The sequence below is a fragment of the Carassius gibelio genome, chromosome A7 (genome assembly GCF_023724105.1).
Source record: "Carassius gibelio isolate Cgi1373 ecotype wild population from Czech Republic chromosome A7, carGib1.2-hapl.c, whole genome shotgun sequence".
NCBI lineage: Eukaryota > Metazoa > Chordata > Actinopteri > Cypriniformes > Cyprinidae > Carassius > Carassius gibelio.
This window is the reverse complement of record NC_068377.1, coordinates 13,836,204-13,980,382: the sequence shown is the minus strand read 5'-3', so window position 1 is coordinate 13,980,382 and position 144,179 is coordinate 13,836,204. Positions and strand designations below refer to the sequence as shown.

Below are 144,179 nucleotides of genomic sequence, written 5' to 3'. Positions count from 1 at the left end.
CAAAAATACACATTCAGGTAGGAGGTGTTTCCCACCCAATCCCAAACGAAACCAAACCTGAAACAAAGCCACTGACTGTAACGTTACCTTTACTCAAACCATACAATGTGCTTCTACACCATTACTACTGGGGACAATCCGTTCATAGGGGGTTTCCCTATACAGCGATGTTGTTTATTTTTATTTATTTTATTTATTTGTTTAAAAAAAAATCCCAATTATATTTCTGATATTGTGTGGTTAAAAAGTCAATACAAAACGGTTTGGCTGGCCCTCAACTCCTCATGCACGCGCGCCGAGATGGGCTCAATGCAACAACACGCGCACTACACTCAAAATATAAAAACACACACTCCGCGTGCTCTTATGAAGAGGCTGAGCACATAAATGCACAGTATACAGTCAGCACACGTGCGTAACGGAAAAGAAACCCGCCATCTTTTCATTTAACCCGTTAATTTGCGAGAAGGTGTGTAAGAGCCGCTGAACTCCTGCAGCAGTCCTGAATCTCAGACTTACCCTGTCACAACAGGCGCCATCTTCCACAAACTCTCACCAAAACTCCAAGACTCGCGAGATCCTCTCTCCCCGACCCTACCAGCCGCCGAGACAACAGAGGCAGACTGGAGACCGAAGGAGTGAGGGAGAGAGAGAAAGGGGGCGGGTGACGAGGACCGAGGAAGGGGTGGCAGGGTGAGTGAAAGAAAAGGGCAGACGCCACAACAACAGGCGTGGGAAACTCTTCTGATCTCGCGAGAGGAGGAAAACTCTCACCATACAGCTGAGTGAGCGAGGCTCGTGTCATCGCGAGATTGGTAGCGGAGCACAGAGCTCAAACAGTAGTGTTTACCCGCTCGTAAATAACCTTTACTGGCGGAATCGGCACGACATTTTGACGCTGAAGCTTGAGATTTCCCAGGCTCCTGTCTGATAAGCTTTTTTCACAAGATAGTGGGTAGTTATGGAGCTTGGTTATGTGGCTCAATTGGAAGAGCATTTCGCTATCAAACGCAAGGTTGGGGGTTCGATTCCCCGGGAATACTTAAGTAAAAATTGATAGCCTGAATGCACTGTAAGTCGCTTTGGATAAAAGCGTCTGCTAAATGCATTAACTAATTTATACAAATAAAAATAAAAAGACTACAATGTGCAGAAATACAGACACCTTAAAGATAACATGTATTAGAACCAAATATATAGCACTACACACAGAAACCTTGACGAACGCACCGTTGATGCTTGTGCAGTGTTTGCTGTCTTTATCACAGAAGAAGTGGATTATAGATGTAAAATGTTAGATTTACAAACCAGAAACACTTTTCATTAAGTGATTTTTGATAATATAGTGCCCGTACATGCCTGCATTGTTTACATTCCAGTTATTTCTCTGCTGAAAAATAAATAAATAAAAATAAAACAGCCTAAGTTAGTTGGCTGGTCTGTTCTCCCAGCCAAAACCCCTCTAAAACCAGCCTGCTGACCAGCTGTGCAGCTTGTGCATTGTAAAGAAATGTATGCTTTTTAGAAAAAAAATGCAAGCATGAAGGTCCACCCTTAATCGCACCCTTGAACCTACCTAACTGTCAGTAGGGCAGGGGTGTCAAACTCAATTCCTGGAGGGCCGGAGCCCTGCAGAGTTTAGATTGAACAATGAGACCAGCCAAAGGAGTGCAGGTTGTGTGTGTCTTTATAGTGAGTGCTGATGAGGAGGTGAATCCAAATTTCGGTGAGAGTGAACGAGTGGGCAGAGTGTGCTGATCTGGTGACGATGGGTTGATTGTGGTCTCTGTGACAGAATGATTTGAGGGTAAGTAATGATCTGCTTGTACTGTTCTTTTAAAATACTGCTTTTTTTTCCCAAGCATCCAAAGGCTTTTTTAGCAACCCTGCTGTTCTGAAGCTAGATTTTGAATTCCACTTTATCACCTGATTATTTCATGGTCTCAAAACACACTTGACAGCTCAACTGATGCCTTTTGTGCTGCTTGACTCTGAGCTGAGTGAACTGTTCAGGAATATTAAATAGCAGTCAGACTCCTCAGACTCAAAAATCTCACACGTGACCTCAAAGTGACTTTAATCCACAGTCTCCCAATTCTTCTGATATATTATTGATTTGTATTTGCGCTTCATGATCTTTCTGACAAGAGAGTGAGTGAGAATGGAGGAGGACTTAAAGGAAAAGGAGCATGAAAAAAAGAAAGAAAACATGAGAGGCAAGATAGTGGAAAAGAGTGACAAGTACCAGGACAGATAGGTCACAGCAGAGAGAAAGAGATTGGGGATTTTAAAAAAAAAACCTTTCACACAATCTGGCACTCAGCCTTCAGCCAAGCCATTTTTCCATTCCTTTCCCCCGTCTTTTTTTTTTTTACGATCTGAGAAAGTAACCTCCAGTTACTCTTAGAGTTTTATAAAAACTGTAAAGTTTCCGAAATCTTTTACAGATGAAACCAGTAAATGACTGCAGAAGTGCAAGTGTTTGAGGGCCTCACAAACATTGTAACAAAAGCCTCGAGATATGTGAAATTACGACAGGGAGTGAGTGTTTCCAAGCTTAACTATTGGTTTTAAACTTTGACCCCAAAGTGTTATAAAACTAATAACACGTTTTATGGATTCACACAAATATGATTTAACATTTCCTTTGGGAATCCCCATGATGCTTTCCTCTTCCTGTACACACTATAGGTTGTCCAGCCTGCCTGAGATTTTGTTGTAAAAGTGTTTGAGACTTTGCCAAAGTTTGCCTAAGTAACAACTTTTATTATTATTGCTATTAAGACATCATTCATTTCAATGTGTTTGCGTAGCACAAGAATATAACCATCTCTTTTCTATTCTCTCTCACCCCATATGGTTTTGGTTCAGAATTTCACTCCTTTTAATGAGTACCGTTACTTACTTTTCTACCTTCACTTTGCCTCTCTTTTTCTTTTCTCTCCAATATTGTTCTCTCATCTGTCTTGCAGGTCCCAAGTGATTATTTTCAATGAAAGAGACCCATCTCAGGAACTGCATGTGCAGCCAATTCAAGCAATCACGAATGAACCACAAGTGTGCCGCCCGTAAATCCAGTGTTGATGACTGCCTGTGTATTTAGGCCAAGAGAAAGACTGGTCTCCAAAGGCAAGTCCCACTCCAGCCCCCAACCAGATGATACCCTTTAACCACAGACTAGTATAGTGTGTGGATTAGGGCCTGGGCCTTACGGATTCTCAATATTCATACTCATGATAGTGGAAACAGCCCTCTGAGCAGTCACTGAGGATGGAGAAACTTGATAGGAGCTATAAATTCCGCCTTTCCAATGTGCGTAATGTGGAGAGTCACAATCTCAATGCAGGGAGGGATATCTTTTTGCACACCAAAGTTATATTTTGCTCTCTTTTTGGGGATGATTTGAATTAGTATGCTATCTGATAGACGCACTTTTCTAAACACCATGTTGAAAATCATCATTATTTCAAAAGTAAGTGTGCTTTGGCATCAGATAATGTTTCTGTATCTGATTATAAATGCCAGCGGGCATCACAAGACACCACTGACATTTGCTGGGCTGGACTGACCTGTAGTTCTAGCAGTCAGCTGTGTGAGTGTGTTCTCCTCGAGGGGACCAGACCACAAAACACTAGGGGAAAACCCACGCGAAACAGGCAGTTTGACTAATGGAGAGTCATCTTTAAAAGGATCAGGCGTCATCGTCTTCACAGACCAAATCAGTGCCTCACTCTTATGTGAGAGCGGGATGGAAAATTCACTGTAGTAGGTCTGAGAACAGCTTAAAAACCATTTAGAAAGTCTCAATTGAAATTAAAAGATGAGTTAACGGCTCTTGGCTTTGAGTGTCATCCCCGAGTGCACTTCCATGAATGTAAATTTGGAATATTACCTCTTTCAGTGAGAGTATTTGAGCTAATATGATGGCATCTGTGGGGGATTTCACACACACACACACACACACACATCATTATTCTATTTCATGGGTGCTCGAACTTTCAAAAGTCTCATCAAACCAAAAAATTAATAAAGTGATTAGCATTAGTGCCCATAATTACTATAGTGCCTGGTTTTCTGGTTTTAGTTACAGAGAGTAAAAGGTGGTTGGTGTAGTAAATATATTTTACAGTGTGAGGAAAATAGCTGATTAAAGTTAATGACTGAATGCGGTCTCTCAGTGAGTTCAGCTTTAGCCTCGAGCTGTTAGCACTGATGTACAAACCAGTGACTGTACTGAGAAATCGAGCATATCCAGGTACTGAAAAAAGAGAGACACAAGGCCAGTGTGCAAATTCATAGGAATGACATTTTGATAAAAAGGAAATTAAGATGTGGTAGGCGTAGGCTGTTTATGAATGTCAAAAATATACTGTTAAAATTACAGTTAGAAAAATAAATAAAAACATAAACAGATGAAAGCCAGGAATGACTTATAAAATACAGCCACCATGGTATCTCAGGTATTACAGAATGGCATATTGGTGCCTGTGTATTTTAAAACATATACCATGATATAATGTTAATATGCTTACTACTTATACCTGAAGTGACAAAATTAGGCTTTTTAAAATGTACAGATAACCACCATAAAACAGGTGGTAAAATAGAAAGCCACATGATGAGTTCATTATAAGTGACTTTTTCGAAACACATAGCCATTACTTGCATATGCAAAACACCGTTAATGTAACTCACATGGCATTAAAATAATGCAATAAACATTCACTAAATAATATAAAAATGTAACAAAACTTACTAATGCACATTACTGATAGCGAAAAAGTGTTTTTATTTTCATAGTTTTTATTTGCAAAAACCACACATTTGGCAGTATTTTACAGTAAAAATATTTATGAAGCAGTGTTAAACCATGTTGTTTTTTCACTGTATATCAGGTCACTTACAGTTAACCATTTAACTGTATATATTTACAGTTTTTTCTGCAGTTTGTTTAGCCAGTGTTGGATAAGAACTGCAAACATTTAGTCTCCATCTGCAATGTGCTTAGATTGGTTCTTTCTAGTGGATTCGTATGTTCTGCTCTTATCCTTAAATTCAAATGATCTGAAATAGTTTCCATTTTGGATGAGGAAGCCAGTAGCTTTTATAAAAGTCGTATTACTGTGGCCATGGGACTTCATTCATAACAGCTTTGTTAAACTTGATGGGAGGCATCCAGTGTTGCCACTGAATCACTTTGGTAGTGATTTTCTGAAGAGGAAACTTTTGCTGACCATTTCTATTCATGCTATTCATTAGTCCAAGAATCATGAAGAAACTGAATCCGAACATGTGGTGACTTGAAAGTCGATGTTCACTCTGGGTAACGTCATCCTCTAAAAAAAAAATACAAGCATGTGCACGAATAATACAGTGTAACATTTAGATGTTTCAGTCTCATTTATTTATTTCTGAAAACCACTGTGAATGGAATTGTGTTTGTCATCAGAATGCGGTTGGAACGTCAGGGGCTAAATATGCAGTACTGTGGTCAGTGCAGCTCAAATCGGTGTATTTGCATGGGTACTGCATCAGTTGAATGAGAAATGCACAGTAAGCCATTGAGTTAAACGATGTATCAGAACTGGCCAGTGTCTCAGCATGTCTTGTTGAGGCCCGCATGCACAGACATCTTGAATCTCCCTCTCTCTGCTTCGCACAGAAGTAACAATGTGGTGTGAAAATATAACTGTGAACTGCAAGCTGGATTCTGTCCTGTTCCGGTAATTAAAACAGGCTCACACAGGCCTCTTGTCATCTGTTTAACTGTGTGTCATATGAAGCTGTGAAGCACACTAATGCTTTTAACAGCACTCTGACAGCATAATCACAGAGTCTACATGGAGATGAAACCCTGCATTTATGATGCTTCATTAAGAAATATTCACTCAGCTATTATCCCATTCATAAAGGCCCATCTATCTTGCCTTAAATGGAAAACATATGTTAAAAACTGTATAAGTTTAACGTGTTAAGGTCTGTGAGTGCTCTGTGATTTAACCCCCCCCCCCCCAAAAAAAAATAATAAAAAAAGTAATTTAAAACAGTGCAATCTACAAGACAATTATATTGTTACAGAAGATTTCTATTTCAAATTATTGTTATTTAATTGTTATAAATGAACAGTAGAATATTAGCTTCAAAGCTAAAGCTATGCCAGAAACTATGACCACAAAAATAAATTGTAGATCATAAAATGCATCATTTTTTGCTACAGTTCGAAATTCTCGGCAGCATTTCTCTTCAGTTTTCATTGTTCCGGGGAAGGACAGAGTTTGCAATGGCAGCGTGAAATCATTGACATTCCCAAAATTTCCTGATGTGGGAGTTTGTTGTGGGGAGCGAGACCGCCAAGAGAACTTGTCAAAACCTTGACCCAGATCTCCAACTCTGAAATGCATATAAAACCAACATCTCAGTTACAGCAAGACCCACATTCAATTTAATTTGCTTGTCTTCCACACTTAACACGTGCCACATAATGCTCAGTTTTTCCCCCAGAAGTCAATGCACACGCTGCACATACCGTGAAGACCTTGACCCTGCTGTTGGACAGGAAGAGCTGTGGTGATTATGATCACTGACCCTGTCTCTAAGCTTTCTGTCTGGAACTTCGCTGATCCTAATAGAGGCCCCGGAAATGTCTACAGTGGGTACAACACATCCCCTTTGCACTGAGAGATTGAGAGGAAGAAGGGAAGAAAGACAAGAGGAACAGCCAACACAAATGAGAGTAACAGGAATATTATATTTCGTGTCAAGTGCTGTGCACAATATAATGCTCTGCTGAGCTGTTTATTTCCTGTCTAGTTTTGTGAAACATTGTACTGTAGATAGCACAAATGGTCAGTCTAAGATGGAACATCTGAAACAGAAAATGTAATAGAAGAAAACATTGTAAAAGAATGAACGTTTAATTTTGAGCTTTCAGTGAATGCAAATTCTTTGAAAAAAAAGTCAAAGGATGTGGATGAAACAAACTGTCTTTTCAGAGAGCAATCGTCTCCAAACAAAACTACTATTTTTTTTTCTGTGTTGTTTCGTTTTGTTTTGCGTGTTCTGCTGTGTTGTTTTGTTTTGTTTTGCGTGTTCTGCTGTGTTGTTTTGTTTTGCATGCTCTGCTGTGTTGTTATGTTTTGTTTTGCGTGTTCTGCTGTGTTGTTTTGTTTTGTTTTGCGTGTTCTGCTGTGTTGTTTTGTTTTGCATGCTCTGCTGTGTTGTTTTGTTTTGTTTTGCGTGTTCTGCTGTGTTGTTTTGTTTTGTTTTGCGTGTTCTGCTCTGTTGTTTTGTTTCGCTTGTTCTGCTGTGTTGTTTTTGGTTCTGCTGTGTTGTTTTGTTTTGTTTTGCGTGTTCTGCTGTGTTGTTTTGTTTTTGGTTCTGCTGTGTTGTTTTGTTTTGCTTGTTCTGCTGTGTTCTTTTGTTTTGCATGTTCTGCTGTGTTGTTTTGTTTTGCGTGTTCTGCTCTGTTGTTTTGTTTCGCTTGTTCTGCTGTGTTGTTTTGTTTTTGGTTCTGCTGTGTTGTTTTGTTTTGTTTTGCGTGTTCTGCTGTGTTGTTTTGTTTTTGGTTCTGCTGTGTTGTTTTGTTTTGTTTTGCTTGTTCTGCTGTGTTGTTTTGTTTTGCATGTTCTGCTGTGTTGTTTTGTTTTGCGTGTTCTGCTGTTTTTTTTTTTGTTTTGTTTGGCGTGTTCTGCTGTGTTGTTTTGTTTTGCGTGTTCTGCTGTGTTGTTTTGTTTGGCGTGTTCTGCTGTTTTTTTTTTGTTTTGTTTGGCGTGTTCTGCTGTGTTGTTTTGTTTTGCGTGTTCTGCTGTGTTGTTTTGTTTTGTTTTGCGTGTTCTGCTGTTTTTTTTGCATGTTCTGCTGTGTTCTTTTGTTTTGCGTTTTCTGCTGTTTTTTTTTTTTTTTTGCGTGTTCTGCTGTGTTCTTGTGTTTTGCGTTTTCTGCTGTGTTGTTTTGTTTGGCGTGTTCTGCTGTGTTGTTTTGTTTGGCGTGTTCTGCTGTTTTTTTTTTTTTTTCGTTTTCTGCCGTGTTCTTTTGTTTTGCGTTTTCTGCCGTGTTGTTTTGTTTGGCGTGTTCTGCTGTGTTGTTTTGTTTTGCGTGTTCTGCTGTGTTGTTTTGTTTTTGGTTCTGCTGTTTTGTTTTGTTTTGCGTGTTCTGCTGTGTTGTTTTGTTTTGTTTTGCGTGTTCTGCTGTGTTGTTTTGTTTTGCGTTTTCTGCTGTGTTGTTTTGTTTTGTTTTGTTTTGAGTGTTCTGCTGTGTTGTTTTGCTTTGTGTTTTGTTGAGACTACTTGTTTATTACATTATTTTACTTTTTAAGTTAAAGAAACTGGATATACATTGTTCATTAATTTCATGCTCAATCATGACATTTTGATTTGTTTGTTAATATTACTTGTTTTTTTATATTTTCAGAGAGAAATGATCTTGGGCCAAAAGAGAGACAGAGAGAGATAAATCTTTGTCTTTTAATAAAAAAAAAATTTCTTTGTTTTATTTTACTCTGTTGATTTTACACTTTTTTATGCCATTTGCACTATTACCATTTTGCCTGTTTTGCCACTGCTTTTACAATCCAAATGTACAGGTTTGGTCATGCCAGGAAGGTAAATTGAAATTGAAAGAGAGGGATAGGGATAGGGAGAGAGAGGACATGAACTGAAGTGGGGTTGGAGGGGAACGTTTTCTCAGACAATGTGACATGGCACACGTTATTAATTCTGGCTGAGTGGACAGCCTGCCCTGCCATCTGCTTAGGTCACCCCCATTCGCTGGGGTCGGCGTCTCAACCCTTGTCCCCCCCCCCCCCCCCCCCCCACCACCACACAACAGACAACGGAACAGCTCTGCGTGCCTCTCAGTACACAATACACCCAACCTGTTCAAAAAGAAGAAGAGATGGAGGGAGGAAGGAGGCTGTCGGGTCGTGGGGAACAATGGCCTGTCAGGTGAAAGACCGACACAAGTTAATATACATTACAAAAGGCAATCCAGCCGCCTTTGCATTTGAGCTTGGCGTTGCCAGCCATGCTGTTATATTCTGAGGCATCTCCACCCTTTCTTTCAAGCTCGCACACACACGCACATGCTCCTCTTCACGTGGCAAGGCGAGTGTGTGGGCGGGGAGGGATGTCAAGGGGAAGGGTGTGTATATGGATGCGTGCATGTGTGTATGTGCATGTGTAACTCTCCACATTTATGACATCATCTGTTGTTCTCTCTATTTCTTAATCACAGTGATTTATGATACTGTTTGGGTGTCTATCTCAATCACATTTAAGGTTAATTAGAAATTTTTATGACCCACCCATGTAGATCAGACTGTCTTTACAAGCTTTTGGCTTGTCACCCTGGGCTAAGAAATTTCAAGGACACACAGGATGAGCTTTATTTATTGAAAACCTGATCCGCATCTAAGGGCACACATGCATAAGAACGTTGAAGATTGAATGTGTTATTTTGTATAGCGCAAGACAGTCACTATCCACCCTCGAGGTTTGAAAGGTTTTGGCAAAAGCTTGTTTACAAACCACTTATTTGATGGGGCATGTTGATAGGCCAGGGAATAATCTCGCTCTAAATCTCTTAATCTTCTCAGTGGCCACGTCTGGGAAGGCAAAACAAACAAAATGGCCAAATCATCCCCAGTTGGGTTCTTCCAGCAAATTTTGTCATCTACTTTAAATTTTTTTTTTTTTTTTCATGAAAACATTGTGAACTTTTAACTTGATTTGATGTCTTGATCCATTATTTAGATGAATTGTTCACTGATCAATGCGTTGATAATAAATTCTGGGATTTGTTTCAGACAGAAAATATATGAGGACAATAACTCAAAATGACAACAAAGAAAAAAATAATCATGTTTGGAATGATTAACATTATGTTCATTCTCTTGGCAGATGTTTCTGCGCTAAAGTGACTTTTCAGCTGAACTCTCCAAATGTACTATAGGCCAAGATACGGTTATGAAACATTGAGCTTGTCATGTGCACTTTCCGTGCGTTAACATGCTCACATTTTGACATGTGTTTCATAGAAATGTCTCTTTTTGATTTTAAGGTATCAGAACTGCTGGGGTGTGTGTGTTTGTATTTTTGAGAAGAGATGAAGGTTGAAAGGTCAAAGGGCAAAAGGTCAAAGACAAACAACAGATGGTAAATCAGCTGAGCAACTAACAAAAAAAAAAGAAGGAAGGAAGGAAAGAAAGAAACGGAGAAAAACAGAGGGATAATCTTCATAACCTTGACATTTTTATCTGAACTTTATTGAATTATCAAAGCAATAAAAAGAAAGGTAAGAATAAGTACAGTCAAAATGTACTTATTTTTAAATTACTGAAACAAATAACTTATTTAACTTATATAAATGTGATGGCAAAGCTGAATGCTCTGAAGCTACCATCACTCTAGAAGCAAGTATCAAACTATTGCATGCACAGTTCATTTTCTAGCATCTATGACTTCCTTCTCCTGTCATTTCCTATTTTTTCATCTCAGATGATGGATTTCTTCCATCTAGAGCTTCTCTCCCTTTTGTTTTGTGAGCTCACATGTGAGGTACAGTAGCCTGTCACATCCCCGCTCTGTTATAATTGTCTTCTTCTTCTCTGAAATAATGATCTCATGAGCCAGCGACCACAGAGCATTAAGTATTTCAGAGCTATCATGTATACTAAGATTAAAAAAGGCAAATGGAAGGAAAATCTATCTCTCAACATTTCAGTCTTACCCCTGAAAGGCTGAGAGAGAGGGGGTCTTTGAGCCCATTAACTATAACATGGAAAGACTGAGGCTAAAATGTTGAATAGTGCCAAATCCTGATTCAGTCTGCTTGTTTTCCAGCGTTTTGATTCCTTTTAAACCTTTTCAGTCTCCCTGGATCTACTTATTGCAGTTTATTGCTCAGTTCCTGCACTGGCTCCCACTGAGTCTAGCTGGAGAGGAGCTGAAATAGAACCGTTTAGAGACTAATCAGGTTGAGAAATTGAAAACATCCTAGGTTGCATCATTCAGTGGATGTGTAACATTCAGTGGACCCACTAATCCACCTCACTCCTCATTTCTTGCTCTTGTCTACATGGGCACAGACACACACACATTTACTGGTGAATGAGTGTCAATCTGGTGCCAGTGTTGCAGGAAGAGAACCAGGAGACGTCTGGAAATTGAGCCAACACTCACCTCACACCTAATATGCAAACACACACATAAACTATTTTTCATAAGTAGTATGAGAAACAGTCCATATCATGCAGTGTTTCTATTATGATACACTGATCAAGCTAGCATGGATGAACACAATGGATTATTCAAAAAGACCAACCTGAGGAATCATTCATTGTTAATACAAAGAAACCTCAAAAACGGAAAATTACAGCTTACATCAACATCTGCGGCTTTTAAGTAACTTCTTTTAAGTGACTTTTAGGGTTTAAATTGATGACCTTTTTATTGCTTGACATGTAAGATATGTATCAAATGTCGAATTTTAGTGTTGGCTAACTTTTATGATGTCATTTAATAAAACAATTGGTTTCTATGAGTCAAACAACAGTAGAAGACCTTATTGCCTGCACAAAAAATAAATAAATAATAATTACTCCTCAACCACTAGAGGGATCCTTCAAACTCCTTCATATTGCACCGTTACGTTAAAATCTTCCTACAGCTACTCAATGGTCAGTCACACTAGATTTTTATTGTTTTTAGAAACAAGTACATTCCACTTCGTCAAGTACACTAGGAATGTTGGACAAACCCGCCATTCCTCGAATTTGACCGATTTTAACCTTTGACCTTTGAGACAGCCATAGTTTATTGTATCGATATTTTATTAGTTTGTGTCATTTTACATTTTCTCAAACAGCTTTAAAAAAAGTGCATTATGCAAGATTTCCCAAGAAATAACTTATAGACTCAGAAATAATCTCTCTCAGTCATTACTTATGATCCACTAGAAGCATGTGGTGGTGTTTGTGTCTAGACATTGTATTTTCTTATTTTATTCTTCTATCACTGAGCCCGGGACAGTTTTGGGATAATAAATAATAAATCATCCCACAGTGAATTCCTAGTGATAAGGTACTTAAGACGTTCCATTTCGATGCACAGGCTCTGCCAGTAGTGGAAGTTAGCGAGGGAAGGGCATAAAAAGTGTAACAAAACAAGTAATCATAAATCCAAAATGTAAAATGTAAACTTTTATACAACAAAACCTGTAGTTTGTTATTTTAATTCTGGTCAATCCATGATGCATAGATCTTTTGTTGAACTTCGGAACACAAAATGTAAAATGTCCATGAACTTCTTTACATGAGCTTACACTCCCAGTCACCTGCATTTGCATGCTTATAGAAGTCAAAGGAATGAAAACTGTAGCGTGACCACCTTTTTAATCTAAATGGGTAAATGTTATAATGATTAAGTGGATGAATTCAAGAAAAGAAAAGAAAAAAGCTGTGGAATCTTTCAGATTTTTAGGCTTTGGAAACACCTGATTTATAATAAAGTAAAAAAGAGGACAAAAGGCATTTGTGTCATTGGATTGTTTTGGCACTTGTTAAAAAGAAAGGTAAGAATAAGTACAGTCAAAATGTCCATGCAGCAGATAAACAGTTAGGAAAAGCGGGCTGTGAACGCCCCCCATGTTATTCCCAGACCAGATCTCATGTTACAGTACCGGACCTCTCAGCCAACCGTCCTCCACAAGTTTACTCTCCCCTCAACTACTAAAAAGATAACCCAAGTAGGCTACACTTTTTCTGTTATTTTAACTGCAGTCTCATTCAGGCCTGATTCTTCCAAATATTTCTGAAAGAAAGGATTACAAATACAGTGGTATTCTGGGTAAATTCTCTGTGTGCCCACATACTTTAACAATGTCTCATGAAACAATGCCTGCAAGTGGTTGTAATTTTTTTTTTTTTATCTTCACTCAGTTCCTCTTTACTTTGTTATGGATTGGCCTTTTTGTAGTGTGCATGAATCTGTACTGCGATCTGTGAAACTTTGTTTAACCCTGTGTTTATTGTCTTTGGGAAAAAATGATACATAAATGTGTTATAAGCTTATGTTACAACAGGGCGGCATATGTGATCATTCACACACACATATACACTCACAAACACGTAAACCACCCTGATTATAAACCCCATCAATTCCATTTAGATCTATTTAAAGTGCAAACACTCACGCCGTCCTTCTTTTCTCTCCGTCTTGTTCTCTCTCATCCTCCAGTAAGCCAACACCAGCGCTGTGATCCCAGCCTAAACCAAGAATGACATCACCCACCCCACCAGCCTCCCTCCACTTTCTCAAACAAAGCCAAGTCCAAACCCAGATCTATAATTATAGTCTTAATCCAGAGGCAGTATAGACCTCGGGTTTGGGGCTCGGCCAGCCTCGCAAACATGCGCTCCTAGTTTGGGCAGTAAAGGCCAAGAAGGATGGAGGATGGTCAGTCTCTGAAACCCACACTGAGGGCCATGAAGGTGGTTTCAACAGCCTGCATCGGTGACCTGTTCCACAAAAGTACAGATGTGATTGATTTATTTATCTGCATTTGTTTGTCTAGGAATTTTGATAATCACACTTTCATATTACCCGAGCATATTTGCCATTCAATGTCCAAGTAATTACCCAGTATGGACTGACATTTATAGCTGTATATATTGGGGGGAGGCTGCCTCAAAGCAGGAATGGAAGGCTCTACCAAACATGACTGTAATTATACCCTTTCATTTGTGAGCGGCCTTTCAAATGAACATTCCCTAAAATGCACTGAGGAATCTGCAGTGCTAGTGTTAGTGCTTGTCAGTCTAGCAAAATTCCAATGAAAACACCAACATTGTCAAATTATGAAGTTGCTGTACAGTCCCTCCAGTAAGAATAAAACACCATTCCAGCTACTGATCTGAACTTTCATAGAGACTAAAACAACATTCCACCTATAACCTGGAAAGCAGCTTTTTGTCTCAGAAGCTCTATATGGACAACTACTATTGTAATAGTTGGAATCTAATTTGAGGTCCATCTCTAAAAAATGTTTTGCAACGTTCTCACCAATTAAAATTCACAACTTCTCTGATTAGACTGAATAGCCTTGTACAGAAAGATGAAGCGGAAATTAAATTATGCTTATCAGTAGTATTGCCAATAACTAATAAAAGTCTTCTGAAGTTTGAACTTTTTTATATATCAAAGCATCCTGGAAAAAAAAAATGTCAAACAAATACTGAGCAGCACAAACATTTTCAGCCGTGATAATAATAAGAAAGGTTTCTGATCTTGAAAGATTTGATTTTAGATTATATTAGAAGGATTTCTGAAGGATCATGTGACACTGAAGAATGCTGAAAATTCAGCTTTGCCATCACGGGAATAAATTACACTTTTAAATACATTAAAACAGACTATATTAAAACTGTTTTTAAATTGTAATCGTTTTTCACAATATTACTGTGTTTACTGTATTTTGATCAAATGAATACAGCCTTGGTGAGCATAACAGAACTCTTTGAAAATAACCGAACTTCCAAACTTTTTGCTATAGTGTAACTTCAGTATCATTTGATACTAATAATTATTTTCAAAGCGTACATATCGGCATAAAACTTTTACAGATACACTGTGCATCAAAACATACATATTAACACTTAATACAATTCACACTGCATCAACAGAGGCAGACACACGACAACAGACACATTCCTCTGGTGTTGTTGTATCAATGTGTTACCCTTGTCGCTACTTTTAGCCATGTTGAATTGGCATTTGCTGGGTCTTTAAATGTCTGAAAAAGCAACACATTGTAATCTAGTAACCTTCGATGTTGCTCTGCATCCACTGGAGCAGTGTGAATTGGCCTTAATCTTAAATATTGCTGAACACCCTTTTTTTTTTTTTTTTTTTTTGTACGAGTTGCAGAATGATCTAAGAAATTGAGAAATGAAACATTTCTGAACAACCACAGATTCTCCAGTTACATGCAAACATGAGGCAGGAAAAGCTTTAGCTCTAACTATTCACTAATTTTAATTTTTCATAATTTCCTTATTATTCCAGTGGCTATGCTCCTAAAAATTAACCTCCATCATTTATAAAAGTAGAAAGGGAAAACCCCAGCATACACAATTCGGTTTTTCTGACCACTACATAGCTTTTGCAGTTCTTGTAAAGGTTCATTTCTCCACAGCAAACCTCATGATCGTGTACCATATGAGGGGTTCTTCCAAGGTCTCTCGAGCCAGCAGTGGACAGCACTGTGTTCCACTGCTTCTTCCAAAGTTCCACGTCTTTCCCAGAATCCTCAGTCCCTGCCAGGCCGTATATTGTGCTGTCATCTGTTGCACGCTAATGAAACGTCATGGGAGACAGTGGTTGTGCATGTGTTTGTATTTCTACTTTTAACACTAGTACTGCCACAGGGTTAATTTTACCCACGTGTTTTTCAAATGTAGGCCACCTAATGTAGCTATAAAACAATTTTTTTGATTAGGTTACTCAAAGTATTTTGGTGTTGTTCTCTTATTCAAATGATAAATTATGTAACTAAACAAATATATAAAGGTGAAGCTTTTCACTTGAATTTGTCATCGTCATGTCATCATCCAGTGTGGTGAATTATTATTGCTCATTATTGACTAAAGGCTATTTTAGTCATTTAAATACCACGGGTTATCTTAATATATTGACATTGTATTATAATATCATACCACCCAAATATTTAGGCTTCGATCTTCTAATTTCCATTGTAAGAGCAGGCTTTTATATATATATATATATATATATATATATATATATATATATATATATATATATATATAGTTGATGACTAGACTTTTTAGAATCTTTTCATGACTCTAGACATTAATGAACATGTGAAGACATTGGCATAATATAGTGAAATAATATGTTCTTTATCCATATAAATACAGTTGACGTGCGTGGGTAAAACCTACCCCCTGGTGCTTTTGGGTATACAGCATATACAGCGACCTCTGGCGGTTCTTGTGTTAAACCCATAATTTATATGACGTGTGTAATTGGACATTACACACCACAAATAAAAGTCACTATACAGTTTGCTAATGCCTGCAAGTAGTATGTCTTACTCATATCTCCAGCATTATAATAAAAATACTGTGGGTTAGATTCCTTAGATTCCAATTCCTTAAACCGACAGGATTGTGTGGTTTGAATATTTACTTTTGACCGTGCATTGTGGGGGATCACATTTATGCAGTAAAAAAATCAGCTTATCCATGTTCAGTAACTCAGCAACCGACCAATGTAAACACACTGCTGTCCAAAGCAGAGATTTTTAAATTCTAAATCTTCTGATGTTGGGTACATATATATATTTTAAAAGGGTCTCAGCATATTTATTTAAATGAACACAATTCATATTGAGGTTGATTCTTATTCTTCCATGTCAAACATCTACATTTTCACCTAGACATCGGATATATTGGCTGTTTGTTCTATGGTTTTTCAGGCCAGTTCTGAAAATCCAAGCCAGGAATTATGAATTAAGGTCTCTAATGACAAATTTATTGTGGAATAGCTCTTTGATATGGTTTGGAAGTGTTTTCAAGGCTAAAGCTGTCAGCTTTTAATGAAAGTTTGCTTACAAGGAGAAACTCGAGCCAGGCTGAAAGGAAATGTAGCCTGAGGTCAACAACCCTCACAGTTTATTACCCCACTGATACAAATCTGAAGGGCCATATAAAATTTATAGTGTCTTTTATATCTGACACCCAGGTTGAGTGCTAGTCAAGCTTAACATAAGAGTACTGAGTGTTTACATGGACCTCCAATCTAAGATCAATCAGTATGAAACAATCAAGAGTTTTACTGAATCTGCACACCTGGCACTTGGGAATAAGCATGTTCCTGCAGGTAACCGCTGGCCTGCTGATATTCAGTTCACCAGAACATTTGAGAGTGTTAAGGACCATTCACTCCATGGACGATAACTATATCATGATAACTGAATTCATGTTGATTGCTTGGGGATTATTGTGATGTTTTTATTAACTCTCATTCTGACGGCACCCATTCACTTCAAAGAATCCACCTGGTGAGAAAGTCAAAGAAGAAGAAAAAAAAAAAAATAAAATAAGTCACTTCCTGCTGAATGCAGTTTTGCTTTGTGGTTCAGCACAGGTGGTAAACAGCTCGAAACACACACATACACCCCATTAGCTTTTCATAGAAGTCGCATTTGTGTATCTCATGCTGAAGATTCTCCTGTGCTAGCAAGGATTCCCTTAGCAAATACTTATGCAGTCTGTTTCTACAAGGCTCCTTCACTGTGGTAACTCAAGAATGAAACAATCGGTGCAATTATGTTGTTTTGAGAGTCATATCATTGGGGACGAAGAATGTGAGCCGTGCTTTGGTAAGTGTGTGTGTGTGTGTGTGCGTATGTCTTCAACAGCATGTTTAGCACACATTTACTCAAGGAGAAGTACTGTAAGCACATGTGTGGAAAACAAAAAAATCCTTGCAAATAAGTAATTAAAAGATGTATGTATAAATAGATGAATGACATAATTAAAATCGAAGAGTGATTCAGTTTGATTTACTACAGCTGTTGACACCCCGACAGTAAAACCATGACATGCAACTTTGTAGGAAAATGTGCTTTTGATTTCCCCACAATACTCAAACTGTATTTTTTTTCCCTCTAAACCTTTACAAACATCTATTCAAGTGCGCTATTAGCATTTTATAAAAAAAATATTTTATTTATTAAAAATAATAGCCTACATTTTCAGTCTACTTTTTATGTGCTCATCACAGATATACCTAAATGTATACTTAAGTATACTTGGCTTATACTATTCTAAGTATTCTTGGTTAGAAGTTGTGTAGTAAAATTGAGCAGTTTAGCATAGTGTAGGCCTAGTGTATAGTATAGCTATAGTAAACTAACAGACTTCCTGTAAGTTCAGTTAAAACTGCTGACGTAACTAACTAGTTGTGTACTTATACTTGAGCTATAATGAAAAGTATACCTTTATTAAAAATAATAATGATAATTTGTCCAATTCAGTCCCAAAAAGTATTAAAATAGTACACTTTCTACATAGTGTATAAATGGGAAAATATACTTATGTTTACTTCTTCAGACAAAAGTTTAATTCTTTTTTTAAGGGAATATTTTCAACTACAAAAAAATCCAACTACACATATCTACTCTATCCATGTTTTAATTTTGTCTGAAGTCTGTGTACTTATTTTTCCCAATGGAAATCATTTCTGCCATTTCCCAATAGCTTTGGCTGGAGCATCGGTTCCTGTCCAATTGGTGTTAAAAAAAACTTCTGACAATTAGAAAAATGTGCCTCTTAAATGCATAAAAGCAGTACAATCTGTGGACAGCTGTACAATAGAGCCTTAATAGAGACAGTGACTTATGAATTTGACTCCCTGCTGTGATTGTATAACTCTTTCACAACTTAACCAGATGAAAGGCCGGACTTTTAGGTGGATGGAAGCCCACAAGCACACTCAGAGACGCTTTTCCACACACAACTTGAGGTGAAAGATTCCATCCATCTAAATGCTTTGTGTTTAGAGGCCTGTCGGGTAACTGCTCTGGTTTTTTGACATTTCCCCATTGTGGCAGCCTCCACTCGCATCCAAGGCCTTGTCGCCGTTTCAGGAATCTGGAAAACGCTGTAGGAGGAATGAGAGGAATTTAGCGCTTTTCTCAGTCCCATTTTTTCCTCTCTTCACTTCGGGTCGTCCTCATGGCCGGGACCCTTAAGTTTTTCTTTAGTTTTTTTGGATGGTGACCAACAATAACACCATCCCATAAACAATGGAGTTGGTTGAGTAGATGGGGGGTGGGGGGGGGGGGGTTGAAGTGTTATTGCGTTTGGCAGCTGCTGCGCTGGCAGGCTCTCAGCTGCAGGGTTAGCAATGTGCTCTTTGTGGTAGTGAGGAGATATTATGTCAGTTCTTGGATATGCGGCAGGTCTCACGGGACAGAGGACTCTGCATCCTCTAGTAAACCCCCTCTCTGTTCCTTTCTCTCATGCATTCATTTTAACAGGCTTCGGTTCACTGAAAAAGCACCTCAAATAACTTTCATTCACAGTAAGTCTATTCACTCACTCATGGTTAATAGAAAACTAATAGTAGAAGTTCAATCATTTTCCTTGTGTACATTTTCCTTAATATTCAGTTGCCTTATACAGTAGACTTCCAAAAAGGGGAGTTTGCAGGCAACAATCTTCCAGTGAACAGTTCTTAAAATATATATATTTATGTGTGTGTGTGTGAAGAACAATTTAACAAAAAAGTTGGTTGGTGTTTTACCATCATGCCAGCTTGCTTGGCTATTTTGGTGAGTACCAATTGAAGTGAAAGTGAAATCGAATCAGCACAGTTTAATAAAATACATTTCTCTTAATAACCTAAAGAAACCTTTTCATATAAAGAACTTTTTATTCATTGGAAAAGTCCCATGAATGTTTAAAGTTCTTCTTGAAACCCTAGATCACAATAAAGATGGATGGATGGATGGACGAAAGATGGCTCAGTGGCACACAAAGCCATTTGACTTTTTAATCACGATCATCTGTGGTCATTTTGATTAGTTCAGCCTGAAATGAGCTTTCATTTAAGTCCTTGGTGGTGCAACTGAAGTAGTCAACTATAGACATCTATCAGAAGATTTCCAGGATAAATTTACGGACAGGCACAAGTCAGGAGATGGAAACAAAAACATTTATCATGCCTATCAAAGTCTATTATTATGAAGTGGAAGGTATTCGGTGGAACACAGGCCCTCCCTGGATCAGGACGTCGCTCCAAACTGGATGAAAGAGCCTGGAGGAAACTGGTCAGAGAGGCGACCAAGAGGCCTACAGTAACTCTGAAGAAGTTGCAGAAGCTTATGACAAAGAATGGTCACTGTGTGCACCTAACAACATCACAAATTCTCCACAGATGTAGCCACTCCTCTAGAAAGGCCACATGCAGTCAGACTGAGCTTTGCCAAATCACACCTTGAAGATTCTGAGGAAGATGAGACTAAAATTGAATTATTTGGCTCTGAACACCAAACGATAAATCCAATACAGCTCAGCATCCAAATAACAGCATTCCTCCAGTAAAGCATGGAGGTGGTAATATCCTGTTATAGGGCAGTTCCTCTGCAGCAGGGACTGGAGCACTTGTCAGGATAGAAGGAAAAAAATCTGCTGCCCTCTCCCAGAAAGATGTCAATGAGAAGACGGTTTACCTTCCAACATCACAATGACCCACAGCACACAGTGGTTGAAGGAGAAGAAGGTGAACTTCTTTGCATGGCCTCGTCAGAGCCCAGACTTAAACCCCACTGAAAATCTGACTTCAGTCCACAAACAATTACCATCAAATTGAATTGAACTTGAGCAAAGAAGAGCAAATATTACAGCCTAGATGTGCAAATTTAGTCGAGAAAATATCCTGAATAAATACAGCTGGATAAAACAAAAACTGTGTCCAACCTCATTTCAGGCTGCAAAGAAACAAAATGTGATTATTTTAAAAGGGGCCGATTCTTTCCTATACCCACTTTGTATGTGTGTGTGTGTGTGTGTGTATGTATATATATATATATATATATATATATATATATATATATATATATATATATATATATATATATATATATATATATATATATATATATATATATAAAGTACATTATAAAGCTCAGCATTGTGTCACACTTGTTGTTTAGTTTGTTAAAGATCTTGTTCATGGGACCCTCACAAACAGAGCGGTTGAGTAAAAAAGGGGTCAGGGCATTGGACCTCTCTGATGCACAGGTGCTGGCCCAGTGTTGTTACCATGACAACAGGTCTTAGTTGGCAGAGGGTCCTGGCCAAGGTATATGCTCTCAAGTTACAGATTTTGCAACTTCTGAGCGCCAAAGGACTTTTCCAACTCTCAGTGCCAAAATAACACAAGAAATCTAATCAGGAACAAGAGCAACACAATATGACAAAAGCACAGTTGAGTGGAAATGGTGTTATTATGGAGTTAAAATGTATCAACACAAAGGTCTCGTGTAAAAATAACAATGCTGTTAGAAAACAAAGCTCTAGTGCCAGATTTGAGGTTTTCAGTAGAGGTTTCTCACTCAATTTGTATATAAATATAAAGCATGATGAACTATGCAAAGTTAAGATCCTGCTACAGTCATGAATGAATAACTAAAGGTCCAACTTCTTAACAGCATTATCCCCACAGGAGCTACTGTAATAAAGTACAAAATGAAGTGAGCGCCATCTAGTGGTCATATATTTGTTAAACAAAAAGGCAGGTTGAGGAACAGTTCAATATGCGTATTTTATTTAGAATACAAATAAAGGAATCCATTAATACACCAACATTAGTTCAACTATTCAAAGTGATTCATGAACATAATATTTTAAATGCTGACTAACAAAGTTTTTATTATTTATTGGGTCATTCTAGGTTCAATCATTTTAATTCCCACAGAAAATATACATACTCAGAAGATTCATACATCCATAAAGTCTCATTTAATGCATGGTAGTAGTGTTTATCTCAAATACTCCATCCTCAGTGAGTGACATCAGTCCTCATGTTCATTCACTAAACTTTAATCCACACACGGGAATCATGATTTTGGCTTGAAGGGATCAGACCAGATCTTCAGACCTATTTAAATAAGACACGTAAATGACAATCATATATAGAGACTAATGTTTGTTAAATTGCATTCACATGCAAATGATGCAAATAAACTGTAATACACGGAATATATAATCCTGCCACTTAAATCACATGTGAGGTGTCATGTTTGTGCTTCCAGTTCAAACAATGCAAACTCGACACGGTGGCCAGATGACCGTGACTTACCAGCAGGCTGCACATCTGCTTGATTGACTCCGGCTCGGTTTGTCTTCTGGATCTGCTCTGGAATCACATTGACACAAACTCAGACAGCATAAAGAAAAGCACTGGGGGAAATGCTGAACCTTTTTATGGCAAACCTCAGAAAATCAAGCTTCCTCCCTTTTAATATTATTTTAATGTTTAAAATATTTTTACTTAATACTCTCAGTGGTGTTCCGTGTTATTTTAGTATCACTGATATATCTTTTTTTTTTATTATTATTATTATTTTAGTAATTTGAATGTCATTTTGTTCCTTTAGATTTACTTTTTTTTTTTAGTTATTTTAGTACTTCAACTAAAAGAAAAGGAGAAATGTTGCCTTGGCAGCTAGCTGAAATAAACTAAGTTTATTTTGTTTAAATATATTTTATTATTTATTTTGTATGTTTTTCATTTTAGTATTAGTTATTAACGCTGGTGGTGTTCCTCGTTCATTTATTTCATATTTTATAGTGCAGTTTATTTTTTATTATTATGTTACAAAATGTAGTTTAACTGAAGTAGATGTACATTTTAGATACTGACATATGGGGGTTAGTCCAGAAAGAACCGTCACATATACAATGAACTTGTTGATTAACCCAAATCTTACTTACTTGAGGTATGCTGGTTCCCAAAACTAGTCCGGGAGTAAGTTCAGTCATCTCAGAGTAGACAAAGACTATAGAATACTAAACCAGTCGACTAAGAAAAAGCATACTGCTTCTTCCATGGTCATTTACATACCTAGTGCATATCGCCACCTAATTTGTGGTTGTGCAATCACTTTTCAAACTTTTCATTTCATCTTTAATCACTGAGAATAAGAATCATGTTGTTGGTTTGAGGCTAATAATACATATTATAATGTATTTTTATTATAGAAAAAGAAAAAGATCCATGTGTGAGATGACAATAAAATAAACATAATAAATATTTTAGAATAAAATCTTGCTATAATAGTGCTGTCTATTTAACGTTTAATTAATATTAATAGATTAAAAATAAAAGTAAAATAAAAAAACTTTTTTTTTTTTTTTTTACTGTAGAATGTCCGGAGTAAATATATATATATATATATATATATATATATATATATATATATATATATATATAATATATATTTATATATATATATATATATAATATATATATATATATATATATATATATATATATATATATATATATATATATATATATTAACTCACGTAAAACCATTTTGTTGTTGTTGTCAAAAATACTATTATTTTTTTCTCAATTCCCATTAATCTCAGTGGTCTTTCTCAAGTAAATAGTTTTACTAAAAAACATCACTCTTAAAAATGTATAGAGTCATTTTAGTTTAATTCGGATTAAAGGCAGTATAACATTACAGTGATGCATAATTCTTTACAATAATACAATAATAATAATAATGTCTAATAACGTGCATTAATGTTTTCACAACCTAAACTGTAACTGATAAACTGATTATTAGTTTTTAAAGATTATATATGTTATAAAATACAATATAGCTGAACCTGAAGAAGTTTATTAGTGACTAGTCACCATGTGTTGTGATAAAGACTTACTGTAGTCTTCAGTGTGAGTGAGAGGATGGAAAAATATGGGATAAAAAGCCACCGCAACCGCTGCAATGAAGCCTCCGAATATGAGCGTTATCCTCCTGTTAGCAGACATGATTTTGATAGATTCACCACATCTGAGGACAGAAATCAATTCTTTCATGCATTTCCGGGGTGAGGGTCATTTATTTGAAACAAGTTTAAAGTCTTATTATTATTTAACATCTGTTCTAAATTGAAAGTGTATATTCAAAATTATTGTGGTTTAAATATAAATTACATAAACGCGATGTCTTATTTGTAAAAGGTTACATTGTGAGCTAACAGTACAGGATTAGAAAATGTGCTAGTGGGGCTTTTATTTTGTCGCGAGGTCTCCCGTCATGCTGTGCGTCTGTGTGTGTAGTGTTGCTGTGTCAGTGTGTGTAGTATCGCTTTCTTTCATCCGTCATAATGTCCGGCAGTAACTCGTACAGACTGCGCTGCTCTCTCGCCGCGCACGAGATGGATGTCCGGGGGCTCGCCGCCGCCGCGTTTCCCCACGGAGCCTTTGTGTCCGTGTCCCGGGACCGAACCGCGCGGGTCTGGGTACCGAACCCAAGGTAACGTACATGCCACCAGCTTCCCCCCTGCTGTTTCTCAGACCCGGTTTACTTTTCGTTTCGTTGAGTGGTAATACGTTGTCAGAGTTAGTTAATTTATTGAGAGGGGTTGCCAAATCAAGCGAAATTTGGTATTTGTAAGCATCACATCTGAAAGGATACTGACCGAGTTTGGTTTCCTGGCAGCGACCGATCTATAAAACAATATCAAACGTTAAAGAAGTAGTTCACCCCAAATGACAATGAAATCATTTCTTCACTTTATCGTTGTTCCAAGTCCATATACATTTATTTTTCACTTGTATCTTTTCCATACAGTGAATAGTGATTGATTCATTCAGCCTTACGTCTGCTTTTGTGTCCCACAGAAAAAAGCAAGTCAAACACGATGACAAGAATTGTCATTTTGGGGTGAACTGTCTCTTTAAACTTCATTAAGCGTTCTCTCAATTCACTGAGATTCAGTTCAGTGAAGTTTTATTTAGTATTATTTATTGATGCATAGTATTGCCTACCTTAAACCTTTGAGTTGTATTGTAAATAGGATAAATAATAAAAACACATTACCATCATCTGTTTAACTCTCCTGTTTTTCCGTCTGCAGTGAAACGCAGGTCTTTACAGAGATGCACTGTATGAATGGCCACTCAAATTTTGTGTCTTGCGTGTGTATCATCGCTCCTAATGAAACATACCCCCGAGGACTCATTGCCACTGGAGGACACGACAACAATATCTGTGTGTTTTCACTAGACCGACCAGACCCTCTGTTCACCCTCAAGGGTCACAAAAACACAGGTACCTTCCACTGCTATTGATGTATTACATTGATGCAACTGCGTGCAGGCTATCTGAAAGTCACTGGAATTTTGTGTGTGTTTTTGTGTGTGTGTTTGTGTGTTTGCAGTCTGCACTCTCTCATCTGGCAAATTTGGCACAATACTAAGTGGTTCATGGGACACTACAGCCAAAGTCTGGCTTGGAGAGAAGTGCATGATGACCTTACAGGTAAAGTGGAATGGTCTTGGTATCACTATAGTAGTATCGCAAAAACCCTCTGTTTTCAACTGCAAAGCTTTAAGAACTTGCTTTGAGAATGCTTGATGAAAATAAAGTTGTACTGTAAAGTAAAATTATTACTTCATTATTTTTCTTAAATACTTAATTTGTTATTTCATTAAGAAATATTCCAGTAGTTTTGAATAGAAAGTATTATAATGTATTATTATAACCTTTTATAACTATGAGATCATACATTGCATTATAAGGTGCATTACATAAACGTATCCATAAAGGCTTGAGGTAAAGTATTAATGTTATTTTTTATGCAAATTAGCAGCCCTACATCACAGCTTTTCTTAAATAATGTGTTGTTTTTTTCTCCCCATACTGTACCTTTAAGAGGGAGATCAGATATACTCACATTACCTGCAATTGATTTCATGTATGTGCTGCTGACTGGTTTCTTTTGTAATTGCTGCTCCTCAGGGACACACCGCTGCTGTATGGGCCGTAGTCATTTTACCAGAGCAGGGCTTAATGCTGTCTGGGTCAGCTGACAAGACCATCAAGTTATGGAAGGCCGGTCGCTGCGAGAATACCTATACTGGTACATTGGTGCAACTGATACCTCTAATGCTTTCAACAATGAAACAATGTTTATTTAATGCTGAATACAGACACTGTGGAGCTTGTTAAGTTTGAACAGATCTCCAGCAGGGGTCAGCGTTAGTAATTGTTTTTGACCCCAGCTGTGTGAGATCTTTGTAATGTGTCTGTCCTGCAGGTCATGAGGACTGTGTGCGAGGACTCGCTGTGATAAACGAGGTGGAGTTCCTCTCTTGTAGTAATGACGCCAGCATTAGACGGTGGATGGTGACGGGTGAATGTGTGCAGGTTTACTATAGTCACACCAACTATATCTACAGCCTTGCTGTCTTCCCAAATGGACAAGGTGCTTAACTTCAGTTTTGCAGTTGGCTGATATGGTTCTACATATCTGTGCATAAATTCTATATGATCTCCTATACTGTCTTCTTTTTTCTTGTTCTAGACTTCATAAGCACGGGAGAGGACAGGACACTGAGAATCTGGAGGAAGGGGGAATGTTCCCAGACTATCCGTCTTCCTGCCCAGTCAGTGTGGTGCTGCTGCATTCTGCCTGATGGAGACATTGCTGTGGGAGCCAGGTATACATACTGTTTCTGTTTCACATAGCCGAAACTATTTACAGTTTATTATCCTGCGTGAGGCTGACCATGTCACATTTCACTGAAGCGATGGCGTTATCCGCGTGTTCACCGAGAGCCAAGAGCGTGTAGCGAGTGCTCAGGACCTACAGGCTTTTGAGGATGAACTCTCCAAAGCCATCATCGACCCAAAGACTGGAGACTTGGGCGACATCAAGATAGAGGACTTACCTGGCAGAGAGCACCTGAATGAACCAGGTAAGCCTTGGACACATGGAGTGTTTTCAAGAACGCTTAGGCTTATTCGTGTATTATTTATATTTTATTGTAGTATGAAACCATATTTTGAATTAGCTTTAATTTTCTTTTTTTCAGTTTTAGTAAGTTTAGTACTTCAAGTTAAATTAGTTTTTTTTTTTTGTATTTTATTTTATTTAGGTTTTAGTTAGTAACAACACTTCGAATGCTACGCTAATATTTTTTAATATAATGGATAAGTATTTATATAAAAAAAAAAAAAAAAAAAAATATATATATATATATATATATATATATATATATATATATATATATATATATATATATATATATATATATATATCCTTCTAACTCTGCATAAAGAAATGTGTATATAATACATATTTATATTTGTGCATTATACCTCACTTTGCTCACTGTATTATAATTGTATATGTGTAGGGAACCGGGATGGCCAGACGCGGCTCATAAAGGAGGGTTCTAATGTTGAAGCGTATCAGTGGAGCGTGAGTGATGAACGCTGGGTGAAGATCGGAGATGTAGTGGGCGGGTCTTCTCAGCAGAATTCAAAGCGAGTGATGTATGAAGGCAAGGTGAGACACATAGTATTGATCTTGGAATGATCCAGTAGATTGTGTGCACAGTATATGAGTATGATTTAGTCACTGTTTGCTGTCAATTGCAGTTTTTGTTCATAAATTGAATCAAGCAATGTTTTTATGGTCAACACTTGTGGTAGTCTGTTGTGTGAGAGCTGTTAAATGTCCAGTGTTGATGCTGTCCAGAGGTTCAACTGTAGTCACGTTGTAACTCTTGTGATTTCCCTGCCTAAAGGAATATGACTTCGTCTTCTCTATCGATGTGAATGAGGGAGGTCCTGGCTTGAAGCTGCCTTACAATGCTTCGGACGACCCCTGGCTGACAGCTCACAACTTCCTGGAGAAGAATGACCTGAGCCCCATGTTCTTGGATCAGGTGGCTAATTTCATCATCGAGAACACTAAAGGCCACACTCTAGGCCCAGCCCCCACCTCGGCCGCAGACCCCTTCACTGGTAACTGGAACGATATGCTTTCACTTTATTCAGCTGAAGGTAAAGACAGATACATGCTATATTCCTCTTGTCTTGTCAGGTGCGGGACGGTACATTCCAGGTTCAGGAAGTGACAGACAAGGATTTGGCAATGATCCTTTCACAGGTGGGCCTTTTTAAATAGCATTTGTTATTTGCTAATATGAAATCAAAGTTGTGAGAGATGTTAATGTTTGTTTGGACAGGGGCTGGACGGTATATACCCGAGTCAGGATCCACAGGCACAGTGTCTTCAGGCCGAGCCGATCCTTTTACTGGTAAAATACATGCAATACATCCAGAACAGCACTTACATGCATGGATCATGTACACTAATATACCTCTCAATGCTCTCTAGGTGGCAGCGCCTATTCCTCTTCCTCTCATCCGAAATCAAAGACAAACATCTTCTTCCCCAATACGGATGGAGTTATGTTTGAACAGGCGAATACAACTCAGATTCTTGGTAAGGGACACTTTTACATCAGTGAAGACATTCTTGATGACAATAATGATCCTGTATGCCTACATAACATTTCCTCAATATCATGTGTAGGTAAGCTTCGGGAGCTGAACAACACTGCTCCTGCAGACCGTAAGCTGAGTGACGCAGCACTGGACTGTCTGGAGAAGTTGTTGCTTCTTGTAACAGACGTGACGGGTCAGGAACAGCCCACAGCAGAGCAGATCAGTGTACTGTGGAGGACTAGCCACTGGCCAGAAGGTAAGGCATTGAGCCTACTTTATTTAAAGAGGACATAACACACACAGTTTCTGCCAATCTCATGTTAATCTTGAGTACCTATAAAGTAGTATTGCATCCTTCATGTCTCCAAAGAGACTTTAGTTTTATCAGATTTCTAAAAGACCGATACAGCTGTACCGCTTCTCTGCTAAAACAGTTGAGCTCCTGGAGGCGTGTTGTGTCACAAGCATGCTGGCTCTGGTTTATATGTGCACTCACTCTTCCTGGACAAGTGCCAATACATGGATTTCTGTCTTTCATGATGTCATAAAGGGCCATACTCAAAAAAAAAAAAAAAAAAAAAAAAAAAAAAGCTTATTGAAACTTATACGAACCCTGACGGAGTGTATTTGGCACAGAAATACTCCATCATACGACATATTTTTTTTTTTTTTTACTTTGGCCATGTTTAGCATGAGAATCCAACTCTTTAACAGTGTAAATAAGTCAGAATGTATGAAATAGCGTTAGACCTCTCCTTTAAATAAACAATTCACTATACTATCACTGCTGGCAGAGGTCTTCAGTCCTGCTTCTGGAAGGCCATGGTAATGCAGAATAAAACTCCAGCTCTAATCAAACAAGCTAATCAATGTCTTCAGGATTCATACAAGAGTCTGTAACCCGTTGCATGAAGCTAGCTGAAAAAATTCTGAGATTTAGAGTAAGTTGACAAAACCAACCAAATCCAACCTGGTTAAGATAGTTTCAGCAGGCTCACAAAGCAAAGTAAAAACGCTGTCTGTCAACTTGATCCAGTGATTTGTGATTAATTAGTGAATGGATCTGAAAGTGTGACACGTGCAGCTAACAGCCAATCACACGCATGGACATGGAGAGCATCGGTTTGATTCACATCTCTGCTAAAGATTAAGTTGTTATTAAAATTATTATAAAATTAAATTAATTTACAAGAAGTAACAAACTGCTGTCATTTTTTGTAATTTGTGTACTTTTTAAATATTACCATTTAGGTTTAATTTATTTTTATTTCAGTATCACATTAGTTGTGTATTTATTTATTTTTTATTTGATCTCATAATGTTTAATTAAAAAGTAATAACTGGACCTTCCAGGGGAAAAAACACAGACTTCTCTCTGGTGATGTATGTAGGACTTGTGTTCCACTTTTGATCACAAAGCCCATATCTCAAAATCTAATTAACAACCTCTAAATAAAACCCAGTCTTTTTGTTTTGTTTTGAACAAATTTGTCACACTTGGATGTATGCCAAAATACTTCCAGTCAATTAATCAGTCATCATTTCCCTCCTCAGACATTGTCTTCCCAGTGTTGGACATCCTGCGTTTGGCTGTGCGCCACCCTGAAGTCAACGCCCAGCTCTGTGGAGGGACTGAAGGTGCCAGTCTCTGCAACCATCTCCTGGGTCTCATGTCCTCTGAGGGCAGGCCCGCCAATCAAATGCTGGCACTCCGAATTCTCTGCAACTGTTTCTCTGGGTCCCACGGCCGCGCTCTTCTCTTGGGTCACCGTGACACAGTCCTGTCCCGGGCCGGAGACCTCCGTGTCGTCTCCAACAAGAACATCCACGTGGCACTGGCTACCCTGGTGCTCAACTACGCTGGAAGGTTGTACGGTCAACTCACTGAGATCGAGGCGAAGGCACAGTGCTTATCAGTGGCCAGCACTGCCTTAGAGGTCGTACAGGACAAAGAGGCCATCTTCAGGCTGCTGGTGGCCCTGGGGACCACAGTGGCCGGGGACAGCACTGCAAAGGACCTTGCACGATCTTTGGGTGTCAACTCTCAGATTTCTAAATATGCCAGGGTCTCTGATCCGGCTAAAGTGGGCGAGTGCTGTCGACTAGTGCTTGATGAACTGCAGTGATGTCAAGCGACTCCTACATGAGGAAAGCCCTCTTTCAGATCTCTTAAACCGCAGTCTGTATATCATTAGTTTGCATTTAAATTTTCACATTTTGATGCTGAATGGATCTGAATGAATGCATGATGTGAATAAACACTGATTATTAATTCAAATGATTCCTAAAGCAAGGCTCCTGTTATTGAGGAAGATCAGAGGTTCTCAACCCATACACTTAATCAGAGATCACGTTAGTTAATGGCATTCATGTCTCATAATAATTTTCTGAGTGAAACTGAATTCAATGATTTCATTCACATAAAAGCAGAAATGTGTGTTAATAAAGAAAATTGGTTCAATTTTGATTTCAACGTTTAAGGTGAAGGAAATCTATTAAGTTGTTCCAGATTTCCAACAGTGGTTTAGCTTTTAAGTCTAACAGCCGTTTTCAGGTAAAAAAAAAAAAAAAAAAAGAATTTTTTTTTTTTTTTTTTTACTATGGCATTGCTATTAAAATACATTGAAGGGTCACAACCCCAAATATTTGAAGTATCCACTATATTATTTAGCAAGACACACACACACACAAAAAAAAAAAAAACAACTAAAATAAATAATGCTGAAGCCAGAGCTAAAATCCATATGTCTACAGCATGGGTGGCTTTTGCCATTCTTCTTGCTTTTTAGACTATTTTGGACTCCAAAAAGCTACTTTCATGTAAAAAAATTTTTGAAGTAAAACACTATGGGCTATCTTTGTGCAAGTTAGAGCACTGTGCATTGTTAATCTCTCTTGGACCCTATAGAGTAGTAAACTGTCAGCTTTTTAACATGCTATACTTGAAGCATGAAGCAAGCCACTACATAGCACATCATCTGGACAATCAAGTTTTAAAAATCATGGAATATGACTGACCGCATCAGGGTTTGGTACAGTTTTAGTGATCATGATTAACTTTAATCATGTCACATTTGTCAAATAAACTTTTAATCTGTAGTAAAACCAATTATTAAACCATCGTTTCTCGATGCACTTGGCCAAAAACCGTAACAGAAACTGAAAATGTTTTTTAATAATTATTATTTTATTAAATAAATAGTATACTCAGCCAGCTGTCTTTATACTCACTCTACCTGCAGGTTATTCAGTGACATGCCTCTCTTGCTGGACAGCAGTAACGCCCTTACCATCGTCTTAACCAGCTCCTCATCCACCATCTAAAAACAACAAGAAGTAATGGTGTTGGATCTTTTCTGGAAACACTACTGTTCAAATATTTGGGTTGGTAAGTTGGTAAAAATTTTTTAAAGAAGTATCTTATTTTCAACAATGCTGCATTTATTTGACTAAAATATAATAAAAACAGTATATTCTATGGCACAACACCAACCCTACACCTAACCCTAACCCTCACAGGAAACTTTGTTCATTTTTACTTTCTCAAAAAACTTATTCTGTATGATTTATAAGCATTTTGAAAAATGGGCACATGGGTTATGTCCTCATAAGTCACCCTCTCCTTGTAATACCTGTGCCATATCCATGCCATTATACAGAGTTGTGTCCTGATATGTCACAAAAACAAGAGCACACAAACACAAACACACACACACACACACACACACACACCTCAGTCATGGTATTGCCAGGCCGAGACTCAAACCCACAACCTTAGGGTTAGGAATCAAACTAAATACAATTATTTTTTGGTCCACTTCAGCAGGATTTACTGTCAGTAGTAATTTCATAATTACTTCCATTGTCTTTGAAATATGGTTAAAGTCTTCAGCTGAAGTCTTCTGTACTGACAAGAATTTGTGGTAAATACACTTTAAAGTCATTTTATTGAAACTTGTATGTCATGTTTTTAAATATATTTGTAATTACACAGTTTTTTTATGATTAAGCTGCAATATAGTTAAAATATGTACTTTGGACTACTATTTAAAACAATACAGTTAAAACTAGTTTCAAGTACATTAAATTTGCTTTAGTACTGCATGGTAATCAACACATCAAGAGAAGTGTACAGATAACATAAGGGTGTATAAGTGTAAGAAGTGTATTGGTAAAAACTTGAACGAACACTGAACAATATATTTATTATAGTATTTTTTTCTATAATGTTAGTTAATTAAAATACAGTCGCTCATTGTTAGTTCATGTTAATTTACAGTGCATTAATTCATATTAACAAACACAAATTTTGTTTTTAATAATACATTAGTAATTGTTTTATTTGGGTGGGGGGGTTGGTCCTGCTGATCCACCATCTGGTCCGTACTAGATATGTACTGGATCCGGGTTACTGTAGAGACCCTCTGATCTGGATACGGTGACCTCGGAATAAGAGACAAACAAACTAATATAAGCATACAGAAGTTGCCATTCCTCTAATGATGTAGCAAGTACATCGGGTGTTATGGGAAGTGCTCCCGTTTCCGGTTTACCTAATTAATGCAGCCTTAAAATCCTTTAATGAAAAAAGTGACGTGACATTCAGCCAAGTATGGTGACTCATACTCATAATTCGTGCTCTGCATTTAACCCATCCAAATTGCACACACACAAACCGTGAACACACACCCAGAGCAGTGGGCAGCCATTTTATGCTGCAGCGCCTGGGGAGCAGTTTGGGGTTAGGTGCCTTGCTCAGGGGCACAAAAGTCATGGTATTGCTGGCCCGAGACTCAAACCCACAACCCTATGTTTAGGAGTCAAACTCTCTAATCACTAGGCCACAACTTCCTCTAAATGGATTTGGATATTAGAAGTGTATTAGTGTGTTATGTGTAAACCAGGTTAAAGAGATGGGTCTTTAATCTAGATTTAAACTGCAAGAGTGTGTCTGCCTCCCGAACAATGTTAGGTAGGTTATTCCAGAGTTTAGGCGCTAAATAGGAAAAAGATCTGCCACCCGCAGTTGATTTATATATTCTAGGTATTATCAAATTACCTGAGTTTTGAGAATGCAGCAGACGTGGAAGACTATAATGTAATAAGAGCTCATTCAAATACTGAGGTGCTAAACCATTCCGGGCTTTATAAGTAATAAGCAAGATTTTAAAATCTATACCATGTTTGATAGGGAGCCAGTGCAGTGTTGACAGAACCAGGCTAATATGGTCATACTTCCTGGTTCTAGTAAGAACTCTAGCTGCTGCATTTTGGACTAACTTTTTGGAGTTTGTTTATTAAGTGTGCAGAACAACCACCCAAAAAACCATCACAGTAATCTAATCTTGAGGTCATAAACGCATGGATTAACATTTCTGCATTTGACATATTGAGAGCATAGGCTGTTATTTAAATATATTTTTGAAATGGAAAAATGCAGTTTTACAAATGCTAGAAACATGGCTTTCTAATGAAAGTTTGCTATCAAATAGCACACCTAGGATCCTAACTGATGACAAAGAATTGAGAGAGCAGCCATCAAGTCTTAAACAGCGTTCTAGGTTATCCATGCAGAGTTTTTAGTTCCTATAATTAACACCTCTGTTTTTCAGAATTTAGCAGTAAGAAATTACTCATCATCCAGTTTTTTATATCGACTATGCATTCTGTTGATTTTTCAAACTGGTATGTTTTGCCGGGCCGTGAAGAGATAGAGCTGAGTATCATCAGCATAACAGTGAAAGCTAACACCATGTTTCCTGATGATATCTCCCAAGGGTAACATATAAAGTGTGAAGAGTAGCGGCCCTTGTACTGAGCCTTGAGGTACTCCATACTGCACTTGTGATCGATATGATAACTCTTCATTCACTGCTACGAATTGATGGCGGTCATATAGGTAAGATTTAAACCATGTTAATGTACTTCTATTAATGCCAACAAAGCGTTCTAGTCTATGTTGTGGTCAATAGTGTCGAATGCAGCACTAGGATCCAATAAAACTAATAGAGAGATACCACCACGATCAGATGATAAGGCAGGTCATTTGTAAGGAGAGCAGTCTCAGTACTACGATAGGGTCTAAATCCTGACTGGAAATCCTCACATATACCATTTTTCTCTAAGAAGGATTATAATTGTGAGGATACTACCCTTTCTAATATCTTGGACAGAAAAGGGAGATTCGAGATTGGTCTATAATTAACTAGTTCTTTGGGTTCAAGTTGTGTTTTTTATGAGAGGCTTAATAACATCCAGTTTGAAAGTTTTGGGGACATATCCTAATGAGAATGAGGAATTAATAATAGTCAGAAGAGGATCTATGACTCCTGGAAGCACCTCTTTTAGGAGCTTAGATGTAATAGGGTCTAACATACATGTTGTTGGTTTAGATGATTTACTGTAACAAGTTATACAATTCTTCCTCCCCTATAGTAGAGAATGAGTGGAAATGTTCCTCAGCTGCATGGTTACAATTTTATCTCTTATAATATCGATCTTAGAAGAAAAGTAGATCATAAAGTCATTACTGCTGTGATGTTGGGAAATGTCAACACTTGTTGATGCTTTATTTTTCATTAATTTAGCCTGTATTGAATAAATACCTGTGGTTATGTTTGTTTTCTTCTAAAAGAGACGAAAGGTAATAAGATCTATCAGTTTTTAATGCTTTACTGTAGGATAGGTTACTTTACAGGACCAGCACTGGAGCCAGACCTCCTTTGACCTGGAGAAGCTTTCCAAGCACACATTGCAGAATTCATTCTCATCATCAGATGAGTCCTGAATTTTCTGCTTATCGGTTTGGATTTTTTGTTGTTGTTGAAATTCATTTTTCTTTTAGCTTTCTTTTCTCGGCCTCCAATTGTTTTTTTCACGGAGTATCTGTAAGGACATGCATGCATGCCTTCATCTGGCCGGTTTTTGAAGGAAGCATAGATGTATCCTTCGCAGCCTTTGATATCCCACAATTCTGTGCGTTCCATTATGTGACAGTTAAGCCAAAAAATAAAGATGGTGTCTGAAAGTTGCGGTCGGTGGTCAGTTTATGTGTAAATGTATGTTTCTGAACAACGTTTTCCACTTTTTATTTTATTTTCTAATGAGAAATTAATATTGCAGTAATGAAATATCCACTTAGTTATCACCAAAGCTCTCTAAATTTTGCTGTCAATCATTAAACCATTACACTGCCTCAGTAGCCTGTCTGAAATCCGTTTCATGAGGTGCCTTCGGGCAAAAACGCTGCCTGCAAAGTCACTGCCTGATTAGACAGCAAGGCAGCAAGTCACCCAGGGCCGCGGGAAGTAATTTTGAACAGGGGGTGCTGTGAAATTGTTTTTTTTTTTTTTTTTTTTGACAAAAAACCTATGAGCCTATATAGGCCTATTTAAAATACATTTTAAAAATAAATACATTGAGATTTACTACTTTTATTGTCATATACACTTCAGTGCACAGCCAGCCAGGGTCTGAAACGTACAGACATCAGTTCTCAGATATGCGCAATGGGTTATTAATCTGAAGCAGAAGCAGAATCAGAAATAATAGTTTAATAATCGAAAGAAAACTAAATAATTACTTTCATTACAATTTCAGATAGCCTATACATACATGCAACATATTAAGATACAACAAATAATATTACAACAAAATATAATATTAATCAAACTTCACAATAACGCTAAAACAATGCAATCGATTTGGTCAGCTGGCTTGAGTCACTGCACGTTTATGTCACACGCAACTCTATTAACTCCAAAATCTTTTTACGCACACCACAAGGAAATAATCTCTGACTATTTAAGCAATTTGTTTATTGAACAGTTCTCCACATCCATTACGCAAAGAACACACGCACAGTATAAAGCTTTCATCTCCAACCTTTTTACACAAACCACAAGGAAATAATCTCCGACTATTTAAACTTTATTTTAACATTTCTCCACAATAATTACGCAAGGAACACACGAACGAAATAATACTCTCCATCTCCATCCCCACCACCTTACAAAAATACTATAATAGTGTACTACTTACAATTGCTTGGCTAGTCAAAGCTGATCCCACACTTGTTGCCAAAAAAATAAATGTTACAAGCGCGGCAGCACAATGCTCTTACCTGAGCTACATGCAGGCGGGGTGCCCTGGACTGGTTACAGGTGTCCAAATGTCGAGGTGCGCTGTTTTATATAAAGATGGATGTATTCTGCATGGAACGAGCGGGAAACCTCGTTACTCGGCGACCAAACCTGCCTGCCTGACGTCGACAACGTAACTTCCGAACCTGTGTTGATTAGGCCTCAAAATATGAAATTAAAATCCAAAATATACGTAATAGCCTACGTGTTTCAAAATCATTTTCTAAAATATTCATAAGGAATTTATAAATTGTGCAAAATATTTTAATAGGCCTACATTTTTTTTATCTCCCTCTCGTCACTAGGGGGTGCTGCAGCACCCCCAGCACCCCCACTTCCCGCGGCCATGAAGTCACCTGCCTAAGTTTTCGGATGCAGCCACTGAGTGTCATCCCTCTAGGTTGTTTCTGATTGGAGGAATTCAAAGTGTTACAACCATCGCCATTGCAACTGTCCCTGGTCTCCCCCAGTAAAATGGTTCCCCAAGACCATGAACCACTTTTAGTGCTATTTAGCACCATTTTTTATAGTGTAAGGCTTTGGTGTGTTGTAGAATGCGCATAAGAAATTTCTATTATGATTGATATTTACAGCCAACTATACAGACCATTGTATTTTGTTGTATTATGTCAGTTTCTCAAATTCCCTATGAGGGTATTTACATTTACATTTACATTACAGCAGACATTTTATCTGAGGATTTTGGCAGGAAGCATTTTTGTTAACCTTGGCACGCACAAGTTTGAGTTACACAGGACAATTATACAAGGGTTTTAAAACTCCACATATTACACATAATACAAGGATTTTAGGAAGGGGAAATGCTGACACTCTTCCTCTGATGTTTTCTGAGTTCATCCAAATACACAGAGACACACCTACAAAGTTTACATTCATAATAGCCTACGGACCACCAGCGATTCTTTACTCTTTACTCACTCCGTGTGATTATTAACTTTTGCTGAAACCTTGCGTGCCAAGCTTTTCCCAAAGGTAATTTATTTGTAAAAACAAAACTGCTTACTGGTGCCAAAATCGCATAACATGCGCTCCGTCTGACAGGAGTGCAGAGCTGGAACTGTTGCCTGTTCGCAAGACCACGTTGTTTTGGGCGTTCCTTTACCATTAAAATCGGGACTTGCAGTCTTGTAATGATGTAATATACGCTCTTAAAATCAGTTCCGCCACCTGTGCGCTTTTATTTGGTGACAGTGCGATGAGCGCGTGACCGAGAGCGCGCAGCCATTCGCTTCTCCGCTCGGAACTCTGACGGCATGTCAGCCGCTGCTCGTAGAAACTCGTCCAAAACCGGGAACGGCGTGAAGTCCGAGTCCGACCCGGATAAAACTCGGACGGTACGCAGAGAGCTGTCGAATGAGTGCACACACAGTGAATGGGATAATATTATGGAGTCTTCGTCTAGAGGTAGGGATGCGGGTGAGCAGAACGACCACCAAAGAGAAAAAAAGAAAAAAAAAAAAAGTGTTTCTCAATTCATTTGTATTGCATTCTTATGTTAATGAACGTATGAAGTTGATCATACGTTTTTAATACTATGACCAGATGTTGCACTGCCCGATACTGGATAAAATATATATTAACAGTTTATATAGCTATATGAAAAACAAATTATTTTATTTTGACAACTTCTCGATTAAGTGACCAAAAGGGGAGAATGCTAAATATTTGTAGTGCTGGTTTGAGCAGATGTTTGGTCTCCAATGACTTCTAAGCACAAAAATCTAAAATTCTAGGTGTTTCGTGTTTCGTATCTTAATGTATAGGCTATTATATTAATTGCTTATCATTTAGTTGAATTTTTCTATGTCCTTTATTCTCTCTCATGTTGGTCTATTGTAAAATCCCTGAAATTTACAATGACATCATCATCCCCCAGGAAGTGTCATCACCATTTTGGTCACATATATTTTAGCGATGGATTTAATAGATTCTGTGATGTTTTGTGGTAGACTGTTAACTGGTTTGTTTCTAAAACATTCAAGACGACACCCTCATGTAAACGCTACTCGATGGCTAACACGTAGTCATTTCCATCCTGTTTGTTTTAAAACTAATCAAGGTTGAATTAATTATATTTAAATGTCTGTACTTGACTACAGTATTTCTAAAAAATATGATGTAAAATTCATTAGACTTCAACACAATTATATAGTAAAGTGTTAAGCACAGCAGAAATTCTCCACATCATTATTAGTGCCAAGATGTGTACATTTCTTTTCAGATTATAAGATATCAAGAGGGAGCATCAAAGGTACCCCTGGAGCTCCTGATGATAATATACCAACAGGTGAATCCAGCTCAATACTATACTGTCTGTGACAATACCAACTTCCTCTTCATTCACTGTGACTGATGTGAATAAATCCTGATCATTGTGTAAATGATAATGAAATACTATGTGGGAAAACTGTCCAGAGTTGGCAGTTCTTGGCTCTGAGACAAGTTTCTGGGACAACTTATTCACTATCATGCCATTCCAAACCTGTATGACTTCGTGTAACACAAAAGAAGATATTGTATAGTGTGTTGGGAACCAAACAGTTTTGGTGAACCTAGACCTCCTTTGTACAATTAATGAGAGATTTCTCAAAATATCTTCTTTTATGCTCCATGGTAAGGAAAGGGTGAGTAAATGACAGAATTTCATTTTTTTTTTTTTTTTTTTTGTTGTAATGAACTATTCCTTTCACTGAACTTTGACTTGCTTTAGTGACACTCAAAAAGAGTAACTTTTAGAGATCATACATTGGACTTTACAAAGCCCATTGACTGTCATTTATTAACCCTTTCTGTTAAACACAACAGTGAAACATCACATGATTATGGTAACATGCAAAATCAAACTGTGGATTGAACCATGAATATTGCTCTTGTGATGAATGTTTTAGGTTATAACTGAATATAGTAGAACAAGACCTGGAATTTACAGCAGTATAAAGGTTTAGTTTATGATGTCACCTTACACTGACTGGCCTTTTCACGTCACTGAGTCACTTTCTTTATAGATTTACTAGAGGAGTGGAGACTGATCTGTTAGTGTTGGATGCAGTGGTAGATATAATGTTGACTTTATACTTTTTCCTGTGGCAGTGTTGGCTATTCAGCTGGCTATGGTGGAGGGGCCAGATCGACTTCCTGCCGATGAGGACACACAGGAAGTGCTTTGCAGGAAACTTTGTTTGCTGGAAGCTGACCTTTCAGGGGTCATGACCTTAATCTCTGTAGGGCCATCTCTATTCAGACTGCATAAAATAATTAAAACCTTTCTGAAATGTGTTTAAGAAAATATACGCATTTAACATACTAGTTTCCCTGTCTTGCAGGAACTGTCTGCTCATTTTGTATCCATCAACAGTGAGGAAAGGACTATATTTATCACTTTTAAAGCCCTTGAAGAAATATGGAAGTTCAGCACATACCACAAGATGGGTCTGTTCTTATTTCTGTGCAGCAGATATATGCAGATTCTGCTTAATATTTTTGTGGGAACTGATATACACTACCATTCAAAGGTTTAGGGTAGGGTAGATTTGGGAGGAAAAAAGGGTGGAAATATTTCTTTTATTCAGCAAAGACACTTTGAATTGATCAATAGTGACAGCAAAGACACTTTAATGTTAAAGAGGATTTCTATTTCATATAAATGCTGCTCTTTTGAACTTTGTATTCATCAAAGAATCCAAAATGCATGGATAATAATAAGAACCGATTTTAATAACTTGAGCACCAATAATGGATGAGTATCAAATCAGCATATTAGAATGATTTCTGAAAGACCAAAAATCTGTGGTGTTTATTAAAAGCTAAATATCTCAAAAGACTTACCAAATGTGTAATTTTCACAAGGCTTCTTGGGGCAGTGTATGGAAAACCTTCTCATGGACCAGGAATTCTGGTTAATCTCCCTCGATCAGCATTCAGGAATTGAGATCTCAATTAAAGAAGAGACGCTAAATCTGATGTATAAAGGCTTTCTAATGCAAGAAGGTAATAAATAGTGTTTATGCACTCTATATACTAGAATAAAGCTATTTGATTGTGAATACCTCTCCTTTCTGTAATAAAATAATATTGTTTACTTTTGAGGGTCTTTCTTTGGATGCTGCACAGCAAATCAGATGTTTGATAGCTCTACGTCAGGTAGCGACCTTTATCTGGAGAAGGGGGACATCGCTTTGTTTGAGCCTCCATTCTTAGGATCAGGGTGGACAGTGCTGTCACTTGCGGATGGGGATAGAGGAACCAAACCAAAACCAGCTCTGGAGCCCGTCATTCCCTTTCATGAGTATATGTCACCTTCTGAATTTCATATTAATGTATTGTCATAAAATCAACAGACCACCCAAAACTAAGAATTATGGATTTTTTTGTTTTCACTTCCCAAGGTGGTTTCTAAAGTCCTGCCCAGAAAGTATATTAGTGGGTGGTGGAAAGGACACAGGTGGCCTTCCCTTCCAGATTGGTAAGAAAATGTTTCAATTATATATATATATATATATATATACACACACAAACATTGATATTGTGAAGAAATATTATTACAATTTTGAAATAGTTCATATAATTGAAAATGGTTATGGTGGTTACTATTTTTCAGGTTTTTTGATGAATAATAATGCCAAAAGAACAGTATTTATTTTTAAAAAATTCAATCAAAAATCCTGATCAATTTAATGCATTCCTTTAAAAAAAAATGTTACTACCCTCAAACTTTTGAACATCAGTGTGTGTATACACTACAAACAAAGATGCACACTAACAAACAAATAACATAAATACTACAGAACACTGGAGATGAAGTAAAACTGACAATGAACATGAGAAAACAGCTTATATAACTTAATGCAACTTTCTAACATAAACCTTCTTATATGTATATCAGAGTTCTCAAGAATTAAGAATTTCACAAAAGCCTGAATATAGTTAATTGTTAAAATTCTTAGACTGGCCATTCCCGTTTTAAAAGTTATAGAGCAAAAAGCTTTAAAATTGCAATAAAATAATTAGAAAATGATTGAGGATAAATGAAGAGAGAATGGATGTAAGCTGCAAACAAAATCAGTAGCTGAATTTAAAAGATCACACACCTTTTGACATATGAAGTAGTGGTGCATTCATCATCACAGATTAACTCTAGCACAAGTGTAAATATCTCTCACAGCAGTAGGGGTCTGTGAGGCCACAGAGGAGTATGATGCCGATGGACCAGATGAACTGAGTTTCCAGGCTGGTGAACGCATCATCATCCTGGGCCTGCTGGTGGCCTGTTTTGAATGGTTTTTGGGAAAACTGGAGAAAACTGGGGATACTGGACTTGTCAAAACCAAGCTGGTCAAAACAACCACTTCATCTTGTGAGTAAGTGCTTGTGGGATTTTATGAATATTTCAAGTTGTATTTCTGTTGTGTGGTTTGTCTCAAATTGTTTTTACAGTTTTACTCACTATTACTTTATCCTGCGCTAATATCACAGATCATCTGGCATATTCTTGAATGACGAGGACAGACAAATTGTTACCTTGGATCAGGACAAAATTAAAGAGGAGACTATTGCTTTATTGAAGAAAATATGCCAGTCTAATGTTGGCACAAACTACAAACTTGGTAAGACTCGCAGGGATTTGAATCTTAACATTTTAGCATTTATAAATTAAGTTTTATTTGCTTTTACAACAGCACCTGTGATTTGTCTAAGAAAAAACTACTAATAATTTAATTTAAAAAAAAAGAGGCGATCCTAACAGACCAGAGGTAGAATTACAGGCACAAAGCAACTATGACAACACCAAACACGTCAACTAAAGTCTTGAATATATCCTGGTCGTAAGCTTTTCTTTTGTGTGGTGTAAACACAGGTAATACAACCTAAACCACCTTTACTGCTCCACCTTGGGAAACTGAACTGATTAGGAAGATTAGGAAACTAATTTGTCACTGCAGGAACTAGTGACCTCTACAAGAAATCCCAGAACAAGTAACCAACGCTATCAGAATTCAATGTCATTTGCACAAGAATAGTCACGACATGGTGGATTTATTAAAAAGCTCAAAAATCAGTACAGCTGCTCATCCAGGGAAGAACTTGTGGCACCCTGAGACCAGAAACCACATTGCTGGAAGTGCTGGACTTCTCCCTAACACAAAGAGAGATGTGCAGTCATGCTTCAGACCAATTCAGGGTGATTCTTCAAATTACATTATCATCATAGATATCTAACTCTGTTTTCCTAACATCACGATACAACAGAAGTGGTTCTGTTCATTGTTTGTTGATTGGATGTAGGCAGATCTGAATGTGACCTTGCAGTTGATAATAAGAAAGGGGTTTAAGGGGACTAAATGTTTGGAAAAGTCCAGCATATGCCACTAGAGAGAAGTCTGTCATTTTCAATGGAAGATCGAGTTTTGACATTTTTCTTAAACATTATGAGGTCTTTTTTTTTTTAATTAAACATTTTCATGGATGAATTCTATTACTTGAATCTACCAAATAGACAGTAAATTGTCATTTCATGCCAAATTTAATTAATATAAGCAACTAGACTTGCATTTCTAGAAGAAAACATCAGTGCTTGCACTGAACCACAAGGATAGTGTTAAATATTTAATAAATGTTTAAGCACAGGACTTGCATTCTGGTGTGAGGAAAGCAATCTCATTATACTGAATTTACTATTTATTAAAATCTCAATCTAAAATAGCTGCTAAATAACTGAAATGCTTGCAAGGCAGCTGTCATAGCGGTCAAATTACAGATTCTCCTATTCTTTACATACACAGAGTCTTAGAGGGTTTAATCATTTACATTTTGAATGCCTTCATCTGGACTATTATTGTGTTTGTGTGTGTGTGTGTGTGTGTGCGCGTTATAATTACATTACTTTAAACTTTACTTTAAAAACTTTAATAATTTTTATAAACTTGTAGCCCTATTGGATGTTCACTAGTTAAGAACCACAGTGTTAAACAGATGTAAACAAAAAACATGAGGTCAGATTGCAAATAATATTTGTTATATTTTGAATGGAAGATTGTTCAAAATGTAACTTAATTATTTGTTAAATTATTAATTGTTAAAAGTATTATCACACAGATTACAAAAACACACAGCAAACCTATGGCTAAATTGATCCAATAAAAGCTCATAACAACATTATATGAATAAATAAATGAAAGTAAGGAAGAGGGTTTTAACCGTACTGTAAAGATTTGTTGTGGAGGCTTCTGCACACACACTGTCATGCATTAATGAGATGTTAGGGGAACCAGTAGGCTTGGATCAGATGATGCGGGTCATAGGGTCACAACTACAGTGCCCATAAGGTGACATTGCCGGTTCACTTAGTTTTGTTGTGGCCACAACATCCTTATGTTGAGGGAACAACATCCATTTCTCATGGCCACGACTTCTTATGTTGAGGGAATGACATGTTTTTCTCGTGGCCAGTTTATGATTGTATTTATGCCCATGTGTGATGATAAATGAGCGTGTTGTGTTTTAATTTACAAATGAAACTACGTGAATGATTAATTTCTCAATGAGACACTATAGTATTTATAATTATGGTCCATTAATTAGCTGAAATAAAATGAAATATATGTTAAATTAAAATTGCATTCCAGCAAAAATTCCAGTCAGCATAATCAAAGCTTTATTGGCATGTCGACAATTTACAGTACGCTATTATTTACAAAAGTATTCAGAACGTTAAGTAAAGATATTGAAATGAAAGGAAAAAAAATAATATAAACTAATATACAAATATAACCAATAATAATAGGGTAATAATTGTAGGCTAATAATAAAAATAATAATAATAATATACAAATATTACGGGGGAAAGACGGTAAGTAAATGGACTTACAAGATTGTAGGATGGATAAAAATGTTTTCTTGTAGGCCTATTTAATATAATGCACTTTATGTAACATTTATTCATGATAAACTTCATTTGAATGCTGACTATTGATACAGTCCAGTAGCCAGGGCCTATGGTTAATATAATATTTTAATAATGTAATAATTTCTAGAATAAATAATACAATCATTTCTTAATTCAAAATAAAATATTAATGAATCCATCTCTGATAATCCCGGGTTGCTATGGTCACACAGGTTTGTTTGTGTATTAAACTGAAAATAAAAAAAGAACATCTGTAAAGTTGCAAAGACTAAAGTCTCAAAACCATGGAGATATTCTTTATTAAAGTTAAGAGTCAACCACACTCTCCTAAAATGACTTGTTGTAATGCCCCCCCACATGTCTACGTCACGATGTGAGAAGATTTGCATAACGCCGCCATAATGTTCACGCAAAGAAAGAAGGCGTGACTTTTATTCTTGCTGTTGCCGCTCCACCATGTTGTGGAGACACTGTGTGTTTCATTGTGAAAGAGAAACTACTTTGTTTGGTCTTCCAAAAGAGGACACAACTAGAATCATTAGTTAAGTTGTATTTACAGCACTGTTCCAGGACAGTTCAGCCTGAATATTCAGATGTGTGCAGTGCATTTTATGGAGTATGAGGACCGTTTCCTGTGATAGTAGCCTATAATGCTGATGTCTGTTTCTATAAAGTGGGGCAATTCCAACTGCAAGCAACTTGCAAGGACAGTCTGGCGCTTCTGACACACAGTACATTTTCATATGTAAAGGATTTGCTACTGATGAATTCAGGCATGAGCTAAAATGTAGAAATGTAGAGTTTCTCATTTCTCCGAAACACAAATGTAGACATGGTTTTATGTTTACGCATCGCGATACGCAATGCAACGCGTAAAAAGACAGTATAAGTCATTATAATCAGTAATTATATCCCCAGATGATGCAACAAATGCCTCGATTGTAATGGGTTTTATTTTTTTTATCTCATCGCGCCAGGACTTGGCATCACAGTATGGTGAGGAGCGTAACTTTCCATCACATGCTTGAGACATTCGGCCAATCACAACGCACTGGATAACTGGCAAATCAAAGCACACCTCGCCTGTCAGAATGATGAGCTTTGTAAAAATCGACACATTTCAGAAAGGCGTGGCATAGAGAAGCAACAAAAATGTACATTATGTGGAAAATAATTAGTTTTTTAACCTTAAAGGAACACTCTGAATTTTTGGACTTTAGATTATTCACAGTATCCCCCAGAGTTAGATAATTTCATACATACCTTTTTCATTTCTGTCCGTTCTGTAAGTGTTATTGGACACACCCACCGCTAGCCTAGCTTAGCACAAAGACTGGATGTAAATGGATAATGGTAGCATAGTAATAAGTTACCAATAAGTTACAAAATAATGCAAACATTTTCCTATTTACATGTTGTGATCTGTATAGTCACAGTGTGTACAAATAACAAGGCTATATGAGACAGAGACCATTTTTAATCGTATAAATACTGGGAACTATATTCTCACTAGGCGTAGGAGCACAGCTAACGTTACTTGGGCGGAGTGGCTACTTGGGCAGAGTGATTAGCGCAGCTAGGCTAGTGGTGGGTGCGTCAAATAACACTTACAGAACGCACAGAAATGAAAAAGGTATGTATGGACTTATCTAACTCTGGGAGATACTGTAAGCTTTAGTAATAAGCTAAAGTCCCAAAAAGTCAGAGTGTTCCTTTAAAGCACATAAACACATTGCATTATACCAGATACACAAAATAATGTTATTTTTAACAACATCATATGACCCCTTTAAGCAACGGTAGAGAAAAATAAAATTGTGTGGGGTTCATATTTGCACACAAATTACAGACAGACGGCACAGCACCACAACAGTTTTGAACTTACAAAGATGGGCCATTCTTTTTTTGTTCTGTTGTGTAATCAATAACAGTAGAAGCACCTGACGTGATTTACATTATTCAGCCACTTGAGGTGCTAAGCACAACCAAATGAACTCACACGACAGGAAACATGACCAGCTTTAAATATTTGTATATACATTTCTTTGTTAATTTGTTTGATTATAATACAATCATTTGTTTTACATACCACAGATCTGGCAAAAGAAATTCCAAGATCAGATGAAAGTAAGTAATCTATCTATCTATCTGTCTGTCTGTCTATCTGTCTGTCTATCTACCTACCTACATATCCTACCTACCTGTCTGTCTGTCTGTCTGTCTGTTCATTCAGAGCAAATTAAATAAAAATAATTGTCATTTTGGTTTTTAGAATTATGTAATATAATTATATATGTGTAAATAGTATATATATATATATATATATATATATATATATATATATATATATATATATATATATATATATATATATATATAAATTACTGATAGCTAGATTGATACTTAGCTAATTAAAATAATCTGTTTATTTCTATTTTATTTATTTATTATTTTGTCTCCAGACAAGACTCATCAGACAGAATTAAACAATCTAAAACAGAAAGTCAAACACATTCTGAGTGAGGGAGATAAGTCTCAAAGAAATGATGTTTCTTCAGTCACCATCAAGCAACAGATGAAGAAACAAGCTGATAATACAGAGATGTCCCGGGAAACCCCACGTTTTTCTTTCTGCTCAGAACTGGACAGCACCAGTCCAGATGGACATCATGCTCTCCTTTCGTTCTTGAGCAGTCGTGACTACCAGCCAGAGTTCCTGCTCTTGTACAGTGCTTACCCAGAATTCCTCATCTCACTTTTTGATGGCCAATCCGATGAGGAGGAGATAGTGGTGTATTTAGGCATAGCCCGAGAGCTGGCACGAAAGAAGCATGTCTCGTGGGCGCAGAGCAGAATCTGTTTTCTTCTTGGACAGCTTTGCGCAGGGAGGTCGAAGTTTTCTCAAGCTCGGGTTTATTACGAGGAAGCCTTGAATGTACCCAAGGATTGCTTCACAGACATGTTTCTGCTCTCTGCCATTTACTCCAACCTAGCACTCATCTACCTAACACAGAAGAACCATGAAAGATTTTTCACGTTTTCAGAGCGCTTTTCTGCTTTGTTGATGGCTGTCCCTGAATGTTTGTTTGGCTGTGAGGACCCTGAAGTATTAAAATATGTACTTAAAAAGGCTGTACTGGCCAAGAATCAGCTCGCCGAGGCCCGAGCCTGCTTCCTCCAGGCCAAGCTCCACCTGAAGATTAAAGATGCCATGAGTGCAATCCCGTTTATTGAAAGGCTTTTGATCCTTGCCGATGAGGTTCCTGTGGCATGTGATGACACAATGAGCCATGTTTTCCTGGTGTTAGCAAGACTCTACAGTGACCAGAGACTGCCACGCTTGGCTGAAAGCTGTGCAAAGAAAGCGTCACTTCAGGTCAGTGCTTCACCTTCATAGTGGTTTCAGAAAGCATTATATGAGATAAATTATATATATATAAAAAAAAAAATAAAAAAAAAATTTATATATATATATATATATATATATATATATATATATATATATATATATATATATATATATATACACATATATATTTAAATATATATATATATATATATATATATATATATATATATATATATATATATATATATATATATATATTTAAATATCTTATATAATGTGTAATTTAGTTAAAAATAAATTAAAATGAATTAATAATAGATAAATGAATGAAAAAGATTGATGCATTGGATGAATCAAAAGTTGATTTATGCATTCATCCATTCTCTTTCACAGGTAGGAGCCACCATGTCATACTGTCTTTGTAGTATCTCACTATTGTTGGAAAATGCATCAGAACTGTATGGAGTGGCCATCCCAACACAAATTGCTCCATACCTGACCCGTGCCGCTGCTTTAGTGCCCCCCAGCAAGGAGCCAGTGCTGGGTCATGTCCAAGCTCTGTGTTTGTCCTGGCTCTTCCATAGACACGGTATGCCTGACAGAGCTGTTCACTACATGTCCACTGTCCTCGACCACAGCGGTATATCCAGTATTGGCCATGCAGACACTACTGCTGCTCTCCTGTGGTTGGCGTGGCTGTACATCTGCAACAAGCAACCTGGCACAGCTCTGGAAGTGCTAGACACTGTGCTGTCATCGCTCCCTGAGCACTGTACTACTCAACTGGAAGGAGTGGTTTACAACATGCGAGCCATTTCATACAGACATTCAGCAGACATCCGACAGGCCTCTGAAAGCTACCGGGCTGCAATTGAGATCTGCGAGGAGTTTGAGGATAGACGGAACTGGGCTATAGCACTGGCCAACTTTGGATTCATGTGTTTGCAAATCAAGGCTAAAAGATTGGCAGAGGAATACCTCACTCAGTCAGTGGAGCTGTTCTCCGAGCTTGAGGATGAAGGGCATGAACTCAGTTTTATTTCAGTGCTTCTTGAGTTGGGGAAACACTTTGTTTCCCAGGGAAACCATGAGCATGGGAAGACCTACTATGAATGGGCCCTGCTGATCGCCATGTTTATAAATCACATGGATAGTAAGTGTCTATCATAGTATTAGTGAAAGTATCAGTAAGGATTATCTCTATAATACTAGTGTCTAGAACAGCTTGATGTTAGAAATTATATAGTAAGGAATTATATTTTGGTTTCTGATTGTACAATATGTCAAAATAAGTCTAATATTTAAAGCAAAAAATAATAATTCTGTGATCAATCTCATTCCAAACTATTCAGCGAAAGACATTTGAATGAAACCTGACAGATTTCTGTCTGTCCAGTAAAGGCCCATTCCAACTAAACTTTGTCACTTCAAAAAATACATAAAGACATCATAAAAACAATCCATACAGATCCATGCTTATATGTGAATAGATGCCTAAATAAAATCTGTTATATGAAGCAATCATGTCTCTCCAGAAACCTTGGATTTAACCTCTTAATTCATATGGATTATTTTTACAATGACTTAACTTTTTGAAGCATCAAAGTTTTGGTGTTATGGATTTACAATGGAGAGATAAATCATTCAGTTTTCATTAAAAGTATCTTCATTTGTGTTTCAAAGCTGAATGAAAGTCTTATAAGTTTGAAATGAGTGTGAATAAATGGGTGAATTTCCATTTCTAAATGAACTTGTTCGTAGTGTTGTACATGTCTGTGCACGTTATTCTGAATTCCCCTCCAATCACCTGGCTACAATTTAGTATGTCCACTACTGTGCACACATCTAGTCAGTCCCCTATGGACAAAATCAATTCCCATCTATTTTAGTATTGTGCATATACTAGAATTTTGGTTTGATCTTTTATCAGGTTTGCTGGTCACCAGACTTACCTCTCAAAAATGTATTCTTCTTCACATGACAATAGGCCAGTTGCAAGCCACATGTCACCTGTGTCAGCTTTACGAAGAGGTGTGTCCAGATGAAGCCCAGTGTATCATCTACAACGAGCACCAGCTGAACCTTCTTCAGCGGATAGGAGACAAGAGCTTAGAGGGAGAGATACTGGACAAGATCAGTCAGCTGTACCTGAACCTGGCTACCGAGAAGTGAGACCTAATTATTTTTTAGGTTTATGAGAGATGTTCTAAACATACAGTGCAATACAAGAGATAGTTTATCCAGAAATGCAATTTTTGTAATCATTAACTCAACCTAGCTCAATCAATTAATGAGTGCCATTTCACTGGTTTTCATTCTTCTTCTGTGAAAATATTTGAGAAATATCTCAAAAGGATTGGAATGGCATGAGGGTGAGTAAATGATGACATTTTCATTTTGGGGTGAATTATCTCTTTAATGTTGATAAATAAAGTTCTTGATAAAGTTAAGCTGGTTTAGCCCGAAGTTGTTGCAATAATGAGGAATTGCCAGTTGTAAGACATCACATTATTATAAAGGCTGCAGACAGCCTTACTAAAGGTGATCACGTCATCTCTCAGAGCCAACAGAGCCGCTTTAGATTACACCAAACAGAGCCTGGGCATCTTCATCGACTTGGGCAGAAAACGCAAGGAGGCTCATGCCTGGCTAAAGGCAGGGAAGATTTACCACATCCTCCAACAGACGGAGCTAGTGGACCTCTACGTGCAGGTGAAAACCATCTTCATTCAGCGTCCTTTCCTGCATTTATTTGGAGTCACTGTTACTGGAAACAGGGGCAGGGGACAACTATTGAGTATTAATTCAAGTTCTAAATCAAATGTAAAAATGATTACTGACATTCAAATGTATGAATGTAATTGAGTTAAGAGAATGCTGACATAATATAATGGTGAGAACACATCAACCAAGATTTGGAATTGTACTTAAACTCATAAGGCAATCATTTTTAATAATTTAAGTTTTTCATCTAATATTTATATTTTATTTTATTTGGCTTTATTTCAATTAATGAAAACCATTTTTAATAGTTTCAACACTGGTTTAGAACTGTAGTCTAAACAAAATATGGCAACCCAAAGAAACTAAAATATTTAGACTTGTTGTCATTTTAACCACTATTTAATTTCCATACCATTTGGGTTATTTCATAATTTGGATGATTTCAATGTGGAAAATAGTAATAATAAGGAATCTGTGTGTGTACCTACTTTACCATATTTTGTGGACAAATTTGTACACAAAAGTGAGCAAAACCTGACAAAATCAACAAAAGCCTCCATTTGGGAACATCCTCATTTGTAAAACTGGTATAAAATTAAATCAGAATCAGAATGAGCTTTATTGCCAGGTATGTTTACACAAATAAGGAATTTGTTTTTGTGACAGAAGCTTCTGCAGTGCAACAGCACAATTCCCTGCAATTCAAATATGTTGTTGCTGGACATTTGCTTTACCTTTTCTTTAGAGGTTAACTATAGGCCTGTTCTTTATATAATAGGTAGCCCAGGACATGGCTTTGAGCACAGGAGACACACTCTTCACCCTGGAGATGTTGGAAGCAGCTGGAGATGTGTTCTTCAACAGCTCACATGACAGGGAGAAAGCCATCTGCTTTTACAGGGTAGGTCATGCACACTTTGTTGGTGATGAAGAGAGAATACTTTCTAGTGTTGTTATTGTACTCTGTGAATATCAGGTCCCTGTTATTTCATTTTTCTTTATTACAATTTTGTTTAAATTGGAAAACTTTAATGACGTTCATAATCCTTCTGTTCGTTTGTCAGCGAGCTAAGAATGTTTGTTTCTGTGTGTTCGTAAGGACCGAGCCCTTCCCATCGCACTAAAGACGAGCAGTGTGCGCTCTCAGCTTAGGCTGTGTAACAAGCTTTCAGAGCTTCTGCTGCAGCTGGGACAGTGCTCAGAGGCCATTGAGTATGCTCAAACTGCATTAGACATTAGCACGAGTCTAGGTGGGTTAACACATGTGCACAAACTCAAGCACACCATTACTCTACTGCTAAAAAATAGGGGTCAGTAAGATTTTATTTGATATATAAAGGATGTATTAAAATGATCAAAAATGTTATTTAATGTGTGTGTTTTTTTTTTGTTTTTTTTTTATAAATGCTGTTGTTTTGAATGCCTGCTAAAAAAATCAGCTTTGTCCTCAGAGGAATACGTTACATTGTACAATGTTATTTCACATACTGTTTTTACTATAGTTTTGATCAAATAAATACAGCTTTGGTGAGCATAAGCAAACTTTTGAATGGTAATGGCATCACTAATTTGTACAACATAATATTCACATTCATAATGGTCTTAATCCCTGTTATGTAGAACTCTGACTTTTTTTTTTTTTTTTTTCTAAATCCAAGTTATTTATTGTATTATACTGATTTATAAGCCTTCATGGACTGTGGCTTACTGCCAAATATTTGGTCTGTTTTGAGAATAAAGCACACATGGTAAACTCATGTTCATGACATTACACAGTTGAAAAGCTTTAAAGACATATAACAGTCTTTCCCTTTATCTGTGTATTTTCCTACAGCTGACCATTTAAATGAGCGAGTGGCATTCCATAGACTCGCTACGTTGTACCATTGTCTGGGTCAGTTTGAAATGGCAGAGCACCACTTTCTGAAAGCCCTGTCCCTGTGCCCCTCACCCCTGCAGTACGACGAGGAAGGCCTGTACTATGTCAGGGTTTACAAAACACTTGGAGACATCATCTTCTATGATGTAAAGGTAAGCCAGTGGAGGTGTTGCAGTTCTTAATTAACCAGAAGATGGCAGTCTAAATACATACTAAATGATAATATATTCACACCTCATTCACATCAGGAACAGAAGCTCACTCATGTTCAGAATGAAAATATATTTATATTTCATTATATAAAGCACATGCTCTATCTAGGCATGAGATCAGCTAATGACAAAAAAAGAAGAAGAAAAAAAACGGTTATTTTCATATTCACTATGACTACATAATAATAATTATTATTATTGTCATTATTAAAATAATAGTTTTATTGTTGTTTAAATATCATAAAATAAAATAAAATAAACAAACCACTAAAGAAATATAGTACTAGTGTAATAATACTGTGGCACTCATAAAAAATAATATTTATTGAGAAATATATATTATTATATTTATTAATTATAATTATTACTGTTTTATATATACTCACCATTGCTTGTGTTTTACTTACATACACAGCTGCTGGATGCAGGGCAGAAGCTATGGTATCCATTAGGGGGTATTGCATTGACGATAATAGTGTTATTAAAAAATATAAAATATTGTTATCATTTTAATTAGGGGTGTCATGATATTGTCGGTAACGATGATATTTCAAAATGAAAAACACACAGCGTTAAACTCTATAGTGACTAATACTTCAATCTCTTAATAGAACAACAGGACTAAAGTTTTAATCTCTTCACAACTATACTGAGTTATATTTGAATGTCTAAATAGATCAATAGGACTAATATTGTAAATCTTCTCTTCCTCTGTATCCCAGGACCCATTTGATGCTGCTGGCTATTATCACCTGGCCTTGGCTGCTGCTATGGATCTGGGCAACAAGAGGTCTCAGCTAGAGCTGTGTACTCGGTTGGCCACCATCTACCACAACTTTCTCATGGACCGTGAACTCTCGCTGTTCTTCTACCAGCAAGCCAGAGCTTTCGCTAATGATCTCCATATTCGTCGTATCAACCTGGCACCAGACTACAGCTTCAGGACCACAGCCCAGTACAAAAGCACAATAACTGGGGCAAGATAAAGCTGGACTCTAATGGGATATTAATCTTCCACTGCATGCTTTTGATTTGACTTGTGTGTCAATTTCCCATGCTTGCTTTTTATTTGCTGGATGTTATGTGTATTATTTGAATTACTGAATGTCTGACTCATGATAAATTGTTCATTGGTCCAACAAGTGTTTACTGGAGTGTAAGCAATACAACTTTCAGACACTGTCCACTTGGCTCAATATCCCATGTTGTAAATAACTAAAAGACAGATAACATTTCCCTATTCTTTTTCTTTCTTATGGAAGATCATTTTCTAAAACTGATTAAAAATATATATATATCGGTATAGAATTTGTTGTCTAGTTTTCAATTCAAAGCCGGTTAGCTACCTTTGGTTGACATGGAAGTGGTGAACACATTTTTACCTCAACAAGGGCTGGTCTGTTTGTACTAAGTCCAGTGAATTACAGGAATTTTAATTTTTAATAAACATGTTCATGCCAGGAGAAATTCATGACTTGGTCTAAACCCTCGCAGTTCAGTGAAAACAAGTCCCCTGGCACTGCAGGGCATTCAAATGTACATGGTAAAAAGAGACGATGTCCCCCTGGTCACCAATAAAAACTGGATTTAATATTTAATTGTTTACAATATAACATATCAAGGTACTTTATAACCATACAAACCTTGAGTACCTACAAACACAATTTCTGCTCTTTTATTTTTCATCCTAAAAAAATAGGTCTGTTGGTATCCAAACAGTTTATTATAACTCAATTGAAACGAAATCTTCGAAAGAACCGATTCGCGGAAATGACTCGGTCTCGGACTCGGACTTCCTAAGCTCTTCCTAACGAAATTCCCCGCCTTCTCTGGAGAGAAGAGAAAAGCAGACTTCACTCGAGTATGTTGAGATGGTCTGCACATGAAACTTCACCATACATTGAGGAGCTTTACATAGGCTACATTGTTTTAATAAGTTGCACGAGAAATCATCAGCATTTGCGCGCTTCAATAGATCAGATTGGCTTAGATAATCAACATTCGCCTACTGTTCCTGGAAGAACTTATTCACACTGGTCTTTCATCCGAGCCTGCAAGGAACGCACATATTTTATATGAAAGGAGATTTTGCATTGGAAATCTCATGCGTAATGGTGATCTCCAGAGGACACTGATTATCCAAGAACTGTGTGTGAATACGTTTTCATTTTAAACCAAAAAAATGCAGGTCATTCTGTTTGTCTCGGTCGTTTTTCTTTCCATCAAAGATGCTTTGGCGGAAACTAAACACAAGTGTCCGGAGCGCTGTGATGTAAGTAAGTGTCCGAGCCCGAGCTGCCCGAGCGGGTATGTGCCGGACCGCTGTAACTGCTGTCTGGTGTGCGCGCACGGAGAGGGCGAGCCGTGCGGCCGCAAGGACGATCTTCCCTGCGGGGACGGCCTGGAATGCAAGCACCCGTCTGGAAGAAGACTGCCCAAAGGCGTGTGTCAGTGCAGGTACAGCAGTAAAGTGTGCGGCAGTGACGGGAACACGTACGGTAACATCTGCCAGCTGAAGGCCGTGAGCAGGAAAGCGCTGCAGCAGGGTCTGCCCGCGGTCACCAACATGCACAAGGGACCCTGTGAAAGCAATCAAGGTCAGTGATTTGTGTATAGCAAGAGGAAAGCATGCTGCAGCAATTCAATTATGTATTCATTTATGCAGAAATGTTAATGATTAAATATATTCAAACAGTCTCTCTAGGCCTATTCAAATTAAATGACAGTATTGTTAGTGCTATAAAATAATAATCATTAATTAAATACATGCCTGGTGTAGCAAAAGTTATCACTAGTACAGTAAGAGTAAGACCTAATAGTGGAAGTGTGGTGTGAAAGGGAGGGATGGGATGTCTGTAAGGGAAAGATGACATTAGATTAAAATCTCTTCATCAGCTTCTAGAATGCCAAATACTGTTTTCATCATTTAGTAAATACAAGCCTACACCATTTTCACACACGCTCACACACACACACACGCACACGCACACCTTAGCAATTTAATTGGGGACATGCCATATGTTTCTGGGTCATTCCATAAAAGTTGCTGTCCCACATTAATGTGCAAACTGCGTGGTAAAAAAAGAAAAAGAAATGTCTGAACACTATGTAGTGGCATGCATTTGAGCACGGGGCTAGTTCTGAACTGATCTGAAAAGGAATTCATGAATTAAAAAAATTGTTTCATAATTTTTATAAAATTTTTATCTATACATTTTATTATATTTTACTACTTACTTAATTTTCTTGAATTTTATCTGTGAAACATTTTTACCTTTCAGGGCATACTGAGGCTTTGTCAGGTTCAAGTAAAGTCACATTTATTTATGTAGCAGATTATTTCTCAGAAACATCTCATTATACAGATCAAACAAATTCAGTTCAACTGTAAAGCAACTCTGTTTGATGAACTGTGTGTCCATTATATAGTTCAAGTCGGTTCATTGTTGATTCAAGTAAATCCAATAACAATGTCAATGTTGCAAAATTCATCACTTATAAAACATATTGAATTCGGTTATAAATCACCTCTACAGATGACAATAGTGTCATTATTTAGTTCAGACCAGTTCAGTGTTCATTCAAAAAAAGTTCAATAACTATGTTAGTGTTGCAAAGTTCATCAGTTCAGAATTGGCAGATCAACAAAACACAATAGTTTTATTATCTAGCTTAGAGTTCAAGTTTTATTTTCATCTAATAGACACACAAAAAGACAAACACACATACTGTGAGTCCATTGCATTTCATGTATCATATTGCATTCAGAAGATAACACCCTTGAGCTCCTACAGCGACCATCACATATCATAACTCCACTGATAACCAGATGAACCATCATAAGCATTATGAAAAATGGAACTGTGACTTCATACTTAACGTGCAAATAGCAGCTGCAGAGAAGTTTGGAAAATATAGGGCTGCTTTGTTCTCTGCAGACCGAGTATGATTTCCTGTGGGGTTCTCAGTGGAGGCTGCCATTCTGCTCTGATTTTGACCTTATTACCAACACCCTATCCTTTATCATTTTTAAAGGAAATCTCAAACTGCTTCCAGATCGGCAGTAAAAAGTTCTTTCAGTGGTGACAGGAAGAGGGAGGAGTAAATGGTACCACTCTGGAGACACGTTATCAGTGAGAAGTGACCTAGATCTGGATTCAGTGGCTATTAATGGGGTGAAATGATCAAGATACAGTAAGGTCAAATAGTTAGGTTTGTTGATTCAATAAAAAAAAAGAAAGAAAACTAAACCAAGATTCAGCAAAACCAGGTTTAAATAAGTCCATCTGGTAGCAGTCATCTGCCATTAGTTACTGTCTGCCCCTGCAGTGCCACTGAACACACTGGAGTATATATTTGGAAAAGCCCACTGCTATTTGGAGAGCAGAAAATCATTACAGCATTAGAAGTCACATAAATTATAGTCTATCATTCTATACAATTTAGGCTACTTAGTCAAAAACCTCAAAATGAAACACTAAGCCTTGCAATCACTGTAACCCAATGCCTTAGAAACAGATGCTGCCCATCATCTTTCCACCAGATTGTGTGATCAGCTGCTCTTCACTCCAGACTGGAAAAAGTGAATGAGGAAACTATTTAGAACATATTTTTAATGGACATCCATCTTTGGTTTATTCCTGGTTGACTTTGAGTTGAGTGGCATTTCTCAGTATTATATGTGATTGTCTAAATGAATTTGCACACATTGCCAGTAAAAGTTGACTTACTTGGAAGAGGTCACAGCTCTGTGATGCAGCTTTACAGGAATGTGCTTTTATATGGGGTGTTGCATTTGATTAATGATTAACAGTTGAGTGTAATTCATTGCATGCTTATTTTGGTTTCTCACAGCTTCCAAATTATAAAGCTTAAATACATTCATCCAGAAAGACAGCAAGAACGCTTTGGAATTATGTAGTGTATGGATTTTTTTTTTGCCAACTAGCTTTACATATTAACACTTTATCAATCAAAGGTTTGAAGGTTTTTTTTTTTGTTTTTGTTTTTGTTTTTAAGAAAATAATACTTTTATTCAGCAGGGACATATTAAAATGATCAAATGTGACAGCAAATACATTTTAAATTTGACAAAAGATTGCTATTTCAAATAAATGCTGTTCTTGTAAACTCTATTCATTAAAGAAACCTGAAAAAAGTAAATGTAAAAGTAAAAAAAATACTGAATCCAAAGTTTAAGCACAATTTTAGGAAATTTTCATTAATTGTTTCTGTGTTTAACACATTTCTGAGGCTTGCATTTTAACCTCTAAATAGACTGCAACCTATCTCTAAATTATGGCCTAGACAAAACGGTAATAAACAAACTGTACTAAACTAGTACTAAACCAAAGGATCTTGATTCTTTAATGACTTCATATCAAAGGTTAGTAGGATAATCAGGGTGTGCACACCAAAGGAATGATGGCTGTGCCAACACTGTCATAGGAAACAGCAGTCAAGGAGAAAATAACATGCCCTAATTACTTTACACACTGAACACCCTCCATCATTCTCTTCCATACATATACTGCATAGCCAGCACAAGTCAAGTATGTGGGAGGATAAAAGCCACCTAGTGATTTTAGACCCAATTATAGAGGAACATTTCCTGTGTATGAAAAGGCTTTCTTCAACTATCATCATTGCATACCATTTGAATCTCCAGGAAAGTATTTAAACACTGCATGGCTGCTAATCTTGCCCTCTTGAGCCAGAAAAGATTATTTGGGTTTATATAAAGACAGTAGCTGCATCACAGAAGAAAACATGGTGCTGGTTTTGATCATTTTATAGAGTGGAATTATTAACATGTGTAATTCTTTTTGCTAGTATAGGTCCCACACACCCCAGCAGCCCAAGGTACAAATTTAACTTCATTGCTGACGTGGTGGAGAAGATCGCCCCTGCTGTGGTGCACATTGAGCTGTTCCTAAAGTAAGCCCAAACACTTGCAAACACCTTCATGGTGTGGCAGCCGTCTGTACAGCGCTTTAAAACTGTGAGGAAGTGTGAAAGGTGCTTGGCAGACACCGTTGTGTGAGGTTCACTGCTGTCTGTAAATTAACTGAACACATGAACAACTGCTTTTGCTGAGGCTGTTCATTTGTGAAGTGGATAAAAGGTCCCTTTTTGTCATATTGTACAAACACATGAATGCATATATTTAAGAAAAAAATTATGTTTATATATTAAATATATTTATATGTAATATAAAATATAAATATATAAATATTTAAATGTATACATGTAAATATTTCAAAATATATACTGTATGTGTGTTTATTTATATATACAAAATAAACAAACACAGCACACATACATATATTACATAAACAAAACTTTTATTTTGGATGCGATTAATCATTTGACATCACTAGTTTATATATTTTAAATATTCTTAATTGCAACTTCCTTATTAAAAAAAACACTAAAGTATATTTTAGTTTAACATGCTTGTCAGTACATTCAAGAGTAAACTTTGACATTATTTCAAATTAAATAGAGAGATGTACTTAAGTCCTACTTTAAAAAAGTGCCCTAAAGTTCAGTAAATTGCATTTCATATAAAGTTAAACTATAATATATTTGAATTGAATTGCAGTCATTAATGCAGTTAAGTGTATGAAAACTTTATATTCCATTTGCACTTGCAAAGTATATTCTAACCCATGTTATTTCCAAGTATTCTTTTTGAAAGTATGTTGAACTTTCACAAGGGAATAAATTATAAAAAAATAAAATATTATTATTTTTTGAATCACTCTAATTAAATAAACTAAATAATGGGAACTTTATATGTTTTTTTTCCGCTTTTGCCCACTATAGCCACCCCCTCTTTGGCCGGACGGTCCCGCTATCAAGTGGTTCAGGTTTTTTAATGTCAGAGACCGGGCTGATCGTGACTAATGCCCATGTGGTGTCCAGCACCACACCTGTTTCGGGTCATCAGCGACTCAAAGTACAGATGCGTGAAGGGGATGTGTATGAGGCCACTATCAAAGACATTGACAAGAAATCTGACATTGCCACTATCAAAATCAACTCGCAGGTAAGAATAAACCTATTTTTATTGCACTGTAAGAACTGACTTTATAATACAGAAGTCAAAATGTGTTTTCTTAATACTACCTACCACCCCATTGCAGAAAAAGTTGCCCGTTTTATTGCTGGGTCACTCGGCAGACCTGCGCCCGGGTGAGTTTGTGGTTGCTATCGGCAGCCCGTTTTCCCTGCAGAACACAGTGACGACAGGAATAGTCAGCACTGCACAGAGAGATGGGAAAGAACTGGGTCTTCGTGATTCAGACATGGACTACATCCAGACTGACGCCATCATCAATGTAAGACACCGAATAGATAACCACAACAACACATGTTAAGAGTCTTACTTGCTGCATAAGACAAGCTCTGAAATCATATTGCATCCAACAAGTAATGCTTATGGATTGATCATAACTATTCACTTATTGAACAAAAATATAAATTATAAATAAAACCTATTTTGTTAAAGGTTATGATGCTTCCTAAGTGATTATCAAACTTTTTGATTGCATTACTAGAGTTTTCTTATTTGCTATTTTATAATTTAAAAAATTGCTATTTTGAATTCACTGATGTCATATCTGTTCAGTTAAATAGTGTCTGTGCATTCATTTGCAATCAAGTCAATGATATCGCTGTAAATGAAGTGACTCCAACTAAGCAAGCCATAGGTGACAGCGGCAAGGAACCGAAATCTGGGATCTGTATCTGAGGCTCTAGTTGTCCCGGTCTCCACTGTCTTTCAGGGCTGTAGAGGTCCTTTCTAGGTGCTGATCCACCATCTGGTCTGGATACAGACTGGATCTGGTGGCTACGGTGACCTCGGAATAAGAGAGAAACAGACTAATATTAGTGTAGATGCCATTCTTCTAATGATGTAGCAAGTACATCAGGTGTTATGGGAAGTGTTCCCGGTTCCGGTTTACCTAATTAATGCAGCCTAAAAATCCTTTAACGGATTTGGATATTAGAAGCATATTAGTGCATTATGTGTAAACCAGGTTAAAGAGATGGGTCTTTAATCTAGATTTAAAGTGTGCAAGAGTGTGTCTGCCTCCCCAACAATGTTAGGTAGGTTATTCCAGAGTTTAGGTGTCAAATAGGAAAAGGATCTGCCACCCGCAGTTGATTTTGATATTCTAGGTATTATCAAATTGCCTGAGTTTTGAGAACGAGGTGGACGTAGAGGATAATAATGTAACAAGAGCTCATTCAAATACTGAGGTGCTAAACCATTCAGGGCTTTACAAGTAATAAGCAATATTTTAAAATCTATACGATGTTTGATAGGGAGCCAGTGCAGTGTTGACAGGACCGTGCTAATATGGTCATACTTCCTGGTTCTAGTAAGAACTCTTGCTGCTAACTGTAGTTTGTTTACTAAGCATGCAGAACAACCACCCAATAAAGCATTACAATAATCTAACCTTGAGGTCATAAATGCATGGATTAACATTTCTGCATTTGACATTGAGAGCATAGACCGTATTCCATTAGTTTTTCGAATTGGTGTGTTTCTTGGGGCCGCGAAGAAATATAGAGCTGAGTATCATCAGCATAACAGTGGAAGCTAACACCATGTTTCCTGATGATATCTCCCAAGGGTAACATATAAAGTGTGAAGAGTAGCGGCCCTAGTACTGAGCCTTGAGGTACTCCATACTGCAATTGTGATCGATAGGATACCTCTTCATTCACTGCTACAAACTGATGGCGGTCATATAAGTACGATTGAAACCATTCTAATGCACTTCCATTAATGCCGATAAAGTGTTCTAGTCTATGCAAAAGAATGTTGTGGTCAATAGTGTCGACCACAGCACTAAGATCCAATAAAACTAATTGAGAGATATATCCATGATCAGATGATAAGAGCAGGTCATTTGTAACTCTAAGAAGAGCAGTCTCAGTACTATGATACAGTATAAATCCTGACTGGAAATCCTCACAGATACCATTTTTCTCTAAGAAGGAATATAATTGTGAGGATACTACCTTTTCTAGTATCTTGGACAGAAAAGGGAGATTTGAGATTGGTTCTTTGAAGTTCTTTGGGGTCAAGTTGCAGTTTTTTGATGGAGAGGCTTAATAACAGCTAGTTTGAAGGTTTTGGGGACATATCCTAATGACAATGAGGAATTAATAATAGTCAGAAAAGGATCTATGACTTCTGGAAGCACCTCTTTTGGGAGATTAGATGGAATAGGGTCTAACATACATGTTGTTGGTTTAGATGATTTAACAAGTTTATACAATTGTTCCTCTCCTAATATTATACAATTCTTCCTCTCCTACGGTCAACTCCCATATATATACACTATCATTCATAGTACACACACATTGTGTGTGTTTAGGTGTGTGTATAACTACTGTGTACACCTGTTTAAGTTCAGTTTAGTTGGACACCACCCAGTACTCCCTGATTCTACACTCTCTCCTTTACTTCTATAACCAGGCTTGACTAGACAAAGAGAGAGAGAGAGAGAGAGAGAGAGAGAGAGAGAAGATTCATTATTTAGGTATTAACCTGAAAAAGGCTTGCTAAAATCTGTACAATTTAAACAATACCATACTGGTAATGAGTATTACTAGTATGAACATTACTGGTATGAACATTTAATGCATGGAGCTGTTCTAATTTATTTGATAACCTATTAAATATTCAGTTTATACAGGATCATATCATATCCAAAAATCCAAATATTGGTGATGAATTTTTCTTAATGTTTACACAGTTAAGACTGGACTTAAAGACAGCCACATGATTTAAATAATGATCACCGAAGTCACTCATGGCATTTGTGAGTTTAGCCAATGCAACATGACACAGTTAATGTGTTATAATAGTCCATCAAAGTTGTGACTGTTTGAGGAAACTAGCCAGTAGGCTACCTACAAACACAACACCAAACAGCTTCTGTTGCACTGACTGAGTAATTAACAGTCATTATCTTTATGGCACACACATATTAGGACAGGTTACCTCCCTTTTTACTCCCTGTAAGTCACTGTTATTCCCTACTGATTCAACTACCCTTATCTCCTCATCCTCCTGCCTGTCCCTTTGAGGGCCATCATCATTGACAACAGAACAAGCTTGTATTTCCTGCCTCACCTCCTCTTTTACTTGATTATATTGCTGCACAAACTTAAGCTTATTATATTGGAGATTTTCAGCACCACTTTGCACTTTGGTCTGTTCATTTGGAGAGATGGAGAAGAAGTGGGGAGGGGTGAAGTGATATTTATGTACTTCATTGCTCTGTCAATGGCGCATTGTGATTGGGTTTATGCTGTCAATAGAGAAGATAAGCTCATGGGCCACTGACACTGCCAGTGTTAGGCAAGTTACTCTGAAAATGTAATCAAATTACTGATTACTGTTTTCTCCTTTTAAAAGCAATCACGTTACTGTTCTGATTACTTTATTTAAAAAGTAATTAGTTACATTACCAGTTACATTACTTTTTCTCTATGAAATTTATGAAATCCCAGCATACATGCTCCCGATAAAGATTTGTTATTAAAGCGTCAACATTCACAGAACACTGTTATTTTTAAAGGGGGGGTGAAATGCTCGTTTTCACTCAATATCCTGTTAATCTTGAGTACCTATAGAGTAGTACTGCATCCTTCATAACTCCAAAAAGTCTTTAGTTTTATTATATTCATAAGAGAAAGATAGTCTGTACCGATTTTTCCCGGAAAAACATGACCGTCTGGAGGCGTGACGTGTGGGCGGAGCTAAAGAATCACGAGCGGCAGTAGGCTTTTGCGTTGAGAGCGTTTGGAAGCTGTGACTTTACGTGAGGACAAAACCAACCAAAACAAACCATGGCTAACAGTCAGATTCAGTGTATATTTATGATCCAGAATCAGACCCAGAGGCTGAAATTTAACAAGAGCAGCATCAGCAACAACGTCTCTATGTGGTATGTACTGAAACTGTATATATTTGCTTAGCGGTTTTGGAAAATGACTAAGTTCCACTTTGTCGTCTTTTTTTTTTAAGCTGTACATGTGGAAAGTGCAGTTTGATGACAACATCGCATGTTATTTACTTGATGTGCTTACGCGCCGATAACTAAGTTAACAACACAGAGATATTTGAAGCAGTTTTACTCACCGCATGCGGTTCCAACACACGATTGTGACCCTTTTTCGTTGTGACTGCATTATCCTTAAGAAATAAACGATATGCAAATCCGGCGTCAAACTGGGCCTTGTTTGTAAAACAAGCATCTTTGAAATGCAGGGAACAAACACAAACACTTGCACAACTCCGTTGATGCTCAGTAAAAATAAACTCCATCCACTGGTCCCTTAATGCTGTTTCTCTTTTGGTAATCTGTGCAGGGTTGTCTTGCCCTGGCAACCAAACACTCCTTTTGTGACATTTCGCGATGCTCTCGCTCTGATCAGTGACTGTCTGTTGTCCTCTCATTGCTCTGCTATACGGGAGCGCGCTCTTCCGGCAGACGTGCCCTTAAGACCCATATAAGGAAATTCCGCTCCATCTAACGTCACACAGAGCCATACTCGAAAAAAAAACTTTCCGAAACTTGTGACAAACCGGAAGAAGTATTTTTGGAACAGAAATACTCCTTCAAACGTACAACTTAATTTTTGAAACTTTGTCCATGTTTAGCATGGGAATCCAACTCTTTAACAGTGTAAAAAACTCAGTATGCATGAAATAGCATTTCAACCCCCCTTTAACTAAAGCAAGCGGCTGCTGCATGCATGGTTTGGCAGAATGCAATCAAAGAGCGCTGCATTTATATTCTCTAAAAGACATCTCTCAGGTCATGAAATCTCACAAATCTCTGTTATAACACAATAAATATATGCATAATATTTCATAATGTCTCCAATTTGTGTGTTACAATGAGAGGAAACTTGAGCATGCAAATTTCAGCACTGCATTGCTCAATGCTGCAAACACGTGTTATATCCTAAATAGAAACTCTGCATACACTTGCGCTTGATAATGTTTATATTTTATATTAGTTCATGTTGCTTTTGTGCAATATATCAATAACAATTTATTTGTTCTAGACATTTTATGTTTAGTTATTTCTATTTTACTGGAGTCCTGTGAATCATTTTATTCTACCACATCCCGCACACACACGAGTCTCTGCACTCGCCTATCAAGTCTTGTTCCACACGCTGCACTCTGTTGCATCGTGTCTTGCGGGAGAAGGTCTCTAATCCACTGGCACTTGACTTGACAGTGCATGTGCTACATCCTTTTTTACATTCTCTATTTTATAAAACACTGCATTCTGTCAGCAATGTAACACGGCAGTAACATATAGAGTCCTCAGCTTGTAATTATACTCTAATTATATATAGAGTATATGAAGTAATTCATTACTGCCCAACACTGGAGACTGCATGGTGAGCCAGTTACCAAAAAAACTAAACAAAACTTTTTATCGGCCCCAAAGTGCATTGGCCAACAGGAAAATATTCGGAATGCCAGATTACCAGTCCATCCCTGGTTTGGAATTTATGTTTTTCTTCAATGTTTGAAAATGTATGTTCAGTACTTTTGTTACAAATATAATCCCATTTAGATAAGGCGTGTAAAATAGTTTGAGCACCAATAATTATCATTAATTATTATATCACATGGAATTCTGATGAATGGTTCCTGTTAAATTTAAGAGTGGAAGCTGTTTGTTTGAAGTCTGAGATTTGTACTTCATTTAAAGTTTCGGACTTCTATTTTTGTTCAATGCTTCAACATTTATGTTCAGTACTTTTGGCATAAATCTAATCCCATATATATAATGTATTTATTGTTTGAGGGTACCAATAATTAACTTTTTCTTTTCTTTTCTCAGTATGGGAACTCAGGTGGACCACTCGTTAATTTGGTAATTATTTCATATAGTAATGTGTGTCAGTTTTCTTTGAAATATAGTACGGTGGCCGAATGAGATCAACGCGCTGCAACTTAAAGGGTTGGTTCACCCAAAAATAAAAATGATGACATTAATAACTCACCGTCATGTCATTCCAAACCCGTGAGACCTCTGTTCATCTTCAGAACAGTTTAAGATATTTTAGATTTAGTCCGAGAGCTCTCAGTCCCTCCATTGAAACTGTATGTATACTGTATACGTTATACTGTCCATGTTAAGAAAGGTAAGAAAAACATCATCAAAGTAGTCCATGTGACATCAAACGGTCAGTTAGAATTTTTTGAAGCATCAAAAATACATTTAGGTCCAAAAACAGCAAAAACTACGACTTTATTCAGCATTGTCTGCAGTGTATAATATCCGGTTTGCGAACGAATCACTCGATGTAACCGGATCTTCTTGAACCAGTTGACCAAATCGAACTGAATCGTTTGAAATGGTTCGCGTCTCCAGTAACCATTAATCCACAAATGACTTAAGCTGTTAACTTTTTTAATGTGGCTGATAATCCCTCTGAGTTAAAACAAACCAATATCCCGGAGTAATTCATGTACTCAAACAGTACACTGACTGAACTGCTGTGAAGAGAGAGATGAACACAGAGTCGAGCCAGATAACGAACAAAAGATTGACTCGTTCACAAGTCATAATATTGATTTTTGGGTGAACCTAAACCTTTAAGAAAACACCAGCAAATGAAGAAAACATCTTCATCAGTTTGACAACACAAGTGTTGCAAATCCTCACAACACATACAAATAACGAAATGCACTGCAAATCCTCACAACACATGCAAAAATTAAGAAATGCTGCAAATCCTCACAACACATGCAAATTACACCCGATGAAGATGAAAAAGTTTTCTTCATTTGCTGGTGTTTTTTCAATTTGCATGTGTTTTCTTAAATTGCATCACGTTGATCTCTCTCGGACACTGTACATTAGACTTAATGGAATGATTCACTTGGAAAAAGGTCTGCATCATTTGAATGTTGAATGTCTGTCTGCTCCTCGAACATTCACCCAAGAAGGAAAGACATACATGTTTGGAACATGGGTACAATACAATGAAAATAACAGCATTTAAATTTTTAGGTGTCCTTTTAATACTCAGAAATACTGTTACTGTATTTAACATTTCTTCGTAATGTGTCTTAAATAAGGACGGAGAGGTAATAGGAATCAACACCCTGAAAGTAGCTGCAGGAATCTCCTTTGCCATTCCTTCAGACAGGATTACTCGCTTCTTAAATGATTCATTGGGAAAGCAAAACAAAGGTACATGGGGCAGTTTTTGTACAAGGGAATTTGTAAAAGAGATCAGAGTGTGAATCATCTAATATTAAAAGTATGTTTTATTTTTTAAAAATAATTATGGCAGTATTAAATGTAACACATTTATATATTGTTTCAGAGACAAGAGCAGTTAAGACGCGTTTCATTGGAATCCGAATGTTCACCATCACAGAAGCGTGAGTGTCCTTCACTTCAGATGACTATACACATGTAAATGAACACAGCTGTCCTCTTTAATCATTGTGTGTATTTGAAGCATTCTGTTTGTGTCTCCTCCAGACTCGTCGAAGAGCTGAGGCAGCAGAATCCCGACTTCCCTGATGTCGGCAGCGGGATCTATGTCCATGAGGTGGTTCCTCACTCCCCTGCTCAGAAGTAAGCATCAGTCAAACCAGATGCACTTTGGTCTTTCAGTTGTGGCTGTACTTCAGAACTCCAAGCCAAGTAGTTTATCTCAGTCCGCACTCAGTGAATTTGAAGATCATAACTAACTACAAAGAGAAATGACAGATGTGTATGATAATACAAGGATTATGTAATAAATCTGTTTAGAACTGGGCGATAAGGCAAACAATTAAAACGTTTTTTAAAACGTTTGATTGATTCAAAATCTAGTCAACTAAAAAATTTAATTATAACAGGATTCAAGTAAAATTCTCTTTGTTAAATATTGTTTCAGAAAAGTTACAGCACATATCCTATATGTTCAGAAATAATATAAAATAAGAAAATTGCTAAATAAAATTTTGAGTTACTTATATATTTTGCAGCGTTTCATGTTAAAAGTTCAACTTGCATCTCTTAACCTTGCTTTTTTTTCTCACTGTCTATGTCTCATGTTTTTCAATGCAATAGCACAAATCTGAGTGAACAGCCACTTAGTGATATGTTTTACGTCCTTCACTGAGTCTGGTTGATCAGGTGCATCATCATGTGATCGGATGAGTTTTTTTCTCTTAGCTGTTGTCATTGGCATTTTATCAACATGTCTAACTGTAAAATTGTATTAAAAACTCTGATTCCTCTAATTTAAAAAAAAAATAAAATTGTGGAAAAACACTACATTCAAATTCAATAACCTGGCTATGATCCTTCATTTAAAAACCTGGTGTAGATCCTACAGATCTTGCAAATTTCAGACCTATTTCCAAGCTATGTTTTCTTTCATTTCTGCAGCGCGTCTTAACTGGAACATGTAAATTTGAGCACATTTCTCCCATTTTAGCTTCACTTCACTGTCTGCCCATAGATTTTTTCACTCATATCACACCATGGACTCACTCTTGTTATGTACAAATGCAACTGGCGCCATCTTGCATGTGTCTCAGCTATCAACTGTAATAGAAATTACCACAGCAAATGGACTTGTTGGATTATTTTCTTCTAAGCAGAGGCTCTGAGATATTATACAGGAAAAATTATCATTTATTTATTTATTTTGCTCCTCTCTGTGTCTTTGTCCTGATCACCTGTCAGGATTTATTTAAGTTTAGCTGCATACTTTGTCCCTTACAAATTCAAGCACAGAACTGACAAATGTATAGTATAATTTCTCCAAATGTGTTTCAGAGGGGGCATCAGAGATGGTGACATCATCGTTAAGTTAAATGGAGAGCCTCTGATGAGCTCCAGCGACCTGAAGGAAGCGCTCAACCAAGACACGACTCTGCTGCTGGAGGTGCGCAGAGGCAACGACGACCTGCTCTTCAACATAGAGCCTGACATCATCATGCAGTGATACCATCAAACTTTCACTGAAGATGTTGATTTTATCATGGCAAAAGGGATGTCTTAGAGTACATCCTGCTACAAAACAGGGACCTCTTTTACAAGCTGAGAGGAATCTAACCTTGAGCTTTTGCAGTCTCGGTTATGTCAAGTCTGCCAAAGGGATTTTATATAAAAGGCATTTTATAACAGCACAATCTCTTCGAAGCAGGTCTGAAGCAGATAATGATTTATTTCATTGCAAATATGAAAATTATCAGTACTGTATTTTGTAGAAAAAGACAAAAGCTGGTGATATTTTATACTCAGTCCACAATGAGTTTACAATGAAATGTAAATGGTAAAACCTTATATATATTTTACAAATACACAGAACCACCTCATAAATAACAACAATAATAATACTGAGGAACACACACATATATATACTGTATGTATGTATGTATGTATGTACTGTATATGGATTCTCTTCTTTATAAATCTCTCAACATTCATTGCTGAAACTTAATTGTGGCACCAGTGGCAAGAATCAATTGCTGTGCAAGGATTTTATATATATATACATATATATACATATATACATATATATTTTATAATGTGTGCAGAATGACTGTCATGAAGAATTAAATTTTTATGGTCATCTTGTTCAATGAAATGTGTGCTTTTTATGTGCAGAAATCAGAGTGAGACATCTTCTGTTCATGTAATCTGTTTATCAGTCTGTATATGCTCAAGTTCCTGTTTTTCTAAAATGTCTACAGCACAACATATGTCCTGATTAACATGTTTTCAAATATGCTCATATATTTTTTTGGTTCTCTTCAGCCGGATCTATGAATGTTGAACCTATGAAATAAAACCTTCTCAGAAAAGAATCACTCGCAGATTGGTGGATGATAAATGCGCAATTTTAACAGAGCAATCAGTTGAACCTAACATAAGTTCTTTGAGTTTGATTATGTAAAAGTTAAATAACACTGTCAGGTCTAATGATTCATGATAAGTCGGCGTTTGGGTTGGAAATCCACAAATCCAGAATACCCTTCAGAACTTTCTAGTACACAGAACTTTTTCTCCAGATCTCACTGTCTGGTCAGGACCCAGGGATCACAAAATTTAGACATGACACAAGGCTACACATTTCAAGCAGCGTAGGAGGATTTTATAGCTTATTCACTGAAGTAGGTCTGTCTATGAGAAACACAATCCAATGTGTTCCAAAAATCTTATGATGACATTACCTTTGTGTGCATATGCTCTATTCTATTCTATTTTAGGCCATTTTGTGTGTTCACACTGAAAAAAAAAACCCAACAAAAATGTGCACTCCAACTACTTGAAAAAATACATATTTAACTGAAAAAAGAATGCAATCTTTTGCACTTTATGCAATAAACTGCTGCAGCTCTTCATATACTAAGAAACTTAGAAGGGCTTAGATTATAACAAAATAACCTAAATTCATACACTTAAGTAAAAAGTGCATCATTTGGGACACATTGCATTCAAAGTACATATTTACATTTGGTCATCTCTTCTTTTCCCTTGGAATAAAACCCATTAACTTGGTGTGTTGGTAGCACCATGCTCTAATATTTGAGTTACAGGAAAGCTCAAAGCTTTACAAACTAATTATGCTAAAGAGATTTTGAAGACACAAAGTATATGTTATTATCATATGCATAAAAACCTATAATCTAGAAGCACATTTGTATTAAACATGTATTTTGAAAAAATTATTTATGAAATTTATTAAAAAAATAAAAAAATAAATACACTTGGCTAAGATGCAAAATGACTGCCCGCCAACCCCCCATTTTGGCTGTAATTTTTCCAGATAACCTACAATTTTATGTTTTCTGAGATAAGGGACTCTATAAATGGAAACCACCCATAGCGCATATGTGCAGAAAAGTTTCTTACTGCACATCCTGCATTTTTTCCAGAAGGTCCCATTCCATTTAAATGGGTCATGAAATGAGAAATAATTTTTTTTCTTGATTTCTTGATTTTTTTTTCTTTTTCTTGTACCATTAAAATAGCTTAAGCCCATTTTCCACAAGTTGATATGATTTTTTAGGGTCTTAATGAAAAGTAACATAATTTGGTTAAAAATTATCATTGGTAGTGTAAAATAACATCCTTTGTACCCTGTAAAAACATCATCTCTTTTCAGAGCAAGTCATTGTGTACCATTTTCCTTTAAATGCAAATACTGTCCGATCCTGCAGATTTGCTTTATTCAACATCAAGAACATCAAGCCCTTTCTTTCGGAACATGCTGCACAACTCCTTGTTCAAGCTCTTGTTCTGCCCAGGCTGGACTATTGCAATGTCCTCTTGGCAGGTCTTCCAGCCAATTCTATCAAACCTTTACAATTAATCCAGAACGCGGCAGCAAGATTAATTTTTAATGAGCCAAAAAGAATACACATCACTCCTCTGTTTATCAATTTGCACTGGCTTCCAATAGCTGCTCGCATAAAATTCAAGGCATTGATGTTAGCTTAAAAAACTACCACTGGCTCTGCAACCCTTTACCTAAATTTGTTACTTCAGACTTTTGTGCCCTCTAGAAGCTTGCGTTCTGCAAGTGAACATCCCTTGATTGTGCCATCCCAAAGAAGCAAAAAGTCACTTTTACGGACTTTTAAATTAAACGTGCCCTCCTGGTGGAACGACCTCCCCAACTCAATCCGAGCAGCTGAGTCCTTAGCCATCTTCAAGAATCGGCTTAAATCACATCTCATCCATCTTTATTTGACCCTCTAACTTTAACACTTAAAAAAAAAATCTAACTACCTTTCTAATATTTTTGTATTCTATTTTCTTTTCATTTATTATGCAATTATTGTGTGTGTGTGTGTTTGTGTGTAAAGACCTCTAACTAGCTTGCTCTATTCTCTTTTTTTATTCTGTTTTCTTTTTATTTATTATATTATTTAAAATCCCATGCTACGTGTACTGTGTTAACCTAACTGAGACTTGTTATAGCACTTATATATCATTGCTCTTTTTGTTGTTTTTGATTGCTTCCACTGTCTTCATCTGTACGTCGCTTTGGATAAAAGCGTCTGCTAAATGAATAAATGTAAATGTAAATGAGCTGAGCTCTGCTGAGCTCTGCCACCCCTCTCTTCCGAGCATCTCTCTGAGGTAATGTATACTTTGGCTGCATTAATCCTGAAACTTGCTAATTAGCACATTAGATTAGATGCAAGTGTCACGCTGCATCAAAAGCAAACGGAACCCTATGGTGATAGATACCCTAGATATAGTTTACAGATGCCTATTCAATTTCTGACATATTCTATGCACTAGAGCTGCTCCTGACAAGAGGGCAAATGGGAGACAAATCAGACATTCATTTTAATGAGCTCAGTTTAAGCATCTGCACAACCAAGGACTGTAAATGAAGGCTTTATATGGATAATAATTTCAGAACACTTATGTGCAACACTGAGGTGGCATTGGTACTTTTTCCATGAAATTTCATTAGTCAGTCATAACAGTGGACATTTACTGACAAACCTTAAGGTAAGATAACCCCTAAAACTGATCGTTTCAGACAGAGGGCTAGAATATGGGTTAAAAATAATAATTTTACATATAACAACATTATATGTTAACCTCAAAAATCCATGTCATTACAATCTTTAACATTGCTTTCCTCAGATGTAAAATATATTTTCGCATTTCTCTTTCTACAAGCTAATTTAATTTGCCCTTAAATCTGACTATAAAAACCACAAACAGACAGTTGAAACCACATGCGGCCATGCAGGAAACCAGAACTGAGTCTTTCATTAGATAAATAGAAACATGTTCTTGGTTTATATTAGCAGGCTATTGTGACTGAAGTGCTGTGTCAACACACTCAAGTGCTTTAACTCAGAATGGACCTTGCTGTCTACAGGCTGGGTAAATAAAGACTTGCCATAAAAAATAAATGAAACAAAGATGTGTTACACTGGGTGTGTTCTGCAATAATAATAATCTATGCAGCTAGTAATCACATAATTACAGTTCCTTAAATGTAACCATTGGTTTCACACAAAAATCACTTCTAAACATGCTTGTTTGAGACAAAAACAAGTTAATTTTTTCTATATTTCTATACACAAGGGAGCATCACCTTTAAACCAATACATCTACTAAAAGTACAGTGGTAGTACCTTGGTACAGTAAAGGTATCAAAGTAATGCTACGTAGAAATATAGCATAGCAGTGAATGATTATATTTATTTCACATGATACATACCATGGTTTATATGGAAAACCATGGTAAAATCCTAATACTTTTTTAATACCAGAGGTGAAGTGCTCCTGCGGTAAAATCTGCAAAAACTTAAGGGGCCTCAAAATACACCAGGCCAAGACTAAGTGTGGGAGAGAGGAGGCGCAGGTGCAGCACACAAATCTAGTATCTGGTGACATGTCGGACATCCCCAACCAGGAAGCACCCCACAGTGTTGGAGATTTCTTAGCACCTCAGTTTTTGCACTCACAAGGAACACTTCACAAGATATACCACCACAGTCTGAACCCATGAAGTATGAAGGAACCCATGAAGGAAATCCAGGTGGTGGTAAAAAAAAAAAAAGAAGCAAGAGCTGCGTCAGCCCCAGCGGTATACCCTACAGGGTGTACAAGAAATGTCCAAGTTTCCTCCGCCGCCTCTAGAAGCTGCTTAAAAGGGTCTGTAAGAAAGGGTCTGTTCCATCGAGCTGGCAGAAGGCTGATTTGTTCCTAAAAAGGAAGGCTCAGTGTGTATTGGATAATTCAGAACCATCTCTTTGCTCAGCGCGGAGTGTAAGATCTTCTTCTCAGTGGTGGCAAAGAGAATGTCAACATACATGATCGATAATGGATATCTTAACACCTCGATCCAAAAGGGAGGAAGTGAAGCAGGAATAAAAACAAGGTCAGGACGAAAGTGGGATGCCACTGCTTCGCTAGCCCTAGCTGAAGGGAACTTAAAGCTCAGATACATCACTGGAGTACCCTTTGTAGGACGGCAAGGTCTGGGTATGTCCCACTTTCATACGTGGGGGAAAGCCAACTCGGTGGAAAGAAAAGCCATGATAATCCAGGCAGAAGTAAGGGATCTAGAGGATGAGCGAAGAAGGGCAAAGGCAGTGGAACTTGGATCCCAGGGTGCCTGGACTCTCCCTAAGCGGAAAGTGTCATGGAATGATCTCTGGAGGCTGGAGCCATACCGAATATCCTTTTTACTGAGGGCAATTTATGACACACTTCCTACTCCTGTGAACCTCCACAGATGGGGACTGAGAGATGACCCACTGTGCAAGCACTGTGGGCAGAAAGGAACAATGGCCCATGTTTTGACAGGTTGCAGCACAGCGCTTGCTCAGGGCAGATACAGATAGCACCAAGACAAAGTCATAACAGTCCTTGCTGATATTTTGGAGCAGGAGAGAAGCAGGAAATGTCAAAATAATATCAAGGTGCCCCTTGCAATAGTTTTTGTAGGTTCAAAGCTATCAGGGTCCAGTAAGATCACTGCAAGCATTCTGCAGTCTGCCCAAGCATGGTTTGACCTAAAGAAAAGGCTTAAGTTTCCTGACTTTGTCCACACTACCTTGAGACCAGACGCAGTCCTTTTCTCTCAAACAGGAAAAAAAGATAATCCTGGTTGAGCTTACAGTACCATGAGAAGAGAGGTGTAAAGAGGCATTTGAAAGGAATTCTGAATGTTACAGGGAGCTGGTGCAAAACTGCTGAGAGAAAGGCTGGCAGACATGGCTGTACCCTGTTGAGGTGGGATGCAGGAGGTTCCCAGCCCAATCAGTCTGGAAACTGCTGACAGCTGTTGGATTGAGAGGATCAGACAGAAAAAAGGCAGTGCGAAGACTCGGGGAGGCAGCAGAGAGAGCCTCCGGTTGGATTTTGTATAGGAGGAAGGAGGCGATCTAGCAGCCAGGAGGGAGTGAGTAGTGGCTCACTACTCATTCCAAGGGCCTGGAACACGACCCCCCAACCCCCCAAGATTTATCATATCATTTATCATATTACATATGTATTAAACATACTGTACATACAAGGCTTTGTGCCCAAAATCTTTCAACATTCCACGTTACGATCTTTCAATAAACTGAATTTATCGACTACAACCATATGACTGAATTATAACATGATCATAAAGCATATTGGCTTTCAGGACAAACAGATGAATGTTTGCAATGATCCTGCTTCTCAAAAGATTTCCAACGTGACGTGTATGAATGTTAGAGTGTATGTTATGTGTTACAGTATGGCTCGGAGATATCCAAGTGCTGGTTTGTCAGAACAAAACTCAGCCCACCAAGGTGGCCTTTCCAGGACGTTCTTACCCTGCCTAACTGTAGACCACAGGTTTCTGAGAGGTACAGAAACACAAAGTACCTAATTACACTCTTGCATTGCTGGACCAATATAAGGTCATGTGACTTACTATCAGTAACACCTCTTCAAAAATAGTATATATATATATATATATATATATATATATATATATATATTTTTTTTTTTTTTTTTTTTTTTTTTTTTTTTTTTTTTGCAGTGCATGCAACATTTAACGTCATGACATCATGAATAAAATATTTTCTGCTCTGATTTAAGGCTTTTTCAGGCCTTAATTTGTGGAAGGGTGAATTAAGACTTTTTAAGACCAGCAGAAACCATGTAACAAAACAACAACAACATCAACAAAAAAACAACTTTAACAAATATTTATTATCTATAAATAATAATATAATAATAATATATAACAATAACATTTGTTGTTCTACGCGAACACTGTTCAAAGCTTAGAGCTGCTGAAAGGGTGTGGCGCAAATCCAAAAATACTACTGACCTTTATCAGTCACTCCTATCTTCCTTCTCTGCTAATGTCTCCACTGCTAAAATGACATACTACCATAACTTCAACAATTAAAATTAACAATTCATCTAACTCTCGCATGCTTTTTAAAACATTTTCCTCATTTCTTTGTCCTCCTCCTCCCCCTCCTGCTTCATCTCTACACTGTAAACCCTGATAAATTCACAGAACTCAAAAAATATTTTGTAACAGATTACACAAAAACATTTAAGTGATGTTTTTAAATGTTTTAAGTTTACATAAACTTAAAAAATTTAATTCCAGTTGCCTTAAATTATCTCAGAGTTATCTTAATTATATTTCTGAACTTATAATTAGGGAGTAATTCACTCATAATTTTATCTATTTTTCAACTCCTATAATGTGGGAAATACACTCAAAATTAGGCTTTTGCTGTCCATCCTCAGTCTAACCACAGGCTCTACTCTTCACCACAACGGTAACACTACAAATCCAACATAACATAAACCTTTGTAAAATCTAATATAACACAACATTTATGTATTAACTTATGTCCCTCTATGTTAATCTTGTGTAAAAACACACAAAATAACACTTAATTTCTAAATTTATTTTCCTTGTTTTCTGATGCAAAGCATGCTGGGAACTAGAAAACACAATCATTTTAAGTTCACCTCACTACAACAAATTTTTGAGTTAACAGAACTTATTTAAATTAAGTCCAATGAACTTTCGTTATTATTTGAGTGCAATTAACTAATGACGACTTTGACACATTTTTCTTTAATAAAATTAAAAACATCAGTGCACAATTTTCCACATCATAATCAGCTCATATCACCAGCAAACATACACTCGTTTACATCCTTCTCTTCACTCTCTGAGGCAGAAGTCTCCAAACTCATCCTTTCTAATCATCCTACTACTTGCCCACTTGATAATATTCCATCTCTTCTCCTTCAAGCCATTTCTCCTGCAGTTGTACCTGCACTCACTTAGAACATCAACACATCCTTCCACACTGGTGTTTTTCCCTCATCGTTTAGACAGGCTTGTATAACTCCACTACTTAAGAAACCCACCCTCAACCCATTACTTTTAGAGAACTACAGACCAGTTTCCCTTCTTCCTTTCATTGCAAAATCACTTGAAAAAGCTGTGTTCACTGCATTTCTCACACAGAACAACTTCCTTGACAGCAACCAATCTGGCTTCAGAAGTGGACATTCAACTGAGACTGCCTTACTCTCATTTGTTGAAGCCTTAAGACTGGCAAGAGCAGAATCCAAATCTTCAGTACTAATCCTGCTTGATCTGTTTGACCTGCTTGACATGGTTAACCACCAGATCCTCCTGTCAACCCTACTGGCAAAGGGCATCTCAGGAACCACTCTTCAGTGGTTTGAGTCTTACATATCAGATATCTTCTTCAAAGTATCTTGGAGAGGTGAGGTGTCCAAGTCACAACATGTAACTACTAGGGTGCTCCAGGGCTAATTTCTTGGACCACTTCTCTTCTCTGTCTACATGGCATCATTAGGTTCTGTCATTCAGAAACATGGCTTTTCATACCACTGCTATGCTGATGACACTCAACTCAGCTAACTGAGACTTGTTATAGCACTTATATATCATTGCTATTTTTGCTGTTTTTGATTGCTTCCACTGTCCTCATTTGTTAGTCGCTTTGGATAAAAGCATCTGCTAAATGAATAAATGTAATGTAAATGTAAATGTAAATAAGAACCTTTTTATCAGAACCTCGGATGAGTCAGAAAAAGAACTGAAGGCCAAAGTAAGAGCTAATTTCCAGTAAACATCTTCCCAACTGTAAACATGAAGTGTTTTACTCAGCAGGGGAATCAGTATAAAGGTCTCTGTGTCAATGGTGTGTGTGTGTGTGTGTGTGTGTGCATGTGTGACTCCATTGCTCTGTCTAGTGTTTCAATCAAGCTCTGTTTTATTCTTAACCTCAGAAATGTATGGCCTGCCAAAAAAGTGCTGAGAGAATATGACTGGAGGAATGAGTTAGTAACCATAATGTCTAGTCAGAATCATGTTTGTGAAGGGATTTTAAGGGCAGTACATTGGAAAAACCCTCCAGATTTTTTTTTTTTTTTTTTTTTTTTTTTTTTTTGCTGGTAATTAATTTCTTTTTTTTTCTTGTTGTTTTGTGAAAAGAGGAAAAAAAACAGCACTCAAAGTTCTAATATTTGGTGGTAATATATTGATATTGAGATTATCCCTCTTAAGTGACACATTTCGCCATCAGTTCGTAGCAGTGAATGAAGATGTATCATATCGATCACAAGTGCAGTATGGAGTACCTCAAGGCTCAGTTCTAGGGCCGCTACTCTTCACGCTTTATATGTTACCCTTGGGAGATATCATCAGGAAACATGGTGTTAGCTTTCACTGTTATGCTGATGATACGCAGCTCTATATTTCCTCGCAGCCCGGTGAAACACACCAATTTGAAAAACTAATGGAATGCATAGTCGATATAAAAAATTGGATGACGAGTAATTTCTTACTGCTAAATTCAGAAAAAACAGAGGTGTTAATCATAGGGCCTAAAAACTCTACTTGTAATAACCTAGAACACTGTCTAAGACTTGATGGTTGCTCTGTCAATTCTTCGTCATCAGTTAGGAACCTAGGTGTGCTACTTGATCGCAATCTTTCCTTAGAAAGCCACGTTTCTAGCATTTGTAAAACTGCATTTTTCCATCTCAAAAATATATCTAAATTACGGCCTATGCTCTCAATGTCAAATGCAGAAATGTTAATCCATGCATTTATGACTTCAAGGTTAGACTACTGTAATGCTTTATTGGGTGGTTGTTCTGCACGCTTGGTAAACAAACTACAGCTAGTCCAAAATGCAGCAGCAAGAGTTCTTACTAGAACCAGGAAGTATGACCATATTAGCCCGGTCCTGTCCACACTGCACTGGCTCCCTATCAAACATCGTATAGATTTTAAAATATTGCTTATTACTTATAAAGCCCTGAATGGTTTAGCACCTCAGTATTTGAATGAGCTCCTTTTACATTATACTCCTCTACGTCCGCTACGTTCTCAAAACTCAGGCAATTTGATAATACCTAGAATATCAAAATCAACTGCGGGCGGCAGATCCTTTTCCTATTTGGCGCCTAAACTCTGGAATAACCTACCTAACATTGTTCGGGAGGCAGACACACTCTTGCAGTTTAAATCTAGATTAAAGACCCATCTCTTTAACCTGGCATACACATAACATACTAATATGCTTTTAATATCCAAATCCGTTAAAGGATTTTTAGGCTGCATTAATTAGGTAAACTGGAACCGGAACACTTCACATAACACCGTACTTTCTACATCATTAGAAGAATGGCATCTACGCTAATATTTGTCTGTTTCTCTCTTGTTCCGAGGTCACCGTGGCCACCAGATCCAGTCTGTGTCCAGATCAGAGGGTCACTGCAGTCACCCGGATCCAGTACGTATCCAGACCAGATGGTGGATCAGCACCTAGAAAGGACCTCTACTGCCCTGAAAGACAGCGGAGACCAGGACAACTAGAGCCCCAGATACAGATCCCCTGTAAAGACCTTGTCTCAGAGGAGCACCAGGACAAGACCACAGGAAACAGATGATTCTTCTGCACAATCTGACTTTGCTGCAGCCTGGAATTGAACTACTGGTTTCGTCTGGTCAGAGGAGAACTGGCCCCCCAACTGAGCCTGGTTTCTCCCAAGGTTTTTTTCTCCATTCTGTCACCGATGGAGTTTCGGTTCCTTGCCGCTGTCGCCTCTGGCTTGCTTAGTTGGGGTCACTTCATCTACAGCGATATCGTTGACTTGATTGCAAATTAAAACAGACACTATTTCATCTGAACAGAGATGACATCAATGAATTCAATGATGAACTGCCTTTAACTATCATTTTGCATTATTGAGACACTGTTTTCCAAATGAATGTTGTTCAGTGCTTTGGCGCAATGTATTTTGTTTAAAGCACTATATAAATAAAGGTGATTGATTGATTGATTGACACATTAAGCTGTAATATTTTCCAGTAAATATTCCATCATCATTAGCTGTCAGTCTCAAAGGCCAACTTATTAATTAGACTAGCAGAAAAAAGATAATTAGGTTTAGATAAAACCTTTATTTTCAAATCTGTAAACAACTTGTATCATTTGGAGCTATAATGATGTATTTTTCTCATAAAACTTCCCTAAATATGCGAACAGTACATCTGAAAATAATATGATAAAATAAATTACGTACACCTGCATGAATACAGTCATAACATTGGCCTAAAAAGTCTTTAAATGTTGACACACACACACTCACACACACACACACACACATATATATGTATCACTGCTCAAAATTTTGGAATAATTACAACTTCAATGTTTTTGAAAGAAGTCTCAAGATCTCCAAAGCTGTATTTATTTGCAAAAATAAATACAATTATTACAAATATTACAATTTAAAAGAACTGTTTAAATACACATGAAAACAAACACAAAAAAGTTAAACACCCTTGGTTTTTTGCTAGGATGCCTGTGTGAACTCAAAGGAACTGATTTATACAGATCATCGATAAAAAAAAAAAAAAAATTAAATAAAAAAAAATCAGTTAAAAGCAACTGATAAAATAGGTAAGAAAATGATTTTTCGGGGTCACAGTAAATAAGTTGATCACTTCTGCAGCTCTCTGAGACATTTGTTCTACAAAAGTGATTCCACAGTCACAGTGGAGGACTGGCGAGGCCTCTTCCTAATGTGCATTCTATTACCTCACCATCTGTTTTGCCAATGGGCGAGTTCAGGATGAAGTCAGGGGCAGCAGTCACATCAACCAGCGCCACAGCATCGTCTTTCAGCTACACAGAGAAAATGAGAGGGTACCTTCCTGATGTTTGCATCATCATGCACTTATAAGTGAGGGTGTCTGTAACTGAACTACTGCTAAAACAACACTAACCTGCACTGTCCAGAAGTGCACTGTAGTGAGAACGGCTGTACTGGATGAAGTCAAGCGGCTGTTGACCATAAAAATATCTTCCTAAAAACAAACAGTCCATAATGAAACTCCAAAAAAACATCAAAAAGCTATACTATAGCTATGCAGGTACATCAACTGATTCTGCTATCCCTAATCCTAACTTTAGAGTCTAAAGGCGGTCGCACACTGGACGCGCACATTCTATATGCGTGAGCGCAATTTCGCAGCAAGATGGGAGTTTTAACTTCATCTATTATTATTATTTTAAATATATGATTTTAATTGATAAAAGCTGAGTTTTGAACGTTAATTAATGAAAAGAATCTGTGTTATTATAATAAGTCTGTTATTGTTTTGTTGTATCTGTTGTCTAGGCAACTGTGCAGCTGAAAACGTAACCAAACACTTTTTGTAATGTTTTATTTGAATGAAACAAGTGTACTGTATTTTAATTTCAGTTTCAGTTTATAACATCTGGGTTTTTTTAATATAAAACTATGCGGATGGCGCTCTGTGGCGCGGCAGAAATTTGAACAGCGTTCTGAGTCGTAGCTGGGCGCCGCGGACAGACGCCGAATGGCGCCGCCGGTGTGTGTACACCCATAGAGAATAATGTGTTCGAATTTTAAAGACGTGGCGCGACGCGACGCGGCGCCGCTGCGCTTCTCGTCCGGTGTGCGACCCCCTTAATACTCTAATGAAAGTTAGCTGACATGTAGTTGCAATTTATAGATAGTAGAACAGAACTTACAGAGAAGATACAGTCAGTAGAATGTCTGAAGTGGACTATGATTTGATTAATTGATTTTTCGTAACAATTTATAATAAGGTTCCATTGAAAAATATTTGTGAAAGAAACACATTCTTTGTTAATGTTAATGTCAACTTTACTGATCCATTATTTAAACCAAATGTTGTTTTCTGCCAGTATTATTGAATGGACTTAGATATAAGCAGATGTATTTTTATTACCTAATGTTAATAAATAATAAGTATTGTAACAAATGTATTGCTCATTGATAATGTTAGTTATTGCATTAACTAATGTGAACCAATGTGGCCTTACTGTAAAGTGTTAACATTTTTTTTATGCTCATCAAGGCAACATTTATTTTAGTAAAAACAGTAACGTTGTGATATATTATTTCAAAATAACTGGTTTCTATTTGAATATAAATTCTTCCTGTGAATACACTTTCAGCAGCCATTAATACAGTCTTCAGTGTCATTTCATCCTTTAGAAATCATTATAATACGCTGATTTGCTGCTCAACAAACGTTATTGCGTATTATTATCAATTATAAATGTTGTGTATGTAAAGGCTACGTGGCATTTAAAATTGGAAGTGTTTTGAAAACACTAAACACTTGGCTCTGACTTTTGCCAACTTGTTTCAAAATGTCAAAAATGAAAATGAGGGCAAAAATTGTGTAGTGTATTCGAGCCATAACACATCATTTGTGTCACATAGCCAGTATAAGCAGACGGTAACGCAGAGAACAGTGGTTTACCTTGAGACAGGATGGCCATGTGGTTGGTGAGGGTCCACAGGCCATAAAGAGAACAGAGACGCCCCAGCACTGATCTGAGAGCAGCTGGAGTCTGTTCATCCTGAATCAGATCATGGGAACACTGCAGCACTGTGTGCTCAATATCCAATGAGTGACAATAAAACACCTCCAGAGAGACAGAGATAAGTTACAGGAAAAAGTGTATCCAGGGATAAAAAAAAAAAAAAAAACACATACAATATCTTTCAAGTGTCTTTTGGAATCAAAGAACAAATGAAGACAGTTTGACCCACATAATCACAAGCCAGGTCATGACAGTACAATGACACAGACGAGACACCAATTATGATGTTTATAGAGGGGGGATAAACTTAAACAGCAAAATAAAAAAATAAAAAATAAAAAAAACCTTTAAGACATTAGCACATTAGCGATGTGCTTGTGTTTGTGTCTGGTTGCTAGACAGTGATTCTCTGTGTTTGGTGGTTGCTGGGTCAGTATTATGTGTGGTAGGTCAGTTTTATTAATTTTTTCTCTTGTCCTCACTGCAGGCTTTAAGACAGTTTAATCACTGTCACATACTGTAACCTGCTCGATCACATTTTGTCCCCCTTATTCTTGTTCATGTCTCCAGTTAAACTCTAGTTAAACACGCTCTCACATCTCAAGGTAGAGGCGCTTACTGGAGAGTGTCCAAGCACCACTCATTATGTCATATGACCTTTAAGTGACTGTTTGTTTTTGGCTGGACTAGACCCTCATAACACACATATAAGTACACACCCAAAGTGAGCACTTGAACATTTAAGCCACATTTTTAAAAAGTGTGTCATGGCATTAGACAAAATACCAAAACCAAATGGAATTTATTTGAAAGGAATTAATGCTTTTAAAAGAATAATATTCACAAACTATTTTTTTTTTTTTTTTTTTAATGGTAAATGTTTGTTTGCAAATGATTTTTTTAGGTCACCGGATGTATATGTGGTGTAACTGGTGTATTTCATTACTGTGTTATGGTTAGATTTGTTCCAACCGTGGTACTTTCATATCATCAGAAACGTGATGTGAGCAGGTTTCACACATCCTGCATGTGATTCTGACCCTACAGAGCACATATAAGGGTCTACATGAACCTAATATGGTTATGATAAAGGATTTAACTCTTTCAAGATGTGAAGGTCAGACAGAGGTTCTTTGAAATACCCAGTATGATGTAGATTCCTAGCTCAGTGGAATAGATATTAAGTAAGGGATATGTCTGAGCCAAGTGTCTGTTCAATGTTTAAGACATGTCTGAGCAACCAGAGGTCTGTTTTATATTAGATATAAGTCATAAACGGAACGTCACTGTGCAGAAGGTATTAACGGGAAGCCTCGGGTGCACGACATCATCCCCACATTTCAGCCTGATACTAAAACATTAACAAAAACAACATTCTATGCACTCATGAATAACAACAGTAACATCTACATGGTGAAACATGATTTTGGAATATATATCTATATATATTAACATCTTTTAAGTCTTTAAGAAAGTCTTTATGGTTGTCTAAGGTGAATTAAGGTAAATTGGCCCAGCTTTTGACAAGAAATGAATGGCCTATATACAGTAGACTAACACAGTAGAATAACAAAACAATAACAATAACAGAAATGTGTATATTGAATTAACAGACAGAAGGCCTGTAAAGGTGTTTATACACAGAGTCATAATTGTTAATGGGAAGAAAAAGAGAGAAAAAATATAGCCGACTGTTTAAAAGCTGGGGGTTAGTAAAAATAAAATAAATAAAATAATAAAAATCATGTCATGTGACACTAAAGACTGGCATAATGACTGCTAAATATTTACATTTGGCATAACAGGAATGAACTACATTTTAAAATATATTCAAACAGAATAGAGAATATTAGAACAAACCCGATTCCAAAAAAGTTGGGACACTGAACAAATTTTGAATAAAAACAGAATGCAATGATGTGGAAGTTTCAAATTTCAGCATTTTATTCAGAATACAACATAGATGACATTTCAAATGTTTAAGCTGAGAAAATGTATAATTTTAAGGGAAAAATAAGTTGATTTTAAATTTCATGGCATCAACACATCTCAAAAAAGTTGGGAAAAGGCCATGTTTACCACTGTGTGGCATCCCCTCTTCTTTTTATAAGAGTCTGCAAACGTCTCGGGACTGAGGAGACAAGTTTAGGAATAGGAATGTTGTCCTATTCTTGTCTAATACAGGCTTCTAGTTGCTCAACTGTCTTCTTCTTTATAATGCGCTAAATGTTTTCTATATGTGAAAGATCAGGATTGCAGGCTGGCCATTTCAGTACCTGGATCTTTCTTCCACGTAGCCATGATGTTGTAATTGATGCAGTATGTGGTATTGCATTGTCATGTTGGAAAATGCAAGGTCTTCCCTGAAAGAGACGACATCTGGATGGGAGTATATGTTGTTCTAGAACTTGGATATACCTTTCAGCATTGTGGGTGCCTTTCCAGATGTGTAAGCTGCCCATGCCACACGCACTCATGCAAACCCATACCTTCAGAGATGCAGGCTTCTGAAGTGAGCGCTGATAACAACTTCAGTTGTCCTTGTCCTTTTTAGTCTGGATGACATGGCGTCCCAGTTTTCCAAAAAGAACCTCAAATTTTGATTCGTCTGACCACAGAACAGTTTTCCACTTTGCCACAGTCCATTTTAAATGAGCCTTGGCCCAGAGAAAATGCCTGCACTTCTGGACCATATTTGCATATGGCTTCTTTTTTGACTTAGGAGTTTTAGCCGTTAACGGTGAATGGCATGGTGGATTGTGTTCACCGACAATGTTTTCTGGAAGTATTCCTGAGCCCATGTTGTGATTTCCATTACAGTATCATTCCTGTATGTGATGCAGTGCTGTCTAACGGCCCGAAGATCACGAGCATCCAGTATAGTTTTCCGGCCTTGACCCTTATGCACAGAGATTGTTCCAGATTCTCTGAATCTTTGGATGATATTACGCATTGTAGATGATGATAACTTCAAACTCCTTTCTGATACTGTTCCACTATTTTTCACCGCAGCATTTGGGGAATTGGGGATCCTCTGCCCATCTTGACTTCTGAGAAACACTGTCACTCTGAGAGGCTCCTTTTATACCCAATCATGTTGCCAATTGACCTAATAAGTTGCAAATTGGTCCTCCACCTGTTCCTCATATGTACATTTAACTTTTCCAGCCTCTTATTGCTACCTGTCCCAACTTTTTTGGAATGTGTTGCTCTCATGAAATCCAAAATGAGCCAATATTTGGCAAGACATTTAAAAATGTCTCACTTTCAACATTTGAGATGTTATTTATATTCTTAAGTGTATGAGATTTGTAAATTATTCCATTCCTTTTTTTACTCACAATTTGTAGTGTCCCAACTTTTTTTGGAATCGGGTTTGTATATTAAAATATATTCATTTTTAAATTGTCATAATATTTCACAATAATACTATTTGCACTGTATATTTGTATCAAATAAACACAGGTTAGCATAAGATACTTCTTTTAAAGACATACAAAATATTGAAGCCCAATCTTTTGAACAGTAGTACAGTATATATACAAAATAATAATTATAATAATAATAATCTGGCAGAAAATTACAAGTTCATTTTTTGGAAACATTTACAGAAATTACCTTCAACCTAAAACACTACACTATCCAATATTCAAAATATGGATAAAACACCTGTAAAATGTGTGTGTGTTTTGATTGAACCATTTATGACATATAAAAAGATAAGTTTCCATGAGGCTATTAAGCATAATCATGAGCTGATGCATGTAAACACTCTCAGTGTGAGGTATAAGATAGCTTGGTAATGTGTTTTACAAACCTATTGCATACTTCACCTTCCGCTGTGCTGCCTGTAAACATAGATCCAGTTCCTTGGCATCCTCATCTCTGATGACCTCACTGGTTCCTAAAAACATCCACCCAGGTCAAAAAGCCTTAAGAAATTTCACCAGAGTCCCAGGATCCTTGTGGAATTCTATCACTGTATCATCGAGAGCATACTCACTAAACTGCATCTCAGTGTGCATCTCAACTGATCTGCATCTGACCGCAAAGCACTCCAGCGGGTGGTGAAAACAGATCACCAGCACCCCGTTAACTACCACTGAGAAAATTTATCACAACACTGCCTGGGCAGGGCTAGGAACATCATCAAGTATTCCTCACACCAGAACCGTGGACTTTTTACCCTCCTTCCATCCGTCACACGTTACTGGAGCATATGCTCTCACACTAGTAGGCTCAGGAAGAGTTTCTTTCCCGAGGCTATGACCCTTCTGAACTCCACACCACCAATCTAACCTACACCCTCTCTCTTACCACACTGGTCACAGTACTTTACATACATGTATTTGCACTACTCATATTTTGCACATACTGTACACTGTCTACCGCTGTTACTGTACAAAGCACAGTAATCTATTTCTATAAAAAATATTATTGCACTACTGATATTTTAAATAGAATACTTTGTCTAACAACACTATTGTACACACAACCAACTGTATTTATTACCACTGTTCTTACATTGCTGCAGTTCATAATGGTACATACTTGTATAACCTTACATTGGACTCCAATTTATATTCTGTGCATACTCTGCTAAATACTGTGTATATAAATGCTACTGTACATGCTGTAAATCATAGCTTCACTTACTCTGCACTTATCTCCATTTTAAACACTATACACTTCTGGTTAGATGCTAACTGCGTTTCATTAGCTCTGTACTTGTACTCTGCAGAATGACAATAAAGTTTAATCTAATCTAATCTAATCTAATGACATTTTAAAGTCTCATGCTATTAAAATCAGGACTAAATACATACTTTTAGTCCTAGTCCAGAAGACTTCTCATGAAACAGCTTCCTTTGGCTCTCACCCAGTACACCCCAGCCACTTATACACTGCCAAAGGCACTGAGAACACAAATTCAAATGATATAATGATATTAAAAAGATGGACAGATATTCACTAAGGGCAAAATATTGACTAAGATATTTTGTTTAAACTTGACTGTTAAAACAAACTGAATTAAGTGTAATGGACTGCAGTTGGCAAACACAGTTTCCTCAGTTATGTGGAAAGGGCAAAAAGGGCCACTAAATAATAAAGTCAAACAAATACTGAACAGATATCAGATTTATTGCTGGAATAGATCTGTCCTGCAGAGGTCTGGTGCACACAGATGTAATCATGGATTAGGTATCTGGGTGGGGACTGTGACTAAAGTACAAGAGGTCTTGTGTTTCAGATGTATTTCTTCAACTCATGACACAGAGGTAACCCAAACTCTAGGTTCACTGAGGGGTGAACTTATGTGCATTCATGCTTTAGTAAAAGCAAGAACAGATAATCTATGCAAAATTCAAACCTACTGACCAAGACTACGAAGCGGTGAATTTTAACCTATTTAGTTCAAACCAAAACATCTATAACATCCTTTAAGATTTATAAACAACAAAACTGCTTTCATATCTTTATAAAGGAAATAATAAACCAGAAACAACCCTCGATCCTCTCTAAATAAGAAAGTTATGAAACAAGACCACACAGACTGAAACTCTGCTCAAATACCTTCACTCCACTCAATCAAGCGAATAAGTTCTGAAGAAATTAGTGAATATGACAAATATTTTCAGGCTAATTTTTATTTTGGTATTGATGTATTAAGGGATATTTGTTCATTCTAGATTATTCGTGCTTTTTTCTACTTGGAGTTAGATTGAAATGGTCTCTTTTCATAATTTATGAAATCAAGTTATTTAGTTCTAAGCCCAAACAGTTATAGTTGTGCAATATTGTCACGCTGTCAGTCTCTGTTTTCCTGGGTGTTCCCTAGTGAGCTCACTTCTCCTTAGGCACTTCACCATAGGCACCTTAATTCCTCTAGTCTGGTTCCGTCTTCACAGTAATTGCACTCCAATTAAATCACACAGGTGCTGACAATCCTTTTTCATTAGTCTCCCTATGTATAGCTGTCTTTCTCTGTCATCTGTATGGAGTCCTTACCCTATGTGTCTAAGCTCTCGTGTCCCGAGACTTCGTTCCTCCGAGTTCCCGTTTTCATCCGGTTCCCTTTTTGGTTTTGTTTGTCTCTCAAGACTGATTATTTTGTATTTTTCTTTCTGTTTAATAAACCCATACCTTGCTATTGGATCCTACCCTCTCCTTGTGTTTTTCCCAAACCCAACCGTCACAAATATTGCCTCTTAAAAAAATATAATAATTATTATTATTATATCTGACAGTGGAAATGAGCATATTGGACATAAACCTATAAACCTCATTACAAGTAATAACACAATACAGTAATATATATTATATAAAGGCTTTAATTAAAGGAAAAGCAATGATGACAGAATCTTTGGTTGAACTATTCCTTTAGTGTTTCATGATTCAGTTGGCCTGAATACGACTGATTCAATCATGGACAGTTATAGTTAAAGAATGAGAGCATTCAAAGTTTTGATGCAAAACAGCTGGGATGTGTAACAATATTAAAACAGGTCTAGCGTCGGAAAACTCCCTGGACACTTGTCACATGATGCGATAGGTGACAAAAGTAAGTTAAAAACCGAGTAGTCCACTCCCTATTCTCGTCCAAATCAAACGATGATTCTCTAACCCCTGTAACCAGGCAACAATGAGGTGAGTCACCAGCTGAAGAATGATGTCAATAAAGACAGCAGATGTTGAGCAGATGTGCAGCTTGGTTAAGGATGTAAAAGTCTCCCTCTGGAGCAGTCTGCAGCATCAAGGAGCACTTTTAACAGGAAACCACACAAAAATACAGGGTGACGCAGATTCTCACATTCTCTCTGTGTGCGGTGAAGGTGTGACAGTTTATGTATTAGATAATGTCCAAAAATCTTGGATTGCACAAAACCAGCACCAATGAAAGCGGGATATGAAATTGACATGAGGCTCATTTTGTTTATTTGGCTTCCTCTGAAATATTTAAAAAAACATTTTAGGTGTTAATTTGAAGATTGTGAAAATATATTTTAATATATATATTATATATATATATATTTTTTAATTGATCAACAGCCATAATTACAAATCATATAATACTTCACCCCAAGGCTGAAATTATCCAAAAAAACAACAACGTTTGAATGGAGTCTGGAGTTTAGCAGAAGAAAAAGAAGAGCGCCAGGGGAACTAAGGTAACTGAGGTGAAGAGACACTAAATGAGTAATGTGGCTGGTGTGTTCGGTTGTAAAGAATGTGCATATATGTGTTTCTGTTATGGAGAATGTAGTGTTAATGTTGCGTACCGGCTGAGTTCATGCACTCTTCCACTGAGCCAACTGTGAACTTGCTCTGCAGAATGCTGTTCATGTCCTCTAAAAAGTTCAGTCTCAAGAGGGGATTCAATCCATCCTTTACCTTGACTGAGGGAGAAACACATAAAAAGCAAGACATTTCGAATCCATTATCATATCAGACACAAATATTCAGCATACCACTAAAAACAATATGCCAAGAATGCTCTGGATGTCATGGTTAACAAACTCAAGACCACTGTTTTTACTTCTTCCTATTAAGAAATTCTTGACGAAACTAAATTGCAGAATATGTGTTAAAACCCTCCTATTGTGTAAAAAACTAGGTAAAAAGTTTTGGTAGCACTTTATTTTACAGTCCTGTTCCTCATGTACATACTATGTACTCATTATGGTAATTGCAATAACTATGTAATAACTAGGTACTAACCCTGAACCTACCCCTAAACCTAACCCTACCCCATGTAGTTACCTCGTGTTACCAGAACTTTCTTAGATAAATACACTGTAAGTACACTATAACTACATGTAAGTACACATACTATAAAATAAAGTGCAACCAAAGTTTTTGTTGTGTGTCAAATTGCAATCAATAAAAATAGCAATCAATAAAAAATCAATAATATGAAACACTAAAAGACTCATGTTAAACAGAAAACCTCTATTGTTGCTTGTCAGAGACTACAAATATGTGAGAATATGAATATAAATATAATTTATGCAAGGTATTTAATAATTCCCATCTATTTAATTGTGTTAGGCGATAATTAGACCCACATATTTCAAAGTTTAAAAGGAGCTGCTCAGACAGTCATGATAATTGCAGTGACTATTTGAACACTGAGGTGCAAATAACTTCAAGTCACTATAAACAGTACCTACAGTGCAACTACTAATATTGGCAACCTTCGTAAATATGAGCAAAGGCAGCTGTGGAAATAAATATGCAATGTTTATCTTTTTCATTCATTCATTTCATTCATTCATTCAAAAAATGCACAAAAAATCATTGAAGTAAAACCATGGGAAGTTGGGGGGAAATCTTATTATGAAATAAATGTTTTTCTCTAGTTCACATCAGCCACAAATACTGGCACCCAATTACTGCAACATCCTTTTCCCAAGATAACAGCTTTGAGTTTTCAATATTAGTGGTTGACACTGTCTAACATTGTACTTGGTGTAAGTAGTATTAATGCTATTTGTACTTCCTTTGTCTTTTTGTTATGTCTGGTTCTCAAAACCTTTTGAGGGCAAAATTAGTTTCTCACACTACTTTTCAGTGCTGCAACAGTCTAGTAATTAAAATCCAAAGAGCTAACAACCTAAAAACAACCTTTGACAGGCTGATTGTGATTGCCTTGTGACTGTGAAACTCAACTAGATGGAAAAAACAAAACATAAATCATTGATAAGACGAGTCTTCAGTTTCAGGGAAACTTTGAGTCTTAATTTTCATAAGTTATCATGTATTTCATCTTTTAGTGTCTGAGTGAGTAATAAAGATGTTCTGTTTTGTTACATGACTCTTTGCTGTTTTTGGCAATTGTATGGAAACCACTGGGGTCAGTGTGACAAAAGTCCCAAAACAAAAGTCATGTGTCGAAGCTTTGCAAAAACTAGAAGATCCCTAGACTTTCAGAATCTAATGATCAAGGTGCTTTCATAGAATGTTTCATCTCGGATAATTATCTCAGATTTTACAGATGCTTGTATATTCAGCATACCTAAAACATATCTTTAGTATGATATTCATACAGAAGGATCTAGTGAAGTGCTCCAGTGCATACACCGCTGCCAGAAACGGAATAAGGACAGTGTCTGTCAGTAATCTGTACCTGTCCTGTAGTTGATATTCCAGCACTGAATCTCCTCGTCCTCCTTGGGCCCAAACTGAAAATCGCACAGCCACAGTCACCGCAAGTTTCAAACTGACCAGTGCCATCCTTGTAATGTCTACCCTGCCTCCTGACAGAACCCCAAAAGATGGCCCAAACCCCTTATTTGGGGTCCTATACAGATGTGTGGTTAAAAAAACCGATGGAAAGATGAAATTTAAGTAATTGAAAACACACAGAAGAGATGACAAGATCAAACCACAAAAAAGTGAGGAAAAAGAAGGGCATCCTCAGCCTCTCCCCTCTGTTTGTTTTCAGAAAAAGCCCTTTATGGTGTTCTGTCAGTAATATTGGCTGATGTTGTGGCTTTCACTGTGATTAAAAACTCCCTGTTTGTTTGAAAGGAAAGCATCGGGATTCCTTCTTGTACATCTTGCATAGCACAGCTGGAATAACAGCTGCTGCAACACTGCTTTCTCGTACTGCAGAGGGAGGAAAGCATTGCAAGATGTCTACACAGATACACACCAAAATAGCTGTTTTTTACTGTGTTCATGATAACAAAGCAAATACTGTTGCTTTGCACATGTCCTATGTTTGAAAAATGAAAGGTGTTACAATAAGGTTCTAAACATTAACAGCTAATGCATTGAGTATCCTGAACTAACAATTAAATTTTTATTTTATTTTATTATTAATCTAAGTTGTTTGCTCATTTTAGTTCTTAATGCATTCATGTAGAAAATCTATTAATAAATAAACACAAAATTCACATGAACAAAGATCAATGCTGTTCTATAGTTATTTCAATTAGTTGTTGTTGTTTTTTTTTATGGATTTTTTTTTTTTTTTTTTGTGTAACTGCAATAAAACCAGGCAGTATATGCCATGTTTATTAGGCAGTAATATTATTTCTTACTTTAAAAGTTGAAATGTACAAAAACAAAATCTACATTTATTTTGGGCATTCCGAAAAAAGTTTCTGTTAAATTATTTCAATGAAAAGTATAACGAATAATATTTTAATTTATTTGAACTGAAGGATGTAGTATGGAGAAGAAGTGAGACAGATATCGCCATCTAATGAGCAAATACTGTCATCACAGCACTTTTGCAGTCCACAGTACAGCAATAAACTCGCCCATTATCCAGACCGTTCTGACCCAGTTTCTTTCCCATATCCCGGACCATCACTCATGGCAATGCCAGCAAGGTCTTAGGGATCCCTGACCTAAAAACTGAATTACATTAAAACCAAATCATTCTCAGCTGCTCTAACAAAGGCAAGCAAATGAACTGAAAAATGCATTTTCACAAATACTTGGACTACAAAGGAGTGAAGGCCAAGGCAATGCAACATTGCCCAAGTTTCCTACCCAGAACTTTGCTGTTTCAAAGGCTGTAGCGTTTATCACAAACTCCTGCAGATTAAAAAAAGAAGAAGTTAGCTAGGCCTATTAAAAATAATTGATGGAAGGATCATGGTAAAAAAATAAACGAAAGTTTTTATGATGACAGATGGCTTTATGTATTGTGGATTTAGCTATAAGCGAGTCATAGTTTGAGATATTTCATCCCCTTACGAAAGGAAAATATATTTACCAATATATTTCTTAAAATTTATTTTGATATATTGTAAAATGTTATTTTTCCTTTTTATTTTCTAATATCTTATATATTTGAATATATATATATATATATATATATATATATATATATATATATATATATATATATATATATTTTTTTTTTTTTTTTGTTTCATAAGGGTCTATAAAATGCTTCAATGTGATTTGAATTATCAGATAACATATAAACACTATGAAATATTTACTATGGTTGCTAATACTTCAGCTATCATGAATAAACAGTGAAGAATAGTATTTATTAATCTACATGAATGTTAACTTGTTTATTTTATATTTTATTTTAATATTTGCTTATTATTACATTAACATTAACCTACATAAATGAACTGACAATCGATGTCTCTTTATGATTTGTAAGGCCACGTCAAAGCCATCATTTACATTTACATTTACATTTATTCATATAGCAGACGCTTTTATCCAAAGCGACTTACAGATGAAGACAGTGGAAGCAATCAAAAACAACAAAAAGAGCAATGATATATAAGTGCTATAACAAGTCTCAGTTAGGTTAACACAGTACACAGGATTTTAACTAATATAATAAATAAAAAGAAAACAGATAGAATAAAAAAATAAAATAATAGAGCAAGCTAGTTAGAGGTCTTTACACATACACACACACATACATATACAATTGATAATAAATGAAAAGAAAATATAATACAAAAAGATTAGAAAGGTAGTTAGATTTTTTAAAGAATAGAATTAGAATAGTGAATGTTAAAGTTAGAGGGTCAAATAAAGATGGAAGAGATGTGTTTTAAGCCGATTCTTGAAGATGGCTAAGGACTCAGCTGCTCGGATTGAGTTGGGGAGTTCATTCCACCAGAAGGGAACATTTAATGTAAAAGTCCGTAAAAGTGACTATGTGCTTCTTTGGGATGGCACAATCCAGCGACGTTCACTTGCAGAACGCAAGCTTCTAGAGGGCACATAAGTCTGAAGTAACGTATTTAGGTAAATGGGTGCAGAGCCAGTGGTAGTTTTGTAGGCAAACATCAATGCCTTGAATTTTATGCGAGCAGCTATTGGAAGCCAGTGCAAATTGATAAACAGAGGTGTGACGTGTATTCTTTTTGGCTCATTGAAAATTAATCTTGCTGCCGCGCTCTGAAATAATTGTAAAGGTTTGATAGAATTGGCTGGAAGACCTGCCAAGAGGGCGTTGCAATAGTCCAGCCTGGACAGAACAAGAGCTTAAAATTATCATTTAATTTATCTTATCATTTAAAGTATCATACTATACTTTGAGCACCGAAAAAAAAAAAAGAATGAAAGAAAGAAAATTAAATAAAAAAATAAAAATAAATAAATATATATATATATATATAAGTACGATCAGCAATCACCCCGACCCCAAGATCTGCATTTTCTGGTAACACTTTTTAATCTCATTCTTTAGTTATGCTCTGTTTATGCATTAATTTGCATTAACTAGCAACATATCAGGTAAAGTATTTTCATGAATCTTTGTTCATGTTAGTTAACAAAAACACACCACATCATTGTTAGTTCATGTTAGCTCAGGCTCATTAAATAATCTTAAAAGACAAGTTTTGACTTTGAACATGTATATGTACATGTTGAAATTAACTATGGTTAACTAAGGCTTTAGAATAATTTTTCATGGTTAGTTCATGTTAAACAAAGGAAGTTTATTGTAAAGTGTTACCCATTTTCATTTTGAGTAGTGGGTTTTGTAATCAACCAAATTTGCTATAAATGCATGTGGTGCATGTTTACCAAGTACACTGAACTTGAGAAGCTTTTAGTTTATTCTTTATGACTTACATTTGCTGCATGGCATAAACAACAGAGATAATTTACCATCACTTGGTCAATCTCCTGCACAAACATTACAGTAAGTGTCTCCGAGGTCCTCGAGGTTTGGCTCCAAACTTCTAACATGGTTGAAAACAAACTTTTAATAATATGCTTTAAATAATAATATAAATAATAATAATAATAATAATCATATATGAATAACGAACAAATTATTGAAATAAAAATAACAGTTGATTACATGTAGATTACAAATGTATTTTAAACATTTAGAAAAAGTGAGCAGAACATAATAAGATGAGATGAACGCAGCAATCCACGGTGTTCATACATGTTCTCAAGTGCACAACTAAACAGGTGTGTTTTTGTGAAACAAACAAACAAATAAAAAGTATATTGTTATTATTGTTCAAATATTTTTAAAATAAAGTATTTTATTTTTCCGAGTAATTCTGTGACACATAAAAGGCCCTGTTTTGAGTGATTGACATGATTTTCTACGCCAGGGGACGCTGTTATGCCGCGCTACATAAAGACACGAGGGGATGTGTATCCGTGCCCTTGTCTTGGATTTTCAGCCTGTTAATGGGGATTAAATGAAAACAATGTAATAATCACATCATGTGTAAAAAGAATACAGAGATGCCAAACAATAATTACCCAAATAATCATTTTATTCCGAATGATTTATTACTATAAATAGCATATAATAGAAGGTAGCAAATTATTTTATATTGAGGAGAAATACAGTATTCTGAACAAGTTGGGTCTTGCTTTCTGACTCCCACATGGGCTGTACTGTAGCTGTTTTGTGATCATTGACTTGTTGGTGAGAACTGCAGTGCTGCATTGAAACCATTAGACAGCCACTTCTAGACTGAAGGGATGACAGATCAAAATATACAGGGGTTCTCATAAATAAATACATAAATTGCAGTATTAATCACTAATTTTGTGAGCTTCTCTGTCATTTATATTCAGTGTCACCAAGAATACAACACAATAATTCACCAACAACTATATTAAAGACTACAGTAAAGATTTAGTCAAATTTTTAATTCTTAATGAATAAACTATTACATATTCCTAATTCATGTTTCAACATGGATCTTTTTAAGGGCTTGGCACAGAGCATAACCTCATTCTTTCTCACGGCCTCTCATCCCTTCTCTTCCTCTGAGCTCACTCGAGCCTCCTCTTCCTCTTTGTTTGTTCCATGGGGAGATATGACACAGTGGATAATTGTGTGACCCACTTTGTGCCCCTTGCAGGCCTAAAACACTGAACTCACATACACTGAACAAAAAACAGATAGACATTAAGCATGCATGAGTAAGAAATAACTCTGAAAGCTTTGCTTTGTGCATACTATAGGTGGGCAAATATTTCCCAACAACATATCCTAATAACGATACAACACAGCTGAAAACAATGACCTATGATTTATACATTTCTATATACATTCCAAAAAAATTAAAGGAGAAATTAGATGGGGTTTTTTTTAGCTTGAGAAGTGGATTTTAGAATAAATTTAAATTAGGATGAAAAAACAGCAATTATCACAGACCAATGTTCGGCAACAATCTTATATTGTCCTTTTTTTAAATATAGCCTATATTTTGGAATTAGATCCCAGTAAACACAATTAAGGTTTTCTTAAAAGACTAGACACCACAGATATTGGGAAGAGTGTTGCTCTAATGCTCTAATGTTAATGCTATATTTATGTCCTTCATATTCTCTCTCTCTCTCTCAGTGCACGTAAATTTAATGGACCTGGAAATGCTTTGTGATATCCATTAGAAGCTTCCTCTTACTTTTGAATGTTGTCAGCCTTGGTATCATCGGCAAACAATGCAAAAACTTCTTCAGTTTCAGCAGTGAAGCCTCTACAGTTTATATTACAAAATCTACGGACGTCAAAAAAAAAAAAAAAAAAAAAAAAAAAAAAAAAACTTTTATAATTTCCCCCTTGCGATGAGAGCAGCACTTTTGTGTTCATTTCACGAGCTCGTATTGGGTGTGTCCGCTCTGTCATTCAAGACTTGCTCAATCCGTAAGCTCCGCCCCTTTTGTGCTCGGCTCTGGTGCGGCACACGGACTGTCAAGTCACCGCGTAACTTTGCTCAATAGCTGGATTTTACATCACTTTTGGAGTACAACAACTTACTTTTCTGGTGTGTAACGTTATCGGACCAGTCTTGGATGAGATGGAGGTTTAGGAGGGCTCATTGTCGTTGTAAAGAGTAACGTTAAGATTTGGGTTATATTTGGTGTTTGATGGCTGCTGGGGATGGAGCCCAGCTGCCGGCGACCGTAGCGGCCAGCAGGAGCGTGGAGAAGGCGCTGGAAGAGGCTGCGTCCAGCGGAGCGCTCATCCTCTCCAACCGTAAACTAAAAGAGTTCCCCCGCACCGCCAAGAACTATGACCTGTCCGACATTACACACGCAGGTAAGACTTAAAGTAAGCGGTCACGGGATGAGAGAGGGGGAGGAAGTGGATCAGTGCATTTAATGTCCTTTGTTTGAGTGTCTTCTTCACCTGCGCCCCTTCTGCAGGGGTGTACGAGCACCACCACCATCACGCCCGACCCAGAAAAAGCGGATCTTTTACTTGCACGAACATTGTAGGAAGCAGATCATCTGATAAGTTCATTTAAGTCCTCGCTTTCGTTTCTACAGAACTGAATCACTGCATATACACCAGCTTATTGTGTTTTTAAAGTCAGTTTTTTTTTTGTTTGTTTGTTTTTTTTTTAGTTTGAGGCTGGTGTGTTTGCTTTAGAAATTGAAGACATCTGCGCTGTGCTTCTCTTCCTGTTGTTGAGGTGGAAACTACATTCAGGCTGAGCCATCTTACCACAGACCCACTGTAGAACTTCACATTTGATCTGAGTGCAGTGAAAAGCCAGCAGAACTGGTGAAATAAAATGTTATTGTTGCAGTCAGCTCATTTGAGTGCACTCTCATTTGTATGTTGAGATCCATCTTGCCAGCAGCACTAATATGACCATCTGCTCCTCTCATACAAAGTGGGTATAAAGCAGCCATAGAAACCACCGAAAGCACATGGTCTGAAGTCTAATAGAGATGTTGCAGTGCATTTAAAATGTGCTCTGGGCTAAGCATGTGGCATTTCATGCCATTTACTGTAATTTCAGTTCTCGTACCTCTTTTTGTACCTCTTTGTGACCCACAGTTGGAGTTATTAAGAAGTTTGACACCATGCTGTAATAATCACTCCGTTGCATTAATGTAGCTAAACAGTGCTAAACCACCAGAATTTCTGTGCAGAGGAATATTATGACTTTTACATACTGATTATTTAATCATTTTTAAAAATGCATTATTAAGACTGGCATAACCCAGTTAAGCCATTATTCGAAGCTCTAGCTGGCAAATGGCTGTATTTTTTAGATTTTTGTGTAATTTAGAGTATTCACTGTAACTGAACATCCCTTTTTATCTGCTCATGTCCAAACCAAGGTCATTCTGTGAGACGTTAGAAAAAGACAAAAAAGATTTTTTTTTTTTGGAGCGAGGAAAAGGCCTATGTTTTCTAATTCACTGTGCCCTGGTATGCCATTGTTAAGGACATAAGTTCATTAAATTAAATGGGCTGTAATAAACAGCGAGTACAAGAATTTGAATGAATGAAATGAATGCACATGTTCTAAATAATTTTGGAATATTCTGATTACATGTACACAGGAGAAACAATCCATTGTTGTTGTTGTTGTTGTTGTTTTCAGAATAGAAACTTAACCAAAAGACATACTTTAATCAGATCAAATGTTGATTTGATTTAAAGAGTACCGACTTCTATAGAGTAGCTTGAGACTGAGTCTTCCATAGTTCCTATAGTTCAGTATGTCCTGTTTTAGGATTAGATGGAATAATCTCTTATTTTTCTGGGGAGGTTTTTCACAGTATTCTGCATTGATAACCATGTTGCCTTGACAACCGTACTGTACATCTGACTCTCCAAAATACAAGCGCCAGTTTGGGATCAGTCTGAGGGTGCCGAACAATTCAAGAGAACTAGGCCTGGAAACTGGCATTTATAAATGCTAGAAATCCAAGCATAGTTCCAGTGGGGAAAAAAAATCATTTCATAATAGTAATGTTCCACAAACACACCTACCATCAGGTGGAGAATGATTACTAGGTGCTGGTCACATCTTACTGGTTGTAGTCGCAGTGTGTATTTTAAGTGCACTTGAAGGTAGGTGGAAGATGATAGTGTCTCATTTTGGCTAAGGAGGCAAGGATTGATGGGCCTTGGTTTATTCTTTCACTCTCTTCAGTCTACACACACTCATAGTCCCATTATTTTCTGAAGCTCACTTTCCAGTGTGGACGAACTTCCCCTCAGGAAGGTCAGGGTCCAGTTTGGTGCTGGGCAACAAAGCTCAGCCTCTTCAATCCATCCCAAAACCTTTCAAAATAGACCTCTACACTCATTACTAGAGTAATAATATAGATGCTGTTGACTTTCCTTATAACAATAACACAAGTTAGACTGTACCTCAGCACTTTAGGGTGTGAAGACGTCCCATACTGCCTTTGTTTTCAGCATCCCAGAGAAGTCAAAAATAAATTTGAAAGAGGTGCTGAAAGATGGATGTAGAGAAAGCTTAAGATAAGAGCGTATGAAAACAGAAGGACCACCGCAGATGCAGCTCTGAGTGGAAAATGTTCTCGGGACATGGGCACCTCAAGAGGATCCTCCAAATAAAATCACAGTGAATGTGTTTTGATTCCATTGTTTCCATCCAGCTCCCACATACTTGTGACCGTGCCTGGGGCATGAACGTCATGTAGCCCGTAACAAAGTGTTTAATTCAGTGGGACACACACACACTCCATACCACAACTAAGCCTCAGAGCAGCTGAGAGAAAGAGGGCAGGGTCCGAGGCCTTTTTTTTATAAAATGGGCTTGTGGACTGTTCCCATTGTCGTGATATTCCCGAAATAGGGACCCTCCTCTTTCCCCCCAACTGCAGTCCCATTCGTTTAGACCCCTCCTCCATTGTCTGAGCCAGGCTTCTCTCGCTCTCCCCATTCCTGTTAGTTCTCTTAGTTTTTATCTCTTTCTTTTCTTGGTTGGGTGAAGATTCCCGTTTATCCAGGTCAGCAAAGAAGGCCTTACATTTGGTTGTCTATTGGATGTTTTTCAAAGGGCGTTCTGGAGATGGCCTCAATTATATTCTCCAAGATACTTTCCTCATGGCTTATTTCCATTGATCTGTTATCCCCCATCAGTAATGTTTCCTGTCCGACATGAGCCTGTAGGCACGGCTGTGTCTGTGGCAGTGAAAGTCTGGACTGTCTGGATGTTGGACTAATAACGGGTCTAGTTTTTTGGCATACTGTACATTCAGAGCTGCATTTGACTATCTATGTTGCAGTTTTGCCTGTGATTCGATTGTAAGGAACAAAAGGACATTAAAACAGCCATTATTAGAAACGTCTAGACAATTTTTTAAAATAATACTGTTTTTGTGCTTTAAAGATAAATACTTATGAATCATGTTCACAGGCCTTACACTATGCATTACATGAGATAAGACAAGATGTCAGAAAAGAAGTGAGTTTAAATAATCATTCTAATTCAATAATACGGAAGGCCACACCACAGATATAATGATAACTATACAGAGAAATTATATCATTGAAATCACTTTTTTTTTTTTTTTTGGCTGAAGAAAGATAAAAACATTGTTTTAAAACGCTTGAGCATTTAAAGCAGCAGCTACAATAGATGACGTAACTGCAGCGCACGTTTATATTAAATCAAACATTATTATATTAGAGATGGAGTAGAGGCTATCATTATTGTTATCATTATAGTTACCGTTCTTGATGTGATCGGTGGGTCATAAAGAGTTAAGAGAGATGTGAGCAGTTGATGTGCGGAAGCTGTGACTTGATAATTTGACTGAACAATTATAGACAGAAATGTATGATTTCTCCCAAAGTATCTTAAGACAAAAAAATTTTTTTCATCTGGTTTGGTTTTGCGGCTTTATTGTTAAAGATACAAATAACTTCCCCATCAGTTTGAAAGGCTGCTTTGAAATAATTATTTTCCAGATAAAGAGTTTGGTAGCATCGTTTCTTCCTGTTTTATTTATTTATTTGCTATGTACGTTTTAATTCGGTTCAATTCAAATTGATTTGTATAGCCCTTTTCACAATACACATGGTTTCAAAGCAGCTTTACAGAAAATGCATTTTCATTACATTACATTGTAATGCCATCATGCATCACAGAGTTTCTGTTTAGGACTAAAATAGTTTGAAGGATTCAGTCCACACCCACACGTTCGTGACATAAACTGACAACAAGGAAGTAAAAATGACACTGACTGCCTTACCCAGTCAGGCAAACATCAGATCCCCCACACAGTACACAGTGACACAATGAGCATTTCATGGCAAAGTTGATGCGTGTGACTTACCTGCATTCACGTGAGGTTTGCAAATAATCAGTACGTCCATTCACCAAAATCTTTTCACATTTGTTGTTAGCAAAAAAAAATCTTAAAACCTGCTGTGCAACATCTTTTTAGTTGTATTAAAACAAAAAACAAAAAAACTGCTGTCTCAGTTTGTATACAATCCCTTGTGTTTGATGGGTCATTCAGATCCTTTTTTCATAAAGCATTTCCTGTTTTGTTAGGATGTGGTCAAGTTTGCACATTACTAATGAATATTAAACATAAGGTCATATTTTGTTTATGCAAATGTACCTCTCAAATTCAGAGATAGAGAGCATTTATTACGAATTCAGCTCTGCTAAACACAAGTTCAATTGGTTGTCTGTTTGATGCCATTATGTTTGGAGTGTTCACCAGCTTTGTTTTCTAAGAGTGTGTGCTTCCTTTAAGTGCCAGCTGTTGGAGTGTGTATGTGTGAGGTCATTTAACATGTTTAGTTCTGGAGAACATGTTTGTGAAAATGCCGATAATTGTTGTCCATGGGTGAGAACTGGAGTGTGACTGCACCACCAGCTATGTAATGTGCTGTTGCACAGTGTTGTTCTGTTTCCCCTTGCAGAGCCACCGGATGTGGGCTCCTCGACTTCAACTTCTGCTTCTCCTCAGCGATAAACTCTCGGCTGTACTCCCTCCCACTTTTTCTCTCTCTTTCTCTTCCTCTTCTTTCCCTCACACTTTTAAAGCACAACAGATGGTCAGAAGGTCTCGAATCTCATGAGAAGAGGACAGCTAGAAACCCTCGTCTTAGATTACTTTTTTTCTTTCACGGATATCCATTAAAATGAAAAACAAGACAGAAAGATAAGATATATTTGCCACCACTCATTAAAACTGAAATCACACGGATGCTGTATTATTAGCACTCTTTCTGCAGCAGAGACCTTTGCAGACTCACAGAAAGTCTTCTCAGATTTTTCCTGTAAGAGCCGTAGAGCTATTTTTGCTGTGTGCCACTTTTAACTTTTTCGCATTACTTCTGTTGGCATGGCTGGCACTTTATGCACAAGTATGCTTTGTATATGGAGTTGTCACAAGGTTCGAGTATGTTGTAAAATGAGTGCATTCCCAGTATTGGAGTCTTGCATGTCTCTGCTTTGTCCTGTAACTTGAAGTAACTTTATCCTGGTTTTCAAGGGTTGTAAACAAATATTTAATTTGTTGTTGTAGTTATATTATACAAAGCCCTGCATGACATGTGGGGGAAAAAGATATTGTGACTTATTATTAATTTGTACCCTTGTTTTAATTAAATTGTGTTTATGATTTAACTAAATTATAATTATTATTATTATTTTTTTTTTGTCCATGCATGGCATTTTCAGGGCTCCATAATATTACAATATTTAGTAGTTTATCAAATATATATGTGCATACAATATATATGCAATCTTTACAGACACAGAAATGTTGTATGTTTAATATTCTAAAAAAATTCAATAGAATTGATGCTGCTTTGTGCTTTTGTGTATCGCTGAACGCACAACTGCTGGGCAAAATGAGAATGTGTGTAAATGTTTGCTGAATGTCCTCTGAATCATTCCATGCTTCATTCAAATGCACACATTCTGAGCTAACATCACTTTGAGGGGGTGATATCTCACTGCACACATGGCTGTGTTTAATGAACACACAGTTCATGTGGTGTCTCAAAATATCTGATCTGAAAACCGCTCCTCTCCTTTCCGCATAAGCATACTCGATAGGATGCGAAAGTTTAAATCTGATTGAGATTCAACTGCTGAAGACCAGCTCCTGATAAGTTATGTAACGTGAATCGTGTCCAGATGGCAGAATCTCCCATTAGGCTTTAGAGTAGCTCCGGGTGTGATTACTGTGTTTGTGCGTGTGTGCGCTTGAGTTGAGAGCATGGTGAATGTTTGGTTGAGAGCGAACGAGCGAGATCATACCAGTCCTCTGGCGTAGATTATCTTGAGGGAGAACATTGAGGATTATCACACTGACAGTTAGTATTAGTTGATTGTTTTTAGTGTGTTTTTCCAAAGTGTGCTTGCCTTGCAAAACTCCATAAAGCAAAGGCGTTTGTTTGCCAGGGAGTTACCGATTGGTTGCTAAGGTGTTCTGAGTAAATTTTTGCTAGGTTGTTTTGGGTGGTTGCTAGGAGGGGTGTTCATGATTTATCGATTTAATCAATTTCAGCACAGATACATGTTATGAACAGTAACCTTTTACAAATTAATTGTACATTCATTTACATGGCCTACCAATACTTGTAGCCTACATGCACGTTTGAGTCCTTCACATGCATAAATTAGTTATTATTTTTAATAAAAAAATGATGAAAAGTCCCGACAATTTGACATTCAGATTAGATTAGTAGATTCTCACGGGCCTTCAGGAAATAACCGAAATAACTGACATGGGAAAATTACGTCGGTTAGAGGTTCTAAATTTCGGTTTCGATTACTTTTCGATTAATCGTCCAGACCTATTGTCGATGTAGTATTGTTGCCGCCGCCGCTGTGTGGTGGAGACGTTGTGTTTCATTGCAAAAGCCAAACTACTTTGTTTAGCCTTTCAACTGAGGACACAACTAGAGATCAGTGGTTTAAAGGAACACCGTTCCAGAACAGTTCAACCCAAATATTCGAGTGGGTGCAGTGCATTTTACGAAGTTTCCAGAAGCGTAGCATTTCCGTCACATGCTCGAGATATCCGGCCAAGCACAACGCACTAGATAGACGGCCAATCAGATCACACCGTGCTTTTCATACCAAGCTGTGCTTTATACATTGCTACAGTATTGACAATTGATGATAATTTTTTATTTTATTTTATTTTTTCTTAAATTTAGCAAAAGCTACTAAAAATGACAAATTTGTCAGGGTTATTTAGGCATTGTTGAAACACTGCATCTTCACAGCAGAAAATCTATTTGTTTAACAACAGAGCTTGTACATGCATTTCAGATAATAAAAATGTGCAAGTTCTTATAATAGCAGTTCAGAGGCACAAATGAAACATTCAGTTTTCAAAGCATTTTTACATTGAGCAATCTATTCAATGTCTGCTTTTCTCACTAATTGACTGGATTGCGTTTGTTTTGACACATGATGATTTGGTTGTTATGGTAACAGAACGCATCCGCTATCCTCGTCTTGGTTGTGTGAGATGGGTTTCACTGCGCTGTCTAGTTTCTTCAGTGTTGTGTAACAGATACCAGCTCCTGCTGTACAGAGCTGAGACTTCAAGCGTCTTGAGTCACTGCTGAACCACCTCCACGGCAATGACATCAAGGGCCCAGAACAGCACAGCATCATCTGATTAGACCATGAGCAGTGCTTCCACCTTCACAGACCTGCCCATTAAAGCTCTGTGTTGGAAGGTAGTTGTGTTTATGGGATTATAGCAACAATTATTTTTTTTTTTCACCACAACTTTGCCTGCCTGCTTGGAAAGTTTGCATAGATGCTGGTACACTCACACACACACACACACACACAAACACACACATACACATTAACATCACTGGCCCATATTGTGTCAGACTGGCATGTGCACTATGAGTAAATATGAGTAAGTCAACAATATCGCTGTAGATGAAGTGACCCCAACTAAGCAAGCCAGAGGCGACAGCGGCAAGGAACCGAAACCATGACAGAATGGAGAAAAAAACCTTGGGAGAAACCAGGCTCAGTAGGGGGCCAGTTCTCCTCTGACCAGACAAAACCAGTAGTTCAATTCCAGGCTGCAGCAAAGTCAGATTGTGCAGAAGAATCATCTGTTTCCTGTGGTCGCATGCCGTCATGAACGATATGTGTGCTGTAATCACGTAAGACAGAAGGTGCTATGAGCGTAAACAAATAATAGCTAGCAAACAGTATGTTTTTGCTGTGTCTTGTCATCAGAAAAGCCCAAAAAGAAAGAAACCTGACAATGGACAAAAATCTGGATGGTATGAAGAGGATGGTATGCACTGTCAAAGATAACAAGTTTTTATTTGACCTTTTTTCACTAGCGCTGTAGACCCTCATCATGAATGCAGGAATATTGTTGCTGTAGCTCCACGAACATTTCCTTCATTGTAAAATTACACTTGTTTGAAAGCTTGTACAAAGGTGCTACAGTCTTCCTATTGGCCAGTGTATCAGATGTGATGGAACTTGTCGTGTCCGACAGAGGAAATAATAAAAATAAACATGTTGACGTCGTAAAACTTTGCAGAGGCATTGTGCACTATGACACTACACGAGATGACATCCATTGTCACTTACGAATCCCCACAACACCCTACGTCAAGCAGATCATGGCAAAGTTTGCTTCCTGGGGACCCACTGTCCTGCAGAGTTCAACTCCAACCCTAATCAAACACACCTGAACCAGATAATGGAGGTCTTCAGGATCACTTGTAAAGTCACAGGCTGGCTGGAAATCTGCTTTGCAGGACAGTGGGGGTCCCCAGAAGCAAGGTTGAAGACCTTAACCAATAACGTTACATTAAAAATGTGTTATGGGCAGAATTGCTCTCCATTTTCACACAATAAATACTGAAATGGTTTGTTCTTAATTTATTTGTTTAGGTTAAAATGTAATTATTCAGAAGGATAATCAGTGCTGATGTTGCCTTCATGTGCTTTGTGTTGTGTGAAGTACATGCATCACTAGACATGACAGATCACATGAATTTGTCTTCTGGGCTTGTAACTCAAGCGTTAGTGGTTTCTTTTGCAAAGAACCTGATAACCATTGATTTACTCGTTGAGCGCTAAAGAAAGACACTTAACCCCGTGCGTGTGGCTAAAGATGAACTGTCTTTGTGATTGTTTTACTGCTTGTCAGTTTAGAAGATGTCTGTTAAACATGTTGGTGATTGATTATGATTTTAATAACTGTTTAGAGAGAGAGGTGAAAAATCATCAGTTTCTAAAGTAATTGACGTCTGTTTGCTTTGAACACAAAAGGCTCTCACTGCACTGATGGAGTCGTGTGGTAGAAATAGGCGGCCCCCAAAATGTTTGGTTTGTTAAATCCAACAGCTTGACCTTTTGTGGCCTCCATCGATGTTTAAAGACAAAGATAACACTGTAGTCTAAGTGCTGGGCCGTTGACTGTAGAATAAAAAGCATGCACACAGACCCCTCTGTTCATTCAGAGCGTTTGAAGACAGTGTTGTTGACTGTGCTGGTCCATAGACCCATACGTGGAGTGATTAACATCAGTGGGGCTTTTACTGTTGTCACTGGCAAAACTTCACACAGAAGAGATCGGACTCTACATTTGCAAAACCATCACTGAACTGTTGCAATACTGTTGCTTATAGTTAAAATTTGCATAAATCTATGAGTATTTAACAAATAACAAATAATGTTTGCATGTTATATGACATTTATGACAACTTAAATCCGGTGGCCTGTTGAGCAGAAGTGTGATTTTACTTTTCTAACTGATTGGACTTTTTGCCTGGCAGACGATTACATGGGTTGAAAAGAAAGAAAAAAAAATCCTATAAATTTGCATTATCATATCAAGTGACGAGAATTTTATAAAGACTGTTATAAAGGCATATGTAAGTTCTGTCATTATTAGCTTATCCACATGTTGTTCCAAATCTGTTTAACATTTTTCAAAAAGAATCAACCTCTTTCTTATTCAGAACAAAACAAAAAACAAAACAAAAAAGAAAGAACAAACAAAATAAAAAAACAACAAAATACTCTCTCTCACACACAAATAACAAACGAACAACCAAAACCAAAACAAAACTGGCAAACATTACCAAACAATTTAATTGAACTGAATTGAATGTAATGAGAGAGACAGTCTGGCTGCCACAAAATAGCAAAACAAAACATTCAAAAATACATCTCAAAATAAACTGGGAACCGTTACATTATTATGTGTTACATGCATATAATATAAACAGTACATTTATAGGTTAAGATGAATAGTTAGCATCCATTATTTGGTGCTTCCTCAAAAGTGTTGAGGAAAGAATTTTCAAAAGAATTGTTAATTACAGTGAAAGGGGAATGAAACCAGAATTGCTTGATTCTCACCACTCACATTTTCCTCAGAACTGAAAATCTTGTTTGAAAAGCATGTATCTCAGAGGAAAGCAGCAGAAACTTTCTAAGGCTCTAAGTAGGCTTTCAGAAGTAACTCTGGCCTTTATGCTGTTGTTATGAAATTGAGCCGTTGGACCTTGATATGTGCTAAAAGCTTGCATAAATCAGCCTGTCCTGTTGGATTCTGGTGTTTTAACTGTATATGATTGCATTACTGATATGTTAGAGCCTGTTTGGAGACTGAGGTCTGAAGATAAACCTCAGTTTTATAGTGCAGCGAGGAATAATGAAAAGGACGTGGCACACAATCGATTTGGTCAGTGCACTCCAAAGTGCTCTCTAAAGTGCAAGTGAGGTCAAACAATCAGCTTTTTCTCTGATGGTAAACTTACTGATGTGCTTGAATAGCACTCGTGTGCCAGGCCGGACACACACACACATTTTTATGTGTTTCCTCCAGTAGTGCTCTGTTGAAGATGTTGAGTCATTCTGGCCCGTGTGTTTTTGTTCCGTCACCCCTCAGCTCAGGCCGGTATTCATGATTTCACCGCTATTGTCATGCTGCTGTTACTCATTCACTTGCCCTCTTTCATGATTTGCTCCTTCAGGCTCCCCCTCTCCCTTTCTTTCTCTCATTTTTCTCTGCCCCTATCTCAATTCGAGTCATGGCTAGGTTTATTGTTGTTCCTCCTTCAGAGGAAGAGAAGGAATCAAGTGTTGTTTCTCTAGTGGCTCTGGGGCAAACTTTTGAAGGCGAACTATGCAGTTTTTTCAACATGTTGTCCTTGATTCTTTCAAAAATGAATATTGTGATTATTTACTCACCCAGACCTTCCACTGTGTATAAACACGGTTTAAAAAAATATACACAGTACACTAGCATATGATACTATTTTTAGTGAGTTTGGGCCAGGACAACTTGTTTGTCCATCCAATGGATGAATAGGTGGAAACATAAGAGTGGTGTAGAAATTATAGTCTTTAAGACATTGATAATAAATACAAATGCAGCAGAAATATGTTTTGTTCAGATAAAAGTGAGTCAGTGTCTGACACATCATGTGTTGACAGAAACATAGCGTTATGTTTCAGGTAATCTCAGCTCCTGGCAGGCAGGTACGGAGAAAACAATCTGTGCTTGGGACAGAGCCATTCAAGTAACACACCTCAACAGCTGTGGTAGAAGCAGTCATTATAAGAATGTTACACAAAGCTTGTGTGGAGTGTACAGTATGATTAGAGATCATTTGTGGTGTTTTTGTGTAAATGTTGGTCTGAAATAAACCGTGAGGGAGTCGGTTGTTATCCAGCAGGCTAATCTGTGTAATCTCCTTCTAGGGCTAAAGAAGGAGTCCAGGGTGTGGAGAGGAGTGTGTGTGTGTGTGTGTGTGTGTGTGTGTGTGTGTGTGTGTGTGAACACTCTCTCACCCACAGCAGATGCAAAACCAGCTTCAGTTACACTAAAGAGACGCTAGCAGGCAGAAGAACGCTCAGATTCCTCAGAGAGAGGGGAGGGGATCAGTAGACCAACTGCCACTCTTAAGAAGTTTCTTCATCCCACACACACACACACAGAAGATATTTAGAGTGAAACCTTCGGGATATAATTGAAATACAGTCCTGGTAATTAGCTGGTGCCTTTTTCATGCCATATTAATCATTTGTACGTGTCATTGAGCCCCGGCCCAGCTGGAGACCTCACGCAGGAGCTGTTTGTGAGCCCCTGAGGAGAATCTGATGCGTCTAGGCGACTATTTCCAGGAACCCGAAGTAAACAGGGCTAGAACAGAAATGAAAGCATTAAGCAGTGCCACTCAAACAGGAAAGTTCTAAGAGATTATCTGAAAGATATTAAGAGCTTGATTCTGTTGTACAGCAATATATGATTGTTATAGTTTTCTGTTAAATGTCTAATTATTATTAATGTGTGATTACCTTGTAAAGAAGTTTGGCATGCTGAATACGTAAACCATGTTACTTTTTGTGTAGCCTTAACAGTGCTCATTTAAAAAAATATATATATGTTGACAACTTGTACAAGCTAATCTAACAAGCTAACAGTTAATTTAACGCAAACGGTTAAGGAAAGTGAATTGTCCAAAAATCCAGAGGTATACATCGGATGATTTTTTGTATTCAATTGTTTTTACTTTTTTAGTCCCAAAATGTTCTGGAATACTCCAGAAAGCACGAGAATATTACAGAATGTTACTTCTAGAATGTTCCCGTCCTTGCAAAAAAAATAATAATATTCAAAACTACTACAAAAATGTATCTGTACTAAACTAATGTTTCATAATTAATGATAGAAGTTCTAAAACATTTATCCTACCTAAATATTTAGTGTTGATGTTACGTGAAATTAAAAAAAACCTCCGAACTACTGAAGAACCACACAAAATATAAATGAAACTAATTTGTCTTACAAAGTGCTATTTAAATATTTAGTTGCTTATCAAAGAGTTATTGATAAAAGTAAGTGTTATAAGTGTCTCAGCATTTTTCAGACTCACACATATCTTTCCCATGATGTGGGCACACTGGCATTTCTCTCATTTTCTACCATGTTAGGCTGGTGAAAGTGCAAAACAGTGCAGGGGATTGTGGGAAAAAAGGCCTGCCCTTGGGAATCTTTAGTTCCCACTGGGAACGGAGAGGCGGGATATGCTTCCTTGCCAAATAAAACAGCTGAACAAAAGATCTGGAGAAGGGGAGCAGATTGGACAATTGGACAGTGCAGGGAAGAAGAGAAAAAAATGCACACACACACACACTTCCACATGCTATTGTTGTTGCAGTGTAAAAGTGAATTTGGATTTTCAAACATTAAGAGAGTTATTTGTCAAAACTAAGCATGGAGAACTGGATCTGGAGGCCTGGATTTACACCGTACTGTGCATGACACTAATGTTCTTTGAAAACATGACATGCTAATCTTCATTTAGCCCTGTTCTCTGTGTTTTGGTCTGGTTTGTCTCTGTAGTCACACGGACTCGCGCTCACATTCACACACCCTGTTCTAAGCTTCCTAGGCCCTGTAATTAAAATCCTCCCCTCTCCAGAAATACACCCTGACCCCACGACCAGTGCCACAGAGGGAATGTGTGTTTCACGATTATATGGAGAGAGCAACTTCTGTCTGGAATGAAAAAAATGGAAAGGGAATTGGAAAAGTCTGAGCTCTTTTCAGACAAAAAGCTCACGTCCTCAGCTGCTGTCAAAAATGGACTTGGACGAAATCTGAATTACTGTAAAAAAAAAAATGTCTTTGTTTACTCTGGGGAACATTATGACTGTTTACCTGATTCATGTCCATGCATATACAGTGTGTTTGAGCGTATATGCTAGCGAGACATGCATCTATAGTCTGATTGTGACTCTGACAGAATGTAAACACAAAGGAGGTGTCATAATCAGCAAGATCATCAACACTATACGTTGTCCGTTTTGGTTTTGGTCTCACGAAACCTGTTATGTTCTTGTCTGGGTTATATTTTACAGCAAGATCAAAAGAAGTGAATAAGAAACCCGTATATATGCTGTATTTTTAGGATCAAATAAATCAGTGAGAAGTCCATTCACATAATGGTAAATAAGAAATTAATGATGGGGGAAGGGCTGCGGGGATGTGCTAAATTATCATTAAAATAATGATACAATATATAAAGCTATTTTTTTTGATCGTATTGAAATGTTTTGTCATCTGTTTTTGTTTGTATTGTTTCTATTCTGTCAGTGTCTAATGCAACAGTGTATGTGATTGGTCATCATTTATTCTGTGCTAACTGTGATTGGTGGTTCTCTCTCTCAGACCTGTCAAAGAACCGTCTCTGTGAGGTGTCAGAGGAGGTGTGTCAGTTTGTCTCTCTGGAGACACTCAGCCTGTACCATAACTGTGTGCGATCCCTCACGCCCAGCCTGTGCCAGCTGCAAGCCCTCACCTACCTCAACCTCAGGTACACACTCACACTCAGGTCTCAGGTGTGCACAGAAAAAACACACACATCTACATCATCGGCAGTGATAACTTTAACCAGGAAAGGAGAAGAAATTACATGATGTGTGGCCAAGTATGGTGACCCTATTTGGAATTTGTGCTCTGCATTTCACCCATCCATGTGCGCACACACAGCAGTGAGAAGTGAACAAATACACACACACACACACACACTGTGAACACACACCCAGAGCAGTGGGCAGCCAATGCTGTGTTGCCCGGGGAGCAGTTGAGGGCTCAAGGGTCTCACCTCAGTCGTGGTATTGAGGGTGGAAGAGAGTGCTGGTCATTCACTCCTCCCACCTACAGTTCCTGCCAGACCTGAGATTCAAACCCGTGACCTTTGGGTTGCAAGTCCGACTCTCCAACAATTTTTGTTGTTGTCCAACCAGAACAAGACACTTCAGGTCCTCTTCTCAGGCATATAAAATAGCACAAAAAAATCTGTCATATTGGGTTTTTATATTTGTTGAGGAAGTGAACATTTTCATCCAGCATGCATTAAATTGATATTTATAATGTTAGATTTGTATCTCTAATAAATTATGTTCTTTTCAAGTTTTTTTTTTTTAAATCAAAGAATCCTGAAAAAAAAATAATAATAATGAAACATCACCCCTTTGCCATTACAGGGTAAATAACATTTTAAACTAGATTCAAATAGAAAACAACACTTTTTAACTGTGACCGTATTCCTCCGTATAACTGTTTTTACTGTATTTTGACCTTGCTGAGCAGATGTCTTCAAAAAAACTGAACCCAAACTTTTGAATGGTAATGTCAGAAACTAATCCGGTCTCCCCAAGTGAAATTTCAGCTTCTTTGTTATTAAAGATATTTGAAGGATTGTAGATACAGTATATCTGTCATTCAGTCAGTCTTTTATACTGGTGTTAGATTGCATTAACTGAGTCCTCTCTCTTTCTGTATGTGTGTTGTAGTCGTAACCAGTTGTCCAGTCTACCGCCATCAGTATGTCAGCTCCCTCTCCTGCGGGTGCTCATCGTCAGCAACAACAAGTTATCGGCCATACCGGCCTCCATTCACACACTCCAACACCTGCGACAACTGGTAAGTGCAACTCACAGACATAGATTTGTGTTCATTTGAACTATTTTAATAAAGGCTTCGCATAAGGTGATGATACACGGGGCAACTTGAGCAGTGTTGCTGAGCGATGTTGCATCTGGATACTTTAGATCGGTCATGGTGGGCCCTGTGTCTCACCTCGTTGCCCATTGATAGCAACATTGCTCAAAAAGTTGCTCTGTGTATCATCACCTATAGACTCAAACGTTTACAGAGGTGATGATATCACCTGATCTGCTAAATCCTAACTCTCCACCTCACACAAACTGATAAAAAAAAATAAAAAATTAAATGGAGTGCTGCAGCCATGAAGTTAATGCGCTATGGGTTCCCTTGAGATTTTCCTATGTATTTTTTTTGTGTGTAATTTCCATTTATAAAACAAAATGCCCAGGTATCTTCAATTTGTATTTACAACAGACCTTGTTTTACTCATAAATTGTAAAAACCCCTTATAAAAATAAATAAATAAAAAAAACGCTGGTAATTTTCGAGGGAACCCATAGTGACCGAGCATTCCAGGTTTTGATGTCACAGCTGTAGCACTCTTTAGTAACATGTCAGATGTTTTCACAAGTCTCCTGATATTTTTGTCCATATTTTTGTGGATACCGTGATTCAGTTTTTTTTCAGGATTCTTTACTTAATCGAAATTTCAAAAGAAAATGTTTATTTGAGATAGAAATCTTAAAAAAAAAAAAAATGTCTTAACTGTTACTTTTGACCAATTTTATGCACCTTTGCTGAATAAAAGTATAAATTTTTGAACAGTAGTGTAGGTGCAATATTCCGTCCTTGTTTAATAATTTCTTCTATTCCTTCATCTTTCTCACTGTCCATTTCTCCATCAGGATGTGAGCTGTAATGAGCTGCAGTCACTTCCTGTTGAGCTCGGCCAGTTAGAATGTTTAAGGGATTTAAATCTGAGAAGGAACCACCTCACAACTTTACCAGAAGGTCAGCATCCCAAACGCATGGTCTCAAACACATTCTAGGCATTATCACATGAACACATTACAGAGATCAAGATGTTTGAAATATCACAACTCTGACTCAAATCATTATGCCAGTGGTGAACTCCCTAAATTCCCAAAAGCCAATAATGTGTCATGTGAATGTAAGAGGAGAAGGCTTTTAAAACAAGCTATCATCTCCTTCAGATTAATACAATGGCCACCAATGGACACATTTATGAACTTGAAGACACATTACTTCATTTTAAATGTCAGTTAAATGAGTAATGTTTGTGACCTATATTTGTTCACAGATGTCACTTGGTTTGTGATGTTCAAGCTTTAACAAATAGTTTTCAGGATCAGTGTGTATTGTAGATTGACACATTTCATTGACTCTCATTTCAGAGCTGTCAGAGCTGCCCCTTGTCCGTTTGGATGTGTCGTGCAACCGCGTATCTCAGGTGCCCGTGTGCTACCGTCATCTCCGGCACCTCCAAAGCATCATCCTTGACAACAACCCCCTCCAAATGCCCCCCGCCCAGATCTGCTCCAAAGGAAAGTTCCACATCTTTAAATATCTGAACATGGAGGCCTGTAAAAGGACTCAGGATCAGTTTGAGAAAGCTCTGCGGCCCACTGCCTTCAACAGCTGGTGAGGGATCGTCAAGGACAAGGGCTCTTAGGGTGTTGAAAAAGTTGAAAACTCTACTCATGCTTCTCTTTATGTGTGTGGTCTGTTCAGTCTGGATCAGGACCTGTTCCCCGGTCAGTTCAGTGGCCTGGATTCTGGCTTTAACAGCGTTGACAGCGTTAGCAAAAGATGGTCAGGAAATGAGGTATGAAGAGAGCTAATTTAAGCACTAATTCACTGCTTGCTAAAGGCCTATGGAGGGTTATTGGATGGTGTAAACAGCTGTGTGTCTGTGTTGTTTTATTTTAGTCTGCTGATGATTTCTCGGAACGGTCGCTGCGACTCGCGGACATTTGCCGCGAACACAGAATTTTTCAGGAGGAAGAGGAGAGAAAAACATTGCTAGATACACCCAAAGGTAATGTTAATGAACTCTCTAGATCAGTGGTTCTCAACCAGGGGCCGGGGCCCACCAGGGGGCCTCAGGATGTCTTACAGAATATAAAATAAGACAAAACACGCATTAAAATAAACAAAATTTTGTATTTTATTTAAATTCACCCCATTAACATCTCTTTAAAGTACGTTGTCTTTAAAGAACCTACAGTCTTGGAAAACCTGAATATACGAAGAAGCCTTATTGTGTGGATTCTAGACTTGTTAAAGTTTTTTTAAGTTAATAAAATAATAAAATTCTTCATCTGGGATTTTTACACATTTTCTGAATATACACGTTTGTAGTAATGCCAAGCTATAAATGATTGTATTGGGTAGAAATTGTGAGTAAATATATATTTTAAAATCCTTATCCAATAAATTACAATGGAAATTATTGAAATAATATTCAAATATCGTTGTGGGCAACTGGGGCCTGAAAGGCCGCTCTAGATTTAGATGGCTACTTTCGGTTGTCTGTGATAAAATGCCTCTAAAGCTTTTGGATCTTTCTTTAGTGAATGGAGACCTGGAGCAAGTGGATTTTATAGACAACAGTATAATGGAGGAAGAAGAGGAGAGGTGTCACCCTCCGCTTACAGAGTCCCCTCAGGTGAGGAGGATTTACTGCAGTGACACAAGCAGAAACTGAATATTAAAGGTGCACTAAGTGCTTTTGTTTTTGCCCCTGTGTTATGCTGGCTGATACTCCAGGGCCTGTACCATAATGGTAGTTGAACAAATTCAGAGTTACAGGAGTAGTTTTGAATTGACAAAACCAAACCTCTCCAATCTAGCTTTGTTGGTACTATGATGCTGATCATCAACTTTCTTTGTTAACTCAATCTGTGATCCTGAGTTTGTGGAGCGCGTGCACATGAATGTGTGACATCACTGGCGAACAGCCAATCACGAGCCTTGCAACACAAAGCAAGTTTGATTTACTTCTCGCGAGAGATCAATTGAGATTCAAAACTTAAGGTTAAAGGGTTTGCTAAATGTTAAGAGATTGAAGAATATGACAAATTGAAACATCATATATGAAAAATATGAAAAGGAGGACAAATAAAATAAATTATCTTGCTCTGTCAGTGCAGTGACGAGTGAAACTTGTTAAAGGGTTAGTTCGCCCAAAAATGAAAATGATGTCATTAATAACTCACCCTTATGCTGTTCCAAACATGTAAGGCCTCCTTTTATCCTCGGAACACAGTTTAAGATATTTTAGATTTAGTTAACTTGTTCACCCTTTAAGTTAGTTTATACATTTGAAAATATATAGTGATAGAGACTCAAACATGTAAGGTCAGATTTAGAATTGTTTAAATATTGCAATCTATTGATACTACAGTTTATTTATATTACATGATGTGTATACAACGATTTATAATAACTGTAAAACAAAAATTGCTTGTGTGTAATAGATAAATAATAATAGTAATATGAATCATAATAATTATATAAATCATAAAATGACTCAGTAATTGTTTTTCAAGTCAGACTTCTTTTTTTCTCTCTTTTTTTTATTACCATTAGTGAACTTTTTTTTGGAGCAAGATAAACTGGGGGAATGACCTTGTGTCAGACATGTGTCATTTTCTCACATCTGATTGGTCCAACTTCAGTTCAGCTCTCTGACCCACAACATAACCTCCCTTGGAGCAGGTTAGCTGTGGAGTGTAAGTTACTTTGGCAATGAATGCTGCTAAAAGCCAAGTCACTTACATGGTACCTAAAACCCAGGATTGGTGCAAATTAACCTGAAATTTACCTGACCAGCCAGCTAATCCAGGTTCATGGTACAGGCCCCAGAGGTCTTGGAAGTTGAAGATCTACGATAACAACTATTAGAAACAAAAGTTTGATGGTATCAGTGAATTTCAACACATTTACATGCCGCTCAATAATCTGTTAGTGATCTGACTGCGCTCAATCAGAACAAAGACCGCCTCAAGCACAGATGGAAAAAAATGGATAAAATGATTGTTGAGAATACGAAAAGTAAGAAGCAATGACTTCTTACTTAATTCAATTATTAAAAAAAAAAAAATTCTAAAGTTTTTGAGGAAATGAAAGTCTTTCAGACAGGTTCCCGTTGCTGTGGAAACGTTGACAATGTACCCAAATGTACCCATTTACATACACCGACCTACAGAGATATTTTTAGCTTTTTATTTTTTTGATATTTATAGATTCAGGTCAGGTTGTGTTTGAATTAATGAAAATGTGTAGCTTTTGTAGAGATACCACAATTTTGTGATGACATATTTGTCATGTGTGATTAATCACACACCTGAATGTGTGCGGTATTTCGGTGGAAACTTGATTAAAATGAGACTTATTCAGCTGGTCATGTATTCTCAACATGGCAGCCGGTATGCTGTCAATAGCACTTTTCATTTATTTAAGGATAAAACTGTTTTACATGGGGGAAAAATAACTTGATGCACCTTTAAGTTAACTAACCCTCCACTCCTACATTTTACAGACATACACGATAAAAATGGTTCTAAACAGCACCAGAAACGGGTTCTTCAGCTTGTAACAATAGCAGAACCATTTTAGTGCATTTATGCATTTAGCAGATGCTTTTATCCAAAGCGACTTACAGAGCACGTGTTCCTTGGGAATCGAACCCAGAACCTTGCGCTGCTATCGCAATGCTCTAACCACTTGAGCAACAGGAATAATTTTGTTAAAAATAACCTTTTTAATGATGATAGTTTAGTTTTATTAATATTAGTATATTAACATATTTATATCATGATTAATATTATTTATATATATTATTTAATAATATTGTTTTTACTATATCTGCCTGGTATTACAATATCCTGCAGTGTCTGTTCGGGTTTTACAGAAAAATAACAACATGTCAATTAGGTTAATTTTTTATTTTTTTATTTGTACCAACAATGACAGTGCTCTAACAACAGTTATTAGCAGAATACATTATTAAAAGACAATTTCCATTGAACATAAATAAATACATAAAGAAGTAAAACAAAATAGAAACTGAAAAATACTGAAATGAAGAATCCTCTATGAAGCCTGTAAGTCCATCATTATGTGTATTTTTGTGTCTCTCTCTGCAGATGACGAGGTAACAGCATCTGAAATACACAGTTGAGTTCAGAGTAACAATGCATCTCCTTCCATTTGTTTTTGTAAAAACAAAACAAAAAAAGGACCATAAATTAAATATTTTGTTACTTAGTGGTGAAGATGAGAGAAGTATCCTCAACTAAACAGGGCTGGTCACACTTACTGTCTTAAACAGAAAAGAGAAAAAGTGTGATTTGTTAAAAACCAGTTACAATTTGACAGTTAAAAATTATAGACATTTTAAGAAAGAAATAATTTACCTGTTGAGAGTGTGTTGACAGTCTGTGTAGTTGGATAACTCCAGAATATCAGTAGGCCTAATGAGACATCTTTTTTTTTTTTTTTTAAGAGTAGCCTCTGTTAAACAATTATTTAAAAATTCTAACAATATGGATTATAAATTCAATGTCTCTGTTACTTACTTAACTTAGTGGAGAACAGGAGTGTCCTCAGCCAGAGCTGCTCACACTTACATGTGATCAAAAAAAGAGAGAAAAGAACGTGTTGGTTTGAAAACCAGATACAATTTTAAAGTTAAATTTGTATTTCATTTTAAGAATCAAATAATGTACCTGTTGAGAGTGTGTTGACAATCTGTAGTTGGATCATTGAACTCCAGAAACCAAGTAATAAAGTTCTTTGCCAGTTACAAATTTGAAAAACAAAAGGGCGGGAATTCAGAACCCTAAACTCTGACACAAAGAACCCTTTCAGCATTAAAGTGGTTCTTCAGGATGCAATGGTTCAAAATAGAACCGGTTCTACATGTAAAGAACCATCTTTTTTTTAGAGTGTACCATTCAAAAGTTCTGTAATATTTTTCTAATGTATAATTGAATATCTTTTAAAATGAAAAATGATTTCTGTTGTAACAAAGCAGAATTTTACATAAATTCGTTTAATTCATTTGAATACAAAATAATTTGTAACATAAATGTCTTTAGTGTCACATCTAGTCAATTTAATGAATCCTTGCTGAATAAAAGTATTACTAAAAATAATGATGTTAGTGTAAAAGGGATAAGGTAAAGAAAAATGTTGATGTAATATTAAATTAAAATTATATCCTCTCTCTCTCTCTCTCTCTCTCTCTCTCTCTCTCTCCATGACAGGAAAAGAGTGAAAGCTCCAGTAGCACACACTCCCAGAGCCCCGAGTCTACATGCAGCAGGTGAGAGCTTATGTCAGTTAACAAATACACACACTGCTTACAAAATCTGTTATTATTATTAAAATGGAGAATGTCTCCATGTGGGTCCTTACATGCAGAAAATCCATCCTGAACTCTCAGAAATAGACATTTGTTTGTCTTTGAGCCACATAAAATACCAATCCAGCAGTATACTAGCTTATCTGAGCAGCCTGTTAGGTGACTGATAATGGAATTTTTAGACCTACAGACTTACAGATCCTCAAACTGATCGAGTGTGGTATCAGGTTAGCTTACACAGCACCTTCAGTTTATTTGACTAACTTTGCATGTAGTTTCGGCTTGATCTGGATCAGATATTTTCACAATCTGTCCGACAGATGGCATATATTCATTCCAAGGGATGGGATGAAGTTTTGGTTCAAATATTTTTTATTGTAGATCTGCTTTCAGTGTTGGCCATGAAGAAACATCAGTCATGTAGACATACTGCATTCAAACTAGACGATGCAGGATTAACTGAGAGTACAGGGACATCACAGAGAACATCTGAATTTGAATGCATTTGAATACAGCTGGTCAGGATCAGTTCTCGTGCTACGAAATCTGGGGACGGGCATGATAAATGGAAGAGAGGAGGACATTGTACTGTCTCATGGAAAGTTTCCAGTAGCTCTTCTTGGAGTGTGGATAAAGCGTATGATCAAAGGTGCTCCAAGACGGAGATGATGCGTAATTGTTCATTGTAGGGAAAAACACAAGTGGAAAAAAAGCAGCAGAATTACAATTACTGGACCTGTTTCTCTAGTTCCTGTGTGATTCAAAGGCCACGGTGATGTCCCTCAGTTGATTATAATACATATAGTGTCTCTTAATTAAAGTGTGCTTGATGCCTCCTCCACTTTGATTGCACAAGGTCAGTCTGTGAGGCAGTGCTGGGAAAAGTCAACAATGAGTTTCATCCCACAGTTTCTGTGTAACTGAGTATCTTACTGTCAGTTACTCAGTAAACTCATCTGCTTTATTCTATTACAACAACAGCCAAATGAAGGATGTTTTTACTGTCAAAAATAGTCACAAATAATAGTTGCCTTCTTCCATCCTTCTACGCCTGCACAATATATCAAAATAAAATTTATAATCAAAAGTTTGATATGGCTTAGTGTGATTTTGACATTGCAGTGACTGCACCTGTGTTAAATATATGCATGGTTCAGAGTGAAGTTCATGCAAGCAGTGTTTTCAGTGTCTTGGAGTGGCTCGGTTCACAGTTAATGCTGCTCCACACAGAAACTTCATCTCATTTTGGGAATGTTATGTGTGACAATAATGCCAATCTTTACATATTCTCATTTTGTTTATTTTACAGTACAATAGTATTACTATTACAATTGTTGTCAAAAACAGTGGAAATGTGTGCCAAATCATTCAACCCTAAAAGGATGTTTTACACCAAAAGTAATTTCTGATTTTTGAAATTAATTATTCTATGCAAATACACCATAAATATAACTATACTATAACTATACAGTACACTATAAATAAAAATCCCCAATTATTATCATTATTTCCAAACAGAGCTAAAAGTGTTCAAAATGACCTGAAAGTCCAGTAATGTAGTGTGTGATCCTCAGTCATTTTGTGAATGCTGACCAGGTTTCTCTGTCTATATATGATGCCTGGTGTGTTTGTTTTTTGAACTCTTAACTGTAAGTGATACCTCATATCATATTGGCTTGTTGTGGAGAGCTGTGTTAAGTTTTTAAGCAATCAGACATTTTGGTGGGTGATCTAAAATGGACAAAAATCCCTTATACTTATAATGATGAGCCATATTTAGGGACCAGAAAATGATAGACTCTTTTGGTTTGAGTCAGTAAGTAATCACCCAGAACACCCTAAAAACCGCACAGCAATGACCTAACAAAACACTTCAGAAAACACCCTTGCATAGTGGTGGTGACTTAAAAAAGACAACTGCATCAGAATTTTGTTTTGATGAAGATTCTTGAGAATATGATTCAAGACCTGAATAAATAAAGAAGTACATCTCTCTCGTTTCCTTTCAGGATATTTACGATTGGAGATGGTTCAGACTCCGGCTCACCATCCAGTCCTACTTTAGAGGAGAAAAGGAGACCTGGAAACCTGCTCATCTGGCAGGAGAGAGAGAGAGCCCAACAGCAGAGAGACAGAGCTAGCACGTGAGTGGATGATGAAATTTAATGAACGTTTAGCGTTACACACTGTTAGGCCTTAACCATCAATCCTGTTTGCTAATGCTTGGCAAGGAATAAAGAATCTCTGAGGGAAACGGATGTTACCTGCTGTCACCTCACCTGTCTTTACTCCGTCAGTGTCTTAAAGCACAGTTAGAGTCTTGAATCATTGTAAAGCATAGCCAGAAGGAGAACATAAGGGGCTCTCCCAGAATGCTTATATTCATAAAAACTAAGTCTTCTGTGCTTTTCTTCTGTATTAGGAGACTATTGACTAATAATGGTTTGACGTCTTACAGTTTGCAGAAAATAACTGTAAAAACAGGAAGTAACTCGGCGTCAACGACAAAGCACGGAGGAACAGGAAGTGTTTCAGGGTAAGAGCGGAGCGAATTGCCTGCATATGTGTTTATCTTCTGCATTTGTATGCGTGGATTCTTTTATTAACATTTTGTTGTGGCAATCTGAGTCTCTTTTAACAGAAAAGGCACAAATCTGAATTTGAGACACTCAAGGGACCAGATTACTTGCTGTGGCTAAATAAATAAATAATAAATAATGAACCATCAAATCAGACATACTGTCTCTTATTTAAAAGGTGCTTGCCTTCATAACACAGGCGTGATGTAGTTGTAATATTACAATTTCACTTTGTAGTTGTCAAGGTGGTGAAGTTCTTAAAGCAGTTAACACACTTTTGTAGTTTTGCAGTCAGTCATTGTTGATCTCTGTTTCCATCTAGTGGTGATTCTGATAGCAACTCTCCTCCCAATGGCCTGAAACAGAGATGCGCAGTGAGTACTTTTACTGTCGTGTTGAATCATACGTGAGAGTTTAATACTACCTTGAACTTATTTCTCTCTCTCTTCCTGTCAGAGTGTAGATCAGGTTTCTCCATCCTCTCATTCGGGGTCTTTACAGCGCTCCACCAGTCGCACAGGTACCCTCCAAACCTAGATGCTTCTAGTATGCATCATGTTATTAACAAACAGTAAAAATGAAAAATAGCATTTAAGATCTATATTTTTCAAATTAGACTGCTTTCTGTTGGTCAGTGCTGCAAATCCACATGACCAACTTGAACAATGCTGTGAAAATATAGTTTAATTTACAGGTTATCCTTAGTCACTAAAATAATTATAATTAACATTTAAATAACTGCAACTGAATGTTCTTCATGGATTATTTTACCGAACTGCAGTTTCAGTCATACATTTAGCTTATTTGAATGCTTTTCTTCTTATTTAAAAACAAAAGTAAACCCGTTGAAAGCACTGTGACCACCAGAGAGCAGTGCTGTTTTAAAAGTGCATTAACACTTTTTGACAGGGATCTTATTGTTGTTCTTTGGTGTTTTTGTTGTTTCTGTTGTTGTTGGTAGTAATTTAATATATTTTGTATCTACAGTATTGTTCAAAATAATAGCAGTACAATGTGACTAACCAGAATAATCAAGGTTTTTCGTATATTTTTTTATTGCTACGTGGCAAACAAGTTACCAGTAGGTTCAGTAGATTCTCAGAAAACAAATGAGACCCAGCATTCATGATATGCACGCTCTTAAGGCTGTGCAATTGGGCAATTAGTTGAATTAGTTGAAAGGGGTGTGTTCAAAAAAATAGCAGTGTGGCATTCAATCACTGAGGTCATCAATTTTGTGAAGAAACAGGTGTGAATCAGGTGGCCCCTATTTAAGGATGAAGCCAACACTTGTTGAACATGCATTTGAAAGCTGAGGAAAATGGGTCGTTCAAGACATTGTTCAGAAGAACAGCGTACTTTGATTAAAAAGTTGATTAGAGAGGGGAAAACCTATAAAGAGGTGCAAAAAATGATAGGCTGTTCAGCTAAAATGATCTCCAATGCCTTAAAATGGAGAGCAAAACCAGAGAGACGTGGAAGAAAACGGAAGACAACCATCAAAATGGATAGAAGAATAACCAGAATGGCAAAGGCTCAGCCAATGATCACCTCCAGGATGATCAAAGACAGTCTGGAGTTACCTGTAAGTACTGTGACAGTTAGAAGACGTCTGTGTGAAGCTAATCTATTTTCAAGAATCCCCCGCAAAGTCCCTCTGTTAAAAAAAAGGCATGTGCAGAAGAGGTTACAATTTGCCAAAGAACACATCAACTGGCCTAAAGAGAAATGGAGGAACATTTTGTGGACTGATGAGAGTAAAATTGTTCTTTTTGGGTCCAAGGGCCACAGGCAGTTTGTGAGACGACCCCCAAACTCTGAATTCAAGCCACAGTACACAGTGAAGACAGTGAAGCATGGAGGTGCAAGCATCATGATATGGGCATGTTTCTCCTACTATGGTGTTGGGCCTATTTATCGCATACCAGGGATCATGGATCAGTTTGCATATGTTAAAATACTTGAAGAGGTCATGTTGCCCTATGCTGAAGAGGACATGCCCTTGAAATGGTTGTTTCAACAAGACAATGACCCAAAACACACTAGTAAACGGGCAAAGTCTTGGTTCCAAACCAACAAAATTAATGTTATGGAGTGGCCAGCCCAATCTCCAGACCTTAATCCAATTGAGAACTTGTGGGGTGATATCAAAAATGCTGTTTCTGATGCAAAACCAAGAAATGTGAATGAATTGTGGAATGTTGTTAAAGAATCATGGAGTGGAATAACAGCTGAGAGGTGCCACAAGTTGGTTGACTCCATGCCACACAGATGTCAAGCAGTTTTAAAAAACTGTGGTCTTACAACTAAATATTAGTTTAGTGATTCACAGGATTGCTAAATCCCAGAAAAAAAAATGTTTGTACAAAATAGTTTTGAGTTTGTACAGTCAAAGGTAGACACTGCTATTTTTTTGAACACACCCCTTTCAACTAATTGCCCAATTGCACAGCCTTAAGAGCGTGCATATCATGAATGCTGGGTCTTGTTTGTTTTCTGACAATCTACTGAACCTACTGGTAACTTGTTTGCCACGTAGCAATAAAAAATATACTAAAAACCTTGATTATTCTGGTTAGTCACATTGTACTGCTATTATTTTGAACAATACTGTATAAGTCAAGTCTAGTCATTTGACTTTTATTTATATACAGTAGCGCTTTATAAAATAGTAGCTTTATAGTAATAAACAGGAAAATAACTGAATCAATGAGGCAGATTTCATCAAATATGAGACAAATCCAAAGTCTGTTTTAAAGCAATAAGACAATAGTGTAGTTATTCAGCTCAAGTCAGTTCAGTAACTGTGTAAAGCTGATCAATTATGAACCAAGCTCAGTTCAGCTAAAAGCAGCTCTGCTGAAGACAATTATAATATTACTGAATGTTAAGGGTCTATTTAACTCCGCTTAGGAAACATAAACTCCATCAGGTAAAAGAATAAAAAAAAAAAAAAATCATTCTGAGGAACCAAGCTTAGTCAGGGGACCAAATCTCATCATTCCTAAATTTAGACACAATATATTGATTACATTTCTGTTTTATTAACGTCGGTTTTTCTGTGTTCTGCTGGAGCTGTATTGATATGTACCCAGTCTTAATGTAACTTCAGTATTTAATGAATCCTGTTTGTATCATGTTCCAGATGCGTCCTCTGTGAAGCCCTGTTCTCCTCCAGGTTCTGCTCCCAAACCCAACAGCTTCTTATTCCGCACATCCTCACGCTGCAACGTCAAGACAGGTACACACACGCACCTAGAGAAGTGCAACTAGGAATATAGAGCTATTTTCTTGATTTGGACCCTGTCTCTTTCTCTTAGGATCAGGCAACAGTTTGGCGGAGTCTGGCCGCAGTGACTCCAGCGCCACACTCAGATCCCCTCGAGAGGAGAGAACAGATGTCTTGCAACTGCGGAAAGTAAAGAGGCGTCCCGTATTATTCATCTCACCATCTCTAGCCATCCTGACAAACCAATTTTTTGATAGACACTTATTTTTCTAATTCTAATATAAATATATATAAAATATATATATTTTAGAACTAAAATGTACAAAAGTGTGGGGTCAGTAAGATTATTATTATTATTTTTCAAAGCCTTAATTTACCAAGGTGCATTGAATAGATTAAAAGTGACAGAAAGCTTTCATAACGATTATTAAAGTATTTATTATTTCAAGTAAAGGCTGTTTTCTTTTTCATTAAATAGTCCTGAAAAAAATAGTATGACAGTTTCCACAAAAATATTAAACATGGATGAAAATAGAAGCAATGTTTCTTGAGCACAAATCTGCATATTAGGGTATATTTCACAATATTACTGTTTTGTACTGTTTTTGATCAAATAGCCTAAATGCAGCCTTGGCGAGCAAAGAGACTTCTTTCAAAAACAGTTAAACGAATTTCGCAAATCGATCCCAAACTTTTAAACAGTAGTGTAATAATTAATAAATTGTATTAATAGCTACATTTTCAGGTCACTGTGAGTGTCCCATAATACTTTCAATAGTTTTTATTTTATTATAATTATTGTAGTCCAGTATTGTTTAAGGGTCGGACAGGAGTTTAATATTTATGATTTGCCTGATTTTCCTCAACAACATTCAGCTGTTTTATAAGTGATATGTTCTAAATTTGAGTTATGTATCTTCCAAGAAAAATTCCCTCCAGAGATCTGCTTGTTTAGTTTTAAAAGTGTTCTTATATTTTTATTTCTTCACTTTCTCCACGTCTCTCTGCTAGATTCTAGAGTCACGTCTGAAGATCTCTGTGCCTGAGGATCTGGGAGAGGCATTGTCCAATGGCACAATTCTTTGCCAGCTGGCCAATCACGTGCGACCTCGTTCTGTGTCAATCATCCACATCCCCTCTCCGGCAGTGGTGAGCTAATGCTTAGATCTTATTCTCATCATGACCAAAACATAATCTAGTTTATCTATGTCTGGATCTTTCTGGGTAATCCCTATGTGTGAGCCTGGAACACAAAACCATTCTTAAGTCGCTGGGGTTTATTTTTAGCAATAGCCAAAAAAAAGCATTGTATGGGTCAAAATTACAGATTTTTTTTTTCATGTAAAAAATCATTAGGATATTAAGTATCATGTTCCATGAAGATATTTTGTAAATTTCCCACCAAAAAATATATCAAAACTTAATTCTGGATTAGTAATATGCATTGCTAAGAATTCATTTGGACAACTTCAAAGGCAGTTTTCTCAGTATTTAGATTTTTTTGCACCCTCTGACTCCACATTTTTATAAAAAAGTTGTATCTCGGTAGTTGTTATTTTGTCCAATCCTAACAAACCATGCATCAATGGAAAGCTTAATTTATTCAGCTCTCAGATGAAGATTGACACTTAAGACTGGTTTTGTGGTCCAGGGTCACATTTATCCATATTTTAAAAAGGCTGATCCAGGATCAGCTAGATTACTAGAAGGCAGCATATCCGGTTGGACTGTAACTTTATATTGCCTGAAAGCACTTTTATTCAGAAAATTTTTTAAGCGGAATAATTTTTTATGTATCACCTGAATCTATTTATTTTTTGCCTTAAACCAAGAAAAAATGGTTTATTAAGTTTCAAATTTTATGGATTATGATGGTTTCCTTGTGTTTGCCATGTAAATAGTCCCAATGCTAATATGGTGTAAAAAAAAAAAAAAAAAAAAAAAAATACAATACCAGCAGGCTGTTCTTGAATTGCTTTTTAATGAATGTATTTGCAATCTTTCTGTTCAGCCAAAGCTGAGTGCTGCCAAGTGCCGCCTGAATGTCGAAAACTTCATTGCCGCATGTCGTAGACTGGGAGTCCCCGAGGTAAACAAAAAAAGTCATCTTTTATCGTTTGCGTCTTTTATTATACTCCATATTATTTGTCTCCCTGAGATGTGTTGTCTGTGCTGTTTGTAAATGAGAAAAATCCACTTCGCCCACTGACATGTGACTGCGACAATGTTGAAGCTCTTTTATGTTGTCTTTCAGTTGCTTCAAGCTCGATTTGCTCCTTTTTGTGTGCTCTCTTTGCCATTTGATTTTTTTATCTTGTTTATCATAAAGGGGTATTCACTTCATTACTATATCACAAACTGCACGCGTGTACATAAACAAAGTGCTGCGCTTCGTTCTGAAACACGCAGTGCATATACAGTATTTACTTGCTGGTAAAAAAAAGTTTAACTTAAAGTCATTTTATAGTTAATAGTTATAGTTAATTAACACTATAATACTATTGTAATCTTACAATATGTTTCTTATTTTGTTATTTTTTTTATATATATATCGCAATAAAAATAATAGTATTTTATTATCATATAGAAATAGTCAAAACATTGGGAATGTGTTATATATAACTAAAGAAAATAAATAATTTTCCCCCCAAAACCTTTATCCCTAAATGGGTAGTACATTTTTGGGTGAACTATCCCTTTAAATAATGCTGCTTTAATGTTTTTGTCTTTTATTGTCCAAACATCTTTGTTTGTCCCCTCTGCATTGTTCTTCCTGTCCTTTTGTCTGTCTCTCTCTTTCTCAGATGGAGCTGTGTTTAGCGTCTGATATCCTGTGCAGTAAGCTACCTGCGGTGCACCGCTGTGTGACGGCACTCCTGGCAATAGCAGGAGGAGAGGAGGAGGTGAACGAGGACAACATTGGCACCTCTCCCTCTGTCTCTCCTTTTTCCACCGGCTTCCTGCTCTTCTACTCTCTCCTCATGGCTTTGCTCTATCTGTTCTACTGCCACCTCATAGCATAGTGTGAGCCAGTATCAATGTGTAAACGTAATGGATTTCAAAGTCCATCATCTCTGTACTGTGAACACTGTCACTGACATATATATCAGAGCAAATTCCTTACCCATAAGGCCTTTCAGCATAAACATTATCCCTATAGATATCTAAATGGTTTGGAAAATGAGGGTAGTTGTAAGACTTAAGAACTTAATTTTTCTATAAATAGTGAAATATTGAAATGTATTATTATTATTATTATTAATGAGCACCAGAAATGCTCATTAACAGCTCATCAATGGCCACATACCGATGTGGATTTTATTTTCTATATAGACATGGTTTCCACTCATGAAGGGCTTTTCCACCCGATTGCCTTAGCATCACTGGTGATCCCAGGATAGTTTAGACAGCTTCTAGCGGTCTTTGTAAGGGATCTTGTTATCCTGAGAGTTTTAAAGCACTGGCACAAATTCCCCATCACTATTTTTTTTTTCTTGAAGGGCTTTAATATGGCTTGTATTTGCGCTGCACCGGTCCTCATCTAAAGTGCCTGTACGTTCCTTCGGTTCACACAGCAGTGCAAATGAGTTTGTAGCATCTGCTAAACAGTGTGGTGATGGTACTTTTCAGCTTAATTTCGGTTTAATTCACATGTTGTTGAAATCTGTCAGGGTCAGGGCTGAGAGGAAGATTTCACTTTCTTTTTGTTGTCTAGCTGACTGTGACCATCAGAGGGCAGTGCTTTTACTAAACTGTTCCTTCAACACTTTTTGACGGTACTAGTATGATTCGAAGCTGTGCTAACTAGTTACTTTTTTTTTTTTTTTTGAGAGCATCTTAATATAATTCTTATATACAATGAGTTCAAGATTAAGTTATTGTTTGAGTTTATTTATGTTTTTCTAGGTTCTGCAGAAGCTGCAGTCTCACTGAGCACATTATTAGACTAATTAAATCGAAACAGATTGAGTAATACAACTCTGATTTAGCTGCATTTGTTAATTTTGCATTTGTGTTACTGCTCATGGATGCACAATGTAGATATGCAGACATTACCAAATTACAACTTATAAATATTTTTTTTTTATTAATGATGAAAACTCGTCCTTTTTGGTCTGCCGTCTCCTGATTCTAAATATTACTGCAATGTGCCATGAGCACCCATCTTCTCCGTATGCTGATGTTGCTTTTGTATTTCGTGCCTACTTAATGTGATTTAGGAGCTTTGCAGACAGTTTACTAATGAGCAGCCTCTCATCTGGAGAGAACGATTGGAGAGAGAGAATGAGAGAGACTGGAAAATAAGGGTATATCAAGGGATGTGCTATAATTAGTTACTAATGCATCATCCCTCACCCTACAATGTCTTAAACATATTTTAAGGGAGTTTGTAAGTTGATGAAGTTTTATAATATTGAACATTGTTGGCAATGCTAAAGCGAACACTAATTAGCCATTTTATTTCAAATGTCCACTCTGATGGACTTCCTTACAGTTGCTCAAGATACTCCAGCTATATGAATAAAGGACTGTGATGTGCTACATATTCTACTGCTAATTCTATCATACATGCACTAGACTCAGTTTACAGGGCCCTAGATCTACATGAATGTTTCAGTCCAAATGTTACCTAGTGGAAACTGTTGCAACACAAAATGTATTTTGTAATATTTATGAAATACTGTGTATTTAAGAAGTTAATACATTTATATCGATATAAAGATTTCTTTTTTGTCTTTTAAAGAAATTATTAAAAAACTGAAACCCTGATTATTATGTTTTGTCTGCTGCTTTACATGTGCTTTTGTCAAATGTTGATGACTGACTGTTGCTCTCGCTCATGATTAATTCTGCTTTAGTTCGTTGTCTATCTGCTGAGGTTGAAATCCTCACATCAGCTCGTCTCAGTAGCTAGATATTCTGTGGCCTTCACCAAAAGGTAAGTGTTGATCCATTGTGTGGGTAGTAGTAAAAAGAAAAGTATACACTATGCTACACAGTGGGGTCCAAAATCTAAGATCATATTGAAAACTTGTGGACAAACCAAAATAGAATGATAAAAATGGCAAAAGAAACTTTGCTTTGAAAAATGCTTTTAGAGACATATGGACCCCACTGTGTGTTTGTTTATACTGGAAGATATGTACATGCTATACAGTAGCCTACAGTACTGTTCAAAACTTTGCAGTCGGTAAGATTTCTTTGTTTTTGAAAGAAGGCTCTTGAGCTCACCCAGGGGTCATTTATTTGATCAAAAGCAAGGTGAAAACCATTTCTCCAGTCAGTTGAAAACTGTTGTTCTACTACATACTTCATACATACTATTTTCTTCAGGATTTTCAAAGCAACACTATGTAAATTTAAGCTCTCTAGCGGTTAATAAACAGAACTGCACGCATCTCGCGGAAGAACATTCTAACCGGAGCAACTTCTCCAAGTTTATGTCTATGGCGATTCACGCAGGTATGTGTTAATCCGCAGCGTTGATGACCCTAACAGGCTACAATAGTCCAAAAATAATAACTTATTATTAATGTCCCGTAGTGATTTGTGATGAGACAAAAAGGCGGTTTATTAGATGTATTTATGATACACTCTCTCATTAACACAAAAAAAGTTACATAGTGTTTCTTTCAATTAATAGAAAGTACCAAAGGACAAATTTATTTCATATAAATCTGTAATGTATCACTATTGATGTAGTAACTGTTACTTCTGATCAATTGAAAGCGTCTGCTAAATAAAAGTATTCATTTCTTTAAGAATGGTAGTGTATGCATACAGTACATGATCATATTAAATGTAAATACTGTAAGCTTTTTATATAAAACTGCATGATATAACTTTTCTTTTAGCACAAACAACTTTACAACCCCCAGAACAAATCAAAGTAACACAGTAAATAACTGAGCATGTAAAAGTCACTATTTCTCATCAAACTGTAAACATTCACTCTTCAGGAAGTAAAGAAAGAACACAGCAGCTTTAAGCATTTCTTAATCAACACTTAAAATGTATGAATGCTCTTAAACTTAAAATGTATGAATGAGTCTTTAAATAATTTAAAAAAGTGTTTCTTCCTAGCACACTTGTGTGTTACCATGCAAATAAACTAATATGGACAGTATCAAACACAGATACAGTTAGACTGAAAACATGTGAAGCACTTTATCTGCACACAGCTGTACGTTCATCAAGCAATTATTTTGATTACTTCTGAAACCATTAAAAGTGTGTCAAAGCAGGAGAGTGAATACTTATGTGCTCACTTGTTATCTGTTTATTATTTTTTATTAACTGGCCAACTCATTTTTCACTGTGACATTATGAAGTGCTTTGTGTTCATGGGGAGTTAAATGGTGTCTTTTTTCTTTTAATTATGGAACAATTAAAAATGTCTCTGCCATTAAAGAAACACATAATTAAAGGAGAATGAGGAGAATTCTGAAATTAGAACCGATTTTCTTTAATGAATTGATGAATTTGTGGACTACAAACTTTTTGTTTATAATACTCTTCTGAGTCAGTCACACACGTTTCTTCATAGCATTTCAGTAGGCTATAATTTTTCGGAGCACATGATATATAAATCATAATTGAGTTCTACACAATAAACACTTCCAAATAAATAATTTCAGTAATTGATGCCCCTAACAATAAAGAAATTCATCATTGACAGTTGCCATTTGGCTGCATTCATATTTTGTGTTTACTGTATGAACTTGAGAATATGTGAGCATACACAGCTATTTAAATTAACAGAGAAACAGCAAAAACCCAGATGTTGAATAAATGTGTTTAATAGGGCAATAGAAAAATCAACCTCAAATCATGTGTCTTCACATTAAAATCATTATTGTCTTTATGGCACAATAGTGGGTTAAAAACACGACTGTAATACTGTGGCGCTGTTATGGTGTTAAAGCAATGAGCTTACAGCAAAATCTCATATATACTACATGTTTGATATACAGCCTGAATATGGCAATAAGAGCTTTTTATCAAATGCAACATACTTAATGTATACTGTTGGGGTTGACTGAACTTAATAATTGGAATGCATGATGGATTTTCAAGATGGTAGCTGGCTTGTTATGCTTCACTCACTGTAATTCATCCTGCATGGGATGAAACAGCCTCCCATCTGTGAAATGCTATAACTGCATGTCTTAAACGCCGCTGCTGTGCAATATAGCTGGCAATTCAAAGAAATGGTGTTGAGAGTGTGTTGTGCTGCATGCTTTGCCTCCTGTGTCACGTGTTTCAGTGTCCCAAGTGCCTCTTTGTTGCCACTTTTTGTATTTGATCTTGTCTGCACCTGAGGAGGATCCTTGCAATTTTTTAGGTCCTTCAGATGACAGATAGGAGTTGCATGCCTCAACCATAGGTGCATGGAAAGTTTTTCATACCCAGAGTGCACGTCACCTTTCAGAATCTGCTCTTAGAAGCATATGTTTGCATAGTTTAGGGCCTACAATGCAAGAGACAATGTTCCTGGAGCTGTCTGATTGTGCCAAGATGTTCTATTGTTTATTTTATGAACTTTTTTGTGTAAACAAATTAAAATTTGGTATTCTTTTTTCATCATCAAATCCCACCAGGACACACTGTGTCCGGCGCAGCTGATTCTGGAGGAAGAAGGGCTCACGCGCATCGCTCAGACAGTTCAGGCACTTTTGGAGCTGCCTACGTCCCGTCGCTCATCCCGTCAAGACCCCCCAGGGCTTCAACTTCAATCCACAACTCAAAATCAAGATGCTGCCTCGTATTGATCAAGTGAATATTCCCAGCAGATTTCAGATTTCACAAGGTGTTTTTTTTTTTGGTCTGTTTTTTTTTTATGTTAGAATCAAATTTTTGATCAGGAGCCATCATGTAATAATACCAGCTTAAATGATTTGGCATGTTGCCTGTTACAATGCATGTACAGAGAATTTTATGTAATTTACAAGAGCCAGTTCATTGTGCCTATTGAAACAGATGAAGCACAATAAAGCAAATTTAACTTAAAACTGCTTGTCTGTTGCATATTTATGCAGAATATATGATGCAAGACGTTACCAAAATGAGCCTCGTTACTGAGGTAGTTGGCCATTCTTGTGTAATCATTTTGTTGGTGCTCCCTCATAATTGAAAATTAATTACGTTTGTAATCTCAGCTTTATTACAATGCAAATTGAATTGGTTTTTCACAGGTAATTACTCTAGCGGAGCAGCAAAGGTGGCAGTAATCCTGTGATAAGCGAACAACCGCTCTTGGGCTCAGATTGTGACATTTCGTGCAGATTTGGAGGGTTGCACAAACAACGTTGCTCCCTAGCTCTGCCACGACACTTATTTAGCAATAGCTGTGTGTGAAATTATCTATTCAATTTGCTTTGAATTGAAAAGTAGTTTATTAAGAGTGTAGTTAAAAACCTTTTAACCTATATTTGTTTAATCTTAAACCAGTGACTTGGATAAAAATGTGAGAAAATTAATCTCCACCTTACACAGTTGGGAATAAAGTGAGTTGATTACCCAGCTTGTTATGTTAAACAAAGACTACAAACTGAAATAGCTTCGAGTGATTCCGCAGCTCAGTCCACAGGGCTTCAGTGGGAAGCGGTCTGGATTCTGACGTGAATCTAAAACAATGAATTTCCTCTGTTTGAGTCAAGTTTTGTGTAACTACCATGTTTCATGACTCATTCAGGGCCCTATCTTGCACCCAGCGCAATTGACTTTGTACACCGACGCATGTGTCATTCCTATTTTGCACCCGCGCAAAGCGCGCTTTTCCCTCCATAGAAGCACGTCGCTAAACTAGTGAATGAACTTGCGCTCCCTGGGCGGTTCAGCGCAAAAAAGGAGGCGTGTTCCGGCGCAAACAATCCCTGGTGCTATTTTGCTGTTCCATTAAACAATTGCGCCACTGACCAGAAAAAACCTAGTCTAAAGTCAGTGGCGCGTTGCGCGTTGTTCATTATGCTATTTTAAGGGCGCATGCTTGACCATAATGTATAGCGTGCACAACGCGGATACACTTTGCTCATGTAATCTACACAGATGCAACAGTTATTTTTGCATATCATAAATTGTTACACTAAAAAAAAATATTAACACATGAGATGACGGAAATCATTGTGGTGTATTTTGGGTGGGTTTCTCCCATCCCCATACAGCACAACTTCTCTGTCTTTCACTGCTCTTACAAGAACATCAGTCTCCTCGGCTGTGAACCGCTCCTGGCGTGCGCCTGGTAAATACGCCACAATAATAGCAATCCATAATGGAACTTGCGCACCTGCTTTTAAAGGGAATGTTGGATGACGCTCTGATTGGTTTATTTCACGTTACGCCCAAACCACACCTATGAATTAATGAAGCTACTTCAGACCAACCCATTTTAGATTTGCGCCGGGCGCAAGAGCCATTTATCCCGCCGGGAAAATAGCAACAGCGCCGAGACCCGCCCACAAAGTTACTTGCGCTTCGCGCTTTGACACTTGCGTTTCAGATCGTTAAAATAGGGCCCTCAGTCTCTTTTATGTTTCTGGAACACAAATTCTGTTGAATTTCTTGGTATATTGATTGGTCTTTCAGTTACGGTTACACCATACAGGCATTGAAACTGACTAATTTGGCTGCTTCTGTCAAGTGATACATGAATATAGTCCAAAATAACATATACATTTTTAGATGTCAAGCTTTGACATCAACAACAAACATAGTGGGCCCTATCTTGCACCCAGCGCAATTGACTTTGTACACCGACGCATGTGTCATTCCTATTTTGCACCCGCGCAAAGCGCGCTTTTCCCTCCACAGAAGCACGTCGCTAAACTAGTGAATGAACTTGCGCTCCCTGGGCGGTTCAGCGCAAAAAAGGAGGCGTGTTCCGGCGCAAACAATCCCTGGTGCTATTTTGCTGTTCCATTAAACAATTGCGCCACTGACCAGAAAAAACCTGGTCTAAAGTCAGTGGTGCGTTGCGCGTTGTTCATTATGCTATTTTAAGGGCGCAAGCTTGACCATAATGTATAGCGTGCACAACGCGCATACACTTTGCTCATGTAATCTACACAGATGCAACAGTTATTTTTGCAAATCATAAATTGTTACACTAAAAAAATATTAACACATGAGATGACGGAAATCATTGTGAAATCTTGCTTACAAATTATTCAGGCTAATTGTAGTAATTAAGGATCAGACCTGTTTGCCCGATAGTGGCAAGACATATATGTATATAAGGACATCTGACAAATTTGTTTGTCCGTCAAGAACCAGGAAAAAAAAAATCGATGAAACAATTGTGGCTATTTCCTCCCACGCCTGTTTAACCGACGCTATTTTGGGTGGGTTTCTCCCATCCCCATACAACACAACTTCTCTGTCTTTCACTGCTCTTACAAGAACATCAGTCTCCTCGGCTGTGAACCGCTCCTGGCGTGCGCCTGGTAAATACGCCATAATAATAGCAATCCATAATGGAACTTGCGCACCTGCTTTTAAAGGGAATGTTGGATGAAGTTCTGATTGGTTTATTTCACGTTACGCCCAAACCACACCTATGAATAATGAAGCTACTTCAGACCAACCCATTTTAGATTTGCGCCGGGCGCAAGAGCCATTTATCCCGCCGGGAAAATAGCAACAGCGCCGAGACCCGCCCACAAAGTTACTTGCGCTTCGCGCTTTGACACTTGCGTTTCAGATCGTTAAAATAGGGCCCATAGACTTTCTCGTCTCTTTTTGGTATCCTACTTGTGCACAATTATATAGTTAGGTGCATTGCATGCAGCCTTGTTTTTCCCTGGTATCCTCAACCCTGTCAGACCTGTAGCCAAAATTATGCCCATCGTGAGCTATCTTCAAGAGACTATGAGTAAGAGCTTTAATACCATTACCAACCAAGATAAATTATTCAATTCCTCTTTTGCCCCCCCCCCCCCCCCCCCCCCACCCCACATGTTTTTTATTTATTTATTTTTGAAGGTCATTCTCTGTAAAGACATACCTAAAGTCTAAAAAAAGTCAATGAACGTTTCTACTGCTGTTGCTCAGAAAAAGAAGAAAAAAAATGTAATGTAACCTGCTGTTCCCTTTCAGTCGGTCACTCTCGACGCCACGTCGGATGACCGACGAATATGGGATATCGCTTCGATAGACCAATCTACTTCGAGTGTAAACTAAACGAGCCAATGCACATTGGCATGCAATTATTGCATCCAGCTGCCGCTGATCACTGCGTGAGTATAAGAGGGCAGCAGGTGCAATGCATACCAGCTTTTCGCTTCGGAGCCGAGCGTTAGTATCGCTCTGCTCAACTGTGTCTGCTGTGAACTACGAGTTCAGCACGCTCTCGGAAGCTTCGTGTGTTGGCGAGACGGCGCTTCAGCGGCGGTCGTTCCTGTGTCGAGTGGATTGCACACTTCAGGTTGCACTACCCCTGTCGTGTTGCAAGCGGCCAATTCCCCTGTGCGCCTCAGCACTAAAAGAGCATTTCCTAAAAAGAGCAAATTTCTCTGAACCGCCACTGACCTTGCGCTTCGAGCGACGAAGGTCACCGCGCGTTCGCTGGGTCGTGCGATGTCCACATTAGTGGTCCAGGAGCGCCATCTGTGGCTGGGTCTGGCAGACATGAGGGACACCGACAAGGTCCGGTTTCTCAATGCCCCTGTGTCCCAGACCGGCCTCTTCGGCGACGCAGTCGAGATCTTGGCCCAGCAAGTCTCGGCTGCCCAGAAGCAGACTGAGGCGATCCGACACATCCTGCCCCGGCGGGCAGCTGCTGCTATATCTACCCACCCGCCGGCTGCAGTGCCCCAGCCTGCTCGTCGCCGAGGGCAGCCCCCTGCATCCGCCCCTGTTCACGCATCGCATCTGCAGCAGCCTCCAAGTGGTGCCATTGAGCTGGGCGCAGGCAGGCTGCCCCTCCCGTCCTGGCCCCCGTCAAACTTGGCGGTGAGCAGAAGAGCAAGAGGCCCTGGGACGGGTGACCCAGAGAGAGGTAGCTGCTTTCTGGGGGATGGTGAAGGCACCTCTCCCTCCCCTGGAGGAGGGCCAGGCGGAGAATCTGGAAATCTCGACAGGAGAGTAGTTTCCTCCCTCTCTGGGTCCCAGGAGGGCACGGAGAGTTGCGGACGGCCAAGCACCGGACCTCACTCATCCTCCTCCTTCGCCAGATGGCAGCAGCGGGCGGTTCGAGAGCGTCAACAAAGGCCCTACTCACGCACCCTCTGCCAACCTGTGGAACCAGGTGAGCCCTGCACCCCACACTCGCACCACACTCCGGCCTGCTCACAAGCCGCCCGAGTTGGGTCCCTGTGTTCCACCGCGCTGCCCCACTGCGGGTACGGCTGTGGTTCCGCTGGTCCCGCTGGTATGGTTCTTAGGCGCCTGGTCAGCGCTACCCAGCCCGTCTCGCTGGCTTCTGCGAACCATCAGCCTCGGCTATGCGATTCAGATCGCCCGGCTTCCCCCCAAGCTCTGCGGTGTCCGCTACACTACTGTGAAAGCGTCCGATGCCCCTGTCTTGCGGAAGGAGATCGCAGTCCTACTGGCGAAGGCCGCGATAGAGCCGGTCCCTCCAGCCGATATGAGGATGGGGCTCTACAGCCCGTACCTCATTGTACCCAAGAAAAGCGGTGGGTTACGACCGATCTTGGATCTGCGAGTTTTGAATCAGGCCCTCCATCGGCTACAGTTCAAAATGTTGACACAGAAACGCATTTTCAGGTGCGTCCGTCGTACAGTCGTACAGCCCACGAGCTGTCTTGAGCAATGCTCCCGGGAGAATGGCGACTCCATCCCCTGACGGTCCAGCTGATTTGGAGGCGGTTCAGAGCTGCTCAGGTAGACCTGTTTGCTGCTCCAGAGACCTCTCACTGCCAGGTTTTCTACTCCCTGACCGAGGGAACTCTCGGCACGGACGCACTGGCACACAGCTGGCCGTGGGGCCTACGCAGGTATGCGTTTCCCCCAGTGAGCCTTCTCGCACAGACATTGTGCAAAGTCTGGGAGGACGAGGAGCAAGTCTTGCTAGTAGTGCCATATTGGCCTACTCGGACCTGGTTCCCCAAACTAGTGCTCCTCTTGACAGCCCCTCCTTGGCCAGTTCCTCTGAGGAGGGATTTACTGACTCAGAGATGGGGCACCATTTGGCACCCTCGTCCAGACCTTTGGAAACTCCATGTTTGGTCCCTGGACAGGACGCGGAGGTTCTAGGTGGCCTACCCCAAGAGGTAGTTAACACCATCACTTCGGCAAGAGCACCGTCTACGAGACACGCCTATGCCTTGAAGTGGAACCTGTTCGTTGAGTGGTGTTCTTCTCGCCGAGAAGACCCCCGAAGATGCCCGATTGCGGTCGTGCTATCCTTTCTGCAGCAAGGGTTGGAGCGAAGGCTGTCTCCCTCCACCCTCAAAGTCCAGGTTGCCGCTATTGCTGCGTACCATGACCCTGTGAATGGGAAGTCTTTGGGTAAGCATGACCTCATCATCAGGTTCCTTAGAGGGGCCAGGAGGTTAAATCCATCCCGGCCCCCCTGTATACCCTCTTGGGACCTGTCCCTAGTGCTTAAATCACTACAGCAGGCCCCATTCGAGCCTTTGCATTCAGTTGAGCTAAAGTTTCTTTCATTGAAAACTGTGCTCCTGCTTGCACTGGCCTCCATCAAGAGGGTAGGGGACCTGCATGCATTCTCGGTCGACGATTCGTGCCTAGAGTTCGGGCCGGCTGACTCCCAGGTAATCCTGAGGCCCTGGCCTGGCTACGTGCCCAAGGTTCCCACTACACCCTTCAAAGACCAAGTGGTGAACCTGCAAGCGCTGCCCCTGGAGGAGGCAGACCCAGCCCTGGCTTTGCTTTGTCCTGTTCGAGCATTAAGGTGCTACGTGGACCGGACGCAAAGCTTCAGGACCTCAGACCAGCTCTTTGTCTGTTACGGAGGCCGGCAGAAGGGGAATGCCGTCTCTAAGCAGAGGATGGCCCACTGTATTGTGGATGCCATAACCCTGGCTTATCAGGCTAAGGATGTGCCCTGCCCGTTCAGGTTGCGAGCTCACTCAACTAGAAGTGTTGCTTCCTCCTGGGCGCTGGCTCGTGGTGCCTCGCTGACAGATATTTGTAGAGCTGCGGGCTGGGCGACCCCTAAAACGTTCGCTAGGTTCTATAGCCTTCGTGTAGAGCCGGTATCCTCCTGTGTTCTCACCTCAAATGGGTAGTGGCACTGAGAGGCCCCGGTTAGTGTCGGCTTGCTAAAACTGCTCCAGAGTGTCCGTACTGTAGACCCTGTTGAGATCCTCCATCACCCTAGGCAGCTGGACGCGGCGGAACGTCCGGCGCCAGGCCTTCATGATGAATCCGTGAGAACCATGGAAGGCTGGGCTCCATATTGAGACCTAAGCGGTACTCGTATGTGTATAGTCCACGGTATAGCCTTAGAGCCCGTGTTTCCCCGGCAGACTTCTGCCTTCCCAAGAGGGTTTTAATCACCTCAAATTTCTCCGTATACTCCTAAACGGATGCTATATGTGTATTTGCCTCCGAGACCTCCTTCGGGAAGGATGGGGCTTCCGCAGCGTCCCGGCTCCAAGCTCACCCAGTGAGGTAGTGCTTTGACAATGGTGAGTGGAGCTACTTGTTCTGAGCCCCGACCTACACCTAATAGGGGCGCAGGCGGCTCGCACAGGGCACTGGAAGGGGCAGCACCCATGGCGCTTTGATAGGGATCCCATATTCGTCAGTCATCCGACGTGGCGTCGAGAGTGACCGACTGAAAGGGAACGTCTCGGTTACGTATGGTAACCCTCGTTCCCTGAAGGAGGGAACGGAGACGCCACGTCCCGTCGCCATGGTTGCTGTACCGCCGCTGAGCTGCCGGGTTCCCGGCTCGGCTCCTCAGCGAAAAACTGGTATGCATTGCACCTGCTGCCCTCTTATACTCACGCAGTGATCAGCGGCAGCTGGATGCAATAATTGCATGCCAATGTGCATTGGCTCGTTTAGTTTACACTCGAAGTAGATTGGTCTATCGAAGCGATATCCCATATTCGTCGGTCATCCGACGTGGCGTCTCCGTTCCCTCCTTCAGGGAACGAGGGTTACCATACGTAACCGAGACGTTTATTGGTATTCTTTTTGTAATGAATAGAGAAGGTAGACTTTTTTTACTATGTAGTACTGTAAATAATATGCTCTTTAATAGCTTTCAGCTAAAATTAAATAGCTAAAAAAGACAAGTTAACAAAAAAAAAATAATTAAGCCGCTGTTTAGTCTGATTGGTAACGTGCTCCAAAATGTTTTTTTTATAATGTCTTTTGATAATGTGTACTGTATCATGCCGAATGGACGCACCAATGCTGTTATTTGGTTTCTTGAAAGGTAAGGCATTTTAATAAATACTGGGTACAATGGGACTAAAATCTTTACGATCAGAGGTAATAAACACTATTAATTAACAAACATTATTTATTACAGATATGCTGAAAAAATCCTTGATTGTTTGTCAGTTTTGTTGAATGTGATTGATATGTGGATTACAACTCTTGGAACATCTCAGCTTCCAGGTGTCCATTTTCTGAAAGAGGAATAAAAAGTCCTTGTGAAACACTTAGTTGAGAGGTTCTGAAATGCCTGAGATAATTATATGAACAGACAACTGGTACACCATTTGCTGAAGCAGCTATTTTGAACAAGTATGTACTTATATCCACTCAAAAAAATAGCTTTCAGATATGAAAAATGTTTGCATATGAGAATTTAGCAAACTACATCTGCACTGTATCCAAAGAGTCTGAAGTATGGTGTTAAAGACTCCAGTCTCCCAGCAGACTGGAAGAGGAGTCTTAGTAAGTGCCTTTTCTGTGACACTCAGGGAGGGGAGATGAATCTGAGAAGTGATGTATCTGAGCTGCTATCCAAAGGATTAAAGGTCTGATTCAGAAGTTGGGTGAGAAAACAGCAGCTATTGAGATCAGTTCAATTCTGCCACTCAGGAGCTTTTGAGTGAGAGATTTTACGTTGCTAAAATGGCAAACTGTCACTTATGCTCCGCTTCGGCTTTCAAAAGCTGGCAAATTCACATGTGGCACCAAAGCAATAGCAGTAACAATTGGAATTGTTGGAAATTCCACAATCTATGCCACTGGATATAATGTAGCTGTGAATGAAAGGCTCTATAGTCATCACATGCTGTTTTACATTCAGTCTCAAATGGAGCTCTGCTGAGTCCAAAAGTTGTTCAGTGGTAGACATACCAAATTGATTACAGGCGGCCTGCATCAATTATTAATGTAAGCACTTTCTTCAAAGTGCATCTTTAATATCGAGCGCAATACTCCTAGACTCACCTGACCAACATCAGCTCAGACTCGGCTCACTTTCAGTCATGTTTACAGACGTGCCCCTGATGATGTTGTAATGGGAGGTTTGTGCATGCAATATTTAAACATACATTTTAGCACAGCTTTGTTGCCTCAATACTGTTGATTAAAATTAAGGGCCCGGTTTTCTGGCCTCTGAGGAAATACTGCTGTAAAATGTCTTTTGTTTGAATATTGCTGTTGTTTGAATATTGCTGCCACTTATTCTAGGTTCTTATTTGTTCTACATTCTTGAATTATGTTCTGTTCCAATGAATTGAATGCTGCTGCATTACATTACGTTTCAATTATGCTGCCCTTGTCTTATGAAGTTATGAAGTTACTTATGTGGTATGAAGGTAAATCAGTAGCTAAACTTGAGAGGTTGTTGATCTGAATGTGAGAACTTGTCATATTAATATTTGTATTTGTAAGTTAAAATCTACACTCACAGCTCTTAAGTGAAAAGCTGAATCTTTCAATTTGCACACAGAGACAATAATCAAAACATGTTCATGTTTTGAATTTGAAGTTGTGCATTAATAGTTACAAAAGTGTAAAATGACATCCACACACACACACAAATACAAAAATGGCAGACACAAATGTTTACGACATATTTGCTTTTGCACTTTACTTCAATTTCGCTGCACAATGTCAAGTCAGCAATTACAAGCTCTCAGATCTGGCAGTACAAGTTCAAATCCTAGCACTTTGACTTTTGCTACTCCTTTTGTAGTACTCCTGTTGCAAAACGTCTTGGTTACGTATGTAACCCTCGTTCCCTGAAGGAGGGAACGGAGACGTTACGAATGGGATCTCGCCCGAGAGCCCAATCACCTTCGAGAGGTACAAAACGAGCCAATGGTACACAAAGTACCTTGGTCTGCGGAATTTGCATCGCGAGCTCCGCCCCGCAGAGCGGGTATATAAGGAGCAACGCGAGCAACTCGCATTCAAGTCTTCGCTGAGGAGCCGAGCCAGTGACCCGGCCGTTCAGCGGAACAGCGATGTGGCAAGGGGACGTAACGTCTCCGTTCCCTCCTTCAGGGAACGAGGGTTACATACGTAACCAAGACGTTCCCTTTCAGTCGGTCACGTTCGACGTTACGAATGGGGTCCCTTACAAAACGCCACATGGCTGTCTTCCAGCGACCCGTGTGAGTGATAGCACCCTGTCGTGAGGCCAGCACGAGTGAGGGCCTACAGCTCGCACAGAATACGCTGGGTAGCACATTCCAGCTGGACATATGCTAGCAGGCTGCCTGCCCGTGGGAGGACTTACAGAAGTAGGTATCTACCAAGGTGGTGATACATAAGAACTCTGAGGTACCCAGCCCGCAGGGTGGAATTTTCAACGACAGAGCTGGCAAGGGCTTGCCAAGGGAAAGACACATGCCGCGGAGAGACTTACTGTGGACATACACACGTGGGATTACCCAGAAGGGGAATCACGACACATGGAGGCACCTAGTCCCACACATGGCTGACCAAAGGGCATGTACGCAAGTGTTGGACATCAACAGTGCTGGAGGAACCCAGGGTTCTGACTGAGGAACTCACCTGAGGGGAATAGCGCACGCATCCAGTCCGCGGAGTGGAATGGCGCAGCAAGCGGATTGACACCGAGCAGGTCCTTACTGGCCCGAAGGGGCGAGTATCTGGGAGGACACGGGCTCTACACGGAGATTATAAAATCTTGCGAATGTGTTAGGTGTCGCCCAGCCCGCAGCTCTACAGATGTCTGCTAGCGAGGCGCCATGCGCCAACGCCCAGGAGGAAGCTACGCTCCTAGTTGAGTGAGCTCTCACCCCTAGGGGGCATGGCAGGTCTCGAGCCTGATAAGCCAGGACAATAGCATCCACTATCCAGTGGGATAACCTCTGCTTGGAGACAGCCTTTCCCTTCTGCTGGCCTCCGTAACAGACAAAGAGCTGGTCTGAGGTCCTAAGGCACCGAGTTCTGTCCACGTAGGTGCGGAGCGCACGTACTGGACAGAGCAGCGCCAGGGCTGGGTCTGCCTCCTCCAGGGGCAGCGCTTGCAAGTTCACCACCTGATCCCTAAAAGGAGTGGTGGGAACTTTGGGCACGTACCCAGGCCGGGGTCTCAAGATAACGTGAGAGTTAGCCGGCCCGAATTCCAGGCACGCTTCGTCAACTGAAAATGCCTGCAGGTCCCCGACCCTCTTCACCGAAGCCAAAGCCGTCAGGAGCGCAGTTTTCAAAGATAAAAACTTTAGCTCTACTGAGAGCAAGGGTTCGAAGGGAGCTCTCTGCAGTGCTGATAGAACCACTGCGAGGTCCCAAGAGGGGACTTGCTGAGGGCGAGGCGGATTGAGCCTCCTTGCTCCTCTCAGGAACCTGATGATCAGATCGTGCCTTCCAAGAGACTTACCTTCAACAGGGTCATGGTGAGCCGAAATGGCAGCCACATAGACCTTGAGGGTGGAAGGAGACAGCCTACGTTCCAACCCCTCCTGAAGAAAGGAAAGCACTGACCCAATCGGGCACTTCCAGGGGTCCTCACGCCGTGAAGAACACCAAGTGACGAAGAGGTTCCACTTCAAGGCATAGGCATGTCTGGTGGACATGGCTCTAGCTGAAGTGATGGTAGCTACCACCTGTGGTGGCAAGGTACCTAAACCTTCCGTGACCCGTCCAGAACCCACACATGTAGGTTCCATAGATCGGGACGTGGGTGCCAGAGGGTGCCCCGTCTCTGAGAAAGAAGGTCCCTCCTCAGAGGAATTGGCCAGGGAGGGGCTGTCGCGAGGAGTACAAGTTCGGGGAACCAGGTCCGGCCGGGCCAAAAAGGCGCAACCATGAGGACCTGCTCCTCGTCCTCCCTGATCTTGCACAACGTCTGTGCAAGAAGGCTCACTGGGGGAAACGCATACTTGCGCAGGCCCAGCGGCCAGCTGTGTGCCAGGGCGTCCGTGCCGAGGGTGCCCTCGGTCAGGGAGTAAAACAACTGGCAGTGGGAATTTTCTGGAGAGGCAAACAGGTCTACCTGGGCGTCTCCGAAGTGTTCCCAAATCAGCTGAACCGACTGGGGGTGGAGTCTCCATTCCCCGGGGCGAGACTGCTGTCGTGAGAGCTCGTCGGCTGCACGATTGAGCCTGCCTGGAATGTGAATGGCACGAAGCGACCTCAGATGCTTGTGACTCCACAGGAGGAGATGGCGAGCGAGTTGCGACATGCGGCGGGAGCGTAGACCACCCTGACGGTTGATGTACGCTACGGTCGCCGTGTTGTCTGTACGAACCAGAACGTGCTTGTCCTTCAGCAGGGCCCTGAAGCGGTGCAGAGCAAGACGTACTGCTAGCAACTCGAGGCAATTGACATGCCACTGAAGTCGGGGTCCTGGCCAGGAGCCTGACGCAGCATGCCCATTGCACATGGCACCCCAGCCCGTGGCAGAGGCATCTGTTGACACAACAACATGTCTGGACACCGGTTCTAGGGGCACGCCGGCCCGTAGAAACGAGGGGTCCAACCACGGGGTGAAGTATCGACGGCAGGCCGGAGTGATGGTCACTCGGAGCGTGCCCTGTTGCCATGCCCATCTCGGGACTCGGTCGTGAAGCCAGTGCTGAAGCGGTCTCATATGGAGTAGCCCGAGCGGTATGACTGCCGCCGCGGACGCCATATGCCCCAGGAGCCTCTGAAACAGTTTCAGTGGAACCGCTCTCTTGCCCTCGAATTGTCTCAGGCAACTCAGCAGTGACTGCGCGCGCTCGTTTGTAAGCTGCGCGAACATGGCGACCGAGTCTATTTCCATACCGAGAAAAGAG

General features: G+C 38.1%; 6 protein-coding genes across 13 annotated transcripts in view; 4 read left to right on the top strand and 2 right to left on the bottom strand.

Annotated features, from left to right (window-relative positions):
• Positions 1–686, bottom strand: part of LOC128016634 (recombining binding protein suppressor of hairless) — a 43,573-nt gene extending 42,887 nt beyond the window's left edge. Inside the window, exon 1 of the mRNA XM_052601302.1 lies at positions 520–686. Coding sequence (XP_052457262.1) covers positions 520–539 — 20 coding nt within the window. The 5' untranslated portion in view covers positions 540–686. The remainder of the gene's footprint in view (positions 1–519) is intronic.
• Positions 687–21,328: 20,642 nt separating this feature from the next.
• LOC128016644 (small integral membrane protein 20) lies at positions 21,329–23,694 on the bottom strand. Its single transcript, XM_052601317.1, has 3 exons — positions 23,477–23,694; positions 21,885–21,941; positions 21,329–21,683 (listed from the first exon to the last, which is right to left on the bottom strand). Exons 1-3 carry the CDS (start codon positions 23,631–23,633, stop codon positions 21,643–21,645), a joined length of 255 nt encoding a protein of 84 aa, XP_052457277.1. The 5' UTR covers positions 23,634–23,694; the 3' UTR covers positions 21,329–21,642.
• A 147-nt stretch (positions 23,695–23,841) lies between these two features.
• On the top strand, positions 23,842–30,340 carry LOC128016629 (phospholipase A-2-activating protein). Its single transcript, XM_052601292.1, has 14 exons — positions 23,842–24,072; positions 24,677–24,870; positions 24,980–25,080; positions 25,561–25,681; positions 25,859–26,026; positions 26,126–26,261; positions 26,350–26,519; positions 26,961–27,112; positions 27,354–27,573; positions 27,653–27,718; positions 27,798–27,869; positions 27,950–28,057; positions 28,148–28,315; positions 29,614–30,340. Exons 1-14 carry the CDS (start codon positions 23,924–23,926, stop codon positions 30,183–30,185), a joined length of 2,397 nt encoding a protein of 798 aa, XP_052457252.1. The 5' UTR covers positions 23,842–23,923; the 3' UTR covers positions 30,186–30,340.
• A 6,783-nt stretch (positions 30,341–37,123) lies between these two features.
• On the top strand, positions 37,124–53,852 carry LOC128016625 (SH3 domain and tetratricopeptide repeat-containing protein 1). 7 transcript variants are annotated; one of them, XM_052601284.1, is made up of 18 exons: positions 37,124–37,193; positions 38,443–38,508; positions 39,312–39,442; positions 39,545–39,650; positions 40,068–40,208; positions 40,308–40,506; positions 40,607–40,683; positions 41,383–41,578; positions 41,694–41,824; positions 46,219–46,251; positions 46,587–47,500; positions 47,867–48,626; positions 49,461–49,641; positions 50,035–50,185; positions 50,976–51,098; positions 51,297–51,447; positions 52,032–52,228; positions 53,011–53,849. In XM_052601284.1, exons 3-18 carry the CDS (start codon positions 39,332–39,334, stop codon positions 53,272–53,274), a joined length of 3,735 nt encoding a protein of 1,244 aa, XP_052457244.1. In that variant the 5' UTR covers positions 37,124–37,193; positions 38,443–38,508; positions 39,312–39,331; the 3' UTR covers positions 53,275–53,849. The 7 variants fall into 7 exon arrangements, with proteins under 7 accessions (XP_052457244.1, XP_052457241.1, XP_052457240.1 ...); XM_052601281.1 differs by lacking the exon at positions 37,124–37,193 and adding an exon at positions 37,324–37,637 and having other exon boundaries at positions 41,386–41,578; positions 53,011–53,852; XM_052601280.1 differs by lacking the exon at positions 37,124–37,193 and adding an exon at positions 37,324–37,637 and having other exon boundaries at positions 53,011–53,851.
• Positions 53,853–54,124: 272 nt separating this feature from the next.
• Positions 54,125–69,164, top strand: LOC128016636 (serine protease HTRA3). Its single transcript, XM_052601305.1, has 9 exons — positions 54,125–54,885; positions 58,126–58,225; positions 59,117–59,339; positions 59,437–59,631; positions 65,185–65,217; positions 66,429–66,543; positions 66,680–66,737; positions 66,841–66,936; positions 68,131–69,164. The coding sequence occupies exons 1-9, from the start codon at positions 54,471–54,473 to the stop codon at positions 68,297–68,299; spliced, it is 1,404 nt and encodes a 467-aa protein (XP_052457265.1). The 5' UTR covers positions 54,125–54,470; the 3' UTR covers positions 68,300–69,164.
• Positions 69,165–96,334: 27,170 nt separating this feature from the next.
• On the top strand, positions 96,335–132,047 carry LOC128016631 (leucine-rich repeat and calponin homology domain-containing protein 4). Of its 2 annotated transcripts, none has more exons than XM_052601297.1 (18): positions 96,335–96,729; positions 110,616–110,760; positions 111,743–111,872; positions 112,742–112,847; positions 113,252–113,498; positions 113,589–113,682; positions 113,787–113,895; positions 114,431–114,525; positions 118,130–118,188; positions 120,237–120,371; positions 120,686–120,763; positions 121,129–121,180; positions 121,263–121,326; positions 123,952–124,047; positions 124,127–124,224; positions 125,047–125,184; positions 126,047–126,124; positions 126,840–128,805. In XM_052601297.1, the coding sequence occupies exons 1-18, from the start codon at positions 96,558–96,560 to the stop codon at positions 127,056–127,058; spliced, it is 2,115 nt and encodes a 704-aa protein (XP_052457257.1). In that variant the 5' UTR covers positions 96,335–96,557; the 3' UTR covers positions 127,059–128,805. The 2 variants fall into 2 exon arrangements, with proteins under 2 accessions (XP_052457257.1, XP_052457258.1); XM_052601298.1 differs by lacking the exon at positions 126,840–128,805 and adding an exon at positions 131,637–132,047 and having other exon boundaries at positions 96,336–96,729.
• Positions 132,048–144,179: the final 12,132 nt, after the last annotated feature.

Coding starts and splice junctions, on each gene's coding strand:
- LOC128016631 (XM_052601297.1), top strand. CDS start 96,558: ATGGCTGCTGGGGATGGAGCCCAGCTGCCGGCGACCGTAGCGGCCAGC. Junction 112,848..113,251: donor CCTCACAACTTTACCAGAAG/GTCAGCATCCCA, acceptor CTCTCATTTCAG/AGCTGTCAGAGCTGCCCCTT. Junction 118,189..120,236: donor CCCGAGTCTACATGCAGCAG/GTGAGAGCTTAT, acceptor GTTTCCTTTCAG/GATATTTACGATTGGAGATG.
- LOC128016636 (XM_052601305.1), top strand. CDS start 54,471: ATGCAGGTCATTCTGTTTGTCTCGGTCGTTTTTCTTTCCATCAAAGAT. Junction 66,544..66,679: donor ATTGGGAAAGCAAAACAAAG/GTACATGGGGCA, acceptor ATATTGTTTCAG/AGACAAGAGCAGTTAAGACG. Junction 66,937..68,130: donor CCTCACTCCCCTGCTCAGAA/GTAAGCATCAGT, acceptor AATGTGTTTCAG/AGGGGGCATCAGAGATGGTG.
- LOC128016644 (XM_052601317.1), bottom strand. CDS start 23,633: ATGAAAGAATTGATTTCTGTCCTCAGATGTGGTGAATCTATCAAAATC. Junction 21,942..23,476: donor CACTCACACTGAAGACTACA/GTAAGTCTTTAT, acceptor ATGTGATTCCAG/AGCAGATCCAGAAGACAAAC. Junction 21,684..21,884: donor AGCAGATGTGCAGCCTGCTG/GTAAGTCACGGT, acceptor TTATTTAAATAG/GTCTGAAGATCTGGTCTGAT.
- LOC128016625 (XM_052601280.1), top strand. CDS start 37,475: ATGTCAGCCGCTGCTCGTAGAAACTCGTCCAAAACCGGGAACGGCGTG. Junction 40,209..40,307: donor AGGCTTTCTAATGCAAGAAG/GTAATAAATAGT, acceptor TTTACTTTTGAG/GGTCTTTCTTTGGATGCTGC. Junction 52,229..53,010: donor TCATCTTCTATGATGTAAAG/GTAAGCCAGTGG, acceptor TCTGTATCCCAG/GACCCATTTGATGCTGCTGG.
- LOC128016629 (XM_052601292.1), top strand. CDS start 23,924: ATGTCCGGCAGTAACTCGTACAGACTGCGCTGCTCTCTCGCCGCGCAC. Junction 24,073..24,676: donor GTCTGGGTACCGAACCCAAG/GTAACGTACATG, acceptor TTCCGTCTGCAG/TGAAACGCAGGTCTTTACAG. Junction 27,719..27,797: donor TGGCAATGATCCTTTCACAG/GTGGGCCTTTTT, acceptor TTGTTTGGACAG/GGGCTGGACGGTATATACCC.